Source organism: Pongo pygmaeus, chromosome 20 (assembly GCF_028885625.2).
Source record: "Pongo pygmaeus isolate AG05252 chromosome 20, NHGRI_mPonPyg2-v2.0_pri, whole genome shotgun sequence".
In the NCBI taxonomy this organism is placed as follows: domain Eukaryota; kingdom Metazoa; phylum Chordata; class Mammalia; order Primates; family Hominidae; genus Pongo; species Pongo pygmaeus.
The window spans coordinates 63,757,672-63,879,002 of record NC_072393.2 but is presented as its reverse complement, the minus strand read 5'-3'; the positions used below and the strand labels follow the sequence as shown (position 1 = coordinate 63,879,002).

General features: G+C 44.2%; 4 protein-coding genes across 9 annotated transcripts; all 4 read right to left on the bottom strand.

Moving 5' to 3' along the window:
* Nucleotides 1–1,448: 1,448 nt before the first annotated feature.
* Nucleotides 1,449–30,084, bottom strand: ZNF460 (zinc finger protein 460). 2 transcript variants are annotated; one of them, XM_054462878.2, is made up of 3 exons: nucleotides 29,877–30,084; nucleotides 25,330–25,456; nucleotides 1,449–19,317 (listed from the first exon to the last, which is right to left on the bottom strand). In XM_054462878.2, exons 2-3 carry the CDS (start codon nucleotides 25,361–25,363, stop codon nucleotides 17,786–17,788), a joined length of 1,566 nt encoding a protein of 521 aa, XP_054318853.1. In that variant the 5' UTR covers nucleotides 25,364–25,456; nucleotides 29,877–30,084; the 3' UTR covers nucleotides 1,449–17,785. The 2 variants fall into 2 exon arrangements, with proteins under 2 accessions (XP_054318853.1, XP_054318852.1); XM_054462877.2 differs by having other exon boundaries at nucleotides 29,165–30,030.
* A 17,475-nt stretch (nucleotides 30,085–47,559) lies between these two features.
* On the bottom strand, nucleotides 47,560–69,613 carry ZNF805 (zinc finger protein 805). 2 transcript variants are annotated; one of them, XM_054462876.2, is made up of 4 exons: nucleotides 69,303–69,613; nucleotides 66,235–66,361; nucleotides 61,568–61,663; nucleotides 47,560–57,190 (listed from the first exon to the last, which is right to left on the bottom strand). In XM_054462876.2, exons 1-4 carry the CDS (start codon nucleotides 69,330–69,332, stop codon nucleotides 55,560–55,562), a joined length of 1,884 nt encoding a protein of 627 aa, XP_054318851.1. In that variant the 5' UTR covers nucleotides 69,333–69,613; the 3' UTR covers nucleotides 47,560–55,559. The 2 variants fall into 2 exon arrangements, with proteins under 2 accessions (XP_054318851.1, XP_063514600.1); XM_063658530.1 differs by lacking the exon at nucleotides 66,235–66,361 and having other exon boundaries at nucleotides 69,303–69,587.
* A 5,213-nt stretch (nucleotides 69,614–74,826) lies between these two features.
* AURKC (aurora kinase C) lies at nucleotides 74,827–79,708 on the bottom strand. The gene is made up of 7 exons (XM_054463258.2): nucleotides 79,081–79,708; nucleotides 78,594–78,639; nucleotides 78,157–78,348; nucleotides 77,699–77,837; nucleotides 76,773–76,921; nucleotides 75,322–75,496; nucleotides 74,827–75,127 (listed from the first exon to the last, which is right to left on the bottom strand). Exons 1-7 carry the CDS (start codon nucleotides 79,136–79,138, stop codon nucleotides 74,957–74,959), a joined length of 930 nt encoding a protein of 309 aa, XP_054319233.1. The 5' UTR covers nucleotides 79,139–79,708; the 3' UTR covers nucleotides 74,827–74,956.
* A 7,937-nt stretch (nucleotides 79,709–87,645) lies between these two features.
* ZNF264 (zinc finger protein 264) lies at nucleotides 87,646–120,106 on the bottom strand. Of its 4 annotated transcripts, none has more exons than XM_054463255.2 (4): nucleotides 118,046–120,106; nucleotides 115,992–116,118; nucleotides 104,824–104,919; nucleotides 87,646–99,164 (listed from the first exon to the last, which is right to left on the bottom strand). In XM_054463255.2, exons 1-4 carry the CDS (start codon nucleotides 118,076–118,078, stop codon nucleotides 97,537–97,539), a joined length of 1,884 nt encoding a protein of 627 aa, XP_054319230.1. In that variant the 5' UTR covers nucleotides 118,079–120,106; the 3' UTR covers nucleotides 87,646–97,536. The 4 variants fall into 4 exon arrangements, with proteins under 4 accessions (XP_054319230.1, XP_054319231.1, XP_054319232.1 ...); XM_054463256.2 differs by having other exon boundaries at nucleotides 118,424–120,106; XM_054463257.2 differs by lacking the exons at nucleotides 115,992–116,118; nucleotides 118,046–120,106 and adding an exon at nucleotides 104,125–104,204 and having other exon boundaries at nucleotides 104,824–104,920.
* Between the last annotated feature and the right edge of the window lie 1,225 nt (nucleotides 120,107–121,331).

Here is a 121,331-nt window from a genome sequence, read left to right as displayed (position 1 = left end):
CCTTATAAAACCATCAGATTGAGGGCTGGGCGCGGTGGCTCATGCCTGTAATGCTAGCACTTTGGGAGGCTGAGATGGGCGGATCACCTGAGGTCAAGAGTTCGAGACCAGCCTGGCCAACATGGCAAAACCCCATCTCTACTAAAAATTCAAAAATTAGCTGAAAGTGGTGGCGCACACCTGTAGTCCCAGCTACTTGGGAGGCTGAGGCAGGAGAATCACTTGAACTCAGGAGGCGGAGGTTGCAGTGAGCCAAGATAATGCCACTGCACTCCAGCCTGGCCAACAGAGCAAGACTCCGTCTCAAACAACAAACAAACAAAAAACCAAAAAAAACCCCTTAGATCTTGTGAGAACTCACTACAGGAGAACGGCATGGGGGGAAACTGCCCCCATGGTCTAATCACCACCCACCAGGTCCTGCCCTGGTCACTGGGGATTATGGGGATTACAATTCAAGATGAGATTTGGGTGGGGACATGAAGCCATGAACCATGGTAAGAATTGTGGCTTTAGAATTTCTCACGTTTACCACACTGAGAAGACATTTTTCCAGTGTGGACTTTCTGGTACTCAACAAATGTCTTTATAAAGAATTTGCCACATAATCTGTACTCATAAGGTCTTCTCCACTATGAATTCTCTGGTGCTAAACAAGATGAGGTCTAGTGATAGAGGCTTTCTCACATTCAGCACTTTTTTTTTTTTTTTTTTTGAGACAGAGTCTCGCTCTGTTGCCCAGGCTGGAGAGCAGTGGCATGATCTCAGCTCACTGCAACCTCTGCCTCCTGGGTTAAAGCAATTCTCCTGCCTCAGCCTCCCGAGTAGCTGGGACTACAGGCGTGCACCACCACGCCCAGCTAATTTTTGTATTTTTTTAGTGGAGACGGGGTTTCACTATGTTGTCCAGGCTGGTCTCGAACTCCTGACCTTGCGGTCCGCCTGCCTCAGCCTCCCAAAGTGCTGGGATTACAGGCGTGAACCACCATGCCTGGCCAACACACTCTTAAAGCCTTGATCCTGTGTGAATTTTTTGGTATATATGGAGATTAGAGCTGGAGCCAAATAATTTCCCATAATCACTGCACTCAAAAGGCACAGCTTTGCTGTGAATTCTCTTGTGTAACTATAGAATGGTAGCTGTTATTAAAGGTATGCCAGCACTGACTGCACTCATAAGGGTTTACTCCAGCATGGATTTTCTGATACTGAAAAAGTATGTATTTGCAGCAAAAGCCTTTCCCACAATTGCTGTACTTGGAATCCCTTTGTCCAGTGTGAAAAGCCTCCCCCCTCTCATTGCTCCTGTGTGGCTCTTCCCCATTGAAAGGGGCCTGATGCTGCACAGTTGAGAGCTGACCAAGAAGTATTTCCCACCCTCCTTGCAAGTGAAGACCTTCTGTGACATGTGGGTAAGCATCTAACCAGTTAATGGCACAATCCATCCATTTGTTCACCAGACATATCATTTATTATGTTGCTTATGCATTGTACACTGTAACTTCATTACTCCAGCAACTCAAAACCCCATCCAATCACTGGGTTCATCTCACTGTTACAATCTCTAGGGTGTGTTGTCCTTCGCATCAGATTCGAATACTGTTCCTATAGCACAGGAAAACTATAAACACAATATATAATTGTATCCATTCACATCCAGTATACAGGAGGCCAGGAACACAGTGGAATGACATGGTCAAATTGCTGAAGAAATAACTACCAACCCAGATTTCTATCCACAATAATAGTATTTTTCAGGAAGAGCACAATATAAGATTATATCTGGTCAAAAATTGGAAATTTAGTAGAAAAGTAACCCTAAAAGTTATCCTTAAGGCCAAAGGAAAGTGATTACAGGTGAAAGGTCTGCAGTGGTAGAAGGAATGAGAATCCAAGAGATGGATGCATCTGCAGATCAATACAATTACTTATTATCTCTATACAACATGAACAATATCTTCTAATTGAGCAGAATAATAGATATGCTATACTCCAATACCAACACTCAATGACATCCTTTGATGTGTTCAAGAGAAGGGTAAAGGTATTAACAATTCTCTAATAGGTTAGAGAAGTGTTACAATTCTTATCTTAGACTAATGAATAAAATGAGTATATACATTTCAAACTAAAAGAAAATTAAGAATATTAAAACCTATATATTTTTAAAAGAAAGCACAAAAAACAGCCTAGAAGAAAACCACAAAATAAGATGCATTTGAAACCAAATATATTAGCTATCACATGAATTGAATATAGAATGCGTGAATAGTAATTTTTAATGGATTAAAATAATCCAGTAATAGTTCATAAATTACACATCTAAGATATAATGTCATAGAAATATATGAAATAGAAGAATGAAAAATGTATACTTATAATTACTAAACACAAACACACAAAAATGTGTATTTGCATCTGACAACTAGGAATAAGGAAGAAAACACCAGTAAAATATACTTTACAGTTTATACACTTTTTAAAATTTTAATATTACTTTTTATAAAGATGAGAGTTTCACTATGTTGCCCAGGCTGATCTCAAATTCCTGGCCTCTGGCAATCCTCCTGCATAGGACTTCCAAAATGCTGGGATTATAGGAGTGAGCCACTGCACCCGGCCTGTATACAATTTTTACCATCAATTCAAATTACATTAAAAAAAATTTAGTATAATGAGAGTAAAGAATTAAATATACAGACAAACCAGGATATTTTAATATTAGCTATCTCAGTAATGATTTCAAGAAGGCAGGTATAACATCGGTGAGGTTCTGTTAGATTCATACACCATAATGGACAAATCTGGACTGATAGATACATACAGATCAGCAGATATCAGTTGCCGAATGTTTTCTTTTAGCACAAATTGAGTACTTAAAAAACTGACAATATATAGTATCAGAAAAAATCTTTAACTTTCATAGAATAAAAGAGAGAATACAATCAGTGTAGAGATCAACAAAAGATACCTGAAACTCCTGGCCTCAAGTGATCCTCTTGCCTCAGCCTCCCAAAATGTTGAGATTACAAGCTTGAGCCACCATGCCCAGCCTAGATACCTGATTTCTTTTTAATTACGCTTGAAATTCAAATTACAAAATACAAAGTAACCCATGCATAGAGGAAACAAAAATTGAAGATTATTTTATTTGTAAAATAATGACAATACCAATTTCATAGGACTTTTTATAAATAGTATAATAGGCAGTCTTCTGACAAATTAGGAAAAGTAGATAGGGTCTGCCCTTAGAGTAGGGGCTTGGGCTAATTACCTGACTTCTCTGCACCTCAGCATTGTCATCATTACATTGAAGGGGTCCCTATGGTGCCTTAAAGTGCTCAAGCTCTACTCACCACACAATTTTGTTGTTTTTAAATTATCATAGGATATTCAACCTGAAGTTTTACTTTACGTGCCCAAGTCATCTCTACATATTCTCATGAGATGCAGTTCATGAATTCTAAAGCAGTATCATTTAATGTATTATTTTAAAAAGATAATTAGAAAGGTATATTCATTCCAAACATCTTTAAGAATAACAGTATATCCAATTAATACAAAAAAGCATCTCTACAGCATTATTTCATTTATATCAATTTTAAAATCAGCCAAAAATGTAAAGCTACTATTAGTAATATACATTTAAGGTGTCGAACTATGAAGAAAGTAAAATGAGTAAGGCAAAATTCTGGATGGCGGCATCCTCTGAAGGTGGAGGATGGAATTGGCAATCTGGCAGGCTCATGCCGGGCATGCTGATTTTGTTCTATTATATAATCAAGGGGCAGGGTTGAGTGTATTAGTTTATTACATTTATCATGTTTTCCCATTTTTTATCCATGTATAAGTAAAGATTAAGTGGACAAATCTTAATAGCCTGAAGACTGCCTACATGTGTTTCCCATGTAATTCCTAGTAATGCAAAGAGAGAGAACATTCCCAATAGCTTCTCAGGCACAAATTTGCCCTCTCAGTTAATACTGCATAAATGTGACCATTATTTTGTCTTTTATCATCATGTATGATGTTTGGTTATGAACTTAACAACATAATTCTACAGTATTTCCTACTGTGTATCTGGTATGTCACTGCCACTCAAGGTTTCTTTGAGAGGGAGACTATATGTTATTATTATTAATGAACCTATTTCCATGACTGCTGTGAAAAACCCAGGCTGAGTTAACAGTGATGAGCTCTGGCCAGGCACAGTGGCTCACGCCTGTAATCCAACACTTTGGAAGGCTGAGGCAGGAGGATCACTTGAGCCCAGGAGTTCAAGACCAGGCTGGGGAACATAGGGAGACCTCGTCTCTACAAAAAATTTAAAAATTAGCCAACCATGGTGGTATGCACCTGTGGTCTCAGCTACTAGGGAGGTTGAGGCAGGAGGACTGCTTAGGCCAGGAGGACAAGGCTACAGTGAGCTATGATTGCACCACTGCACTCCAGCCTGGGGGATAGAGCAAGACCCTATCTCAAAAAAAAAAAGCCTCAAGCATGTCAGTTCAAAAAAAAATTTTTTTTAAGTGATGAGTTCTGGAGGTAACTACACCCACTCTGGATTTTCTGGTTACAATCACTACCTTTTCTCTCAACCTCAGCTAGAAATCCAGACTCATGAGGCCTCAATCCCTGACCTTTCATTCCTTGCAAATGCCAAAGCCAACTATGTAGGAAACTTTTTCAGAGAAGAAGAAAACTTTGTCTTCCCAGAAGATAAACTCTCCACTTTGCTCTATGAGGCAGAGAGCAACCTCAAACCACAAACAGGTTGGGACTTGAACAGGCCTGAACTCAAGTATTCTTTCCTGGGAAATTCATCCATCTTGTTGGATAAAAGCAGCAGTTTTAATCAGTATGTTTTCTTCCATTTACTTACTGTTTCACAATTTACTTAAACATCTTACAAATGACTGTCAATTGAACTGTTTACAGTTGTTATTATAAAAGTTTTTTTTTTTTCTTGAGACATAGTCTTCGTTCTGTCGCCCAGGCTGGAGTGCAGTGGCATGATCTCGGCTCACTGCAAGCTCTGCCTCCCGCGTTCACGCCATTCTCCTGCCTCAGCCTCCCGAGTAGCTGGGACTACAGGTGTCCGCCACCACGCCTGGCTAATTTTTTGTATTTTTTAGTAGCGACGGGGTTTCACCGTGTTAGCCAGGATGGTCTTGATCTCCTGACCTTGTGATCCACCCACCTTGGCCTCCCAAAGTGCTGGGATTACCGCGCCCGGCCAAAAGTGTTTTAAATCTTTGTATACATGTATTTTGGTGTAAGAAAGCACTCAATCCTAATGAGTATGCCCCAACATGACTTGTTTGGTTATAAAATATAAGTATGTTTAAATTTAATGTGAAACCCTTAAGTAACAACATATATAAACATTAACTCAAACAGATGTCAAAGCTTTGCAACACTGAGTTACACAAAGCCTAATTAGGTAGACAAGGATGGGAGGCCAAGGTGGGAGGATCACTTGAGTTCAGGAGATCAAGACCAGCCTGGGCAACGTAGTGAGACTCCCATATCTATAAAACAACAACAACAAAAATAGACAGGATAACAAAGAACACAAACAACCGAAATATTTTGGATTATATCAAAATTTAAAACTATTCTTCAGGATACACTGCTAAGATAACAAAAAGAAACCAAATACAGATAAATGGTTTGCAAAACATGTATCTGACAAATAACTAGCACTCAGAATATTAGAAGATACAATGAATTCTTAAAATTCAATGTTAAGAAGAAAAAACAATTTAAAGTGGGACAAAAGATTTGGACAGATAGGGTCTGGTGCAGTGGCTCACGCCTGTAATCCCAGCACTTTGGGAGGCTGAGGTGGGCGGATCACCTGAGGTCAGGAGTTCAAGACCAGCCTGGCCAACATGGTGAAACCCCATCTCTACAAAAAATACAAAAAATTAGCTGGGCGTGGTGGTGGGGGCCTGTAATCCCAGCTACTTGGGAGGCTGAGGCAGGAGAACTGCTTGAACCTGAGAGACGGAGGTTGTGGTGAGCTGAGATCTCGCCATTGCACTCCAGCCTGGGCAAGAAGAACGAAACTCCATCTCAAGAAAAAAAAAAAAAAAAAAAGATTTGGAAAGATAAAGATATATGAACAATGAACATATGAAAAAATGCTCAATATCAGTAGTCATTTCAGCAATGAAATTTAAACCCACAATGAAACACCTCTACACATCTGTTAAATTGAAAAACTTAAAGTGTAACAAAACCAAGTGCTCAAAAAGATGTAGGACTGGAGCTCCCACAAAATACTGGTGAGAAATCAAAATGGTACGGCCATTTTGGAAAACAACTTGGCAGTTTCCTATACAGGTAAATATACACATATCATATGACACAGTAATTCTACTCCTAGTTATTTACAGAATGCAAACGAAAATGTTTTCAACCAAGTATCTGTAGCAAGAGAGTGACTTCAGCAAGAAGGCAGATTAGCAGTCCGTAAATGCTGTTCTCCCCACCCCCACAGAGCCAAAATAAATAAGCAACTACATTTTAATGCAAATAACTAAAGGAAAGCACCAGAATATGTCAAAGTAATAACAAAAACTCTGGTGAGCACAGAAACTCAGGATAGCCAAGTAGAGAATGGAACACCTGGCCTCCACAACCCCATCCCCCAGCCAAGATCAGCTGAAAACCAGAGGGAATTTCTCCGTATGTGGAAAAAGTGAGCAATAGCATACTAGCAGCGTCCATCACCACCTTGGACACCTACAGTACTCACCACTGGGGTCCCCTACAGCCCTCACAGGCACTAAGCTTAGCTGAGGGACCCGCCTGGAGTCCATACAGCTGTGCTCCTAAGGAGCTGACACTGTCCTGCCCCCAGTGGCCCATACAGCTACTGTGCTGTTATCTTGGAACTGCTGGAGTTCTGTCTGGTTCCATGGCACCCCTTCATCCCTGAGGATAAGCCATCACCAACCACCCCCACCTGGTGGCCCAACATCTACAAGCAGCTTTTCTACCTTCCCATGTAGGGCCATGCAGTGGTAAAGCTGCACCATCTACCCCTCAAATCCCTATGCTAGGCTGTGTCCTGTCACCTTAGACTAGAGCTGAAGCTGTGCACTCCCTCCTGGGAAAACAATGCTTTGGCAGATCTGCAACATCCACCTCTCACCATCTACCTCTCTCAGTCTACTTCTCCCAAAACTGCCCTGCTTCCAGGGACCTGAGCTGAAGCTGCACACTGCCTCCTGAGGAAAGGATGCCTTGGCGGAACTCCTCCACCTGCCCCTCCCAGTTGCTGCTGCATCCTGCCCCTCTAGGCCAGAGCTGAAGCAATGTCAGGCATCCTGGGAAAACAGTGCATTAACCATCCAGAGCAGTCACACCCCTCTGTACCTGAGCTGAAGCAGTACCTTGTCTCCTGGGAAAACAGTACTTTGGCCATCGAGAGCAGTCATGCCTCCCCAGTGCCTAAGTTTAAGCAGCACCCTGCCTACCACACCCTGCCTTCCAGGTGACAGTGTCTTGGCCATCCAAAGCAGACACACAGTCCAGTACCTAATCTGAAGCAGCTTCCTGCATCCCAGGAAAATGGTGCCTGGGCCAACCTAAGGTCACACACCCTAGACCTGAGCTGACAAGGCACATTACCCCCTGGGGATGCAGTGCCTTGCCTGAACTGAGTAGCTATGCAATACTGGGCTGAGCTGGCACGGGACTTCACATTCCAGTGAAACAAAGCAGGGCATGAGATGAGACACCCCACACTACAGGCCAAACAACTCTAGTACTCACTTTTGGGAGCTAGCTGGATAACCAGCTGCCAGGGGGCGGGACTAACACCCTGAAGTATGAGCTGCTGAGACAGCTCTCTCCCTGGGGAGCTGAGTCATCACTGGGCTGCTCCCTATTGCCCAAGGCCCAAACAACAACTGTGCTATGCCAGAAACCCGAGTTGCCAATGAGCCTGAATGGTTCCGGTTACCAAACTGCAGCTGTATTCTGTTTCCTTGGCCCAACACTCCAAAGCACCACTTCTTCCCTAGAGTTGGGCCTGTGCTGTGCCCGGCCGCCCAGAAACAAAAAGCTACAACCTGGCCCTTTGGGCCCAAGCTGCTAGGGGGTACATCAGAGTCACAGATCTTGGCTCTGTGGTAAACCTACCTCCAATTCTACCACATGGAGCAAATCTATAGCTCAAAACCCAGGTGCCACAATAGGTTCATCAGATGCTGAGCCTAGAACCCCAGACCCACAGCTGCCCTGAGCACCTGCACCTGGAACCCAGAGCCACTGTACCTGCCTATAGGCCATATCACACTTGACAGCAAGAAGTATCTTCATGGCTAAGTAACTTCATTGTGGGGCAAATGAAAATAGGACTCCAAAAAAGCCCTTGCCATTAACAACCTATGCCACCACTGCTACAGACTTTTACAACCTAGGCCACTGAGGAAAACACAGTTACTGCCAACATTAAATACTGTTGATAAAGCTGAACAAAGACTATACCATTTCACTTATCTGGAAACAGAGTTACTACACCCTTCTCAACTAGCACACTAAGGACCAAGTGCAGGTGAAAGCCTCTATGAAAGTGACTGTAGAAAAATGGGAAGACGCCATTGTTTCACCAGATGCACAGACATCAATGCGGGGACAAAACAAACATGAAAAAGCAAGGAAATGTGTCACCACGAAAGGAACACAATAACTCTCCATTAACAAACTAGAAGGAAATCTACCAATTACCAAAAAAGTAATTCAAAATAATGATCTTTTAAAAACTCAATAAGGCCGGGTGCAGTAGCTCACACCTGTAATCCCAGCACTTTAGGAGACCAAGGTGGGCGAGTCACTTGAGGTCAGGAGTTCAAGACCAGCCTGGCCAACATGGTGAAACCCTGTCTCTACTAAAAATACAAAAATTAACTGGGTGTGGTGGTGCACACCTGTAGTCCCAGCTACTCGGGAGGCTGAGGCAGGAGAATCACTTGAACCTGGAAGGCAAAGATTGTTGTGAGCCAAGATCACGCCACTGCACTCCAGCCTAGGTGACAGAGTGACACTCTGTCTCAAAAACACACAAACAAACAAAAAACCCTCAATAGGATACAAGATAATACAGAAAGATAATTCAATAAAATCAGAAAAACAATTCATAACATGAATGAGAAATTTAAAAGAAATATTTTAAAATCACCAAACAGGAATCCTGCAGCTGAAGAATTTAATGTATAAAATATAAGGTACAATAGAGAGCTTCAATAGCAGACTTACTCAAGCAAAAGAAAGATAAAGAGTTTGTTTGGAATTACCCAGTGAGAGAAGAATAAATAAGAATGACAAGGAGTGAAGAAAGCCTACAAGACTTATTAGATAACATCAAGGGAAAAAAATTTCATATTACCAGAGTTCCAGAAGGCAAAGAGATGACAAAAGGCGTAGAAAATATATTTAATAGGCTGGGTGCAGTGGCTCACACCTGTAATCCTAGCACTTTGGGAGGCTGAGGCGGGTGGATCACCTGAGGTCAGGAATTTGAGACCAGCTTGGGCAACATGGCGAAACCCCGTCTCTACCAAAAATACAAAAAATTAGCCAGGCATGGTGGTGGGTGCCTGTAATCCCAGCTACTCGGGAGGCTGAGGCAGAAGAATCACTTGAACCTGAGAGGCAGAGGTTGCAGTGAGCCAAGACTGCACCGTTGCACTCCAGCCCGGGCAAGAAGAGTGAAAATTCCGTCTCAACAAAAAAAAAAAAAAAAAAAAAAAAAGAAAAAAATATATATTTAATACAATTTTTTAATAAAACAGGCCAGGCATGGTGGCTCACGCCTGCAATCCCAGCACTTTGGGAGGCCAAGGCGGGTGGATCATGAGGTGAGGAGTTCAAGACCAGTCTGGCCAACATGGCGAAACTCCGTCTCTACTAAAAATACAAAAAATTAGCTGGGTATGGTGGTGTGCACCTGTAATCCCAGCTATTTGGGAGGCTGAGGCAGGAGAATCGCATGAACCCAGGAGGCAGAGGGTGCAGTAAGCCAAGATTGTGTCATTGCACTCCAGCCCGGGCGACAGTGCAAGACTCTGTCTCAAAAAAAAATCAAATTAAAAAAAAAACATATTTAATGAAATTACAGCTGCTAAGGAGAGCATAGCAAGATTAAAAATAAAACATAAAAGAAAATGAAAAAGACAATGAAATAATAGCTAAAAACCTCCCAAGTCTTGCGAGAGATATGGACATTCAGATCCAGGAAGCTCAAAGATCCCCAAAAAGGTCACCTCCAAGGCACATTATATTTGAACTGACAAAAGTCAAAGACAAAGAGAAAAATCTAAAAGTACTGCTAGAAAAGCATCAAGTCATATATAAGGGAATCTTCATTAGAATAACAGCAGAAACCTCACAGGCCAGGAAAAAATGGGATGATATATCCAAAATTCTGAAAGAAAAGAAAAAATATCTGTCAAAAATACTACACACAGCAAACCAATCCATCAGAAATTAGGTAGAAATAGCCAGGCGCAGTGGCTCACGCTTATAATCCCAGTATTTTAGGACGCTGAGGCAGGCGAATTACTTGAGGTCAGGAGTTCAAGACCCGGCTGGCCAACATGGTGAAACCCCATCTCTACAAAAATTAACCAGGCATGGTGGTGGCATGTGCCTGTAATCCCAGCTGCTCCAGAGGCTGAGACAGGAGAATCGCTTGAACCTGGGAGGTGGAGGTTGCAGTGAGCCAAGATCATGCCACTGCACTCCAGCATGGGCAATAGAGCGAAACTCCATTAAAAAAAAAAAAAAGAAAAGAGAGAGAAATTGGGTAGAAATAAAGTATGTGTCTCAGGCAAGCAAAAATTAAGGGAATTTATCACCACTACACCAGCCTTTCAAGAAATGATCAAGGGAACGCTATATCTGGAAATAAGAAGACAATAATCACCATTATGTAACCACATAAAAGTATAAGACTCACTGGTAGAGCAGATAGGCAAAGAAAAAAGAGAAAAAAAAATCAAATCTTATCACTACAGAAAACCACCAAAATACAATGATAAAAAATAAGAGATGAAGAAAAGAACAAAGGATATACAAAACATTCTGAAAACCACAAAATGAAAGGAGTCTTCACTTAAAAATAATAACCTTGAGGTAAACAGATTAAATTCCTACCTTAAAAGATATATACTAGTTAAATGGGTTTTTTAAATAACCCAACTATATGCTACCTACAAGAAACTCACTTCACCTCTAAAGACACAAATATGGCCAGGCGCAGTGGCTCACACCTGTAATCCCAGCACTTTGGGAGGCTGAGGCGGGTGGATCACCTGAGGTCAGTTCGAGACCAGCCTGGCCAACATAGTGAAACCCCATCTCTACTAAAAATACAAAAATTAGCCGGGTGTGGTGGCACACGCCTGTAGTCCCAGCTACTCGGGAGGCTGAGGCAGGAGAAATGCTTAAACCCAGGAGGCAGAGGTTGCAGTGAGCCAAGATAGTGCCATTGCACTCCAGCCTGGGTGACAGAGCGAGACTATGTCTGAGAAAAAAAAAAAAAAAAAAGACACAGACTGAAAGCAAAGGAATAGAATATATTCCATGCAAATGGAAACCAAAAGCAAGCAGGAGTAGCTATACATTTTTTTCTTTTCTTTTCTTTCTTTTTTTTTTTTTTTTTTTTTTTTTACCACAATCATGACTATATAAGGAGTAGCTATACTTACGATAAGAGACTTTGTATCAAACACAGTAGGGATGAAATCAGGAAGAGGATACAAAAATTGTAAATATATATGCACCCAATATCAGAGCACCCAGATATGTAAGGCAAATATTATTAGATCTAAAGGGGAACACAATACAATAATACAATAATACTTGTGGACTTCAACACCCTACTTTCAGCAATGAACAGATCATATACATAGAAAATCAACAAAGAAACACCAAGTTTAAACTGACTTTAGACCAAATGGCCTTAAAAGACACTGACAGATCTTTTCATCCAACAGCTACAGAATACATATTTTTTTTCATAAGCACATGCAATATTTTCAAGGACAGGCCACATGTTAAACCACAAAACAAATCACAAAAATTAAAAGAATTAAAATCACATCAAGTACCTTTCTGACCACAATGAAATAAACCTAGAAATCAATAACAAGAGGAACTTTTAAAACAGCACAAATAAATGGAAATTAAATAACATGATTCTGAATGACCAATGGGTAATGAAGAAATTAAGAAAAAAATTTTAAATGTCTTAAAATGAGTGAAAACAGAAACACAACATATAAAAATGTATGGGATGCAGCAAGAGCAGTTTTAAGAGGAAAGTATTTAGCAATAAACACCTACATCAAAAACAAGAAAGATCTGGCTGGGCATGGTGGCTCACACCAGTAATCCCAGTGCTTTGGGAGGCCAAGGCAGGAGGACAACTTGATGCTCGGTCGAGACCAGCCTGGGCCATATAGCAAGACCCTATCTCTTAAAAAAAAAAAAAAATAGATTAGCTGGTCATGATAGTGCATACCAGTAGTCCTAGCTATTCTGGAGGCAGCGGTGGGAGAACTGCTTGAGCCCAAGAATTCAAAACTGAGGTGTGAGGATCACTTGAGCCCAGGAGTTTGAGTTGATTGTACCATTACACTCCAGCCTAGGTAACACAGTAAGACCCTGTCTCTTAAAAAAAAAAAAAAAAAGAAAAAGAAAAATCTAACAGTGCTTCTCAAGGAACTAGAAAAGAACAAATCAGACCCAAAATTACAAGGAAAGAATTAACAAAGATCAGAACAGTAATAAATAAAACTGAGACTTAAAAAAAAATTCAAAGGATCAACAAAATGAAAAGTTCATTTTTTGAAAAGAAACCATTAGACTAACCAAGAGAAAAGACTCAAATAAAATCAAACACATACAAAAATGACACTGCAACTGATACCACAAAAATACAGAGTCATTAGAGACTATTATGAACAACTACAAACCAAAAAGTTGGAAAACCTACAGAAAATAAATTCCTAGACACATACAACCCATCAGGATTGAACCTAGAAGAAACAGAAAATTTCAACTGGCCAATTCTGAGTAACAAGATTTAATCAGTAATAAAAAGTCACCCATCAAAGGAAAGTCCATGATCTCATGGCTTCACTGCTGAATTCTACCAAACATTTTAGGGGAATTAAATATGAATTCTTCTCAAACTTTCCCCGAATAATGAAGAGGAGGGAATTATTCTAATCTCATTCCACGAGCCAGCATTACCATGACACAAGAACCAGACAAGGACACACACATGCAAAAGAAAACTACAGGCCAATATTCCTGATGAACATAAATGCAAAACTCCTCAACAAAATACTAGCCAACCAAATCCAAAAGTACATCAAAAAGATTGTTTACCATGACCAAGTGGAATTCATTCTAGGGATGCAAGAATGGTTCAACATACACAAAACAATAAACATGATAAATCAACAGAATGAAGAACAAAAAATGTGATCATCTCCATAGGTGGAGAAAAAGCCTCTGGTAACATTCAATGTCCCTTCATGATGAAAACTCTTAACAAATTACACATAATAATAGAAAGAATGGGCCGGCCGTGGTGGCTCACACCTGTAATCCCAGCACTTTGGGAGGCCAAGGCGGGTGGATCACGAGGTCAGGAGATCAAGACCATCCTGGCTAACGCAGTGAAAACCCATCTCTACTAAAAATACAAAAAATTAGCTGGGCGTGGTGGTGGGCACCTGTAGTCCCAGCTACTCGGGAGGCTGAGGCAGGAGAATGGTGTGAACCCAGAAGGCGGAGCTTGCAGTGAGCTGAGATCATGCCACTGCACTCCAGCTGGATAACAGAGTGAGACTGCACCTCAAAAAAAAAAAAATTAAAAAAAAATTATAATAATAATAGAAAGAACGTACCTCAACATAATAAAGATAATAAATAACATACCCACAGCTAACATCATGCATAATGGGAAAGTGCTGAAAGCTTTCTCTCTATAATCTGAAACAAAACAAGTATGCCCACTTTCACACCTTTTATTTAACAAAGTACAAAAGGTCTGAGACAGAGTAATCAGGCAAGACAAAGAAATAAAGGGCATGCAAATCAGGAAGGATGAAGTCAAATTATCCCTGTATGCACATGACAGGATCAAATATATAGAAAACCCTAAACTCCAAAAGTGGCACCAAAAAACTCTTAGGACTGATAAATTCACTGAACTTGCAGGATATAAAATCAGCATGCAAAAATCAGCAGCATTTCTATACACCAACAATGAATTAGCTGAAAAAGAAATCAAGAAAGCCATCCCATTTACAATACTTCAACAAAAATAAAATAAGAATACATGGAAAACTATGTAACACTGATGAAGTAAATCAAAGAGGACACACATAAAAATGGAAAAACATCCCATGGTCATGGATTAGAATGGTTAATATAAAAATGAACATACTTTCCTGTAACAGATAGCTTTTGAAAAAAAATGAACATACTACCTCAAGTGATCTACAGATTCAATGCACTCTTAACAAAATACCAATGACATTTTTCACAGAAATAGAAATAGTAATCCTAAAATTCATGATATCACAGAAGATACTGAATATCCAAAGCAATCCTAAGCAAAAAGAACAAAATGGAAGTTATCACACTACCTGACCTTGAAATATACTACAAAGTGATGGTAACCAAAACAGCATGGTACAGGTATTTTTTAAATACCACACAAACCAATGGAACAAAACAGAGAGCCCAGGAATAAGTCTCATTTACAGCCAACTGATTTCTAACAAATGCACAAAGAATATTCACTGGGAAAAGGATAGTCTCTTCAATAAATGGTGCTGGGACACTGGATATTCATATGCAGAAGAATGAAAGTAGACTCATCTCTCACCATACACAAAAATCAACTCAAAACACCAAGTATGCTGGCTCATACCTGTAATCTTAGCTACTCAGAAGGCTGAGTTGTAGCTCACTTGAGTCCAGGAGTTCAGGACCAAGCTGGGCAATGTGGTGAGACTATGTCTCTAAAAAATAATTAAAAAGCAAAAGCAAAAATTGGGAATGTATTTTTAGGGCAATTTGAATCTATGCTCTCAGAATAATCAACTCAAAATGGTTTAAAAGCTTAAATGTAAGAGCAAAAACTATGAAACTACATAAGAAAACATAGGGGAAATGCTTCTGGATATTGGTCTGGGCAAGGATTTTATGAATACCTAAAAATCAAGGTAACAAAAGCACAAATAAACAAAGGGATTACATTAAACTAAAAAACTTCTGCACAGCAAAGGAAACAACAGAATGCAGAGACAACTAGTAGAGTGGAATAAAATATTTGCAAACTATTCATCTGAAAGGGATTAATATCCAGAATACAAAAGGAACTCAATAGCAAAAAAAAATAAATAAATAAATCTGATTTTAAAATGGGTAAATAAGGTGAATAGACATCCCTCAAAAGGAGACATACAAATGGCCAAGTATATGAAAAAATGCTCAACATTGCTAATCAGGGAAATGCAAATCAAAACCACCATGAGATATAATTTCACCTCAGTTAGGAGGGCTATTACCAAAGATAAAAAATAAAAAATGCTGCTGAGAACATGGAAAAGGGGGAACTCTTATATATGGCTGGTAGGAATGCTAATTAGTATAGCCATATGGAAAACAGTATGGATGTTCCTCAAAAATCTAAAACTATAGCCAGGCACGGTGGTGTGTGCCTGTAGTCCCAGCTACTCAGGAGGCTGAGGTGCAGGACTGCTTGAGCCCAGGAGTCTGAGACCAGCCTGAATAACACAGCAAGACCCCATTTTAAAAAATGAAAAATAAACAAAGTTAAAAATACAACTACCATATGATCCACTGGTAATGATCTATACCACTACTGGGCATATATCCAAAAACAAATATATCTATATGTCAAAGAGAGATCTACACTCCTATGTTTATTGAAGCACTATTCATAATAGCTAAGAAATCAATCTAAGTGTCCATTATCAGATGAATGAAGAAAGAAAACATGGCATATATACACAATGGAATACTACTCAGCCATGAAAAATAAACCTGTCATTCACAGCAACATGAATGAGCTTGAAAGACATTAAGTGAAATAAGCTAGGCACACAAAGAGAAATACTCCATGTTTCTACTCATATGCAAGCATAAAAGGTTGAGTAGAATGGTGGTAACCAGAGGCTGGGAAGGACAGCAGAGAGGCAGATAGAGATTGGTTAACAAATACAAAATTACAGCAAGTAAGATTCCATTTGAATAAGTTGTAGTGTTCTGTGGCACTGTAGAATGAGTATAATTGGCAACAATACATTTTATATTTTCAAATAGCTAGAAAAGCAGACTGTGAATGTTTCTAAACACAAAGAAATGATAAATGATTGAGATGGATATGCTAATTACCCTGATTTGATCATTACTCTTAGCACACATGTATTGAAATATCACACCAAACCCCATAAACATTGTCAATTAAAAACAATAAAAGAAACAAAAAGAATACCAAAAGAGAAATTCCAAAATATTCTGATTAAACATATTAATTATTATGACTGGACTCAATCCATGGTGACAACTAGCTGCATATACATATGCAGGTTCACCTGTTAAAATTCCAGTCACTTTATAGTCAGCCTTCACACAATCTTCTGTAAGACTGAAAAATGAGATTCCTTCTCTGTATTTATTTTCTGAGTTTATCATAATCTTTTAACTTACTTTAGCTACATGTCTTATTTCATTTTTGGTTCCAAATTGACCTCTAGAAAATTGTTGAGGTGAATTTTGAACTATTTACTCTCTCTAAAGAGGAGTAAAGAAGCTGAGAAACCACAATCAGAGGGAAGCATTAGGACTCCCTGGATTACATTATGTACAAACAGCTACAATATCATCTCCATCCTACAGAAAAATAAAGAAGAAATTAACAAGTAGATCCAGATCAAGAAAAAAGTATGGTACTGGGTGGTTAAAGACACATGGAGAAACAATTTTTTTAAAAAATCAAAGCGTCTGAAGTGTGCAGTAAAATGTGCCTATTCATATGTACATCCTTAAATGTAAAAGTATTTCATAGCTCAAGCCTCCATCTTTCTCATAAAGATATATGCTTCTGCTCCTCAAGAGTGGAGACAATGCTGTGGAACAAAGTAGGCTTTCACAAAATGTTTTCAAACAAACCGTTTGTCTACAGCACTGGACAGCAGTGAATGTATACACAGGGAAAATAAAGGGGATGAGGCCCTTTTGTTTCTGAAACATTTCCCTCTCCCAAATAAAATAAGGAGGGGATGACAAATTGCCATGGGCTTGTCAGGGAAGTCTCAAAGAAGCTGTGCTTCCATTTCTTTCTCTTCCCTATGACTCCTCCTCCTTTGTTTGAATGTCCCTGAGATAACATTTCACTGTAAACTAACAAGAAAGATGTGGCTGAAGGTTTTCCTAAGTGCACAGTAACCACTGGGTCTCTCTCATGGGTGAATTATCAGATGTAGAGTAAGACTCTTGGCTGTGTCAATTTCTAACATAATTGTTTAGGTGACAAATGATGATCTAAAACAGGTTTTCCCAGAGAGATGATGCTTATGGAGTTTCTCTTCAGTATGAATGACCAGATGGTAAGATGTTTCCTCTCACCACAGATTTTCTTCAGTGGTTACATTAAAAAACTATTTCGCTAATAGGAATTCTTGGATGTTGACTGAAGTGTACGTAAAAAGTCTTTCCACATCTGTTACAATGGTAGGGTTTCTCCAACTATGAATCCGTTGATGTCCAGTGAGGAGGAATGAGCGGCAATTGAAGGCGTTTCCATATTCACTGCACTCACTGGGCTACTCTCAGTGTGGATGATGGAGTGTTCAATGAGATCTGTGCTCTCGCAAGAAACGTTCCCACTCTGGATGGGTTCGTGGGACTTTTCTGCAGTGTGAATCCGCTGGTGCCTTGTGAGGGGTGACCTGCGGTTGAAGGCCTTCCCGCACTCCACGCATTCATAGGGCTTCTCTCCAGTGTGGATGCTGAAGTGTCGAATCAGGTTTGTGGTCCGACAAAAGGCTTTCCCACATTGGATGCATACATACGGCTTCTCTCCAGTATGAATCCACTGGTGCCTTGTGAGCCCTGACATGCGGGTAAAAGCCTTTCCACACTGTAAACACTCATAGGGCTTCTCTCCAGTGTGGATGTTGAAGTGCCGAATGAGGTCTTTTCGAATGCTAAAGGCTTTCCCACATTCTTTGCACTCAAAAGGCTTTTCTCCAGTGTGGGCTCTTTCATGCAGGACATAGGTGGAATAGTGAGTGAAGGCCTTTCCACACTGACTGCACACAAAGGGCTTCTCACCAGTGTGAATCCGCTCATGCTGCTTGAGGTGTGACCTGCAGTTGAAGGCCTTCCCACACTCAAGGCACTTAAAGGGCCTCTCCCCAGTATGGATAATGAAGTGTTGAATGAGGGCTGTACTCTCATAAAAGCCTTTTCCACATTCGCTGCATGCGAAGGGTTTTTTCTCATTGTGGCTCTTGTTATGCAAGACAAAATTGGAGCGGTAGGTAAAGGCCTTTCCACATTCATTGCACACAAAAGGCTTCTCTCCACTGTGAACCCGCTGGTGCCGTGTAAGGTGCGACCCGCGATTGAAGGTCCTTCCACATTCACTGCACACAAAGGGCTTATCTCCATTGTGAGTCCGCTGGTGCCGTGTGAGGTGTGACCTGCGATTGAAGTCCTTCCCACACTCCAGGCATTTATAGGGCTTCTCCCCAGTATGGATGATGTGATGCTGAAGGAGGTGTTTGCTCTTGCCGAATGCTTTCCCACATTCTGGGCAATCATAGGGCTTCACACGAGGGTGAATCTGCTCATGCTGAACAAGGAAGCAATTCTCATTAAACATTTCCTCGAATTTATAGGAATTTTCCCCTTCATGAATCAAGGAATCTGTAACTGGTCCATATGAGTCAAATCCATAGAGAGCATCTTCTGTTGAAACTTGGTTCTGTATCATCATTGAACATATACCATCAGCTGTCGCCAAACCTTCATGTTCAAGGCTCATTTTCCCATGGAGTTTCTCACTCTGTGGGTCTGTCCCTGGTCTCAAAAAGTATTCCTGCATTTCAGATGGCCCATCTTGATCCATGGCCTGCCCCAAATAGGAGTATCTTGGGACTCCCTGTGCCAGCTGTTCCTGGAGTGAGACTTCCTCAGGCAAGGCCAGGTGAGAAGGGATAGGCTCTACAGTCTCAGGTTTTGTGCTGTCACCTGAAGGGAACACAATACACAAAAGAACTTATTAAGATAGTATAGAAGAAATGAAACCACCTTTTTGGTGAGAACAATAAGATGAAAATAGTGATGATTTGAAAATAGCTATGATTTGATGGGCTGGGTACAGTGGCTCATCCTTGTAATCCCAGCATTCTGGGAGGCCGAGGCAGGCGAATCACTTGAGGTCAGGAGTTCGAGACCAGCCTGGCCAACATGGTGAAACCCCATATCTACTAAAAATACGAAAATTAGCCAGGCATGGTGGTGGGTGGCTATAATCCCAGCTACTTGGGAGGCTGAGACAGGAGAATCACTTGAACCTGGGAAGTGGAGGCTGCAGTGAGCCGAGACTGAGCCACCATACTCCAGCCTAGGTGACAGAGGGAAACCCATCTCAAAAAAAGCCCAGGCGCAGTGGCTCATGCCTGTAATCCCAGCACTTTGGTTTGGGAGGCTGAGGTGGATTACCCGGGATCTGCCCACCTCAGCTTCCAAGGTAGCTGGACTACAGGCATATGCTACCACGCCTGGCTTTTTTTTGTTTATTTTTTTTTTAGATGGAATTTCACTCTGTTGCCTAGGCTGGAGTGCAGTGGCATGATCTCAGTTCACTGCAACTTCTGCCTCCTAGGTTCAAGCAATTCTCCTGAATCAGCCTCCCAAGTGGCTGGGATTACAGGTGTGCGCCACCATGCTGGGCTAATTTTTTTGTATGTTTAGAGATGAGGTCTCACCATGTTGGCCAGACTGGTCTAGAACCCCTGACCTCAGGTGATCTGCCTGCCTCAGCCTTCCCAAATGCTAGAATTACAGGTGTGAGCCACCCCGCCTGGCTAAATTTTTTGTATGTTTTTAATAGAGATGGGGTTTTGCCATGTTGCCCAAGCTGGTCTCGAACTCCTGGGCTCAAGTAATCCGCCCACCTCTGCCTCCAAAGTGCTGGGATTACAGGCGTGACCCACCGTGCCTGGCCAACTCTTGAAATTTTTAAAAAGAAACCCAGAGGGAGAAGCTCAAGCAGAGTACAGATGGTCTTGAATAGAGATCCCCACTCACAGTCAAGACGAGACTAGGTGGACATCATAATGATGACACTCTATCATAAGCTTGCTCAAGAACATGTCAAAGAGCTACAAGAGGCCAGGGAAGGGGCACTTAATGTAGCCTAGATGGGGCAGGGGCAGGAAGAGGTCAAGGAGGCTTCCCAGAGAGGATGCTTCATGAGCTTAAAGTGAGAAGGACATATTAGCCTTAGGACATAGAATATACAAAGTCACAGAGTCTTCAGCGAATCCAGAGGACTGCAGTGAGAGGAGGCAGCCCCATGAGAAGTCAAGGTTGGTCAGGATTCAGAGACAGGAAGGGGCGGAGATGAAGCTGATGCTCAAGATTCTGCCTGAGGGACAGCTAGTGATGGCCACAGCTACTCTTAGGATAGAGCTCCTAGGACAGAGGGTGAACAGAATCCTGGTAGACATACAAAATCCACTGTGTCAGGGTGAAAGACAGGCGAAAAGGCTAACAAACAAGTGGATCTTGAAAAAGAAAATAATAAAACTTTATTTCAAGACAATAAAAATCTAACTGAATGAAGAAATTGATAATATAAAATTATCAATTCTCTCAAAACTGATCCAGAAATTCAATACAACCCTGAGAAACAATAACCTGAAAACACTAGAAAAAGACACAATCTGAAAGGTACTGCCTGCAATCCTGGCTACTCGGGAAGCTGAGCCCAGGAGTATGAGACCAGCCTGGGCAACATAGCCAGATCCATCTCTTAAAAAAAAAAAAGTAATAATAATAAATAAAAAGAATGTGTGGATTAGCCTTGGAGAGTATGTAAGAGTAAAAAGGATGGGCTATGAGATAACTGATGAAGCCAACATAAAAGTGAAGATCAGAGTAAGAAGAGAACCAAAGCCCAGTGAGAACAGAGAAAGAGAATCTAAGAGGGCCCAATGCTCAAGCACAAAATATGAAAACTCTGTGCTAAATCGTGAGTTCATATTGAAGGGAGGTTAAGAGTGTAGCTCTGGAGTCAGAACATCTCAGTTCAAATCTTGCCTGTACCAAGTCAGCTGATGCCAGAGAAATGATTTAGCTGATCTTAGTCTCCACTTCCTCATCTGAAAAACAAACTCTCAGATTCTGTCTCATAGGCTGTGATGAGGGTTAATAGGAAAATTCTTGGCTGGGCACGGTGGCTCGTGCCTGTAATCCCGTTACATTTGGGAGACTAAGAAGAATTGCTTGAGGCCCAGAGTTCAAGAGTAGCCTGGGCAATACAGCAATATCCCGTCTCTACAAAAAAATTAATAAATTAGCCAGACGTTATAGCATGAGCCTGTAGTTCCAGCTACTCTGTAGGAGAACTGCTTGAGCCCAGGAGTTTGAGGCTACAGTGAGCTATGATGGTGCCACTGCGCTCCAGCCTGGGTGACAGAGCAAGACCCTGTCTCTTAAAAAGGGGGAAAATTTCTATAAAGCACTTGGCACAGTGCTAGACACTACATAAGAGATCGGTAAATTGTGGGCCATCATCAGTTATCATTATGGTCACTGTTGTATTTGAAAATTAGGAATGAAAGGAGTGACCTTACAATGGTTTCTGTGCTGTGATATAGAGAAACCTACCACAGGGACTCAAACAGTAAAATGAAATGATGTTTTTGTTTGTTTGTTTTTTTGAGATGGGGTCTCGCTCTGTCGTCCAGTCCGGAGTACAGTGTTGTGATCTTGGCTCACTGCAACCTCCACCTCTCAGGTTCAAGCAATTCTCCTACCTCAGCCTCCTGAGTAGCTCGGATGATAGGCACCTGCCACCACACCTAGCTAATTTTTAAATTTTTAGTAGAAATGGGGTTTCAGCATGATGGCCAGGTGGGTAACTCCTGACCTCAAGTGATCCTCCCGCCTACACCTCCCAAAGGAGAATGATGTTATCAAGTGATGATGAAGATGTGGAGCAATGGAAGCTTTCACATGTCCATGGTCAGAAAGTGAAATGGTACATTCTGCAGAACTGCTGAGCAGTTTCTTTTAAAGCTGAACACAGCCACACAGTGTGGCTCATGCCTATAATCCCAGCACTTTAGGAGGCCAAGGAGGGAAGATCAATGCAGGCCAGGAGTTCAAGATGAGCCTGGGCAACATAGTGAGACCCCATTTCTACAAAAAGTAAAAGAAAAAAAGAAAGCTGAATATACAACCTACTCCATGATCTGATGTGTACACACGAGTATATTCTAACAGAATTTACTGTTAACAGAAAATTCAGAAATCAGTATTTACATCCACCAGAAAATATGAACAATAATACTCTCAGCAACATATCCAAAACCTGAAAACAACAGGAACATCCATCAGCAGGGTAATGGACAAATGAATGGCAGTTTCACATACAATGAGAAACTACAACATACTGAGAATGAACCAACTCCGACTGTATATAAACACCTGAAAAGAATAACATAGACATGATGATCAAAAGAAGACAGATATGTCAGAGAGCACACTGTGCAGTTCAACAACAGCCAACCAATCTGTGCTGATGAAGTCTAAATATGAGCTAATAGAATCAAAGAGGCTATCGAGGGCATAAAGCTCTGATGAGGAGCTGGAGATAGCCTATGTATTGATGTAGGTGGTAGTTACTTGGGTTTATACATAAGCAAAAATTCAGTGAGTGGACTTTTTTTTTTTTTTTTTGAGACAGAGTCTCCTTCTTCGCCTAGACTGGAGTGCAGTGGCATGATCTCGGCTCACTGCAACCTCTGCCTCCTGAGTTCAAGAGATTCGCCTGCCTCAGCCTCCCGAGTAGCTGGGACTACAGGTGTGTACCACCACACCTGGCTAATTGTTTTGTATTTTTAGTAGAGACGGGGTTTCGCCATGTTGGCCAGGCTGGTCTCGAACTCCTGACCTCAGGAGATCCACCCGCCTCAGCCTCCCAAAGTGCTGGGATTATAGGCGTGAGCCACCACGCCTGGCCTGGACTTCTTAAGATTTTTGCACAACACAGCATATGAGTTATAGCTTATTCAAAAACTAAAAAAAGATGGAGTCTTATTATGATGCCCAGCCTGGTCTTGAACTCCTGGCCTGAAGCAATCCTCCCATCTCAGCCTCCAGAGTAGCTGGGATTAGAGGCATCTGGCGTCCATTTTAGTGTTATTAATTGACTTGACAGCATTATTGTTGTATCTCAGAGAATATGGAAGCCCAAGGAGAGAGACAAAGAGGGAATGGCCAGTAAGTGGAGCAGTCAGAACACACATAACATTCATCGATAAAGCTGTCTTACATGGTGCAGTTCATGGTGCCCCACAGCAATTACAATAGTAACATCAAAGACCACTGATCACAGACCACCACAATAGATATAATATTAATAAAAACATTTGAAATCCTGCAAGAATTACCAAAACGTGACACAGACAAAAAGTGAGCACATGCTGTTGGAAAAATGGTGCGGGACAGACTTGCTCAATTCAGGGTTGCCACAAACATTCAACTTCTAAAAATACAGTAACTGCAAGGTGCAGTAAAGCAAAGTACAATGAAACAAAGGTATGCCTTTTTTGGCACATATTGTCCCATTTTACCCATGAGAAAATTGAGGCACTTTTCTGCACTGGCATGGGTATAAAGAAATAAAAAATTCTGAAAAGAAAATTAAGGCACAGAGGAGTTCAGTACTTTGCCCAGGAACACACAGCTGACAAGAAGTAGAGCTGGAATTGGACTCTGAGGCAACAGACCTTGGTCTCCCAAGTGCTGTGCTCAGAGGAAATGAAGAACACCCCCATGTGGTGCCAGGAGTCTCAAAACAAGGAGGCCATAAAAAAAAATGGGAGACATGAGCGGAAGAACTCAATCCTAAGAGAACAGGGCAGCAGAGTGAGGGGTGACGAAGACGTGGTGACTCCACACTTCGACATTTCATGAACCACTGAAAAATAAAAAACTGGGAGGGAACTCCAAACAGCGATTTGGCCACATACAGACATTTGCACAAACATCAAAATCAACACATCACAGAAGAAAGAACTTTTACCAAGAAAAAAATGCAACGAACAGCATCTCACAATGAAGGTATATCTCTTAAACTGAATTAATTAAGTTTCTGAGGTGTTCATTGCAATGGCCCTATTATCCTTACTCACTGACGATGGGGATGCTGAGAGAATTAAGTGAGAAGAGTATCAACAGAGAGACAACAAAAATATGCAGGATGTAGTAGTGCCAAGGAATGTGTGAGCCTCAGAGAACAAGACTAGATGGTCACTTCGTTCCACACAATAGCTGAGCCAGAAAAAGCCATTATGAAAAGACAGTGACAGGAGCAGACCCATAAAGGGAAGCCAGCACCAGACAACCAATATTAGTCCCACAGGGGGCCTGGCTGCAAATCCTGCCTTTGGGTTCTACAAAACATCCCATTTCCTGGTAACGCATCCCTCTCCTTTGGCTGTGACCAAAAGCAAACTATATTTCGTAGCCAACCCTTTCTAAGTAAGACACAAAGAGACCAGGAAGAATAAGGTGAGTCAAAAAAATGAGGCCGGGCGTGGTAGCTCATGCCTGTAATCCCAGCACTTTGAGAGGCTGAGGTGGGTGGATCACTTGAGGTCGGCAGTTTGAGAACAGCCTGACCAACATGGAGAAACTCCTTCTCTACTAAAAATACAAAATTAGCTGGGTGTGGGGGCACATGCCTATAATCCCAGCTACTCTGGAGGCTGAGGCAGGAGAATCACTTGAATCGGGGAGGCGGAGGTTGTGGTGAGCCAAGGTCGCGCCATTGCACTCCAGCCTGGGCAACGAGAGCGAAACTCAGTCTCAAAAAAAAAAAATAGAGTAAAGCTTTGGGAAACAGGAGGGCTGGCTCCCAAGACCTATTCCACTAGCCAGGCCTGGAGCCAGGATGAAGCAGAATTAGGCTAGAATGAAGCTGCTTTCAGGTGTCCCCGATGTTGGAGAGGAGAGGACAGGCCTTACCCAGTGCGACCAGAAGCCCACAGGTCTCCAGCATCACCTCCACGTACAAGGCCCTCTGGGTCACGTCCAACTGCCCCCACTCCTCCTGGGTAAATGTCACAGCCACATCCTCGAAGGTCACAGACTCCTGAAAAGTCAAACAGAACCAGTAATGTTTCCTTTGCAACTGTGGAATAGGATTAGAACCTGTCACTCCAGCACTGCAAAAGATGCACAGAGAATCAAAGGCCAAATCACCAAGCAACTCCAAAGGGCCAAGATCTGTGCTAGGATCAAGGGGAATGTGGACACTGCCTTGCATGGATTACAGCAGTGAAGAGGAGACAGAAACGGCTGAGGCAGGAGAACTGCTTGAACCTGGGAGGTGGAGATTGCAGTGAGCTGAGATCATGCCACTGCACTCCAGCCTGGCAACAGAGCAAGACTCCGTCTCAAAAAAAAAAAAAATTAAAAATAAATAAATAAATAAATAAATAAAGCCTCCTAGGCAGGAAGCCACTTGAACTTGACACAGAAATAAGGTTAGGACAATCCCAAGTGGACTGGGAGGCACAGACAGTAAGTGCTCTGACATATTAGAGGAATGGGAAATAATAATAATAAAAACATCACCACCAGCAACAATAACAGAAACAGCACCTGAGTCTTACCAATCCTCTCTGTGTGCCTGCCTCATGCTGACAGGCACTGAAACTCCCTAGCTCAGGAGCCAGACTCCTGAGGTTTAAAACCAAATTCCTGAAATCAACGTGTGCCTGCTATGTGACCTTGGGGACCTCATTTCATTTCACCGAGCCTCGATTTCCAGGTCAATATATAACCGTGTTTCCCACTTCATCAAGAATAGTCAAGGCTGGGCACGGCGGTTCATGCCTGTAATCTCAGCACTTTGGGAGGCTGAGGCACGTGAATTACCTGAGGTCAGGAATTCGAGACAAGCCTGGCCAACATGGTGAGACCCCATCTCTACTAAAAATACAAAAATTAGCCAGGTGTGGTGGCACAAGCCTGCAATCCCAGCTACTAGGGAGGCTGAGGCAGGAGAATCGCTTGAACCTGGGAGGCAGAGGTTGCAGTAAGCCAAGACTGTGCCACTGCACTCCAGAACTGAGCGAGACTCTGTCTCAAAAAAAAAAAAAAAAAAAGAATAGTCAAAAGATCTAAAGAAAAACTGTTTGTAGGCTGGGCGCGGTGACTCATGCCTGTAATCCCAGCAGTTTGGGAGGCTGAGGTGGGCAGATCATGAGGTCAGAAAATTGAGACCATCCTGGCCAGCAAGGTGAAACCCCATCTCTATTAAAAATACAAAAATTAGCTGGGTGTGGTAGTGTGTGCCTGTAGTCCCAGCTACTCTGGAGGCTGAAGCAGGAGAATCGCTTGAACGTCGGAGGCAGAGGTTGCAGTGAGCCAAGATTGCACCACTGAACTCCGGCCTGGCAACAGAGCTAGACTCCATCAAAAAAAAAAAGAAAGAAAGAAAGAAAGAAAAACTGTTTGTAAAAAAAAAAAAAAACACTCAGGCAAAGGCCACAGCATCTGAATTTACCATCATCATCTCTATGTCACACTCAGGGACCTGAGACCTGGGCCTCAGTCCTACCCTCCGCTCTACCAGTCTACCCAAAGTCTCATGTGTTCATGTCTTTTTTTTTTAGATGGTCTCACTCTGTCACCCAGGCTGGAATGCAGTAGCACAGTGTCGGCTCACTGCAGCCCTGACCTCCTGAGGTCTAGTGATCCTCCCACCTCAGCCTCCTGCATAGCTGGGACTACAGGCACATGATGCCATGCTGGTCTAATTTTTTGTACTTTTTGTAGAAACAGGGTTTTCCCATGTTGCCCAGGCTGGTCTTGAACTCCTGGGCTCAAGCAGTCCACCTACCTCGGCCTCCCAAAGTGCAGGGATTACAGGTGTGAGCCACCAAGCCCAGCCCAAAGTCACAGGTCTTATCAACAGAGGCAGGATTTAAGCCCAGGGCCCTCTGGTCTGATTATGTAACCTGACATTTCTCTATTAGCAAAGTTAATGCAGTTAATGAGAATGAAGCATTTCAAATCCATATATACATTTCTGCCACTCCCATGGACAAGGGCAGAGAAGTAGTCATCATCATCCACCTCACCAAAGAATCACCTGAGGTGGTGGCACCTGATCAGGTGTTAGGGCCTGGACCTGCTTCCAGGGAGAATTCACAATGAGCCATTGCTTCCTTTTCTACCTGAGTCCTCTTAGCAGGTATCCCTGAGGCCAGAATATTCCATGAGCAAGCAACAAGAGTCACAGAGGGCACAGCAGGTTGTAGCCATGAGAATATGGGCCCATCTGGAGATTACATCTATCCTGGCTGAGTAGGAGGGTACATTCAGCAACATAACCATACAAACGTGCCCTCTCAGAATATGTCAGCAGGTAAGGGAGTAAGGGGAACCACATATAAAACCACCGTGGAAGCCACACAGGTCCCCTGAGAACTCCTTAAACAACCAATATACCATTTTTTAAGTCTACACAGTTCCACCAGTATGAAAGGCCATGACTCCTCATGCCCAAGACCACTGGCTAGAAGGAGGCCTCATCTTGCAAAGGTTACTTTAGATCTCACCCCTAGGCCTCCCTAACCACCGCGGGTAAAGAAGAGGGTAAAAACATAGGCTATGATGGTAGACATATCAGTTGTTAGCTTCTGACTTAAGAAACTTAAGAGCTACAGTGATGTAAGGCAGGTAATTGAACGTATGTGACCCTCAAATTGCTCTTGTGTAAAACAATGATGACAATAGAACATAATTCTAAAGAGTTCAGGATTAAGCCGGGCGCAGCGGCTCACACCTGTAATCCCAGCACTTTGGGAGACCCAGGCGGGTGGATCACCTGAGGTCAGGAGTTCAAGACCAGCGTGGCCAACACGGTAAAACCCCGTCTCTACTAAAAATACAAAAATTAGCCAGGCGTGGTGGCGCGCACCTGTAGTCCCAGCTACTCAGGAGGCTGAGGCAGGAGAATCGCTTGAACCCAAAAGGCAGAGGTTGCAGTGAGCCGACGTCACGCCACTGCACTCCAGCCTGGGCGACAGAACAAGACTCCGTCTCAAAAAAAAAAAAAAAAAAATTTCAGAGTTAAACGAACTGAGGGTTAAATAATACCCACCGATCAGCCCACAGCAAGGACTCAATGACAGTCAGTTAATATCATTCTTTGCAATTATTTTTCTTTGTTCCCATTACATCCTTGACAAACTCAAATCCACAAGCTTCTTTAATACCATCAGATTCTCTACACAAAAATACCAGACTCTGGGCAAGGGTGTAAGGTGCCACTTTAGCCGGAATTGCCAAAAAAGGCACCTCCAAATAGGTGACACCTGGACAGAGGCCAAAAGGATGTGAAAGGGAGGCCCTGCAAAGTTACAGGGGCAGTGTTCGAAGTAAAAGGAAGTGCAAGGAGAAAGCCTGGAAAATGGAAGAGGACTCTGCACGGTCAGGTTGGTGGCTCTGAAGAGCAAAGGACCAGGGAAAAACGCAAACAGACAAGGTCAGGGGTGGTTGGCCAGGTGGATGGGGTACGGGCTGGCAGGCAACAGAGAAGGTTGGATTTAGGGGAAGTGTGATGAGATCCTTAGAAGGAAGCATCACTCCTTCAACCACGGACTGAACACCTATCAGAGGCCAACACCGTTGCAGGACTGCGGATAAAGGAAATGACAAGCCACGGCCATTTCTCTTAAATAAACGATGGCGACAAAGAAAAATCCTGTGGCTGTCTTGCCTTCCAGCCTGCCCACGAGGCCTCTAGAAATAGCACAGCAGCAGCAAGGCCGAAACCTCTTCCACTCACCTGCGCCGGAGCCATCCACGCCGCCGCCATCCCGGGAATGCCTCGGATCAGCCGACCACAGCCCTTCTCTGTCCTGGGCGGGGCGACCTCGGCTGACTTTCGCACTCCGAGCCTCAGTTTTCCCCCGAAAAAAATGCGCACAAGGCCCAAGGCGCAGCGTCGGGGCTGAGGAGACGGAGCGCGGCTGCGGAGGCCTAGGCCTCGGCGGGCGCCGGTGGGACACCTCGTTAGGGGAGAAGCGGGGCGTCAGGCTCCCGCCAAGACGCGGAGAAGGGGCGTAACCGCTTCGCTACCAGTCCCTGCTCAGGCCGCAGAACGCGCCCACCCAGCGCTCTAGGCCCCACACTGTTTCAGGGCCAAACCGGCCCACGGAGATGACGTCACACGAAGAAGCGGAAGTCCCGCCTCCGCCGCCCTGGCCCGCAGAAAACGCTCCTGTCCTGGGCAGTCAATGGCCCAGAGTCCGCGGCCGACGCAAGGGGCAGTGCCTTCTGGGTAATGCAGTTTTTCCCTTACAGCTACCGGGTGTGGGAACTCACCCAGCGCATCCGACTGCACGTAAGTGCGCACCAGAACCCCCGCGTCGTCTTAGGGCCACCGCTCTAGTATAGGCACGAGTCGGAGGGTCGAAAGGTCCCTTCTAGCTCAGGAAAATCGAGGTCAGGAGGCGGGGATATTCGCCCCGATTCAGACCCCGAACAAAGGTGCTTACCCTGCTGTGGGCCGGGCCCGCGACTTCTCGCTTGCTTTGTCTCTTTTCTGGATCTTTTCATAGAAGAAAAGGATAAATGAGCAGTTAAAATAGCCACCCAAAGGAGGACGCCTGACAGTGTGCCCAGCCTGCTGGGAAAGGACAGACCGCCCTCTATTGGGCCTCCTTTGGCCGGGCCCAGCCTTCGTAGGATGCAGGGACTTCCGGGTGATGTAATAGGCTTCACGTTCGCCACGTGTGGACTTCCCGTACCCTGAGGTGGGGAGACTGCCAGTGGAGCAGGCTTGCAGGGAAGCCCAGTACTCCATTTCAAGCATGATCAGTTTGAAACGTCAGTAAGACCACAAAGCGTAGTGCCATATACTCAACCTATGATTCAACATTGGCAGAGGGTTCGAGCGTGGATATATAAATTTGGGAGTTATTATTGTAAACTGTTACTTCAAGTCATGATATTGGGTGAGGCTATGAAAAGAATGAGCGTAGATGGATAAGTGACGGGAAAGAGGGGAACCCTGGCCCAACCCAGCATTAACTGGTTGCAGACAGGAGAGTTTATAAAGTCTCGTTAAGAACTTTAACAATCCTAGACTATGCAAAGATTATCCATATTATGCGAAGTCTTAGAAGTCCCCATCAGTAACTTTTTTTTTCTTTTCCTGACTATGAAAGTGAGAGACTAAAGTCCAGCTTTCAATGGTTTGACGATATATATGGTTAAGAAAATAGAAAGGTGTGCAGAAAGTACTCTCCAAGAGATTTAATTTTGAGATTGTAAATAGTCAAGGAATGGAGATGGGGTCAATTTCCTACACGATGCTGTACTTTTGGAGAAATATTTTTGGCTAAATTAGTGTGCAAGGAACACTGTTATTCATCATTGGCAATAGTAATTTTTGAAAATTGATAAAGACATCATTCTCTTTTTCACATATTTGTGACTCTTAAATTTTTTTTTTTTTTTTTTTTTTTTGAGATGGAGTTTCACTCTTGTTGCCCAGGCTGGAGAGCAGTGGCACAGTCTCCACTCACTGCAACCTCTGCCTCCTGCATTCAAGCAATTCTCCTGCCTCAGCCTCCCGAGTAGCTGGGATTACAGGTATGTGCCAGCATGCCTGGCTAATTTTGTATTTTTAGTAGAGACAGGGTTTTTCCATGTTGTTCAGGCTGGTCTCAAACTCCCGACCTCAGGTGATCCACCCGCCTCGGCCTCCCAAAGTGCTGGGATTACAGACGTGAGCCACCCCCTCCGGCCAGACTCTTATAATTAAATTTAAATGTTTTTTTCAGAGGCATATGAACCAGAGCCACTCTATCTTAAATAGGAGCTGGGTAAAATGAAGCTGAAACCTACTAGGCTGCATTCCCAGACAGTGAAGGCATTCTGAGTCACAGGATGAGATAGGAGGTCAGCACAAAATACAGATCCTAAAGACCTTGCTGATAAAACAGGTTGCAGTAAAGGAGCCGGCCAAAACCACCAAAACCAAAATGGTGACAAGAGTGACCTCTGGTCGTCCTCACTGCTACACTCCCACCAGTGCCACGACAGTTTACAAATGCCATGGCAATGTCAGGGAGTTACCCTATGTGGTCTGAAAAGGGGAGGCATGAATAACCCACCCCTTGTTTAGCATGTCACCAAGAAATAACCATAAACATGGGCACCCAGCAGCCCTCGGGGCTGCTCTGTCTATGGAGTAGCCATTCTTTATTCCTTTACTTTCTTAATAAACTTGCTTTCACTTTGCACTGTGGACTCGCCCTGAATTATTTCTTGTGCGTGATCCAAGAACCCTCTCTTGGGGTATGGACTGGGACCGCTTTCCTGTAACATATTCCTGGTCACCACAGAAGAGACTATACTGCAGAAACCCCTGACCCAAACGCTAACTTTGGGTAAGTGGTGGGGTCGGGTAACACCTTTCTTGCAAACCACAAAAGGGACAATGCTGAGGAGACCCCCCTGACCCAAAGGAAATAGACTGCAGCACTGATTGGATGACTCTGGGTAAGTGGTGGGGTACCCAGGTAAAGAATGGGATTGGGATAGACGCTCAAGTTAGGGGAGTTAGAGTCTCTCCTAAGGCAGAGTGGATTAGAGGCCCCTCTTAATAAAAGGCAAGGACGCTTGACCGACCTTGGGTTAGAGGCCCAACTTAGGAGGATTAGAGTCCCTTCTAAGATTTAGGGGGTTAGAGACCCCTCTCAGTAAAGTCCCTCTTGGCTAAGAACAGGTTTGGCACCATGGGATGTTAACTCCTATTGTCTTTGGATTAATCTGCCTTGCACTCTTTGCTGATGGCTATGGGCGACGGGGTTAGGCATGTACAGGATCATGGAACACGGAGAGCTTTTTCCTCCCCCAAAAGGGGAAACTTGAGAGCTGACGGGACTGCTGGAAAAAAATCCCTTCACGACAGCAGCCGTAGCCGCCTGAACTTTTCAGTGTCACTGCAATGGGTGGGTCTTTCTCTGGCCTCCCTGATCATTTCGCCTTCCCTGGGAAAGTATTGCCTGTGGAAAATATTTCCTGGGAAAGTATTGCCTGCGAAAGCATTTCCCTTTCATATGTATATGTATATATATATTTTTTTTTCTTTTTTTTTTTTTTGAGGCGGAGTCTCTGTCGCCCAGGCTGGAGTGCAGTGGCGCGATCTCTGCTCACTGCAAGCTCCACCTCCTGGGTTCAGGCCATTCTCCTGCCTCAGTCTCCCAAGTAGCTGGGACTACAGGCGCCTTCAACCATTCCTGGCTAATTTTTTCTACTTTTAGTAGAGACGGGGTTTCACCATGTTAGCCAGGATGGTCTCGATCTCCTGACCTCATGATCTGCCCGCCTCGGCCTCCCAAAGTGCTGGAATTACAGGCGTGAGCCACTGCACCCGGCCCCTTTCTTATCTTTTCTATTACTCTATTACTCAGGGCGACCATCTTGCCCGGAGACCACATGTTGAAACTCCAAGTCAGAGGCTGGATTAAAGATGACGGGGCCTATCTGGGGGCAAATTTAAGCCTTGCCAGTTTAATATTGGGTGCTAAGCAGAGTGGCTAATGTGTATGTTTTATCACATGTGTTTTGCTCTAGTCGGAATGAAAAAAAGTAGTTTTCCTTTATAATGCGGCTTGGCCCCCAGGGCGATGGTGCCACAAGCCAGATCACTGGGACTCAGAGAAAGGGAACACAGAAGCCTGGCATGCCAGCAAAAGGGTAAGAATTTGTTACCAGTCAGATTTCTGACTTCTCCCTCTCTGTGCAAACGGTTGAATGAATGGTAATAATAATAATAATAATAAAAATAACAAATCAATAAATCAGTGTTTATCTCCTCTGTAAAGTTTGGATTAATGTGAAAAAGAGTTCTAAGCTAGTCTTAACTGGTGTATTTTGTGCTTTGAATTTGTTTTTCTGTAGGATAAAACATGGGCTTAGAACACCTATAAGCCCACTTTTCAAGATGACCCAGCAAGCTGGTCAGTAACAAACAGCTGCAGGTCCCTGAAACAAACAAACAGGATGAAGTCTCCCCCTTGTTTTATGTCCTTGGGAGCCTGACCTTTTAACCATGTGGCAGTACCTTCTCTTGGTCTCCACCTACTAGGGAACAGGAATTTTAGGGTTCATGTCATAGTCAGCTCTAAAAATCATATTAAATAGTTAAAAGCCTTTGCAACCTCAAAATTAACTACTCTAGGCTTCTGTGAAAGGAAGTAGGCACCGTCCTGCACTGTAGCTCAGTAACTAAGGTTTTTGCACTTTCACAGTGGCAGTTTGGGTTTGATACCCCACCTAGGAAGTAAGTCATTTCTGGTTTAATAGCTGCGTGACCTTGTCTAGTCTCTTCTCCTCCACAGACTGTCTTAAATTTTCCTTTCTCTATGCACGTAGGAGATAACCTTTGGTAAAGTTCAGAAGTTAGAAATATTGGCTTCTTGGCATGGCTAAAGTTGGGTAATAAGAGATTTGAAAGGATTTCTTTTTTAAAGAGCACTATGGTTGAAAGTTAGCTTAATTAAAAGTGGATAGGCCAGGTGTGGTGGCTCATGCCTGTAATCCCAACACTCTGGAAGGCCAAGGCGGGCGGATCACCTGAGGTCAGGAATTTGAGACGAGCCTGGCCAACATGGTGAAACCCCGTCTCTACTAAAAATACAAAAAAAATTAGCCGGGCGTGGTGGCGGGCGCCTATAGTCCCAGCTACTCGGGAGGCTGAGGCAGGAAAATGGCGTGAACCCGGGAGGTGGAGCTTGCAGTGAGCCGAGATGTGCCACTGCACTCCAGCCTGGGCCAGAGTGTGAGACGCCGTCTCAAAAACAACAACAACAACAAAAGAAAGCCTATGTGGGCCCGGCACGGTGGCTTACGCCTGTAATCCCAGCACTTTGGGAGGCCAAGGCGGGTGGATCACAAGATCAGGAGATCGAGACCATTCTGGCTAACACAGTGAAACCCCGTCTCTACTAAAAATACAAAAAATTAGCTGGGCATGGTGGCGGGCGCCTGTAGTCCCAGCTACTCAGGAGGCTGAGGCAGGAGAATGATGTGAACCCGGGAGACGGAGCTTGCAGTGAGCCGAGATCGTGCCACTGCACTCCAGCCTGGGCAACAGAGCGAGACTCCATCTCAAAAAAAAAAAAAAAATGTCTATGTGGAAAATAATTATTCTTGCTGCACTTTATATAAATAATCAGGCCAAGTATAATAAAGCAAATCAAATCAGTCTTACCCTAATTTGTCTTTAGTAAAAATGGGAAACTGGAGAGAGAAATATTATATTTCAAGAACTATAGTATACTTGTTATTAAATTCTAGTCTCATTAGTTCTTTTTAAGTTTGTTTCTGCAATTTAAGCTAACCCTGCTTATTCCTGTGAACCAACATCTCTGACTGCTGCTCAGAAAAAACAAGAGGGATGGGTAATGTAAAAATCTGGATCAATATTCTAATTCTGGGCACATTATAATCAGCTAACAACCCCATGCCAGCTTAGTTCCAACAGTTGCTCAGTTCATGAAAAGCCTTCTAATTTCGTTTACTTAGAATAACTTTACTTATTTTGGTTTACTCTTGTAGAATATATTGCTGTTATACTCTTTGTGTAGGAATACAGGACAAGCTTACTGAATGTTTTCCTTTTTTTTTTTTTTTTTTTTTGATGGAGTCTCACTCTGTTGCTCAGGCTGGAGTGCAGTGGCACGATCTCGGCTCACTCTGCCTCCCGGGTTCAAGTGATTCTCTTGCCTCAGCCTCCTGAGTAGCTGGGACTACAGGCATGAGCCACCACGCCCCACTAATGTTTTGTATTTTTAGTAGAAATGGGGTTTCGTCATGTTAGCCAGGATGGTCTTGATCTCCTGACCTTGTGATCCGCCCACCTCAGCCTCCCAAAGTGCTGGGATTATAGGCATGAGTCACCGCATCCAGCCAGAAACTCCTGTTTTTAAAACTATCAGATCTGGTGAGACTCCTTCACTATCATAACAGCGCAGGAAAGACCCTGCCCCATAATTCAATCACCCCCCACTGATCCCTCTCATGACACATAAGAATTGTGAGAGTTACAATTCAAGATGAGATTTGGGTGGGGACACAGCGAAACCAAATCATATGGGGTCTCACTATGTTTCCCAGGCTGTCTATGAACTTCTAGGCTCAAGTGATCCTTCGGCCTCAGCCTCCCAAGTAGCTGGGACTACAGGTGCACACCACCATGCCCAGCTTGGAAATCAAATTTGAACATGAGATTTGGTGGAGACGAACTACTTCCAAATCTTAGTATCTCCCTTACCTTATTTGTATAAGATGGGATTCACAAAACACACATAGAAGCACTTATATTTGATTTTTAATATATGTATTGCTAAGGTGAGCACCTACTTGATTTTTCAAAAATTAAAACCAGTAATTAATAAGGCTCGCACATAAATAAACAAGGAGAAGAAACCAATCTTAAAGAAGAATTGCAAATAGTATACATAGATACCACCAGCCCCCTTCAGACAGTGGAGCTTTGTGGTCTTCCCCTTGAGTTGGCTGGACTTAGTGACTAATTGTGGAAAGTGAAAACAGTAACTTGACAGGAGAAACCTGGCAGACAAGCACCTAACCAAGTGATCAAGGTTAGCATCACTTAGGTCATCTTTTTTTTTTTTTTTTTTTTTTTTGAGATGGAGTCTTGCTCTGTCTCCCAGGCTGGAGTGCAGTGGCCGCAATCTCAGCTCACTGCAACCTCCGCCTCCCAGGTTCAAGCCATTCTCCTGCCCGAGCCTCTTGAGTAACTGGGACTACAGTTGTGTGCCACCACGCCCGGCTAATTTTTGTATTTTTAGTAGAGACGGGGTTTCACCATGTTGGCCAGGATGGTCTGGATCTCTTGACCTTGTGATCCACCCACCTCGGCCTCCCAAAGTGCTGGGATTACAGGGCGTGAGCCACCGCGCCTGGCCCATTTTAGTCATCTTGACATCAAGTAACACCTACTATGATGATACAAGGAGGACACTTTGCCATCTGATGTTCTTCCCCTTAACCCACAATTCTAGACTAATAATGAAAAAATACCAGACAAATGAAAATTGAGGGACATTGCATTATGAGTACTCCAGAAGTATGTAGATCATGAAAAACAAGAAAAGACAGAGCAGCTGTCACAGATGGGAGAAAATTAAAGCGATGAGATGATTAACTGAAATGTGGTGTTCTGGACTGGATCCCGCAACTGGAGGACGTTAGCGGAAAAAAACTGGTGAAATCCAAATACAGTGTGTAGTTCAGTTAGTAGTAGTAGTATACCATGTTAATTTCTTAGCTTTGACAAATATGTCATAGACTTGTGAAGTATTAACATGAGGTGGAGCTGCATGAAGTTATATAGGAACTCTGTAATATCTTTGCTTCTTTACAGCTAAAATTGTCAGAAAATAAAAAGTTTAAAACAAAAAAAGCAAGGAGAGACTTCTGGCATGACAGCATAAGGAGCTCTGTGGGCCTACTCCCCAACAAAACTGTTGAAAATTATTAAAAACAAAAATGAAAACAAAAAAGGTCATGTCTCTGGAGATAGTCCGAAGGATATACACCAAATGACAAAATATTTATTCAAGAGAATCTGTCCTTCTGTAAGAACTGTGAGAGTCTGTGGTATTTGAACCAAGACCATCTCTTTCCTTCAGCCCTCCCAATTCAGTGATATGGAAACTATACTCCACAGTGTTGCAGACAAGAACACAGGGCTCTCCCTCTTAGCTTCCATAAAGAGGGCTGTCTTCCCAGCAGGGTAGGATGTCAGCATTTCTTATCTTGCCACCAGAAACTTGCTGAGGCTAAATCCCTAGTGAGTGCAGCCCCAGAGGTAGGAGCTCCCTTTCTCCACCCATCCAATGTTGGTGAGATGAAGGCTCTCCCTTGGGCATCATGATGCTGAGTACTGGGGATTCATCACTCTTGCCCCACTGAAAGTCTGTAGTAGTGTACCATGACAGGGCAGCTGAAAAGACATGAGGCCACTGGCCACCCACTACCATTGAGCACTCAGCCCTCAAAGCAAGATATCAGAAGTGGGCCATTGTTCCCACTCCCAGCTTTAGAACCCAGATCCAGAGATACTGCCTGAGGGGACAAGCAGAGAGCCTGGAAAGAAACATGTGGAGGTACGCCAACCTGAGGTAGAACAAATATCAAACAGTTTGGGAACCCAAAAAGCCTGATTTTTTTTTTTTTTCTTTTTGAGACGGAGTTTTGCTCTGTCACCCAGGCTGGAGTGCAATGGCGTGATCTCAGCTCACTGCAACCTCTGCCTCCTAGGTTCAAGCTATTCTCCTGCCTCATCCCAAGTAGCTGGGATTACATTTTTGTAGTTTTTAGTAGAGACAGGGTTTCACCATGTTGGCCAGTCTGGTCTCGAACTCCTGACCTCATGTGATCCACCTGCCTTGGCCTCCCAAAGTGCTGGGACTACAGGTGTGAGCCACTGTGTCCGGTCAAGCCTGATAAAAAGCTTTGGAGCACTTTATGCCTCTGGGTATTGTTGAAAGTGGTGTCATTCTGTACTCTCTTCTCAAACCACATCAGTGGTCTGTAGTGGAAGAATCAAGAATACCCAGGCTCTCTGGTTACAAAGGTAATATATGGGTTCCAACCCTAAAATTCATCTGGAATCTGCTGCTTCCTCTTCATCTGAAGTCTCACTTCATAGGGAATCCTTTCATAACTAGTGTTTGCTCCAGTCAGCTTCTCCTTTCATTCCTTCTTTCATTCCTTTCATTCCTCTTTTCATTCCTTCTCCTTTCATTCCTTGTAGCTTCTCCTTTCATTCCCTGTAGAATCTGTCTTGTTCTCATGGAGTCAGGAGCAGAAATATATCTTGGGGCCAAAACCATGACTTTCAGTCTTGAACTGGAAGTTTCCCCTGAAGCCATAGGCTGGTTGCTGAGAGAAGAGAAAGGGAAATGGCCTTAACAGCCAGGGGTGACCCAGCAGTCCTACAGTAACAGTCCTACAGTGGTGCCAGGAGACCATGGGAATTTGGCAGCATCATTATAAAATCCACTCAACATTCACTCTACAAATACTTCTTAGAGAAGCTGAGGGAAGGCACTTTGCAAGATGATGTAAAAGATACAGTGTTGAGCCAGTGCCACCTGGATTGTAGACGTGGTCCAGGTAATGAGCCTCAGCTTGTATCAACCATTCCCTTCTCATAGAGACCTCTCCAGATCTCTTACTCTTTTTTTTTTTCTTTTGAGATGGGGTCTTGCTCTGTAACCCAGGCTGCAGTACAGTAGCAGGGTCATAGCTCACTGCAGCCTCCACCTCCCAGGCTCATGTGATCCTGTCACCTCAGCCTCCTGAGTAACTGGGATCACAGGCCCACACCAACACACTCAACTAATTTTTTTTTATTTTTTGTAGAGATGGGGTCTCACTGTGTTGCCCAGCTCCTCTCAAAACTCCTGGGCTCAAGTGTGGATCTCTTAATCTAAAGTAGCTCTCCCGGCCAGGTGTGGTGGCCTGTAATCCCAACACTTGGGGGAAGCTGAGGTAGGAGGATCACTTGAGCCCAGGAGTTCAAGACCAGCCTGGGCAACATATGAGACCCCGTCTCTGTGAAAAATTTAAAAATTAGCCAGGCGTGGTGGTGGGTACCTATAGTCCTGGCTACTCGGGCGGCTGAGGGAGGAGGATCACTTGAGCCACGGCGGTGTAGGCTGCAGTGAGCCATGATTGTGCCACTGCATTCCAGCCCGGGCAACAGAGTGAGAGAACCTGTTTGTTTAAAAAATAATAATAATAATAAAAATTTTAAAGTAGTCCCTCACCCCAATATTACTCTGTTCTATTTTTCTTTAGGACATTCATAACCATTTGAAAATATATTTTTACATATTTACTAACTTTTAATTAATTAACTCAACAAGTACTTGACTATCTTGTGATAGGCTCTGCTCTAAACAGTGGAGATACAGAGCTGGGCCTGGTGAGTTTGTTCCTGTAGTCCTAGCTACTCAGGACGCTGAAACGGGAGGATCGCTTGAGACCAGGAGTTTGAGACCAGCCTGGGCTATCTAGCGAAACCGTGTTTCTAAACAAAAAAACAAAAAGTCACAATGGAGACACATACATACCACACACATACAAAATAATAATAATCTAAAACTCCTAAACAATATAGAAGGTTAGGAGTGTGGTGGAGATAAGACAAACTAGAGCAGATTAAGAATCAGTGAGAGTGGGATAAAGCCAGTTGTGCAATACAGAGTGGTTGGGAGAGGTCTAATAAGACAGTTAGGCCGGGCGTGGTGGCTCGTGCCTGTAATCCCAGCACTTTGGGAGGCTGAGGCAGGCGGATCATGAGGTCAGGAGATCGACACTATCCTGGCTAACATGGTGAAACCTCGTCTCTACTAAAAATACAAAAAATTAGCTGGCTGTGGTGGCGGGCGCACCTGTAGTCCCAACTACTAGAGAGGCTGAGGCAGGAGAATCACTTGAACCCGGGAGGCGGAGGTTGCAGTGAGCCAAGATCATGCCACTGCTCTCCAGCCTGGGCGACAGAGTGAGACTCCGTCTCAAAAGAAAAAAAAAAAAGTTATGTTTTAGCATGGACTTAGAGGAATTAAGGACTCATCAAGTGGAGATCTCAGGAAACAGTGTTATCACTCAGAGAAAACACACAGGACAATGGAACTGACAGAGCATCCTGGGTGTTTGTGGAACACCAAGAAGCCTAGTGCGGCTGGAACTGAATGTGCATGGAAGTTGGAGAGATAGATGGAAACAAATTGTGTAGTCTTTTATGCCAGTGTAGAGGTTGTAATATGTTCCTATGTGTTCAAAAATGTACCTGGGGTTTTTTGCAGTATGGTCTGATAAGAAACTCAGACATGCAAATGATTGCCAGGAAGGAAGAACTTTAAACTCACGGAGTTTTAGAAACAGTAGGCAAAACACATCCTGCAGGGCTATGTGAGAAGCACCAGGGTGGTATAAGAAGCAGAAGCAGAGGAGAAAGCAGAGGCCAGATCCTTCATTGTGTTTTCCACAAGAAAAGAAAGGCAGGGCTGGGTAACCAGAAGAGGATTTGCTGGTTTGAACAAAGTTGGTAGACTTTGGGGTCTAGGAGCTGTCCCTGTCTGCCTAGTACCTGGCCCTGGAGTCATTAGAGCAAAAAATAAAAAATAAAATAAAATAAAATAAAATAAAAATAAAATTGTCTCCTGTAGTGTAAGAGCCAGACAGAGGAGATGATTCACATTAGGGACTCTGGATTTGTGAGTATGCAAATAAAAGGCATGGTTCAGAGTGAGTCATTTGCAATCTCTAAGAATCAGTTAACTCTAAATGGCAAGGTCCCAAATTCCATAGCATCAAGAATGCAGAAAATAAGAAAATATAGCTAATACACTGTGAAATGGGTAGCCATCATGGGGTTTTGAGCAGAGCTGTGGTGTTATCTGATTTATGTTTTTGTTTGTTTTTTGAGACGGAGTCTTGCCCTGTTGCCAGGCTGGAGTGTGATGGCGTGATCTCGGCTCACTGCAACATTCTCCTCCTGGGTTCAAGCGATTCTCCCGCCTCAGCCTGCGGAGTAGCTGGGATTAGAGGCATGTGCCACCAGGCCCGGGTAATTTTTTGTATTTTTAGTAGAGACAGGGTTTCACCATGTTAGCCAGGATGGTGTCGATCTCCTGACCTCGTGATCCACCCGCCTCAGCCTCCCAAAGTGCTGGGATTACAGACGTGAGCCACCGCGCCTGGACTGATTTATGTTTTAAAAGGATCACTCTGGGTACGCTATGGAAATTGGAATATGGGAGGGGCAAGAGGGAGAAGTCCTGTTAGGGAGCTCTGGCTCTTTCCAGATGTGCAAGGTGGAGGATAACTTAAGCCAATGTAGTGAGAGAGGAGGTGGTTTACCACAAGGTACAAATAACAGTAGATCAAGGAGAACAATGAGTAATTGAATTGATACAAATATATGGAAAAGTATGAATGGCTTTATGGGATGGATTGTTGTTTCTAAATCTGTCCATTCCCCACACGAGCTGCTCCAATGGCTCAGCATGTTCATGATGATACTGCTGATATATCTTATATAAATGTTATACTAAATGTAGATGCTCAGTAAATATGATTGTTTTGCTGTAAGAGATTCTAGGCTAGGGCCAGGGCTTGGGTTATACACGAAAGTGTGAACTCATCAGGCTTCTGTTGCTCAGATGCTATACATTGTAAAGAAAGAAATGGCCCTTGACCAGCTCCAGGAAGACAATCTCTGAGTTTCTGGAATATTTTGCCTGGTAAAAGTAATTTTTAAGCCTGAGTCCATAGGCCTTCATGTATCGATTTGATGAGATAATATATTCTAAGAATATTGTTACCAAAAAGGGGTCCCAATCCAGATCTCAAGTGGGTTCTTGGATCTTCCACAAGAAAGAATTCGGGGTGAGTCCATAAAGTGAAAGCAAGTTTATTAAGAAAGTAAAGGGGCCAGGCGCGGTGGCGTGAGCATGAGTGTAATCCTAGCACTTTGGGAGGCTGAGGAGGGTGGATCACCCGAGGTCAGGAGTTTGAGACCAGCCAGGCCATCATGGCAAAACCCCATCTCTACTAAAAATACAAAAATTAGCTGGGCGTGGTGGCACATGCCTGTAATCCCGGCCACTCGAGAGGCTGAGGCAGGAGAATGGCTTGAACCCAGGAAGCAGAGGTTGCAGTGAGCCAAGATCACGCCATTGCACTCCAGCCTGGGCAATAGAGCAAGACTCTGTCTCAAAAAATAAATAAATAAAAGGAGTACAGAATGGCTACTCCATAGGCAGATCAGTAGTTTGGGCTGCTGGACTAAGGCTACTTACAGTTATTTATTGATTATATGCTAAACGAGGGTTGGATTATTCATGAGTTTTCCAGGAAAGAGGTGAGCAGTTCTCAGAACTGAGGGTTCCTCTCCTTTTTAGACCATATAGGGTAACTTCCTAACATTGCCATGGCATTTGTAAACTGTCATGGTGCTGCTGAGAGTGACTTTTCGCATGCTAATGCATAATTGGGATATAATGGGCAGTGAGGACGACCTTGGTTTTGGCCGTCTTGGTTTTGGTGTGTTTTGGCCGTCTTGGTTTTGGCCAGCTTCTTTACCACAAACTGTTTTATCAGCAGGGTCTTTGTGACCAGTATCTTGCGCCAAACTCCTGTCTCATCCTGTGACTTAGAATGCCTAACTTCCTGGGAATGCAGCACAGGTCTCAGCCTCATTTTCCCCAGCCCCTATTCAAGATGGATTTGCTCTGGTTCAAATGCTTCTGACAACATTCCTCATGGTGAATGCTGGATTTTGCATGCCCGAGGCCCTGGGCCACACTGTATGTTTGGTTTTTGCAAGGGCTGTATGGCTATGACTAGTCATGTGGACCCTGCATTCCTATGTAAATGACCCTCCATAAAAACCCCAGAAATGAATGCTTGAGTGAACTTCCCTGGCTTGTATTATAATACCGTGAACATCTTGTCACACATCTTTGCTGGGGGAATTAAGTGTGTCCCTATGTGACTGTAATGGGAGATAACACCCAGAGTTTTGTGCCTGCTTTCATGTGGACTTCATTCTATGTGATTTTTCCCTTTGGTCATCTTGGTCTATATCCTTTTATTGTAATAAACTATAACCATAACAGCTTTTCTGAGTCTTCTGTGTACTTCTAGCAAATCATGAAGCCTGAGGTAAGTAACCTAAAATATCAAAATGATTAAGGCCATTCATCCACTTATCCATTTAGCAAATATCTGAATATCTACTACTGACTAGGAATTATGTGCATGGAACAATTAGGATAAAATCCGTATTAACATCTGTGCTCTTTTGAAGCTGGAAATCTAGTTGGTGAGACAGTCAGGAGTCAGTAATCAAACCTAAATATATTTGCACGTGTATGCACACACACACACAGATATTTATGAAAGAATGCTTATGACGTAGCTGGGATGAAGGATAAATATTCACTATTGGACAAAGTGTCTGGTGGAAAAGCCCCATGGCAGGTGGGAAAAAGGAAACACAAAGTGAAAACAGAAAGGGCATAAGTTATGCAAGATGAAAGGTAGTAAATTAGGCACCTCCCAGACCAGATAAAGCTCAGATAAAGCCCAAAGGATTGACCATGTAATGATTTGGGAGTTGTTTTTAGAGATGAGGTCTCACTTTGTTGCCCAGGCTGGTCTCAAATACCTGGGCTCAAGCAATCCTCCTACCTTGGCCTCCCAAAGTGCTGAGATTACAGTTGTGAACTACCACACCTGGCCATATTTGGTTTTTATCCCAAGAGTTAAAGGAAGCCATAAAAAGTTTTCAGGAAACGTAGTGGGGGCAGAGGGAGGGCGAAGCAGAGCACTATTAAATCTGAGATGGTTCTCTGGTTTCAGCTTAGAGAATGGATTGAAGAGAAAATGTGGGTAAAAGGACACTCAGTAAATTGAGATGATAGATGATGATTGGATGGACTAGGAAGAGGTGGCAGAGAGAAGTGGACATACTTGAGAGATATTTAAGAATTAAAAATGACGGGGCCGGGGCAGTGGCTCACACCTGTAATCCCAGCACTTTGGGAGGCCAAGGCAGGCAGATCACGAGGTCAGGAGATCGAGACCATTCTGGCCAGTGTGGTGAAACCCTGTCTCTACTACAAATACAAAAATTAGCTGGGTGTGGTGGCAGGCACCTATAATCCCAGCTACTCGGGAAGCTGAGGCAGGAGAATTGCTTGAACCCGGGAGGTAGAGGTTGCAGTGAGCCGAGATCGCACCACTGCTCGAGCCTGGGGACAGAACGAGACTCTGTCTTAAAACAAAAACAAAAACAAAAACAAAACACAACTTTCTGATTGTACATGAAGGAAGAAGAGATTGAGGTAACTATGCTGAGTTGGAAATTTCTAGCCTAGGTAACTAAACAGTGCCATATAGTAAAGAGGGAAGACTGAAGTAGATCAGAGTCAGGGAGAAGCATTTTATTGATCTTATTTACATCAGGTAAAGAATGAGGTATCTTTGAAACATCTGTGTGAAGATAGCAAGAAGATAACTGGTAATTCAGGTCTAGAGCTGTAAGGATTGCTCAAGACTAGGGTATTCTATTTTCAATGCCTTCAAAGTAAGGAAGGTAACTGAAGCCAAGGGCACAGATGAGGCTGGGGAGAGGCCATACGAGGCAAAAGAGCCTTGGACAAAACCTTTAGGTATTTCAGCATTGAGTGGGCAGCTAGATATGGATGACTGCACAAAGAAGGGAGAGAGGGAGGGAACGAATGAGGAAAAAGATGTTACAGAGCCAAGGAAAGAGAACATATTTCAAGAATTGAGTATTAGACACAATAAAATTCTACTGATGGCCCAAGAAAGACAAGGACTTGTGATTTATAAGCACGAAGTCACTTCTGACCTTAGTCACAATGTCGGAGAAGATGGCATTGTAGCAAGGAGTTCCACAAAGAGTAGAGGTTTGGGAAGTGGAGAGAAAGTAAGAAAGAGGTAATGGAGAAGTGAAAATATTACACAAAGAAAACATCTCTAAGAAGCTCCTCTATTAAAGGAGGAGAGGGAAGAAAGGACAAATAATCAAGTTGGAGAAACCCATACACACACAGGAAAGACCAGACCAGTGGTGACTGACACTCAAGCAGAAGTCAGTTATGCAAAGATAACTTAGAAAGTGTGAAAGTGTCAAAAGAACATGCAGATGAAAAACAGGCTTGTAGATCGCCATGATGACATCGAAGGCAAATGTCAGGAGGAAACTCAAGACTGCAAATGAAGTGACCACTGCTTATGTGTGATTCCAAGGATCAACAAGAGACAGAGTGAGAAGGGAACACTTCAAACATGTGTCATTTTACCCAAGAGCAGGGACATGGAATGGCACTGGGACGGGCAAACAGGTATGTTGAGAGGCTATACAACTGCAATGCCGTAGATCATAAGAAAAGAGAGTTAATGCAGATGCCTGAGAATATCAAGAAAACAAATGGGCCGGGTGCGGTGACTCACGCCTGTAATCCCAGCACTTTGGGAGGCTGAGGTGGGCAGATCACCTGTCAGGAGTTTGAGACCAGCGTCAATGTGGAGAAACCCCATCTTTCCTGAAAATACAAAATTAGCCAGGCGTGGTGGTCCATGCCTGTAATCTCAGCTACTTGGGAGGCTGAGCCAGGAGAACTGCTTGAACCTGGGAGGCAGAGGTTGCGGTGAGCCGAGATCACACCATTGCACTCCAGCCTGGGCAACAAGAGCAAAACTCCGTCTCAAAAAAAGAAAAAAGGAAAAAAAAAAAAAAAAAAGAAAGAAAACAAATGACGTAGGTAGGACTGGGAAATAATATACAGAAAGACATTTCTTCCTTCAAACTTCAAACAGCTTGGAGAAATGACAGAATAATGTTTTATATCTGGGGCCCTCAATTAGTTGTGCTTGGCCTTTTTCAGAAGTGTCCAACAATGAGAAAGGCATCTGGAACTATTTTTCTAAAGTCTTGACTATGGAGATCACTGGGATCCCACCAACACAGTGGTCCCTTGGATGTCTGGTTCCTAGTAATTCACCTAAACAGTCCCTCCTTGGCATCAATCCATCCTCCAATCCATGGTTCTATACCATGTTGCCTGATGTAGGTACCCAGTACTCTAGAAATTACATGGAAATGTAACTTCCATATAATGGTTTGAGGTGGCATTTTGAGAGGCCAATTTTATTATTCAGGTATGGTGAAGCCAACAGATCAGGAGATACTGCCATTGAAGAGATACTTAGCTACACACACTTCCCAAGAAAGGGGCACACACCAGGAAGTGTAGGACCACACACAGAAGCACCAGGATCGGAAAAACAGCAGGAGTTGGGGGAAAGCATGGGCAAGAACCTTCACTGTGTTTTTTCAGGTAAGAATGGTCAAGACAAGGTAAGCAAGCTAAGCAGGGTTAGGCTTGGCTTCTTTATTTTATTTTGAGACAGGCTCTCACTCTGTCACATAGGCTGGAGTACAGTGGTACCATCATAGCTCACTGCAGCCTCAACCTCCTGGGCTCATTTAATACTCCCACCTCAGCCTCCCAAGTAGCTGGGAGTACAGGCATACACCACCATGCCTAGCTAATTATTATATTTTTTTGTAGAGATGGGGTCTCACTATGTCGCCCAGGCTGGTCTCAAACTCCTGGACTCAAGTGATCCTCTCACTTCAGCTTCCCAAAGTGCTGAGGTTACAGGCCTGAATTTCATTAGGGACTGTCCCTACTTGCTTAATATCTGACCCTGGAGTGGTTACGGCAGGAAGATAGTGGCTCCATGTGTGAGGCCTTGATAAAGGGTGTGGTAGAAGGGAACAGGCACTGAATTGTTTGGTTGCATATCAAAGGCACATACCCAGGGGAGTCCTTTGCTACCACTTAAAATTAGCTAGTCCTGGGATGGGCAGTCTCTCAGGATCAGCAAGGCCCCACTTGCCAAACAACAGAATAGCCAGTACAGTGGCTCATGCCTGTAATCCCAGCACTTTGGGAGTCTGAGGTGGGAGGATTACTTGAGCCCAGGAGTTTGAGGCTGCAGTGAGTTATCATCACACCACTGCCCTCCAGCCTGGGCGACAGTGAGATCTTATCTCTCAAAGCCAGCATAATAAAAACACATGTGAATATATGGATCTCCAATTAAAATGAGGCAGAGTGGCTATGAATGTCCTTTCCAGCAGGTAAGAGCAAGGACAGAAAGTTTAAGCAGGTAGTCTGTCTCCCAGGTCCACACTCTTGACACTACTCCAAAAGACAAAAGAAACTGTCCATTTACAGTTTAGCTGAGACCATCCAATTGTGAGATATGAAACACAAACAGATTTTGCTATGAGCAAAAATAATCCATCTCTTAGCAATCATTAAAAATATTCAGTCCTCAAAATTGAAATACATCACTGAGCATTGTGGAGCCTCCCCAGCTTTCCACAATGGAAAGGAAAGGCTGTCTGTGGGCCAGGGTCTGAGTACAAAGAGGAGTTACATATACAAGAGACCAGATTTCTCAAGGTCTCTAACATCATGTCTCTGTAAGGGCCCTCTCAGCTGGAGCCAAGTGCTCCCACTTCCTCCAAGTGAAACTCACAGACAGATCCATCAAAGTGACTAAGCCTGCAACAACATATTCTTTTATCTCAAATTATCCACATTTAATGATACAGAAATTATGACGAACCCCATATTCTTCAACTATCTCTGTTGTAGCCAGAAGCTACAACTTTCAGTAGCAAGAACAAAGAGTGGATGACAAACTGACATACGTGCTAGGGAAAGAACACGGCATTTACCTACCAATCACATCTTTGCCGAAATAAAAGCCAAGAAAGGTGTATCTGCAAGTCAAACCACTTGAAGCCTATCTGTGAACAATACTAGGCAGAGGCAAGATCCTTTCTCACAAGACTTCCTCTGTTCCCTGTCATCACTGAATTAAATCCTGGCTGGTTTGTTAAGTATTTTCACTGTGACTCTGACTTTTTTTTTGTTCTTGATTACAATGGTTTACACGTATATAAGCCTTCGTCTCAAAGCTATGGCTTCTTTCTGTTATAGAAAATTTTATTTGCTTAATGTTTGTTACAGAAACTTAAAGCTAACTCAGCATTTTTCCATTTAAGTTACTGTGAAAAAGAGACAACACAGCAGGCCAGAGACTGCTATTCTTTGATCTTGCAAGGTTCATCCTTGGCTGGAGTCTGGACTTTAGGTTTAGGGAGGTTTCCCATTGTTCCCAGTAATGACAAGTAGCTCCATGTGCCTAAATTGTCTTACGCCGAACACCTCCTGTTCTTCTGGAGGTCTAGAATTGTGGTATGTGCTAGAAGGCGAGTCCAATATAAACTCTGAGCAATGGGTGCTCAAGACGACTTCCTGGAACACATCTCACACGTGTTGTTTTAAGTCCCAGATGGAGCTTCAGTGAAGCACATCCTGTGTGATTTCATTAAGATTCTCGAAGATTGTTTCTGGTTTCCTCTGGACTTGGGTTTGAGCCTTTTCCTTTTACTGAGTTTGCTCTGGATTCTTTCGGTGTGGTAAATCATAGCCATTGAGTATGACAAAATGCTGAGTCCTGTGAGTCTTCCTAGCAAATCATCAAATGTGGAAGGGGTCTTGAGGACTCCAGCAGTCATTCATTATGATTTCTAAAATTGTGTACATAGGTCCATAAAAGTCCATGTAGATTCTCGAGGTCAAGGTACGCCATATATGGTGCCACCTATATGCACAGCTTTGTGGTAAACGCGCTGAGGGAACTGAAAATTATAATAAAAAATACCCTGCTGTGTATGGCCATTTACCAACACACACATATATATTGAGGGTCTACTAAGGAACAAACAGGAATGGGGCAGTGGTTGGATGTGGGAATGATAAAGGAAAAAGAAATGGCCACAATGTGTCTGGTTTGAGTAACAAGACAGAAATTAGGGGGATACACTGATGTTCTTCAGGCACCTCAAACACACCTAAAACAACATGCATGCCTTAGCCCTTCTCTACTCCTTCTCCCCATCCCTCCCACATATCCTCAAACCCAGACATTCTCCGTCTTTTCTACAGTCACAATAGCTTATGCAAGCATTAAAGAGTGAGTCTGGTTTATCTCATTTGCTTGAAGTAATGGCCAAGATGTACTGTCAAATAAGAATAGTAGATTATAAATAAATGAGCACAGTTTGACCATTTTAGTAAAAACAAGTGGTGACCAGGAAACAAAGACCCACCTTATGAGAGGCAATAAAGTGGTTAAGGACATGGATTCTGAAACCAGTGCAGTGGCTTCCAGTCCTCAAACCCAAATTTCATAATTGTGAAATCTTTGACAAATTCCTTAATCTTTCTGTATCTCAGTTTTCTAATCTGTTAAAGGGGGGAAATAACATTATGGAGTTGTCATAAAGGTTAAAAGAGCTGACGCATGTAAAACATTCAAAACAATGTCTGATACACAGTAATAATTTATGTTCGTGTTCTCTTATGATGATTATGGGTGCATCCCCACGGCCAAGGTCATGGCCACATGATACATGCATATTCTGTGAGTGCAAATACAGAAAAGGTGTGGAAGGATGACCAGTGGGTAACGACATGAGAAACATCCAACCTGGAGACATGGATTTAGGGAAACTCTGTAGATCATTGAAAGTAGTGTCTTCAGCGCAAATTAACTCAGTCATGGGGTGAAGGACAAGTTAGAAAACAGCAATGATCATGATGGATGCTGGGAAGTAAAGCTGTTTTACAAATGGAAGAAAGACACAGACCCTAAAAAGGAAAAAAGCCAGGAATTCACAGAAGCCAGGAACGGACCTTCAAGTCAGAGATTTAGCAGTATGGAGGTCCAAAAAGAGAGTGAGGCGGTCAAAAAAGACCTTTCTGAGACGTGCTTAAGTCAGGCAACGGTGGTGGAAGCCATGTAGTAGAATCTGGGGAGTAAAAGGAAATGTAAAGGGGTGGGGACAGTGCATAGAATAGTTACTCAGGGCATGTGTGTGGAAGAAAGAATAACCAGAGCTTGATAGGCAAGGAAGGGTGAAATAGGTTGGAAATGAGGCTTGAGATCTGAATAAAGCTATAGATTATGGGAAAGAAGTTGGTTAATAAGAAGTTAAAGACTAAACAAGAGTATGAAAGACAGAGGACTTAGACAAGTTTGGTTGGGGAAGGGTGTGTGGGTCTAATAAAAAAGTGTAAGAGTGATCTTAGAAAAGGAATGACCCCTTCTCCATTGAGGATATAACAAGGCTTACAGAGCTGGAGGATTTTACATACAACCTTCCTGTGGAGTACGTAACTCTGAATGATATGCAGATCACCCTGATATAAGATCTGTTGACAGAAATATTTAAGAAGCCCAATATAAAAGATTACAGGACTTCTACTCCTCCAGATAATTTAGGATTTCTATTCAAATATTGAGACAAACCACCAGAAAACCATGACTCTGGAATTTAGTTTTTTCTGTTTTCTGAGCCCTTTAGTATTATAAACTAAGCAAAGAAATCAAAGATGTACAAAAGGACCAAATGGAGGCTGGGAGCAGTGGCTTACACCTGTAATCCCAGCACTTTGGGAGGTCGAGGCAGGCGGATCACAAGATCAGGAAATCGAGACCATCCTGGCTAACACAGTGAAACCCCGTCTCTACTAAAAATACAAAAAATTAGCCGGGCATGGTGGTGGGCACCTGTAGTCCCAGCTACTCGGGAGGCTGAGGCAGGAGAATGGCATGAACCCGGGAGGCAGAGCTTGCAGTGAGCAGAGATCGCGCCACTGCACTCCAGCCTAAGCAACAGAGCGAAGACTCCGTCTCAAACAAAACAAAACAAAACAACAACAAAAACAAAACCAAATGGAAATTAAACAACTGAAAAATATAAAAACCAAAATGAAAACTCATTGGACAAGTTCAACAGTAGACTGCATATGGCAGAAAAAAAGAATCAGTGAGCTGAAAAAAAGTCAACAGAAATTAACCAATATGAAAAAAAGGGGAAAAAAAACAGAAAAAGGGGGTAAACATGAAAGCACAAGAGACCTCTGAGACAGTAACAAAAGATCTACCATTCATATTACAGAGAGGAGAAAGAGTACGGATGAAAAAATATTTCAAGAAATAATGGTTAGAAATTCCCAAATTTGGCAAAGGGCATAAACCTACAGATCAAAAAGCTCAACAAAAATCAAACATGATACGCTCAAAAAAATTCCATGTCACACACCTCATAACCAAACTTCTGAACACTACAAAAAAAACACTTTGAACGCAGGTTGATAAAAATGGCACATTATGAACTAGGGAACAATGGTTCAAATGGCAACAGATTTCTCATCTGAAACCATAGCGGACAGAAGGAACAAACATGTTTCTCAAGTACTAAAAGAACTGCAGACCCTAAATCCTATTATTCCACAAAAATATCCCTCAGGAATGAAGGGAACATAAAGACACTTTTAGAGACACCAGCAGACTGACCCTAGAAAAAAGGCTACACAAGTTCGCCAAACAGAAAGAAAATGTTAATAGAAGGTGGCTTAGAATTTCAAGAAAGAATAGTGGAATGGGTAAAGAGATCAACAAGCAATACTTCCTGTGACTTTTGTAAAATATATTTGCCAGTGGAAGCAAAAATTACATTTTCCAACATGGTGCTCGATTTTGAAGAGGAATTACTTTAGACAATTAGATTAACGGCAAGGTGAAGGGACCGATGGAAGTAAGGTTTCTATACATCAAAGTGCTAAATTTTTCATACCATTAACTGTAATTATGTTACATATGTACATTATACTACTTAAAGCAACCACTAAAAAAATTAATACAAAGAAATATATTTAAAAAACACTACAAATATATCAAATGGAATTCTAAAAAATGTTAAAGAGAAAAAAAAAAAAAACCCAAAAAAACAAGAAAGCAGCAACAGGAAACACAAAAAACTAATCATAAAATAGCAGACAGCACTAACATAATTATTGTAAACTTTAAATGGTCTAAATACACCAATAAAAGACAGAAATATGCAAACTGGGGCCAGACACAGTGACTCATACCTGTAATCCCAGCACTTTGGGAGGCTGAGGTGGGCATATCACCTGAGGTCAGGAGTTTGGGACCAGCCTGGCCAACATGATGAAACTCCATCTCTACTAAAAATATAAAAATTAGCTACGTGTGGTGGCAGGCACCTGTAATCCCAGCTACTTGGGAGGCTGAGGCAAGAGAATGGCTTGAACCCGGGAGGCAGAGGTTGCAGAATGCGCCACTGCACTCCAGCCAGGGCGACAGAGCAAGACTCCGTCTCAAAAAAAAAAAAAAAAAAAAAAAAAAAAATGCTGGGCGTGGTTGCTCATACCAGTAATCCTAGCACTTTGGGAGGCTGAGGCAGGTGGATCACCTGAGGTCAGGAGTTCGAGACCAGCCTGGCCAACATGGTGAAACCCCATCTCTACTAAAAATATAAAAAATCAGTCAGGCATGGTGGCAGATGCCTGTAATCCTAGCTACTCAAGAGCCTGAGGCAGGAGAATCACTTGAACCCAGGAGGCGGAGGTTGCAGTGAGCCGAGATCGCACCACTCCACTCCAGCCTGGGCAACAAGAACAAAACTCCATCTCAAAAAACAAAAAGATATGCAAACTGGATATAAAACCACAGCCCAAATATATGCTGTTCACAAGAAACTTACTCCCAATATAGTGATATAGATAAGGTTTAAAAAAATGATGAAGAAGTATAAATCATGCAAGCATTAACCAAAACGTAAGAGTGACCACGAAAATATCAGATAAAAATTGATGAGTATTAACAGGAGCAAAAAAGGACATTACTTAATTATAAAAGGGTCAATACACCAAGAATACTAAGCAAACCTACATGTGTATATACCAAACAACAGAGCTTTAAATTATGTGGAGCAAAAACTGATAGAACTTAAAGGAGGAATAGATAATTCCACAATTATAGTTCAGGACTTCAACATTCTTCTCTTGGCAATTGATAGAAATACTAGACAGAAAATCAGCAAGGATACAGGAGACCTAAATAACACCACCAACTAACAGGATCATACAAACATTTACAGAAACTCCACCAAATGACCGAGAACACAAATTCTTTTCAAGCAGCTATATAAAACAAGACAGCCTATATCCTGGGTCATAAGGAAAAAAAGTCAACAAATTTAAACAGTAACATCAAATGCAAAACAAATTAGAAATCAATAACAAATAGCAGGGAATACTCCAAACACTATTAAACAATATACTTCTAAATAATTCATGGGTTAGAGAAGATGTCTCAAAAGGAATCAGGAAATCTTAGAACTGAGTAAGATAATCAAAAGCATATTAAGACTTGTGGGATAAAACTAACAGCAGTGTAAGAAAAATGTATAGAACTTAAAGCTTATATTAAAAAAGAAAAAAACCTCAAATCAATAACCTAAACATCCACCTCAGGAAACCACTGAGTCAAATACAACCAAAGCAAGTAGGAGAAAGGATACAATACAGATCAGAGCAGATATCAATGAAATTAAGAACAGAGACTGGAGAAAAATCAGTGATATAAAGTGCTATTTCTTTGAAATGATCAATGAAATTGACATATGTCTACAAAGACTGACAACAATAAGTGATACATTTCCAATATCAAGAATACAACAAGGAACATAAGTACAGATCCTGCTGCCATCAAGAGGATAAAAGGAAATATTTCAAAGAATGCTACAAATTAGAACATTTACATAAAATGAACACTTCCTTAAGAAAATCTATAAAAATTCATCCAATATGAAATACTCTGAATAGTTCTATACCTATTAAATAAAATAAATACATAATTAAAAAGCATTCAAAAGGAAAATCTCCAGGTCCCACTTCTTCACTGGAGAAAGCTACCAAACATTAAAGGAACAAATAACACCAATTCTACATATGATCTTCCAAAAAAACAGAAGAGAATTCCTTCCAATTCATGTTAGGAGGTTAGTTATCATCTAGACATCAAAACCAAACAGTAACAGTTGAAGAAAGAAAACTACAGATTATCACTCATGAAATCAGAGGAAAGCTTCCTCAACAAAATACTAGCAAATGAAATACTGTAGCATAGTATACAAACAAAATTATACTCCATGACCAAGTAGGACTTATCACAAGGATGTGAGGCTGGTTCAATACTTGAAACTCAATCAAGGTAACACATCATATCAACTGACTATAGAAGTAACATCACATAATTAAATCAACTGGTGGAGAAAAAGCATATGACAAAATTCAACACTTATTAATAATAACCAAAAAAATCCCAGCAAATTAGGAATAGAGGAAAACTTTCTAAACTCGATAGAGAAACTCTTTGGAAGAAACTTTCAACATCATAATAATGAGAAACTGAACATTTCCCCCTAATATCAGGAACAAGGCATGGATAACTTGTCACTATTCGTATTCAACATCACACTGGAAATCCTACCTAGTACAATAACATGAGAAAAGCAAATAAAAGGTATACAGATGGGAAGCAAGAAATAAAACTGTCCCAAATTGCAAATGACATTTCTATATTTAAAATCCTAAGGATTCTCCCAAAAGAAATGGCAAGAAATAATGAGTTTAGGAAGGTTGCAAGACAGCAAAATAAGATTGAAAAAATAATGTTTCTGTATACTAGCCAACATCATGTGAAAATTGACACTTTAAATATCAATGCCATTTACAATCACTCAAAAAACTATGAAGCTATAAATCTTGTTTTAAATGTGCAGGAGTTATACTGTGTAAACTCTAAAACAGTAATGAAATATATCAAAGAAAATTTAAATAAATGAAAAGATAGGCTATGTTCATGAATTGGAAGACTAAGATGCCAATTTTCAACACATTGATCTGCAGATTTAACTCAATTTCTATCAAAAGCCAAGCAAGAATATTTGATAAACAGAAAAACCAATCCTAAAGTGTATATGGAAAGTCAAACTAGGAATGCTAAATGAATTTTAAATAAAAATAGTAAGAAAAAAGAAATCACATTACCTAATTTTGAGATTTACCATACAGCTATAGCAATCAAGTAAACCAACAGATGGGAATCAAGAAAAATTCTCAGTGTTAGTGTTTAAAACCCATTAAAAAAGGATTTTTTTTTTAAATCAAAGACCTAAACAGTATTAAGTGGTACAATAAAATGTGCGCATTCATGTTTCTTTTAATCCTTAAATATAAAAGTATTTCATAACTCAAGCCTTCATATTTCTCATAAAAACAATGCTTCTTAAGAAGAGACAATGTTGTAGAACAAAGACATTCAGTAAGTTTCCAGACCTTCCCTTACTAACTTTCCTGACACAGGACAGAAATGTACATACAAGACAACGGTATAAAAGCAGCAGTGTCTGCATTTCATTTTCTTTTCTATGTCACCTCTGTTTATAAAAATTCCTGAGATAACATTGCACTGTAAACTAATGAGAAAGATGGAGCTAAAGGTTTTCCTAAGTGCATAATAACCACTGGGTGTTTTCCCAGGATGAATTCAGATGGAGAATAAGGCTCTAAGCTGTGTGATTTTCTAATATGACTCCTTAGGTGACAAATGACATTCGGCAACAGAAGGTTTTCTCACAGTGAAGACACTTGTGGGGTTTCTCTTTGGTATGTACGATCAGATGCCATGTAAGATGCTTCCTTTTGCAAAAGATTTTCCTCAGTGGTGACATTCAAAAAGTTTTTCCCCAATAAAAGTTCTTGGATGTTGACCGAGGTCTGCCCGCTTGTAAAAGGTCTTCCCATATCTGTTACACTGATAGGATTTCTCCCAGTATGCATCCTTTGATGCTGAGTGAGGGAAGAGCTGCGACTGAAGGCCTTTCCACATTCACTGCACTCATACGGCTTCTCTCCAGTGTGGATGATAGAGTGTCGAATGAGGTTTGTGCTCCAGCAAAATGTTTTCCCACACTCGATGCATTCATAGGGCTTCTCTCCACTATGAATCCGCTGGTGCCTTGTGAGGCCTGACCTGCGGTTGAAGGCCTTTCCACACTCCATGCACTCATAGGGCTTCTCTCCAGTGTGGATGCTGAAGTGGCGAATGAGGTCTGCCCTATTGCTAAAGGCTTTCCCACACTCTTTGCACTCGAAAGGTTTTTCTCCAGTGTGGGCTCTTTTATGCAAGATGAAAGTAGAGCAGTGGGTGAAGGCCTTTCCACATTCACTGCACACATAAGGCTTCTCCCCGGTGTGAATCCGCTGATGCCTCTTGAGGTAGGATCGGTGGTTGAAAGCCTTCCCACACTCGAGACACTCAAAGGGCTTCTCTCCAGTGTGGATGACATAGTGGTGAATCAGCGCTGCGCTCTCACAGAAGGCCTTCCCACATTCACTGCACTCATAGGGCTTCTCCCCGGTATGAGTCTGCTGGTGCCACATGAGGTATGACCTGTGTTTGAAGACCTTGCCACATTCAAAGCACTCATAGGGATTCTCACCACTGTGGATAATGTAGTGTCGAATGAAACCTGGCCTATCTCGAAAGGCTTTGCCACACTCTTTGCACACAAAGGGTTTTTCTCCAGTGTGGCTCCTGTTATGCAAGACAAAAGTGGAGCGGTGGGTGAAGGCCTTTCCGCATTCACTGCATTTATAAGGCTTCTCTCCACTGTGAATCCGCTGGTGCTGTGTAAGGTGTGACTTGCGATTAAAAGCCTTCCCACACTCCATGCACTTATAGGGCTTCTCCCCAGTGTGGACCATGTGGTGCTGCAGGAGGTATGTACTCTTGCTAAAGGTTTTTCCACACTCTGTGCATTCATAGGGCTTCACTCCAGAGTGAATCCTCTCATGCCGAGCAAGCAGGCGTTTCTTGTTAAACACTTTTTCACATTCATTGCATTTAAAGATATTTTCCTCTTCCTGAATAATTGGATTTTTACCTGATCCACGTGAGTCACAGTCATGGACATCATCTCCTAAGGAGACTTGATCCTGTATAATCCTTGAACACACACTATCAGTTGTCCCTAAACCATCATGTTTGGGGCTCATTTTTCCAGGAAGCTTCTCCTTTTGGGAATCTAACCCTGGTCTCAAGCGTTCTCCCTTCATTTCTGAAAACCCATCCTGATCCTTGGGTTGCCCCAACTGGGAGTCCCCTGAAGCTCCTTGTGTTAGCTGTCCCCAAAAAGAGATTCCTTCAGACAAGCCTAGCTCACAGGTGGTACGTTCTGTGCTCTTGGGTTTTCCTTTGTCACCTGAAAGAAATCCAACACACAGAAGGGCCTGTTAGTAATGTAAAAAGAGAAGAAACAAAATCACCACTTCAGTAAAAGAAAATGAAGCTATAAATGGTGCCTTTATGTCTGTTATATTTTGCCATCTTGAACCCCAGATCTGTAATTTGTTTCTTTTATTTTCCTTGGATTCCTGACTCCTTGAAAGGGAGACCAGGCAGAGAGACCAGGTGAGGGGACAGGGCCTAGAGTGGAGATATCGCTTCAACTCCAGACTGAATATTTATATAAAGGTAACTCATTATAGGTCCCTAAATAGTTTATCCTAAATAGATGACTCTGGCTGAGGTCTGGTGGCACCAGAAAGACCAACCAGTGAGTAGAAGGTTAGGTCTCTGAGCCACAGGATATCAGCTGAACTCTGGAAAAGGGACAAAGGCTGGAAACTTCACATGGCAATGTGGGCAATGTCTCGATTAATCGTGCTTGTGTAATAAAGCTCAATAAACTCTAAAAACCAGAGCTCCAGTGAGTTTCCTGGGTTTGCAATGCTCTGTGCACATACTTTACACTCAATGCTGGGTGGATAACAAGTTACTGAGGAAGCTTTCTGTTTGGAACCCCTTCAGCCCCACATCCCGTGTCCTCTTCTAATTTGTATGCTTTGTCTGTAATAAACAAAATTGTGAGTATAATAGGTTTTAGAAAGTGTTGTGAGTCTTTTTAGCAAGTTATGAAACCTGAGGGTGGTTTCAGGAAATCCCTGAATTTGCAGTTGGAATTAGAGGATTTGGGTAGACTTGACAAAGTCCTGGAGGACTGTGTCCTTAATCCTGAGTTTGGCTAATCCTGGGTAGAAAAAGATCAAGGCAGTTTTCCAGTAGAAGGTACCCAGTGAAGTAAGTCCTACTGGTCACGAGAGAATGTGGAAAAGACACTATAGCCTTAGGAGAAAGAATATGCAAATGAGCTATATCGCACATGAGAGGGTGGTGGTGATGAGAATCTAGGGAAAGATGAGGCACAGGGGAACTGATTCCCAAGATTCTGACCTAGGTGACAGCTGTGAAGAGCAGTGCCACTCTCAGGACAGGGCTCATAAGGCAGAGGTACCACTCTGGCACAGACATAATGCAAACTGGGAATAAAGAAGAACAGAGAGCTCAGAAATCCCCTTGCACATAGATGGGGCTTTGGTAGATGGCAAAGAGGCACAGCATCTCAGTGATGAGAGACTACTAAGGAATTAGAGCTAGAAAAATTGGCTACCCACATGGGGAATGGAAATATTGTATTCTATCACATTCTATACTCAAAACCAACTTCAGATTGATAAAGACTTAAATGCCAAATGGTAAGTTTTACAACTTACAATAAAATAAACAAGAATACCTTTTCGATATTAGGGTAAAGCAACATTTTTTCCACAAGGCACAAAATCATTAATCATGTAAAAAAAACATAAATCAGACTACACCATGTAAGGAACTCATTGAACAAAAGATAATTTAAAGAGAGTGGAAGGACAAAATTAAAAACTAGAAGAATATACCAGCAGCAAATGTAACTGATAAAAGATAGGTATCTATAATGTACAAAAATCAAATAAAAAAGAGAAAGCCAAAGAAGTTAATTGAAAAATAGGCATTTATCACCAAATAACATCTCACAGAAGAAAATACAGATTGGCTCAGAATCATGAAAGACACTAAACCACCCTACCAAGGAGGAAAATGCAAATCAAGAGCACAAGAGATAATATTTTGTGTCCACTTGACAGCAAAAATTGAGGGGCCTTATAGTTTCAAGTATTAGATAGGATATGGATCAATGGAACCTTCCAAAAATTCCTGAGAGGAATTTTTTGATATAGGCCCTTTAGAAAACAATAAGAATGATCTTGCAAATTAGAACATTTGCATAGTCTATAATCCAATTATTTCACTCCAGAAACATCAAAAATGTGTCCCTACACATGTGAAAGATGAACAACATACATAAATGTCCACAGCATCACTGATATAAAAACATGTAAGCAATTAAGTGCTCAGACAGTGAATGAATATATGAATACACTGTGAACCATGAAGACTGAATTGCTGAATTTTCTTCAAGGGTAAGGAGGTTGAGCATATTTTTATGTTGAGTACAGAAAGGATGAAGTTACAAAACAAGCAGAATATAAGTGAAGAAAAAATGTCCATGAAAAGGTATGATATAAACTCTTGAAAAAACTGGCTATGGCCAAGGGCAAGACCTCTTCCACCAGGGGAAAAGAGAAGCTACTGATATGAGAGGTTGAGAGGAATGTGTAAGGATTGCTGATTAAACAATATAAGTAGATGACACTGTCAACATGAAAACCTGCTAATACATCAGCAGTCATATGCTGAGTGGCTGGGGAAATATTAACTGTCTGGAACAAGGTCTGAATGCTGGAGTACCCCACGCAGGACAAAGAGCTGACCAGAGGCACAAAGCAGATACAGAGATTAAGTTTTGGGAGTCTATTAACATCCCCTAGAAAAAAGATGATAAGAGCTTAGAGTAAGACCATAAGGGGGCCAGGCCCGGTGTCTCACGCCTGTAGTCCCAGCACTTTGGGAGGCCGAGGCGGGTGGATCACCTGAGGTCGGGATTTTGAGACCAGCCTGACCAACATGGAGAAACTCCATCTCTAGTAAAAATACAAAATTAGCCGGATGTGGTGGTGCATGCCTATAATCCCAGCTATTCGGAAGGCTGAGGCAGAAGAAACGCTTGAACCTGGGAGGCGGAGGTTGTGGTGAGCCGAGATTGCGCCATTGCACTCCAGCCTGGGCAACAAGAGCGAAACTCCATCTCAAAAAAGAAGAAAAAAAAAGCAGAAGGATAGGTCTCATGGAGGTGATAGAGGGATGAATTCAGGAGGCATGCATGATGTGAAATCGAAAGGCTGTGGAGATAGGCTGGTTGCAGGGACTCATGGAGGTGGAGGGGTTGACTTGTCTGAGGTTGGATCCAGTCCCCTAATCTGCCTGGATGGCAGAACCATTCACAGAAACTTGGGAGGTGGCAGGAGCGAGCAAGATCATGGGTTCCTTGTTAGGCATGTTGAGTTTTGTGCTTTTGAGATTTTCAAGTGGAGATGCGGCACTGAAGAGGGGACGATCTGGAACAGACTCTGAAGGGCTGAACAGGGACTGCACAGACACTCAGGGTTGGATGAACAGCTCAAGGAACCCACGCGGGCAGAGGCCAAGGCTCTGCAGTGGCACCAATCCATACACATGACAGATGGCCTCAGTGCCCTCAGCAGCCTGAGTGTGGGACACAGAAGGTCAAATGTCACCCTGAGGTTTTTGGAACACAGGAGATATAGGAAGACATGGGCAAAGTACTGCTTCTCACTGTCTGATTGACACTCAGAGAATGGGTGGAAGGAGAAGGTGGGAGAGGCTGATAGGCAGAATATAACTGGAAAGGGAAATTGGGAGAGTAAGAAAGGCCCTATTCCCCAGAGTTCAGAAGGAAATGTAACGTATCATCACTCATCAATGTTTATATGACATGAGTAACACTCACAGCTTATTTTGATGAGTCACTTACTATGGCTCAGAAACTATGCAGTTTTATGCATTAATGTATCACATGATCACATCTTCAAACTGCCCAATGGCATAAAAATAATGTTTTTCTTTTTTGTTTTTTATAAAAATAATTTCTAATAGCATTTTCAGGAACAGACTGAGTGTAGTGGACTGAGTAGGTGCTCACCAGACCATCTGCTCTTCTCCTTGGACAGGCAGCTCAGCCACAATTCCTGGACTCATGGACCCAAGTACAGCCAAATGCCCAGTTCCCATGGGTGAGATGTGAGGGGAGGTCTGGAAGTGGGTATGACTTTCCTTATTCCCTTAATTCTCTACCAGCAAGAAGATGTCAGGACAACCTTAAAGCAATAGGTTGATGACAGAAGGACTCTAGGTCCTGAATAACTGTGTGGTACAGAGTTCCCTGCTGACCCACACAGACCTTGGTATGAGTGAAAAAGAGTTTTCATATGTGAATCATTTAAATTTTGGAGTTTGTTGGATACAGCAGTTGGTATTAACTTAGCCAAACTCATATACAAACTTCACTAGGGTCACAGAGTAGATGACTGGCAAACCAGGTTTCAGGCACACAAGGTTGGAGCCCCAGGACCAATCTCAGTTCATACACCTCATTCCTCCCCAGGAGTGGTGACAAGTGTGATGGGGCTGGGAGGACGGAGAAACCACAGGTTAAAGGGCTCCAAGGCTCCCAAACCCTTAGAGAAGCCACAGTGAGAAGCTTCCCAAGAGATCCCAGGACCAGTGGTCTCCTCGAAGTCTCAAGCCAGCAGGGACTCCGATCTGCCCAGATCTTGGCTCCTACCTGGACAGGTGCCTTGGGAGAGGTCTTCCTTCCTGGTCCATGTCTCCTGCTCATGCTCTAGGTGGTAGATCAGCTCAGGTCTGGGAACAGGACACCCTGTTTATGGAGAAAGAAAGTGGACACATGGATGTAGATGAAAAGAAATACAGACCTTCAATCTAGTTTGGGACTTCGGGATGGGGACCAGACCTTGGAATGAAGCTACACCCATCCATGGGAACAAAAAGTTAGCACATGATCTAGAAACCAAGGGCAGGTCATGTCATGCTGCCACAGAATCTCTACTCCTAATAGTAAGTCAAAAACTAGTATTTATAGGCTATAACCATGCCCAGAGGACTATGCCAAGCATTTAAATGCATTAAAAAGTGAACAATATTTATGGAATATCTTAAAGAAAAAGTGACATACTTTAAATATTAAACATTGATTATTTTCATTCAAAACAAGGTGTCTTTACTGATCTAAGTCTTTTTTTTTTTTTTTTTTTTTTTTAACATCCTAAGCAATGTTTTATAATGCTCTTCCTCTAAACCAAAGACTAAATGCGTCTGTTGCCCAGGCTGGAGTGCAGTGGCACGATCTCTGCTCACTCAGCCTCCTGAGTAGCTGGGACTAAAGGCGTGTGCCATCATGCCTGGCTAATTTTTTTGTATTTTTAGTAAAAACGACGTTTCACTATGATGGCCATGCTAGTCCTGAATTCCTGACCTCAGGTATTCCACCCACCTCGGCCTCCTAGAGTGCTAGGATTACAGGCGTGAGCCACCATGCCTAGCCATTAAATGAGGATTCCAGTTGAGGATTTCCTCATGGTATACCCAGGAAGTCCATATCATAATCAACACCATTTTGTTGACACAGAAACCCAGGCTCGGGGAGGTAAAGTGATTTGCTGAAGAGCACAGAACTGGTGAATGGCTGAGTCAATAAGGAAACCCAGGTCTTGCCATCTCTGTCTGTGCTGTTTAACCACAAAGCTCCACAACACTGCCCAGAAAGTGCCAGGTCAAGGCATGCCAATGACAATAATGATGATGAGGATGATGGTGACAGTACTGGTGGCAACAGAGATTGTAATGGCTCCCTGCACGCTGCCTGGTCTCCCAGGTGCTGTTCTGAGCTTTTTCATAAAACAACCCTTGACCCTGGCAACAGCCCTGGGATGTGAATATGGTAAGTCCTCATTTGAACAATGAGAACACTGAGGCACAGGCAAGTTCAGTAACTTGCCCAAGGCCATGGAGTTTTTAAAGAGCAGAGCTGGGGCTGGACACCAGGGTTCTGGCTACAAACCCTGCTCTCCCAAGCAATACAGTAAGGAGGAAACCATGAGCACCAGAGTGGGTGGTAGAGGGTGGTGACAAGGCAGAGATGTGAGCTGGAGGATTCATCCTCAGGGACCAGCGGCCAGGATGAGGGGCAGGTCAGTGACTCTAGACCCCAGCATTTCATGAACCATTAAAATATTTAAAAACTGAATATCCTACTGTGATATGGTTACATAAGGATATTTACAGAAACTTCATATAGCAGCACAGTGGCTCACATCTGTAGTCCCAGCTACTGGAGAGGGTGAGGTGTGAGGATCGCAGTGAGCTATGATCTTGCACCATTGCACTCCAGCCTGGGAGACAAGAGTGAAACTCCATCTCAAAAAAAAAAAAAAAAAGTTCACAAAAGAAGAATTTTTTCTACACAAAAAAATTCAGTGATACCTTCATAAAATGAAGGTGTTTCATCTGTGTTGAGTAAGTTAAACTGGATGAGGGACTCACAGGAGCGGCTAAATTTTCCTTACTTTGCTGAGGACAGGGATCCTGTGAGAATAAATGGAGCATGAACACTGCCTGGAACAGGCCTGAGACACCCAATCAGTGCTCTGGGGATCTGGACTGTTAATTGCTTTTCTTTTTCTTTTTTTTTTTTTTTTGAGACGAAGTCTCGCTCTGTCATCAGGCTGGAGTGCAGTAGCGCGATTTCGGCTCACTGCAACCTCCAACTCCCTGGTTCAAGTGATTCTCCTGCCTCCACCTCCTGAGTAGCTGGGATTACAGGCATGCGTCACCACGCTCAGCTAATTTTTGTATATTTAGTACAGATGGGGTTTCACCATGTTGGCCAGGATGGTCGCTATCAACTGACCTCATGATCTGCCTGCCTTGCCCTCCCAAAGTGCTGAGATTGCAGGCATGAGCCACTGTGCCCGACCTGATTTTCTTAAAAGTGATCCACTTTTTATTTTTCTTAGATTTCTTCAAAAATGGAATCCTTATCACTCTGGTCAATGGAAAATCCAGAGTCACTTGTCTTGATGGCAGGTAACCATGAAAATGTAGCAATAAATCAAAACAACATATACAAAAATTAGCTGGGCGTGGTGGCACCTGCCTGTAATCCTAGCTACTCAGGAGGCTGAGGCATGAGAAATGCCTGAATCCAGGAGGCACAGGTTGCAGTGAGCCAAGATCAAACCACTGCACTCCAGCCGAGGCAACAGCGAGACTCTGTCTCAAGACAAACAAACAGTGCTGTTTGGTCCCTGTGAGCTCATGCTGCTTGTTCAGGGCTGTGAGCCTAAGGCTGCTCCCTCTGTAGAAAAGGGGAAATTACCAACAGTTTGCAGGATGTTAAGTCTCAGCACTAAACCAGAGTTTTCCTCAAATGCTAAGGAGGCAAGACGAGAAGAAATAAAAGAACAACTTCCTCGGGTATCTCTCAGCACCAGCTGATGTAGTGTCTGTCCAAGCACTCTCTGAAAAAGAGCTTCTCAACCTTAGCACAATTGACATTTAGGTCCAGGTAATTCTTTATTTGTGAGATTGGGGGAAGAGGAGGAGAAAGGATCTGTCCTGTGCATTACAAGGATGTTTAGCGGCATTCCAGGTCTCCACCCACTAGCTGTCAATGTTATCATCTTAGGTTTTGTTTTTTTTTTGAGATGGCGTCTCGCTCTGTTGCCCAGACTGGAGTGCAGTGGTGCAATCTCGGCTCACTGCAAACTCCACCTCCTGGGTTCACGCCATTCTCCTGCCTCAGCCTCCCAAGTAGCTGGGACTACAGGCACCCGCCACCACGCCTGGCTAATTTTTTGTATTTTTAGTAGAGACAGGGTTTTGCCATGTTAGCCAGGATGGTCTCGATCTCCTGACCTCGTGATCCGCCCACCTTGGCCTCCTAAAGTGCTGGGATTACAGGCGTGAGCTATCGCACCTGGCCCATCATCTTAGTTTTAACAACCAAAATGTCTCCACACATTGCCCAGTGTACACTGAAGCTCAACATCGTCCCTGCTTGAGAACCACTAGCTTAGAAAGACATGAACAAGGTAAAGGGAGGAGGCTATGGTGAGAAAGGGGCCTCCCCAAGATTCAGTGGTCAGGGAAGGGCTGGGTGAGGAGGCAATGGTGGTGCTGAGAAGGGGCGGCCATGTGAAATGCTGAATTACCCTGTGAACACTCATCAAAGAGAACAGCAAATGCAATGGCCTGAGGTGGGTGGGCACTTGGGGAAATAGCAAGAAGCCCAGCAAGGCTGCAGCAGAGTGACTTTAGAATCAGAGAATGTGAAGGTGATTGAAGGATGTGAAGGTTGTTTAGAATAACACCTGGTAGTATGGAAGGTCAATGTCTCCTGGGGGCCTGCCTGACTCAACCCTTCTTGGTGAACATCCCACCACCCCCTACACCACAGACTGGGCTGTGGAGCAGACACATGAGCAACCAGGTCCACCCAGGCAGATCCCGCTCTGGAACTCAAAAAAAGAACTGCAGACAGAGGCCAGTCTATGCTGGGCAGTGGGTGAGAGATGCAGGCAAGTATGAGCTGGAGGTGGAGCAGCATTTGCTGCCTCAAACACGCCCCATAGAGGCCAGAGAAACAGACAAGAAATCTGGAGGGGATGGAGGGGTCACAAACAGTAAAACCTGCGGTGGTTACTCTTCCCTTGAACTCACTGAGGCAGAAAAAACCATACAGAGTAGACAGTGACATGAGCAGACCCAGACAGAGAAACTAGGACACCATCGTAGTGGTTCTCAGTTCCTACTTCAACCCGTCATAACACACAGCTGGAAATCCTACCTTTGGGGTCTGCAAAACACCCCATTTCCTTCCACCACCTTCTTCTCCTTTGGCTGGGAGCCAAAGAGTACTCTTATTTCTTGTCCAAAGCGATACAGGGAGACTGTATAGGAAGAAATGAGTGTAGGCCGGGCATGGTGACTCACACCTGTAATCCCAGCACTTTGGGAGACCGAGGTGGATGGACCACCTGAGGTCAGGAGTTTGAGACCAGCCTGGCCAGCATGGTGAAACCCCATCTCTACTAAAAATACAAAAATTAGCCAGGCATGGTGGTGGGCACCTGTAATCCCAGCTTCCCAGCTACTTGGGAGGCTGAGGCAGGAGAATCGCTTGAACCTGGGAGGCGGAGGTTGCAGTGACCCGAGATCGTGCTACTGCATCCAGCCTGGGTGACAGAGTGAGACTCCTTCTCAAAAAAAAAAACAAAAAAAAAAGGAAGAGGTGAGTGTAGAAAATGACTGAATTTGTGGGAAGGAGGCAAGGCCAGTAAGAGAGACCTTCTTGACCCATCAGGCCTGGAGTCAGAGGGTGGAACGAAGGAGGCGGCAGGTCCCCTGCACGGTGGAGGGGGAAGGCCTTACCCAGAGATACCAGGAGCCCACAGTTTTCCAGCATCACCTCCTGGTACAGGGTCCGCTGAGCTAGGTCCAGCTGGCCCCACTCCTCCTGGGTGAAAGTCACAGCCACATCATCAAAGGTCACAGACACCTGAAATGTCAAATAGAGGTAGTAGAGTTTGCTGTGGGACTATTGCATGTGCTTTGCTGGAAAAGGTGCAGCAAGATCAAGGCCCAAGTCACTGAGGGCCTCCTGAGGGCCTAACTTTGTACCACGCTGAAGGAGGAAGGCAGACATTGCTTTGGACAGATTACTGTAACGTAAAAGAGAAAAGCCTCCTACATAGGAGCCATCAAGGAATAACAGAAGACAATGGCAATAACTCGTGGATGGCGAGATGTGGACAATTAGAGTTCGAGGACCTCAAAGAAATGAGGAAATAATGACAATAATAATAGCAATAATGTTGACAACCACAGTGCCCGAGCCTCACTGGTCCAGCTCATGCTGAAGGCTTCATGTTCTGTTTTAAAGCAACTACAAGTCCGAAACTCTGAAGTCAGACTTCTCAAGTTTGAATCCAAACTCCTGAAACCGACACTTGCCAGTTTTGTGACCTTAGGGACCTCATTTATCTCTGCCTCAATTTTCAGATGAATACAGAATTCCCATTTTCCCAATAACAGACATGAGTTATTCAGAGCTTAATGGACTTTGGGATTTTATTAATCCTCCCACAGCCCCTGAAGTATTACTAAACACCACCGCCAATCACCTCCATGTCACAGTCACTGACCTGAGGCTAAGGGAGCTCCACAGATTTTCCTAGTCTTTTGTGTTTTCTATTTGTTTGTTTCAGAGACAGGGTCTCACTCTTATTACCCAGACTGGAGTGCAATGGCATGCTCAGAGTTCACTGTAACCTTGAACTCCTGGGCTCAAGCAATCCTTCTGCCTCAGCCGCCCAAGTAGCTGGGACTACAGGCACGCACCACTGCGCCCCACTGTTTCTTTTTGGTAGAGCTGGGATCTTGCTATGTTGCCCAGGCTGGTCTCGAACTCCTAGCCTCAAGTGATCCTCTCACCTCAGCGTCCCACAGCACTGGGGCTACAGGTGTGAGCACCAAGCCCAGCCAGAGTTTTACATGTTATAAGCATTATTTATATGTAAGAGACAGGATTTTAACCCAGGTCCCTCTGCTTCAGGGTTTAATACTGTGACCCCAACAATCTTCCACCACCCACGTGAATCTACTATAATACAGTTGTGAAGCATTTCTACATATTTTTGCTATTTAATCTATTTTAGCACCTCCTGAAAATATCCCCAAGATGTGGGCAAAACCCTCATCACCAAATTCACGAGTGCCAAATGCCTGAGGAGGGGCAGTGCCTGGATCAGCTCATCCTCTCCCCTGGACCCCAGGGAGACTGCATAATGAACCATCAGCCTTTTCCTTCCCTAAGTCCTGCCAGCAGGTATCCCTAAGGCCACTGTGCTTCAGGACCAGGAAACTAAAGTGGCTGAGGATAACGCAGGCTGTGGTCATGAGAACCTAGGCTTATGACTGGCCGAAATGCCCTATGGGCTGAAGGCAGGACGAACATCCAACAAAAGACCACAGGATCTTGCCCTTCCAGGCCATGTCTCAGCAGGTGGGGATGGGGGGAACCACGGTAACCTCACAAGTCCTCTTGGACCTCCATAAACAACCAACACACTTTGCCTTTGTCTACACAGTCCTCTCTAATGGAATATCTGCCTTTCGCTTCCAATGGACACTCTGACTTGCTGGAAAAAGACTGCAAAGTTCACCTCCAGGGCTTCTCAGCCAACTGTCTGTAAAAACAAAGGCTCTGGTGGTCCACACGCTAAATATGAGTTTCTGTTATTTAAGTGCTGTGTGACTTTCAGCAGGTAACTAAACAGGTTGGAGTCTTGACCTCCTCTTGTGTACGGCAGTGTCTATAATAGGATGTCACTTTAAGGAGATCAGGATTAAATGAGATGATAAATAACGCCCATTTCTCAGTTCACATCGAGGACTCAATGAAGGCCAACCATTTCAGTTCTTGTGTTATTATTTATGCTCTTTGTCCCCACAAAATCCTTAAGACCTCCACTCAGTAGCTGTCTAAAATTTTGCCAGATTCTCTATACAAAAACGCTAGACCAAGGGCAGGTGAGAAGGGGACTACTTTAGTCTGAATTGCCATAAAAGGCCGCTTTAAAGAAGTGACATTTGAGCAGAGCCAACAAGATGTGAAAGGGTCTTGCAGAGATCTGAGGATAGTGTCTGAGGCTGAATGAACTGTAAAGGTGAAGGCTGAGGGGTGGGAAAGAACTCTGCGTTATCAGATTGGTGTGTCTGAAGGGCTGAGCCAGGGAGGAACGGAAGGAAACAAGGACAGAGGTGGTCAGCCATAGTGGACCGGGTAGGGACTTGCAGGCCATGGCTGAGTTCGGATTATGTGTGTGACGGGAGTCCCTGGAGTGGAACTTCATCTATCCTTCAAGCAATTATTGAGCAGCTATCAGAGGCCTGACACTTTTGGCGGTGGAAAGCTGCAGAAGGGCTAACTAGAAGTGGGGCATCGTATGTGATTGGTTAGGCTGAGCACGTATGGCTTTCTCTGCTTGGTCCTCTTTTGGAGGCGGAGGCAAAAATTAGAAGAACAGTCAGTTACAAATCAAGTCCTATTTGGGGCCTACTGTTCCAAGAGTTACCGTTTAGCTTCCTGAAATGTCACCAGAGAGTAATCTAGCTCCTTGCAAGACTAACTTAAGGCAGACTGGCTTCCAGAATAGTTTATCGTAGAACAAGAGGCTGGTTTCCTGGGCAGGTTGCTACAAAAAAATTGTACGTCACAGCCCTATAATCTATGTATAGTCTGGCTACCGTCCGCTTCAATCAATATTGAGTCTCTCAGGTACTACCACGACAGGAGATAAACTAAGTGACGAGCCTGCTCCACGTTTCGTAAACAAAACTACAAAGAGGAATCCTGTGGCTGTCTTGGCTTCTGGCCTGCCCAGGAGGCTTCCCCAAACTAGCAGAAAAGCAGCAAGGCCGAAACCTCGTCCACTCACCTGCGCCGGGTCCGTCAAAGCCATCGCCATACCGGGACCCTGAGGCCCTAGCGGGGCGGGGGCTGCGGCGAGCAAGACGGGTCTCGCGGGCTCAGCCGAGCCCCACCCCTTCCCTGCGCCGGGCCCGGTGACCTTGGCTGACAGTCGAACTCTCCCGTTACGGGGAGGCTCACGGTTCGCTCCGAGACGCGGAGGTCGCTGTCGGCCTCCTACCTGCTCATTTCCCCAGAGCCGCCAGGGAGGCGGCCACGGAACACCGCCCCCTCCCTAGAGCCGGCGTGGACGGAATCGTCGCGCCCAAATTACGTCTCATCCAAATGCCGGAAGTCCCGCCCCAAGCTTCACAACCCACAGGAAGCGCCCCTGTCCTGGACCATCATTGGCCCCAGGGCCCGCCGTCGCACCTAGCAATGCCTTGTAGTTAATGTAGTTTTTCTCTACAAACCACCTGCAAAGGGGAACGATCCTGAGCCGGCAGCCCTCGGTGTAAAAGTCGCAGCGGGCCTACAGCCCGGCTCAGGCCTGCCTCTGTCATGGGGGCACAACTCGGAGGCCAGGGGCCAAGCGTGAGACCGTCCATTCTTCGCCGGAGGAAATCGAGCCCCAGGAGGCAGGGACATTTGCCAGGGTCAGGGCCAGTACAGAGACCTGTACCAGGCTCCGGACTCGGACTTCCACCTTGCATTATTTCCCCTCCGGATCCTCTTATACAGATCAGTGGGCAGTCAGAGTAACCAAAGGGGAACGTCGGGCGGCTTGTTGCCTCGGGCCTGGAATCCCAGCGCCTTGGGAGGCCAAGGGGGGCGGATCGCTTTAGCCCAGGAGCTCAAGACCAGCTTGAGCAACATTGGGAGACTACCAAAAAAAATTTTTTTGTTTAAAATAAACTGAGTGTGCTGGCGCACACCTGTGGTCCCAGAAGGCTGAGGCAGGAGGATCGCTTGAGGACAGGAGTTTGAGACCAGTCTGGGCGACAGAGCAAGACCTCACTGGTACCAAAAAAAAAAAAAAAAAAAAAAAAAAAAAAATAGGGAGCGGTGGCTCACGCCTGTAATCCCAGCACTTCGGGAGGCCGAGGCGGGTGGATCACGAGGTCAGGAGATCGAGACCATCCTGGCTAACACGGTGAAACACCGTCTCTACTAAAAATGCAAAAAATTAGCCGGGCGTGGTGGCGGACGCCTGTAGTCCCCGCTACTCAGGAAGCTGAGGCAGGGGAACCACTTGAACCCGGGAGGCAGAGATTGCAGTGAGCTGAGATTGTGCCACTGCACTCCAGCCTGGGCGACAGAGTGAGACTCCGTCTCTCGCGCGCTCTCTCTCTCTCTCTAATATATAATTATACATATGAATTATATAGATAATTATATATAATTATATATAATTTAATTTATATATATAAATTGTATATATAATTATATATAATTTTAATATAATTATATATATTGTATATATAATTATATATATAATTTTTATATAATTATATATAAATTGTATACATAATTATATATATAATTTTTATATAATATATATATAAATTGTATATATAAAAATAAGCGAGACCTTGTCTCAAAAAAATATGTATGAGACAGGGTCTCGCTTTGTTGCTCAGGCCATAGGGCAGTGGTGCGATCACAGCTCACTGCAGCCTCAAACTCCAGGGTTCAAGTGATCCTCGCAACTCAGCCACCCAAGTAGCTGGGACTGCAAGCACGCACCACCACGCCCAGCAAATTTGTTTTTTTTTGTGTTGTTTTGTAGTTTTTGTAGTCAGAGTTTCACCATGCTGTCCAGGCTGGTCTTGAACTCCTGGGCTCAAGTGATCCACTCACCTTGGCCTCCCAAAGTGCTGGGATTACAGGCATGAGCCACTGCATCCAGCCTGCTCAAAAAAATTTTTTAATTAGCTGAGCATCGTGGCGCACCCTTGTAATTCCAGTTACTCAGGAGGCTGAGGTGGGAGGACCTCTTCAGCCCAGGAGGTCGAGGCTGCAATGACCTGTAATCGCACCACTGCACTCCAGTCTGGGCAATAGAGCAAGACCCTGTCCGGCTGGGACACGTTGCAAATGCACTGTCTCTCTTGGGCCTTCTTTGCCAAGCTCTGTCTTCACATGATCCAGCAACTTTTGCTTTAGGTATTGGCTGAGAGCCCTGGTAGAGTGGATTTGACATTCCTTGACGTGGGGAGTCTTAGACTGAGGGAGCTGATGACTCCAACTTTAAGCATGATCAGTTTGAAATATCTGTATGACCACAAAGTGTCTGTGTCACAGCAGTTCAATCTCTGACTGAATATTGAGAGAGAAGTTGTGCCTGGACATAAAAATTTGGAAGTTTTTGGCAAACACTGTTATTTCAAGTTATGATACTGGACAAGACCATGAAAAAAAATGAGCATAGATGGAGAAAGGAATGGAAACAGGTGAACATTGTTAAACAAAAATTACAGGAGGCCACTGTTTTGGAGCTCCTGCAGTAGGCCTCACTGACCAAACCAAAATGGCGTCTCTCACACTAAATGTCATCTAATCAAACTGAAGTTTTAACGAAGCAGACAGATCCTAGTTTTTCCTAAAAGCAGATTTCAGTCTACCTGAATCAGTGAAATTAGGAAGTCCCCTCTGCTTTAACCCTTAGAAAAAAAGTAATCTGTTAACCAATCAGCTTTTTTTTCTATTGTTCTATTTTATTGTTCCCACCTTACAAAACCCACTGTTCTGCCATTGCCCAGTGGGAGCTCTAATTTCTATTGTGTAGAACAGAGATTGCCCCAATTCATGAATCACAAACAAAAGTCAATTAGATCTAAAACTAAATTTGTTGTAATTTTGGCCTTTTGACAACCCCGAACTAACTGGTTGCAAACAAGAAAGCAACAAAGTCATGTTAGGGTCATAACAATCTTTTAAGAATTATATTATACAGGCTGAGCGCAGTGGCTCACAGCTGTAATCCCGACACTTTGGGAGGTTGAGGCGGGTGGATCACCTGAGGTCAGGTGTTTGAGACCAGCCTGGCCAACATGGTGAAACCCCGTCTCTACTAAAAATACAAAAATTAGCTGGGCATGGTGGCGGGTGCCTGTAATCCCAGCTACTTGGGAGGCTGAGGCAGGAGAATCACTTGAATCTGGGAGGGGGAGACGGCAGTCGGCCGAGATCGGGCCAGAGAGCAAGACTCCATCTCAAAAAAAAAAAAAAAATTATATTATACAAAACCTTAGTAGTCTCCATTGGTGACTGTTTTTTTTCTTCTCATGACTATGAAGGTTAGAGAATAAAATCCAGCTTTCAATGATTTGACAATACATATGGTTATGAAAATGGAAACAGGGTGTGCAGAAAATGCCCTCCAGAGATTTAAAAGTGGAGAAAGTATCATGACAGGATGTTAACTGGGTGGAAATGTAGATGGAATCAATTTCCTAGAAGGTATTATTTGTAAAATGAGATTATTGAGAAATGTTGCTTAATTGGCGTGCAAGCTGTTAACACTGTTATTCATCATTGACAATACTATTTTGCCCAATTTGGAAGAGAGTAATAATTCTCCTTTTCACATGTGTATGACCCTTAGGGTTAAATTAGTTTTCACTTTGGATGCAGAACAGATATTAAAGTTAGTATATTTATATTCCATCATGGAATGTCTGGAATCAGTGCAGCTGAGGAAAGCTATGTAGATATTGGTGACAATTTTGTTTTTTGAGACAGTCTCACTCTGTTGCCCAGGCCGGAGTACAGTGGCGCAATGTCGGCTCACCGTAACCTCCACCTCCCAGGTTCAAGTGATTCTCGTGACTCAGCCTCGCGAGTAGCTGGGATTACAGACACGAGCCACCATGGCCAGCTAATTTTCGTATTTTTCAGTCAAGACAGGTTTTTACCATGTTGGTCAGGCTGGTCTCGAACTCCCGACCTCAAATGTTTATCTGCCTGCCTCAGCCTCCCAAATTGCTGGGATTGCAGGTGTGAGCCGTTACGCCCGGCCTGGGGACACTTTAAAATCCCTCATGTAAAGCATGTCAGAGTTTTCATTATTTAAACATACATCATCTGGCGATCAGTGCTGAGGCCCTAGTGATTTTTCTATCCTTACCTGCCAAAAATGTGCCCAGTGATGTGTTTATCCAGCACCTAAAATGTGTAAGAGTTTATATGTATGAACCAGTTAATTTATTAGGAATTGCCAACTGTTTGAAATGTTAATTCAGGAAAACTGATAGGATGCAGCAAAGCATATAGAGGTAAGCACTGCATCTCCTCATGCAGGTAAAAGAAAGAAAAAACAAAAAAGAGAGGTAAATACTGAAAGTGCAGGTTAAAAACCATGAACCAATGTCTTGGAGTATTTAACTTATAGATCTGCAATAGCGGGAGCTGTTCATCTGAGTGAAGTGGCTGAATTATTTATGCTTACGTAGTGGGTCTGGTCATAACAGAAATCATGCCTGCAACTGCTGGATATTTCACAATGAGGAGACTTTGTAGACTATAATGATAGGAGTAACATTAACAAGGCAAACTCCATATAAAGTGCTTAACAACTAAAGTTAGGAGAAATACTGGTGTAACTGATTGCATTGATCAAAAAACATTTGAGCTTACAGCTGAGGAGTCTAGATGCTTACTGTGGTAGTCAGTTTATAATGGGTGCAGGGAACAGCTGCCACATGAAACTGTCACAGAAGGTTACAGAAGGCTGGAAGGCCACTCCCCAAATTGCAGCATGCAGTAATTTCAAAAGAGGTGATGTTATATTTATTATGAGGAATGACTTATTCTAATGTAATCAGAGTATGACACAACAGAGGTGCTAGTGTATTCATTGGAGAATTGGGTTGTACTGATGTGCAGTGAAACATTTTATTTCTGAGACAGCAGCATATTGATGTCCATAAAAAGAGAGAGGACCTTTGGGTTGATGACAGTCCTGTTTTACAAATGGCATACTCCTGAAAACATGGAGAATAGTAAGTTGGATCAAGGAGCCACTGTGATAGGTGGCAGGTTATGTACCCTCAGGGCATTTATCTGCAGAAAGTAGACAAGAGTTTTCTTTCATTTCTTTTTTTTGAGACGGTGTCTCACTCTGTCTCCCATGCTGGACTCCGATGGCACAATCTCAGCTCACTGTAGCCTCTACCTCCCAGGTTCAAGCAATTCTCATGTCTCAGCCTCACGAGTAGCTGGGATTATAGGTGCCTGCCACAACGCCCAGCTAATTTTTGTATTTTTAGAAGAGACAGGGCTTTACCATGTTGGCCAGGCTGGCCTCGAACTCCTGAACTCAAGTGTTCCGCCTGCCTTGGCCTTCCAAAGTGCTGGAATTACAGGCGTGAGCCACCGTGCCTGACCTGAAAGTAGGCAAGAGTTTTCAAGAAGAATGAAGTCACCATCTCCAGAGGTGGAAGGTGGGGGTAGTAGGGAGAACAACCTTGGGCAGCTCTCATGGGAAAGAGCTCCCACAAGAAATAAAGATTCTACCCAGTCACATAATAATTCACACAACTATGAAGAGCTGGTACGAAATGATTCAGCTTTTATTAATTAGCATCTTACATCTTAAAAGAGAAAAAAATAAAGACAAATAAGGTGGCAGAGCCGGGAGAGCTCCCTGAACACACACAAAGGAACAGAGGCAGACAGGGCTCAGGAAGCCATCTGAGCACAGGGAGGCAGCACCCTTCGGGAATGGGCCTGAACCCAGGGGTGCTTCAGGATCTGGGCCAGGGGCAGTCGCTCCAAGGGCTGGTATCTGAGAAGCTTGGAAATCAAGTCCTGGGCCCCCAGAGGCATTGATAGCGGAAACCTCACATCTACCTGATGAGGCCGGGAAAGAAGAAAGAGAAGTCTGGTTAATTTCTTTGGCCAATGTCCTCCCTCTTCTTTGAGCCTTGTTAAGGCGCTGTTCTGGACCACAGCAGACAACCCTGTGTGTGTGTGCCCCAGTTCCCACGGCCCAGCAGCCATCACTGACCAGCTCCCCCATGAATGCCCAAAGGTGACTGTCCCACCTTGAGGATGCGTCTGTAAGTCTCACTGTGGGAGGCACTCTCAAAGGGTGGATATCCCACCAGTAGCTCATAGCAGAGCACTCCAATGCACCACAAATCCACCTTTTCATCATATGTTCTCCCCTCAATCATTTCTGGGGGCAAGTAGTCCAGTGTCCCACACATTGTCTTCCTCCTAGAGGAAGGCAGAAAAGGGAGTAAGTACTAAGCAGAGGCCCAGGATGAAGGAAATTCTCCTTCCCCAGCTTTCATTGAGATGTGGAGACCCTAGGACACCCTGGAAAGTCCCTCCCAAGGACAGGAGTTTGGAGAGACAAATTTTTAATATGGATCAAGGTTCGGAGAAGTACTGGGACCTACTATTAATAAATCCATATTTTGGAATTATTCATACAGTGATTTAGCTCATGCTCCAGAATGTCTTCACAAGAATATTCTCAGCATTAAGAAAGATCTAGAACAAACTGATGGTGTATCGAGAGCCAAGTAAATAAATTATGATAAGAAAATTTCTGTATGAAAATTATTCACACAGAAAAATGCACTCCTTTGGAATTGTGGAGCAATGACTTTATTTACATGCAAACTTACTGGTATAGTTATATATTAACAAAGATCACAAAATAAAAGGTTTGATTGGACCACATTATTTAAATCTACAAATACCTATCAAGTATATGTGTTTGAAAACAGCAGCATTGGCCAGGTGTCGTGGCTCATGCCTATAATCCCAGCACTTTGGGAGGCCGAGGCAGGCACATTACCTGAGGCCAGGAGTTGGAGACCAGCCTGACCAACATGGTGAAACCCGTCTTTACTAAAAACGCAAAATCAGCCAGGTGTGATGGCCCATGCCTGTAATCCCAGCTACTTGGGAGGCTGAGGCAGGAGAATCGCTTGAACCTGGGAGGTGGAGGTTGCAGTAAGCCGAGATGACACCATTGCAATCTAGCCTGGGCAACAAGAGCAAAACTCCGTCTCAAAAAATAAAAGAAAAGAAAAAGGCAGTAGTTCAGCCAGGCATGGTGGTTGACGCCTGTAATCCCAGCACTTTGGGAGGCCAAGGTGGGCAGATCACCTGAGGTCAGAAGTTCGAGACTAGCCTGGCCAACATAGCAAAACCCTGTCTCTACTAAAAATACAAAAATTAGCCGGGTGTGGTGGCACATGCCTGTTATCCCAGCTACTTGGGAGACTGAGGCAGTAGAACTGCTTTAACCTGGGAGGCCGAGATTGTGCCCCTGCACTCCAGCCTAGGTGAAAGAGTGAGACTCCGTCTCAAAAAAAAAAAAAAAAAAAAAAAACCAGAAAAAAAGAAAAGAAAAAGGCAGTATTCCAATAGAAACCCCAAGTTCGTATCTAGGTTTTACACATGGTTACATGAAATACATTAAATTGGGTCATTCCTAACTGGTACTCAGAATTCACCCTACCACCACCACCTGACCTACCTCAGGGAGGGGGTGTGCACAGACCAGCCAAAATCTGCAATCTTCACCTCACCCCTGAACCCCAGCAGCAGGTTCTCTGGCTTAATATCTCTGTGAATCACTTTCTTGTCATGGCAGTAGGTCAGGGCATCTGCCAACTCCTCTATTATCTGTGGGTGCAAAGAAAAGTCACCCTGGAAGTGAAGCCTGCCACAATTTCCGTCTGAGGTGGAACACTTATCATGAATTGTATGATTACAGTGGAATCTTTCTGGTCCAGCAACTCCATTTCCTTCTTTTTAAATTGCACCAGTTACTGATGTGTGGGGTGTGGATTTCCTCTCCTTTTTATGTGGTCTTATAGGATGGATGGTAACATGGACACAGATCCTCTCTGTTGTCCTAGCACAGCAAGTAGCCAGACACAGAACCTACACTGAGCCACTCAGATGATCTCTCACAGGACTTGAGGCCCGAGGAAGTGAAACAGAAACAGGAGGAAAGATGGAAGACCACTCACCCTGACAGAGCAAGCTGATTGGACCATTGCTGCTGGGAAAATCACTGCTGTGGTTCCCTTTCCGGAACCCTCTAGAAATCTCTTTGTACCTATCTCTAAGCCAGTTCTAGCTATTTATTCAGTGAACTCCTTCAGAGCCTTTCAATGTGTTTCTTTACATAAGGCAGTGGAGTTAGATTCTGTTGCTTACAACCAAATCCAAACCTATACACAGTACTTATTAATATTCTGGAGATACAATGAGGTTAATTAGGATATCCAAGGATAAAGCTGTAGAACATATGTGCCATTATATTAAATTTACACAATAAAATTCAGAAGTAAACTTTTCAAAAGGCAATCCGGACCCTCCTGACAGCCACAAACAGAGCTCCCACCAGCCCACAATAAACTCAGAGACCCCAGAGCCTCCAGTCCCCCACCTCACCGTGGCTGTGCGCTGTTCATCTAATTTCTCGCTTTTTTGCAGCTCCTTGTAGAGCTCACCCCTTGGAGCATATTCCAGAATCAGGTACACGCGGCGTGCATCATGGAAATAGTTATACAGGCGCAGGATATTGGGGTGTCTGAAGGATTAATGTTGGAAGAGTCAGATTTCTCCCTGAGGCCTATCATATGATGCCACCGTCACTGCCTGGTCACACAAGTGGCAAATTATGCTGGGACCAGAATAACAACAGCCCTATCTGGGAGCGAGTGAGGGGAGAACAGAGAACAGGAACCAGGATTCAAGTGTCTGACCCAGGGTAGGAGATAGTGTAAATGGAATGAACTGCAGAGAAAAGTCTTCAAGGTAGAAGTGAAGGGTTTACTTGGGGTTAGTATTTGGGGAAAATGCTGGGCTCAGACGTCAAAGATGAAAGAGGAAGCAGAGACTGTCCTTACTGTAGATGCGCCTGGATCTCAATTTCCCGGCGCAGCTGGTGCTCCAGTCCTTCCTTCTCTATCTGCGACTTGAAGAGAACCTTGAGGGCCACAATGAAATGGCTTTCCTTGAGCCGAGCGAGGTACACATTCCCAAATTTCCCCTTGCCCAGGGGACGCCCGATTTCAAAGTCATCAATTGTGAGGCGCCGCCTGACAGGAGAGGAAGAAAAGAGCCTCCGCTTGGGAGGTAGGGTAGGTGGAGGAAAAGTCAAGGACGCCAATGCTCCCCTTCCTCTTTCACTGTATCCTTCCTCTGCCGCTTTCCCTTCTCACACAGGCCCAGCCCTATCAGTAGTTCTCGTTCCCAGGAGCCAGCATCCCACACACCCAGTCTGTCCTTCATCCCCACGTCCCACCTTCCTTCCTTTTCCAGATACCAAACCCAAGGGACTCACATGGCTGGGCTGCTGGGCTGCTGGGCTGTTTGGCTTGCTGTAGCCACTGAAAGAGAGGAGGAGGGAGACAGGAAGGGAGAGGGGAGGGAAGGAGAAGGGGAGGGGAGAGAAAGAGAGGGGAGGAGAACAGTAGAGAAGGGAATAGGGCGCGAGAGGTGAGGGGAAAAAGGGGAGGAGAGAGAGAGGGAAGGGGAAGGCAGGGGAAGGGAAGGCGGGGGAGGGAGAGGTAAGGGGAAGAAGAAAGAGTAAGGTAAGGGAGGGGGGAGGGGGAGGTGAAGAAGAGGCAGAGAGAAAGGAAGGGGAGGGGAGAGTAGCGGAGGGAGAGGTGAGAGAAAGAATGGGAGGGAAGGGAGGGAGTGGGGAGAAAAGGAGAGGGTTGGGGAGGAGGAGAGGGAGGGGAGATGTCAACAGATGTGTCTTCTGTGCACCCGACCCCTGCCCCAGTCCCCAGCCTTCCCCGCGTCCTTTCTCTGGCGCTGGCTCTCACACTCTTCGCCTGCAGGTTGAGCTTTGCCCAGCTGCACCACAGCTCTGGGGGAGCTCATGGGGAGAAGAGGTGAGGGCGCGGACGCCTTCCTGAACCCTCTGGATGGCTGTTCCCGTTCACAGGGTCCTGAAAGCGGTTGGGGGTCACTTTCTGGCCGAGGCGCTTCCAATCCTGCTCTCCTGCAGCCTCACTAAGGTCTCACAGCCACACAGGCTTCGGGATCCACGGCGTCGTGAAGAGCCGTGGCTGCGCGGCCTTCTTTTATACCCGGCACCGCCTGCTCAGAGAGGTACTTCCTGGCTGGCTCCTATTGGCTGAAATTCCTGACGCCATCGGAAGTGCGCCCAATAGAAAAGACAGAAATGGGAGCCTCAGTCCAGGGTTCCCGGGTTGGGGCGGAACTGGAGTGCTGCGGTCCGGACTGGGCACTGAAAGCGAGAGCCAGGGGTGAGGCCCAAGAAGGAAGGAGACAGAGGGTGCGGTGATGGCCGTTGTGGGAATGAACAACGCATACACCCACGGGGTGCGCATGCATCAACTAGGAGAGAGCCGCGATGCACGTGGGAATGAACAGACGCCCACTCCTCACGTGCTGGAGCCTCGTGCAGCCCGTGACCCTAAACCACTTCGTGCCTCGTGCAGCCGGTGACCCCAAAACCACCTTGTTTCAAGGTCATGTCCGATTCAGGCCACTCTTCAGGGTCACCGTGATGGGGCTCCCTGAAGCCTGTGGCTGTGCCTGCTCACAGCCAGGACGCCACAAGCCCAGCTCACTTACCCCTCTCCTCCCACTCGCCAAATATTTGTTGGACCCTGTAATCAGTTTGTGGTTTTGGCCTCAGATCGTAAAATCAGCCCCCACGTATTTGTTTAGCAAACACGTAAGTTTCAAAAACATTTAAAATTGAATTCTTTTAGACAGGGAACATATCTTGCAGAAATATAATTGAAGGCCTGGCGTGATGGCTCATGCCTGTAATCCCAGCACTTTGGGAGGCCGAGGCAGGCGGATCACTTGAGATCAGGAGTTGGAGACCAGCCTGGCTAACAGGGCGAAACCCCGTTTCTACTACAAAAATTAGCCGGGTGTGGTGGCGCATGCCTGTAATCCCACCTACTCGAGAGGCTGAGGCAAGAGAATCGCTTGAACCCGGGAGGCGGAGGTTGCAGTGAGCCAAGATCATGCCACTGCACTCCAGCCTGGGTGACAGAAGGAGAACCAGACTCTGTCTCAAAACAAAAACAAAAACAAAAAAGCTCGTCTCAAAATGTTTGGGGAGACCTATTTGAGTAATAAAACTCTGGTCTCTCATTTAGCTGGATTGATGTGAATTAAACCCTTTATTGCAATTATCCTGTCTTGATAAGTTGACTCTATCTGGGGAGAAGGGAAAATAATGAACCCATTAGGTGGTTACAATAGGTGGATCAGGGTAATGGCGCTTAGCTCAGGCCAACCATTCCTTTCTCAGAGGCTTTCCCAAACCTGTCTTTGTTTGTTTGTTTATTGAGATGGAGTCTTGCTCTGTCACCCAGGCTGGAGTGCAGTGGGTCGAACTCAGCTCATGCAATCTCCGCCTCCTAGGTTCAAAGATTTCTCCTGCCTCAGCCTCCTGAGTAGCTGGGATTACAGGCACCTGCCACCATGCCCGGCTAATTTTTGTATTTTTAGTAGAGACAGGGTTTCACCATGTTGGCCAGGCTGGTCTCGAACTCCTGACCTCAGGTGATCCGCTCGCCTCGGCTTTCCAAAATACTGGGATTACAGGTGTGAGCCACTGTGCCCAGCTCCAAACCTGTCAATTTAAAACAGCCCCCACTACAACGTCATCCTGTTCTGTTTTCCCTTAGGTCACTCATAACCATGTGAAAGTGCTGTTTTATATATGTGTATATTGCTAATTTAATGAGTATCGATTTAGTGCCTATCTTGCAACAGGCACTGCTCTAAAAACTCGGATATGTACATAGCAAAATAATTATGCATTCCTGTACTTCAGGATTTTTTTTTTTTTTTTTTTTTGAGATGCAGTTTCGCTCTGTCGCCCAGGCTGGAGTGCAGTGGTGCGATCTCGGCTCACTGCAATCTCTGCCTCCCAGGTTCAACCAATTCTCCTGCCTCAGACTCCCAAGTAGCTGGGACTACAGGTGCACACCACCACGCCCGGCTAATTTTGGTATTTTTAGTAGAGACAGGGTTTCACCATTTTGGCCAGGCTGGTCTCAAACTCCTGACCACAGATGATCTACCCACCTCAGTCTCCCAAATTGCTGGGATTACAGGCGTGAGCCACTGTCCCTGGCCCTCGGGGACCTTTTAATTCCAACAATCAGTAACTCAAAAAGAAAAACCACAACCACAAAAGTAAACAATATAGAAGGTTAGAAGGAGGTAGAGTGGTTGGGAAACGTCTAAAAGACAGTTATATCTGAGCATGAACTTGGAGGAATGGAGCATCTGAGGTAACAGGGTCTCACAGAGAGAGCACCTAAGACAAGAGAATGAAAGCAGGAGGATCCTGTCGTGTTTGGGGAAGTGCAACAAGGTTAGTATGGCTGCAACTGAAGATGAACTGAATCAGAGATAGATGGACGTGAATTCTGTAGTGTCCTGGAGGCCACAGTAAGGAGGTCATATTTTTATTTTTAGTTTTGAGACAGAGTCTCACTCTGCCACCCAGGCTGGAGTGCAGTGACACCATCATGGCCCACTACAGCCTCGAACTCCCAGGCTTAAGCAATTCTTCCACCTAAGCCTACCAAGTAGCTGGGACCACAGGTGCATGCCACCACATCCAGCCAATTTTTAAAAATTTATTCTTCGTAAAGATGGGGTCTCACTATATTGCCCAGGCTGGTCTTGAACTCCTGGGCTCAAGCAGTCCTGCCTCAGCCTCCCAAAGTGCTGGGATTACAGGGGTGAGCCACTGCGCCTGGCCCAAGGATGTTGTAATAGGCTCCCTGTGTATTCTAGAATATACCTGGGATTGTATTTAATCAGGCAGGGTGTGACACTCAGATACAGAAGTGATTGTTATGGAGAAAGTTTATAGTAAGAGATCCCTAGAAACAGGAGGCAGAGCACACCACGCGGGTGGAAGCACCAGAGCAGGTTAGAAAGCAGCAGCAGAGGAGAAAGCAAGGCCCAGAGCCTGCATTGTGTTTTCCACCGGAAAGGCAAGGCAAGGCAGGGCAGGGGCAGCATAAACAGAATAGGATTTGCTACTGTGAATAATGTTGGCAGGTTTTAGGACACAGGCACTGTCCGCAGCTGTCTGATATCTGACCCTAGAGTGAATTAGGGCCAACTTCAGGAAGACAACCTCTTGGGGTATCTTGCCTGGTAAGATGTTTATGTCGAAAACCATAGGTAGGTTCTGCTGCACGTTTGACCAGATAATTTATGCTAACAATATGATTCATGGTGGATGCTGCATGCCTGAGGCCCTGGGCCATGCTATATGTTTGTTTTCTGCAAGGGTTGTAGACTGGATATTTATGGTTATTCATGTGGGTTCTGCATTCCTACCTGAATGACCCTTAATGAAAACTCTAGACATCAAGGCCTGGGTGAGCTTCCCTGGCTGGCAATGCTGTGAATGTGTTGCACACAACTCTGCTGGGAGAATTCAGTGTGCCCTTGTGCAACTGCACTGGGAGGGAACACCTGCTAAGTTTGTGCCTGGGCTGGACACAGTGGCTTGCACCTGTAATCCCAGCACTTTGGGGGGCCAAGGCGGGTGGATCACTTGAAGTCAGGAGTTCCGGACCGGCCTAGCCAACATGGTGAAACCCCATCTCTGCTAAAAACACCAAAATCAGCCAGTGTGGTGGCACGTGCCTGTAATCCCAGCTACTCGGGAGGCTGAGGCAGAGGATCACCTGAACCTGGGAGGCAGAGGTTGCAGTGAGCTGAGATTGTGCTATTGCACTCCAGCCTGGGCGACACAGCGAGACTCCATCTCAAAAAAAAAGAAAAAAAAGAAAAAAAATTGTGCCTGGTTTCTCACAGATTTCCTCCTATGTGCCTTTTACCTTTGGTGATCTTGGTCTCTATTCTTTTGTGGTAATAAACTGTAACCATGAGTACAACAGCTTTTCTGAGTGGTGTGTGACTTTCTTTTCTGAATTTTGACTTTCAGGCAAATCATCGAGCCTGAGGAGGTACTGGGGAGAGAATGTCACATAACCTAAAATGTCAAAAATGATTAAGGCTCATTCACCTAACAAATATCTGAACACATACTATTGACTAGAAACTATGCACATGGAAAAAATTAGGAGAAAATCTAGATCAAGGTCTGTGCTTTTTTGAAGCTGGAAATTGAGTTCAGGAGACAGTCATTATTCAATAACCAAACAAATCAATAGATAATCATGAAAGAATGGGTATGAGCTAGCTGGGTGCTCTAGTGGGCTTCTGTGAAGGTGTGCTCTCTGGGACGAAATGAAGGATACACATTTGCTAACTGGGCAAAGCAGGTGGTGGAAGCTCCATCTCAAGTGGGAAAAGGAAAGGGAAGCATGGAGTGAAAGGAGAGCAGTAAGACTTGTATGAGATGAGGGCTGGGGAAATACGTTTTAGGGTGTGTTCAGTAAAGTAGGTAGCTGAACCCAAGAGTGCAGATGAGGCCTGGGGAGAGACCAGTAAGAGAAAAAAGAGGCCTGGGACAAAGCCTTAGAAATTTCAACGCCAGTCAGGCACGGTGGCTCATGCCTGTAAGCTCAGCCCTTTGGGAGGCCGAGGCAGGCGGATCATCTGAGGTCAGGAGTTAAAGACCAGCCTGGCCAACATGGTGAAACCCTGTCTCTACAAAAATACAAAAATTAGCCGGGCATAATGGCAGGTGCCTGTAATGCCAGCTACTCAGGGGGCAGAGGCAGGAGAATCACTTGAACCTGGGAGGTGGAGGACGCAGTGAGCCGAGATCATGCCATTGCACTTCAGCCCGGAGACAGAGCAAGACTCTGTTTCAAACAGAAAAAAAAAAAAGAAAGAAATTTCAACACCAAATGGCTGGATACACGTGGATGCACCAACATGAAAGGGGAAAAGGAGTGAGGGGGTACAGGGGAGAAAACCAGAAGCATAACCTTACAGAATCCAAGAGTACATCTGGAGAAAGGAGTGGACAACAACAGTTTCAAGTCCTGTCCATAGCCCAGAAAAGACAAGGACTTAGGATTCGTAAACAGGGAGCCACTGCTGACCTTCACCAGAGTGGTAAAAAGCGTGGTGCTGTAGCCGGGGAGTTTACATGGAGAGGGGAGGTGCGGGACGTGGAGAGAAATAACACAAGGAAGAAGTAATGGGAGCATGATACGAGCCCCAAGAGGCTCCTCCATTAGAGGAAGAGAGTGAGGAAAAGACAAAAAACTCAAAGCTAGAGAAGCCCATACAGACATAGGGACATATGGAAGATCAGACTGGTGATGTCTGATACTCAAGAAGTGTGAGGATAATTCAGAAAGGGTTTGAAAATGACAAAAGAACATGCAGATGAAGACCAGGCATGGTGGCTCATGCCTGTAACCCCAGCACTTTGGGAGGCCAGGGGAGGAGGATTGCTTGAGCCCAGGAGTTTGAAACCAGCCTGGGCAACACAGGGAGACCCCCATGTCTACAAAAAATTTAAAAATTAGCTGGGCATAGTAATGTGCACCTGTAGTCTCAGATACTTGGGAGGCTGAGCCTGCAGTGAGCCATGATCAGAAGACCCTATTTTTTTTCGTTTTTTTGTTTTTTGAGACGGAGTTTCATTGTTGCCCAGGCTGGAGTGCAATGGCGCAATCTTGGTTCACCACAGCCTCTACCTCCCGGGTTCAAGCATTTCTCCTGCCTCAGCCTCCTGAGTAGCTGGGATTACAGGCATGCACCACCACACTCGGCTAAATTTTTGTATTTTTAGTAGAGACGGGGTTTCTCCATGTTGGCCAGGCTGGTCTCAAACTCCTAATCTCAAGTGATCCACCCGCCTCGACCTCCCAAAGTGCTGGGATTACAGGTGTGAGCCACCATGCCCGGCCTAAGACCCTATGTCAAACACACACACACACAGCAAAAAACATGCAGATAGAAAATAGGATTGCAGGTGGCTGAAATGACATGTATGCCAAAAGTCAAGAAACTGAGATGAAAAAAGATTACCGTCACTGCTGAAGCCTAATTTCAAAGATCAAGAGACACACTTTGAACATATGTGAGTTCTTATACCTGAGAGCCAGGACATGGAACTAGGAAGAACAAGAGTACAGAGATGTTGAAAGACCACACAGCTACAAATGGCTAAAGGCTTAAGAAAGGACGGAGGATGCCCATGAAAGGGAGGATAATCAAGAAAACACCATGTGGTGGGGCCGGGAGATGGCATTCTTCCTTCAAACTTGGAAACATTGAGAAGTGGCCCGGGGACAATGATATCTGAAGGCGTTGTGTATTTGGGGCCCTCAATTAGTTGTGCTTGAGCTTTCTTGATTGTCGGGCTATGAGAAGGGCATCAGGAGCTACCTTCCTAAAAACCCCAAACCCTCAGATCGTTGAGATTTTGCTAACACAGTGGTCCCTCAAACGCCTGGGCCCTACCAATGCATCTGGAGAGCCCCTCTTTGGCATTGACCCCCTCCTCCATCCATGGCTGTCCACTGAGTTCCAACCTAAGTATCACATTTGGCTTGATGCACTGACACAGTTCTTTGGAAATGACATAGAAATGGCTGATTTGCTTTGCTAAATTCTTGAAATTCATGAGTGCTTTCAGGTAGGTTTGTTAAAATGTAGATTTTATTATTTAGCGTTGATGATGCCAACAGATCAGGAGACTGCCACTGATGAGTGTGTAACTCACAGTTCCCACGAAGAGGGGGCATATGAAGCCACACAGGGCTAAACAGGGAAGACTCACGGTTGGTTAGGAGACAGGAGGAAGGGGAAAGTGTGGGTAAAGCCTGTGTTATCATTTCTTCATTTTATTTTTAAAGAGCCAGGGTCTTGCTCTGTTGTCCAGGCTGAGGTGCGGTGGCTCAGTCACAGCTTACTGCAGCCTCAAACTCCCAAGCTCAAGTAATACTCCTATCTCAGCCTCCCAAGTAGCTGCAACTAGAGGTGTGCACTATTGTGCCTCGTGAATTTTTTTTTTTTTTTTTTGTAGAGATGTGGTCTGGCTATGTTGCTCAAGCTGGTCTCAAACTCCTGGTCTCAAGTGAGCCTCCTGCCTTGGGCACCCAGTGTTGGACTACAGGTGTGAGCCACCACACCCGGGCTGTATTGCCATTTTCGAGTGAAGAAATGGGCAAGGCAGAATAAACAAGTTATGAATTGGCTAGTTTGAATAATTTCAGGGAGCTCCAGAGTATATAGACTGCTTTTAGCTAGTAACTAGTACTGGGGTACTAGTTCCCAGCTAAAAGTAACTGAGTAAGAAAGAGGATAGTAGCTCCACATGTGAGAACTTGCCAAAGACAGTTGAGGGGTAAGGCTGTGGAATGGCTGGTTTGCATGTGACAGGCAGGCTAGCGGAGGAGACTTTTGCTACCTCTAAGAGGAGCATTGTCTCCAGGATCAGCAAGGTCCCATTTGTCAAAACATCAGAATAAAAACACATGCTGATCCAGGCAAGGTAGCTCATGCCTGTAATCCCAGCACTTTGGGAGGCTGAGGCAGGAGGACCACTTGAGCTCAGGAGTTCGAAACCAGACTGGGTTTTGAACACAGATATCTCATCTCTAGATAAAAAAAAAAAAAAAAGAATCAGCTGGGCATGGTGGCAAGCACCTGTAATCCCAGCTACTCAGGAGGTTGAAGCGGGAGGATCACCTGAGCCCAAGAGATTGAGGCTGCAGTGAGCTATGAATGTGCCACTGCACTCCAGCCTGGGTGACAGAATTTCATTAAAGTCACCTGGCCAGTCAACACAAGGCCCATGGCTCGTAACACTTCCCCAAGAGGGTATTTCTCCTCTGCTATCTTGCCTGTCACATGCAAACCAGCCATTCCACAGCCCTACCCCTCAACTGTCTTTGGCAAGTTCTCACATGTGGAGCTACTATCCCCCTTCTTACTCAGTTACTTTTAGCTGGGAACTAGTACCCCAGTACTAGTTACTAGCTAAAAGCAGTCTATATACTCTGGAGCTCCCTGAAATTATTCAAACTAGCCAATTCATAACTTGTTTATTCTGCCTTGCCCATTTCCTCGCTCAAAAGTGGCAATACAGCCTGGGTGTGGTGGCTCACACCTGTAATCCAACACTGGGCGCCCAAGGCAGTGTTTCTTCTCCTTGGAGCAGTTCAGTTGAGACCACACAATTTTAAGATGTGTAATATGCCTGTGGCAAAGATGAAAAATCTTTGACCCTCAAAACCCAAGCACACTACTGAGCATTCCAGAGGCACTCCAGCTTCCCACAATCGAGACAGGAAAGGCCATGCTGCGGTATGATAAAAAGGGTGCTGTGCAATTCCCACAAGCCAGACTCCCATGGGTCTCCACCATCCCGTCTCTGTAGGGGACCTCTCGGCTGGAGTCAACTGTTCAACTCCTCCAAAGTAAAACTCAGACACCCATGATTCCAATAACATACTCTTTAATCGCAAGTTATCTGCATTTAATAATGCAGAAATTATAAACCCATATTATTTAAATCTCTCCCCCATTGAAGCCATGAACTAGTTTCAAAAGCAGCAACAAAAGGATAATTGTTTACATATATACTATAGAAATACACATTGAACTGGCAATAACATCTTTACAAAGGTGAACAAAGGGAGTACCTGCAAGTCGCACCACTTGTAGCCATACATATATATTCATACACGTGTATATGTGTGTGTGTGTGTATATATATATAGCTTGAAGTGGTCCATATATACACACACATATACATATCTATAGAGAGAGCGCTAGAGAGACAGAGAACGCGAGCAGACTAGGTCCTTTCTTGAAAGACTCTCTCTGTACCTTTTCATCACTAAATTAAATCTCTAGGCTAGGTTGTTCATAAGTTCCACTGTAACTTAGGATTTTCTTTTTCCTCTTAACAAAACTGAGGAAAGGAATTTTTTTTTTTTTTTTTTTTTTTTTTTGAGACAGAGTCTCACTCTGTCACCCAGGCTGGAGTGCAGTGGCATGATCTCGGCTCACTGCAACCTCTGCCTCCCAGGTTCAAGCGATTTTCCTGCCTTAGCCTCCCAAGTAGCTAGGACTAAACGCATGCACCACTACGCTCGGCTAATTTTTCATTTTTGTAGAGATGGGATTTCGCCATGTTGGCTAGGCTGGTCTCAAACTCCTGACCTCAAGTGATCCACCCACCTCAGCCTCCCAAAAGTGCTGGGATCACAGGTGTAAGCCACCTGAATTTATTACAATCATTACGTAAGCCTTCACCACAAAGTCATGACCATTATTTTTTTGCTGAAAAAAATTATTTGCTTAATGTTAACGTAAATTTGACTTATATAGCATTTTAGTACCACTTAAGTCACTGTATAAAACAGCAGGTTGGAGACTGCTATCCTTTTGAGTTTGCAAGGTTCACCCTTGCTGGAGTGTGGGACCTTAGATTTTGGGAGGTTTACTACTGCTCCACCCACCCAAAACAGGAGTAGCTCAGTGCCCTGTTTTTCGGTGCCTTTTTTCCCCCCCAGCTGAAAGGGGGATAACCTTTTCAGATGAAAAGCTGAACCCCTGCTAACCTTCTGGAAGTCCAGAATTGTGGGATGTGCTAGAAAACATGCCCAATAAAAACCCTGGCACTGAGTCTCTAATAAGCTTCCCAGTGGACATATAGCATGTGTTGTCATAAGTACCAGATGGAACTTAAATAAGGCACATCCTGTGACTTCACTGAAACAAAACTCAAAATTGATTGTACCTGGTTTTCTCTAAACTTTGGTATTTTCCCTTTACTATTTGCTTTGTATTTTTTTGCTGTAGTAAATCATAGCTGTTGAGTATGACAGAATGCTGAGATCTGAGTCTTCTCAGTAAATCGTCAAACCTGGGGGTGTTCTTGAGGATCCCAAGACAGTCATTCATAACAATTTCTAAAATCAGGTACATCTGTCCAAAAAAGCCCAGGTAGGCCAGGTGCGGTGGCTCACGCCTGTAATCCTAGCACTTTGGGAGGCCGAGGCGGGTGGATCATGAAGTCAGGAGATGGAGACCATCCTGGCCAACACGGTGAAACCCCACACTACTAAAAATACAAAAATTAGCTGGGTGTGGCCACAGGCACCTGTAGTCCCAGCTACTCAGGAGGCTGAGGCAGGAGAAACGCTTGAACCCAGGAGGCAGAGGCTGCTGTGAGCCGAGATCACGCCACTGCACACCAGCATGGGTGACAGAGTGAGACTCCACCTCAAAACAAAAACAAAAAAAAAGCCCAGGTAGATTATCTTTGAGGTCAAGGTATGTCATACATGGTACCACCTACATGCACAGCTTCATGGCAAACATTCTGTGAGGGAACCAAAAATTGCACTAAAGGCTGGGTGTGGTGGCTCATGCCTGTAATGCCAGCACTTCGGGAGGCCGAGGCGGGTGGATCACCTGAGGTCAGGAGTGCGAGACCAGCCTGACCAACATGGTGAAACTCCGTGTCTACAAAAAATAGAAAAATTAGCTGGGCATGGTGGCCCATGCCTGTAATCCCAGCTACTTGGGAGGCTGAGGCAGAATTGCTTGAACCTGGGGGGATGGAGGTTGCAGTGAACTGAGATCGCACCACTGCACTTCAGTCTGGGTAGCAGAGTGTTAAGACTCTGTGTCTCAAACAACAACAAAATTGCAATAAAAATAACTTTGCTGTGTGTGGCCATTCACCAAAACACACACATATATGGAGGGTCTACTAAAAAAAAGGTGGAATGAACAGAATGGGGCAGTGGCTGGATGTGGGGATGAGATAAGAGAAAAAGAGGTGGTTGCAACGTGGCTTGGGCAACAAGATTCAAATCTGGGAAATTCACCCTGATCTTTAGGCACTTCAAACACTCCTAAAGCCAGATGCATGTCTTACCGCTTCCCTACTCCTTTTTCCCGCTCCCCTTTCCTCAAACCCAGACACTGTATCTTCTACATAGTTACAACAGATATTGCACCCATTAAAGAGTGGCTTGGTTTACCTTCCTCAAGTTGAAGAAACAGTCAAGATGTATTGTCAAATGAGAGTAACAGATTATAGCACTGTTCAATCAACTTTAGTAAAAATTGTGACCAGAAAACAAACCCCCCTACATGAGAAGCAATAAAGTGGTTAAACACATGAATTCTGAAGCCAGTCTATGTGGCCTCCCATTCCTAAATCCAAACTTCATAACTGTGTAACCTTGGGCAAATTCTTAACCTGAGCCTATCTATATTCTGCTCTGCAAAATGGAGGCAACAACATTACCTACCACACACAGATGCTGTAAATGTTGAAAGAGCTGATGCACGTAAAACATTCACAACAATGTCTCATACATAGCCATGCGACGTTCGCCTGCTCTCATAATTATGGGTGCATCCCCACGGCCAGGGCCATGGCCACACAGACACGCATACAGGCTCAGTGTTTACAAATGCAGAACAAGTGCAGAAGATGCCCAGTGGGCCACAGATGTGAGAAACATCCAGTCTGGAGACATAGATTTGGGAAATTCTGTAGATCATTGAAAGTAAATGTCTTCAGCGGGAACCATCTCATTCACAGAGGTCATGGCAAGTGAAAAAGCAATGACCAATGATGGATTCTGGGAAACATAAATGTTTAAGAGTTGGAAGGAAGACACAGACCCTCTGGAGGAGAAAGACAGCAACTTTCAAGAACCAGGAAAGAAATTTTGGGTCACAGCGGTGGTCAGCAGCACAAAGTTCTAACAAGGAAGTAACAGGACAAATGATGGAAGCCCTCCTGTAGCTGTCCGTGGAGTGAGGGAAATGAGAAGGGGTGAGGACAGGTAGTGTGCAGAACAACTACACAGACCATGGCTGCGGGAGACAGAAGAAATGGGCAGAGACGGATGGACAAGCAGGATGGAACCCATTTGGGGATGAGGATAGAGACTTGAATATAGATACAGATTATGGAGGAAAACATCTGGTTATCAGAGACAAGTTAAAGACTAGGCGAGGAAGTATGACAGAGAGCCTAAAAAAGATTGGGCAGGAGGTAGGAAAATGTGTCCAATAACAAAAGGCAAGAGTGATCCTGGAAGAGAGGTGACTCCTTCCTGAGGATACAACAAGGCATAGAGAGCTAGGGAATTTTTTTTTTTTTTGAGATGGAGTCTCGCTCTGTCGCCCAGGCTGGAGTGCAGTGGCGCGATCTCAGCTCACTGCGGAGAGCTAGGGAATTTTACAAACGTTCCATGGAGAACGTGACTCTGAAACATCTGCAGATTACTCTCAGTTGTAAGATCTGCTCATAGAAATATTGGTGTAGCACAACTCAGAAGACTGCGGGCTTTCTACTCCCCCAGATAGTTTAACATTTCTATTCAAATGTCAAGACAAACCACCAGAGAACCATGACTTTGGAATATAGTTGTCTATTCTCTGAGAATCTTTCTTTGGCGTTAAAAAATAAGCAAAGAAACAGAAGGTGTACAAAAGAACCCAATGGAAATTAAACAACTAGAAAATACAAAACCAAAATGAAAATTCACTGCACAAACTTAACAGACTAGGTATGACAAAGAAAACAATCAGTGAGGACCATGGAAGGTCAATAGAAATTAATCAATATTAACAAGACAGAAAATAGACTGGAAAAAGAAAAAAGATGAGAGCCTGAAGGACTCATCGGAGTGTAAAAAAAGATCTGCCACTCATGTTATTGAACTCCCTAAAAACAACAAGACTGGGGGTGAAAAAATATTTGAAGAAATAATAGTTGAAAGTTCCCCAAATTTTGCAAAAGGCATAATCCTACAGATCAAAAAGCTGGGCAAGCACCAGGGAGCACCAAATAGGATACACTCAAAAACATCCATGCCACACACATCATAGCCAAACTTCTGAACACTAGAGACAATGAAAAACACTTTGAATGAAGCTTGACAGAACTGATGCATTGTAAAATAGGGAATGATTATTTGAATGGTAGTAGGTTTCTTATATTAAACCATAATGTACAGAACAGAGAGATACATCTCTCAAGTCTAAAAGAAAACAACTGCCAACTCTGAATCTTATATTCCACAAAAATATTCTTTGGGAATGAAGGAAACATAAAGACATCTTTAGAGGAAGGAAAACAAAGAACATTTGTTACTCTAGAAGAAAGGCTACAGTAAGTTCAGTGTATAACTGAAAAGAAATGTTAATAGAAGGTTTGGGATTTCAAGAAGGAAGAACGAACAATGGAATGGGTAAAGAGGTCAAGAGACAGGCCGAGGTGGGCGGGCACAAGGTGAGGAGTTCGAGACTAGCCTGAGCAACATGGTGAAACCCCGTCTCTACTAAAAATACAAAATTAGCTGGGTGTGGCGGCGCACACCTGTAATCCCAGCTACTCAGGAGGCTGAGGCAGGAGAATCGCTTGAACCCAGGAGGCGGAGGTTGCAGTGAGCCAAGATTGTGCCACTGCACTCCAGCCTGGGTAACACAGTGAGACTGTCTCTTTAAAAAAAAAAAAAAAAAAAAGGTCAAAAGACAATGTTTCTCATGACATTTTGTAAAATACATGTGAGAGATAAAGTAAAAATTACATCTTGTGGCCAGGCGCAGTGACTCACACCTGTAATCCCAGCACTTTGGGGGGCCGAGGCGGGTGGATCACGAGGTCAAGAGTTCAAGACCAACCTGGCCAAGATGGTGAAACCCCGTCTCTACTAAAAATACAAAAATTAGCCAGGCGTGGTGGTGGGCGCCTGTAATCCCAGTTACTAGGGAAGCTGAGGCACAGAATTGCTTGAAGCTGGGAGGCAGAGGTTGCAGAGAGCCAAGATCGCATCACAGCACTCCAGCCTGGGTGACAGAGTGAGACTTGGTCTCAAAAAAAAAAAAAAAAAAAAAGGAAAAGAAAAACTACATCTTGCAACATAGTGCTCAATTTTTGAAGAGGAATTACTATTACTTAAGATAGTTACATTAGTAGGTAAGCTAAAGGAACCTAATGGAAGTAAAGTGCTAAATTGTTGATAACTTATTAAACTATCATAAGTTATATATTTACACTGTAATAGTAGAACAACCACTAAAAAATGCAGATATATACAGACAGTCCCTGACTTAGGATGGTTCGACTTACTACTTGACTTTACAATGGTGCGAATGCGACATGCATTCAGTAGAAACCACACTTGGGAATTTTTATTTAAAATTCTTTGCAGTAACTTAATTATAAAGTAGGCCTTGTGTTAGATGACTTTGCCCAACTGCAGGCTAATGTAAATTTTCTGAGCATTTTGAAGGCAAGATCGGCTATGATGTTCAGTAGGGTAGGCGTATTAAATCCATATTTGACATAGTATTTTCAACTTGCAATGGGTTTATTGTGACATAACCCCATCATAAGTCAAGGAGCATCTATACTAAAAAACGGTACATATGTATCAAATCAAATTATTAAAAAAAAAAAAAGTTGAAGTAACCTATAGGAAGACTAGTAAACAACCCCAAATAACAGAGGAACAATAAAAAAGAACACAAAAATCATTTAAGGGCACACTTAAGCCCTAAAATATCAATAATTATTTTAATGTAAATGATTTCAATATACCAATTAAGAGAGAAATATGCAGAATGAATAAAAAAAGCATGGCCTGAGTATATGCTGTTCAAAGAAACTGACTTCATAAGTAATGATATAGGTAAGCTTTAAAATAAAATGAAGAAATATTAACCATGCAAACATTAATCAAAATATGCAGGAGTCACTATGAGAATATCAGGTAAAGTATTGACAAGACTATTAAAAGGCAAAAAAATGACATCACATAATGATAGAAGAGTCAATTCACCACGAAGACGTGGCAAACCTACATGTATATGTACCAAACAATACAGCTTTGAACTTTGCGAAACAAAAAGTGATAGAACTTGAAAGAGCAACACACTTCCACAATTATGTTCAGGACTTTTTGTTGTTGTTGAGACAGAGTCTCGCTCTGTTGCCCAGGCTGGAGTGCAGTGGCGAGATCTCAGCTCACTACAACCTCTGCCTCCCAGGTTCAAGCGATCCTCCTGCCTCGACTCCCCAGTAGCTGGGATTACAGGCACACGCCACCATGCGTGGCTAATTTTTGTATTTTTAGTAGACGGGGTTTTGCCATGTTGGCCAGGCTGGCCTCGAACTCCTGGCATCAGGTGATCCGCCTGCCTTAGTGGTCTCAAAGTGCTAGGATTACAGGCGTGAGCCACTGCACCTGGCCTATGTTCAGGACTTCAACACCCCTCTCAGCAACTGACAGAAATGCTGGACAGAAAATCAGCAAGGACACAGCTGACTTGAATAACAATGAGCAGGATCATAGAGACATTTATAGAAACTCCACCCAGTAACAGCAGAACACCCATTCTTTTCAAGCAGCTATACAAAACAAGATAGACCCTATCCTGGGTCATAAAAAAATGTTAACACATTTAAACAGTCAGATCAAACATGGAACAAATTAGAAATCAGTAACAAATATGCCAAACACCAGAAAATTAAACATACTATTAAATAATTCATGGCTAAGAGAGAATGTCTCAAAAAATAAAAACAACTATTAGAATTAAAATGTAATGAAAACATTAAAACTTGTGGGATCAAACCAATAGTGATATGAGGTAAATTTATACAATGTAATGCTTACATTAAAAAAGCAAAAAAATCTCAAATCAATAATCTAAAAACCCACCTTGAAAAGTTACAAAGAGCCAAATACAACCAAAGCAAGTGGAATATAGTACAGATCAGAGCAGAAATCAAAGAAATCAAGAATAGAGACAAATCATTAATATAAAGTGCTAGTTCTCTGAAGTGAGAGATGAAGCAAAAATTACATCTTTCAGCATGATGCGCAATAAAACTGATAAATGTCTAAGAAGACTCAATCATAAAATGAGTATGCACATTTTAAATATTAAAAATAAAATGATGTAAGTGCAGATCCTGCTATCAAAAGAATAAGGGAGTGCTACAAATACAGATGAAATATTCCTTCAACAGGACAGACTAATCAAAATTTATTACACAAGAAATAGATACTTTGAATAGTTCTACCTATCCAATAAAATAAATATGTAATTTAAAAGCCTCCAGAAGAAAAATCTGTGGCCCAATGGTTGACTAGAGGTCATCAAACATGACAAGAACAAATAACACCAATTCTACACAGTCTTCCAAAAATTAGGAGAGAACTCCTTCCAATTCATGTTGAAAGGTCAAGATCACCTAGACATCAAAACCACACATAAGACATTTAGAACATAAGAAACAAAAGAAAAAAGAACTACACATTATTATCCAATAAATTAGAGGAATATTGCCTCAACAAAATACAAACAAAGGGAATGATGTCAAATGATATATAAAAACAATTACACTCTACAAACAAGTGTGGTTTATTCTAAGGATACAAGGCTGGCTCAATATTCAAAACTCCATCAAAGCAATGCATTCCATCAATAGGATGTAGAAGGAAAATAGCATGATGACATCAACTGGTGGAGAAAAAGCACTGGACATTCCACACTCATTCATAGCAACACAGAATCTCAGAAAACTGGGAACAGAGGAAATTTTTTGCACTTATAGAGAACATATGTTTTATAAAACTTACATTATACTTCATGATGAAAAACTGAACATGCTGTGCACTGTGGCTCACGCCTGTAATCCCAGCACTTTGGGAGACCCAGGCAAGCAGACTGCTTGAGCCCAGGAGTTCGAGACCAGCCTGGGCACCATGGTGAAACCCTCTCTACCAAAAAATACAAAAATTAGCTGGGACTAGTGGTGCATGCCTGTAGTACCACCTACTGGGGGGTGGTGAGGGCTGAGGTGGGGGGATCACTTGAGCCCAGGAACTTAAGGCTATGGTGAGACAAGATCGTGCCACTACACTCCAGCCTGGGTGACACAGCGAGACCCTGTCTCAAACAAAAAACAAAAAAAACAAAAAACTGAACGTTTTCCCCCTTACTATCAGGAACCAGGTAAGGATGGCCTTTCTCACTATTCCTATTCAACGCTATAATGAAAGTCCCAGCTTGTGCAATGCAATAAGACAAACAAAAAGGAAATAAAAGGTACATTACAGGTAAGATGAAAGATAAAAAATCGTCTGTATTTGCAGATGACATTTCTATATAGAAAATTCCAAGGATTCTGTCAAAAGAAATAGCTAAAAATAATAAGTGAACTCAATAAGGTTGCAGGGTAGCAAAACAATGTCCAAAAAAATTATATTTCTGTATACTACCAAAAATTGTGTGCAATTCAAAGTTCAAACATCAATGCCGTTTACAATCACTCAAATTACACACACACACAAACAAAAAAGCACCCTAGGATGCAAATTCTAACAAAAATGCACAGGGATCTATATGCTGAAAATTTTTAACATTAATGAAATACTTTAAGGAATGCTTAACTATTATAAATTAAGAGACCTACTCCTGCACTCATGAACTACAAGACCCAACATAGTAAAGATACCAATTCTTAACAGATTAATCCATAGACTTAACTCAATTTCTGTAAAAATCTGAACAAGACTGTTTTGTAAATAAGTACAAACTAATCCTAAAAATTATATGGAATGTCAAAGGAATTAGAAATGCTGTCGATTTTAAATAAGAGCAAAGAAGAATCACTTTACTCAATTTAAAAATTTACCATTGACATTTTGAGCTAAGTAATTTTTAAAAATTTAACAAATAAAAATTTACCATATGGCTACAATGATGAAGTAAACCAAAAGATGGGCATCAAGACAAAAGCCTGAATGTTAACATGTGTATCCTTACTGACTTAAACATGAGTATTTCATGGCTCAAGCCCCCTAAGTTGTCATAAAGTTATGCTTCTCAAGAGTAAGTACTATTGTGGAATACAAAAGATGTGCGATTAAAGTTTGCATACTTTTCCTAAACTAACTGTTCTGACACTGGATAGCAATAAATGTACATACAAGCACATAAAGGGTCAAGGTCCTTTACCTTGAAACATTTCCCTTCCCCCAAATACACTAAGAAATCCATGACAAAGCGCCATAGGCTTGGCAGAGAAACCTGAAAAGATCTGTGCTTGTGCTTGCATTTCATTTTTTCTATGTCTCCTCCTCCTTTTAAAAATAATTCCTGAGATAACATTGCACTGTAAACTAAGGAGAAAGATGCAGCTGAAGGTTCTCCTATGTGCACAATAACCACTAGGTCTCTCTCCAGGATAAATGATCAGATGGAGAATAAGGCTCTAGACTGAATGAATTTCTAATATGACCCTTTAGATGACAAGTAACATTCAGCAACAGAAGGTTTTCTCACAGTGAAGACACTTGTGGGGTTTCTCTTTGGTATGGTTGATCAGATGCAGAGGAAGATGTTTCCTCTGGCAAAATATTTGCCTCAGTGGTTACATTCAAAAAGTCCTTCCCTAAAAGAAGTTCTCGAAGGGTAACTGAGGTTTGTCCACTTGTAAAAGGTCTTCCCACATCTGTTACACTGATGGGATTTTTCCCAGTATGCATCCTTTGATGCTGAGTGAGGGATGAGCTGCGACTGAAGGCCTTTCCACATTCACTACATTTATAGGGCTTCTCTCCAGTGTGGATAATGGCATGTCGAATGAGGTTTGTGCTCCAGCAAAACGATTTCCCACACTCAACACATTCATAGGGCTTCTCTCCACTATGAATCCGCTTGTGCCTCGTGAGGCCTGACATGCGGGTGAAGGCCTTTCCACACTCCACGCACTCATAGGGCTTCTCTCCAGTGTGGATGCTGAAGTGGCGAATGAGGTCCTTCCGATTGCTAAAGGCTTTCCCACACTCTTTGCACTCGAAAGGCTTTTCTCCAGTGTGGGCCCTTTTATGCAAGATAAAAGTAGAGCAGTGGGTGAAGGCCTTTCCACATTCACTGCACACAAAGGGCTTCTCCCCGGTGTGAATCCGCTGGTGCCTCTTGAGGTAGGATCGGTGGTTGAAAGCCTTCCCACACTCGAGGCACTCAAAGGGCTTCTCCCCAGTGTGGATGACATAGTGGTGAATCAGCGCTGCGCTCTCCAAGAAGACCTTCCCACATTCACTGCATTCATAGGGCTTCTCCCCGGTATGAGTCTGCTGGTGCCACATGAGGTATGACCTGTGTTTGAAGACCTTGCCACACTCCAAGCACTCATAGGGATTCTCACCACTGTGGACAACATAGTGCCGGAGAAAACCTGGCCTATGTCGGAAGACTTGGCCACATTCTGTGCACACAAAGGATTTTTCTCCAGTGTGTCTCCTGTTATGCAAGACAAAATTGGAGCGGTGGGTGAAGGCCTTTCCGCATTCATTGCACTTGTAAGGCTTCTCTCCACTGTGAATCCGCTGGTGCTGGGTAAGGTATGACTTGCGGTTGAAGGCTTTTCCACACTCCATGCACTCATAGGGCCTCTCCCCAGTGTGGATCATGTGATGTTGCAGGAGATGTGTGCTCTTAATAAAGGTTTTCCCACATTCTGTGCATTCATAGGGCTTAACTCCAGAGTGAATTTTCTCATGTCCAGCAAGGAGGTGTTTCTTGTGAAATACTTTTCCACATTCACTGCATTTAAAGTTATTTTCCTCTTCCTGAATCATGGGATCTTTACCTGACTCACATGAGTTATGGCTATGGACTGTATCTCCTGGAGAGACTTGATCCTGTCCAATCCTTGAACACACACCATCAGCTGTCCCTAAACCATCACATTCAGGGCTCTTCTTCCCAGGAGACTTCTCCTGGGGATCTATTTCTGGTCTGAAGTGTCCTTCCTGCATTTCTGATAGCCCATCCTGATCCTCGGCTTGCCCTAACTGTGAGTCCACTGAGTTTCCTTGTGTCACTTGTCCCTGAAGTGAGATTCCCTCTGACAAGGCTGGCTCACAAGTGGTAGGTTCTGTGGTCTTAGGTTTTCCTTTGTCGCCTGAAAGAAATCCAGCACACAAAAGGGCCTGTTAGTAAAGGACAACATGGAAAAAAGAATATTACCATTTCTGTGAAAAACCATAGATAAAAATATTGTCTCTGTGTTTGCTATTTTCTGTATGTCAAATTCTTGGGTTTGCAGTTTCTTTCTATCCTGGTCCTTGGACTCGGGATATTCTGAAAGGGAGACCTAGGGGCAGAGGCTGGGTCAGGAGACAATGCGTCTGTTCGTGGAGCCACCTTCACAATTACAGAACGGACCTGGGTGGACAGAGTAACGATGACACTGTGCATGGTAAGCTTCCTCTAAGCAACTAAGCAAGGACATGCTGTGTTGCTATAAAAACACGAGGAAGGAGCACCTAATGAGCCCACATGGAAGACAGGAAGTGAGTAACAAAAATTAATCCCCAAAGAGAAGTACACTTTTCGTGTGAAGTCATGGAAAGTAACCTGTAAACACTGAGTAGTTCCAAAATGTTTTTACTTATGGTGGGACCCAATGGCCCTATCTGACAGTTTATGCAAACAGGGAACTCATTATGGAGCCCTCCACAGTTTATCCTGAAAAGATGACTCAGGTTAAGGTCTGGCCACACCAGAAAGCTAAACCACGTGATTAGAAGGTTAGGGCTTAAGTCATAATTTAAACGCTGAATCTCTGGAAAGGATGGCACGCTGGAGACCGAGCCACACAGGAGATGAGACAATCAACTGTGGTTATGTAATGAAGCTTCAATACAATTCTGGACAATGAAGAGCTGGTGAGTTTCCTGGGTTGGCAACATTCTAAGCTCATATTGCCATATGCCAGACTGGGGCACAGCGAGTTCCTGAAAACACTGAGGCTCTGTGTTGGGAACCTTTCCAACCCAACATTCTGTGCCACTTCTAATTTGTTCCCTTTGTCTGTAATAAACACGACTGTAACTAAAATAGGTTTCAGAGAATTTTGTGAGTCTAAAGCTAATTAGTGAACCTGACAATGGCTTTGGGACCCAAACTTGTAGTCCGTGTCAGAAGAGTTGGACAGACCTGGTAGTCTTAGAGGACTGTGTCCTTAACCTTGAGCTTGGCTAATCCTGGGTAGGAAGAAATCAGTTTTCCAGTAAGAGGTGCTCAATGAAGTGAGTCCTACGCTTGTGAAGAAGAGTTGCCATAAAGAGAAAGCGGGAAGGACGCTGGACACCGTAGTCTTAAGACACAGAAAGTACAAAGAAACTGCAGGATGGTGTTGATGACAATCCAGGGACAGAGGGGAGGCTGATTCCCATGATTCCGAGCTGGGTGACAGTGAAGGTCATATGACTAATGTTACTATAAATTGAAGGCTCATAAGGAAAGAGGTAAGAGGACCTGGCTTGACACAATGAGTCTCGTATGCCTGAGGAACAGCCTGGTGAAAAGATTAGCACCATACACATGACCAATGGCCAGGCTGCTGTGTATGGTGCTCGTCTTTTCACCTCAGACCCCCAAAGCCTGTAATCCTAGTGCTTTGGGAGGCCGAGGTGAGCAGATTACTTGAGCCCAGAAGTTCTAGACCACTCTGAGAAACACGGTGGGCTCCCATCTCTACAAAAAATTTTTTAAAAACAAAACTAAAAACACATTAGCCAGGCATGGTGGTGCAAGCCTGTGTAGTCCCAACTACTCGGGATGCTGAGGTGGGAGGATTGCTTCAGCCCCAAAATTCAAGACTGCAGCAAACTATGACTGTGCCACTGCACCCAGCTTGGGCAACAGAGCAAGACCTTGTCTCTTAAAAACAAACAAAAAACCCCAAATACACATGATCAAGATGAAGAAAATTACAAAATCTTATTTGAAGACAATAAAGACGATCTATATCAATGAAGAATTTAATAATACGAACTGACAATTCAACCCAAATTATATAAATTCAATATAATTCCCTGTAAAATACCAACTATACTTAACTATGGAACTTGACGGTCTGATAAACTAAGTAAACGAAGCTAGAAAAATTGGGTAGCCACATGGAGAATGAAAATAACTGCATTGCTATCACACTATATATTCCAAATCAACCTCACTGAAAAAATGTCAAATGCCAAGTTTTAAAACTTTTAGAATAAAATATATTTTTAATATTGAGGTAAACCAACATTTTTTATACAAGACAAAAAAATCATTAATTATATAAGAAAAGTCGTAAGTTAGACTACAGTAAATTAAGACCTTTTGGCGAAAGATACTTTAAAGAGAGTAAGAGAACAAAATTAAAAACTAGAAAATATTTTTCAGCATATATAAGTGATAAAAGGTAAGGATAAGAATGTACAAAGAACCCCTACCAAGCAGAGAAAGGAAAACAGGTTAATGGAAAAAGGCATTTATCATAAAATAAAAAATGATTTCTATTTTCACAGAAGAAAATATAAATCAACCAAAAATCATGGTAAGTTGCTAAAACATTACAGCAGTGAAATAAAAGGAAATCAAGAGCACATGAGACTATTCTGTGTCCATTTGATGAGCAAACATTGAGAAGCCTTATAATGGAAAGGATATGGGTCAACGGAACCTCTCATTTTTCTGGTTAAGTGCAAATTGGCATAAGCTCTTTAGAAAACAAAGGGAATGATCTTGCAAACTTGAGCATTTGCACAGCCTACAAACCAATAATTTCACCCCAAGAATTATCAAAAAATGCACCTCCACAAGTGGAAAATGAAATACATATATGAATATGCACAGTATCACTGTTTTTGTGAATGAAACATAGACAATTATTATTATTATTATTTTTTGCCTCTGGTTCATGGTCTCTCATGAATTATTTTATTTATTTATTTTTTTGACACAGGAGCTCACTGTCACCCAGGCTGGAGTGCAGTGGTGCGAATAAGATCACTTCAGCCTCGACCTCCTGGGCTCAAGAGATCCTCCCACCTCAGCCTCCTGAATAGCTGGGACCACAGGCATGAGCCACCATGCCCAGCTAATTTTTTTAATTTTGCAGAGACGGGGTCTCACCATGTTTCCCAGGCTGGTCTCAAACTCCTGAGCTCAAGTAATCCTCCCACCTCAGCCTCCCAAAGTGCTGGGATTATAGGTGTGAGCCACTGTGCCAGCCAAATCTAGACAGTTAAATGCCCACATAGTAAATGAATGTATCAATGAATACATAAATATATCATGAGCCACAAGCATTTGTTTTATTTTCTTCAATTGTAAGAAACTCGAGGCCGGGCATAGTGGCTCATGCCTGTAATCCCTGCACTTTGGGAGGCCGAGGCAGATGGACTGCTTGAGGCCAGGGGTTTGACACCAGCCTGGGCAACAACAGTGAAACCCTGTCTCTACTAAAAATATGGCCAGGCGCAGTGGCTCACACCTGTAATCCCAGCACTTTGGAAGGCCGACGCGGGTGGATCACCTGAGGTCAGGAGTTCGAGACCAGCCTGGCCAACATGGTGAAACCCCATTTCTATTAAAAATATAAAAAAAGCCGGGCGTGGTGGCATGTACCTATAATCCCAGCTATTCGGGAGGCTGAGGCAGGAGAATCACTTGAACCTGGGAGGCGGAGGTTGCAGTGAGCCAAGATCGTGCCACTGTACTCCCGCCTGGGCAACAACAGCAAAACTCCATCTCAAAAAACAAAACAAAACAAAACAAAACAAAAAACAAACAAGCGAGCAAACAAAACCCACAAAAATCAGCCGGGTGTAATGGCGTGCACCTGTAATCCCAGCTACTTGGGAGGCTGAGGCACAGACACTGCAGTGAGCCAAGATAGCACCACTGCACTCCAGCCTGGGCTACACAGAGAGACTCTATCTAAAAAAAAAAAAAAGAAAAAAAAGAAGAAACAAGCATATTTTTATGTGGAATAGAGAATCACAAAACAAGCAGAATATAAATGAAGAAAGGATGTCCATGAAAGGAAGTGTGTTCTAGACCCTGGTATAGGAATTGGCTATGACTGGGGCAAGACCTCTTCCAGTAAGGAAAAGAGAAGTTGAGATGAACATGTAAGGGCTGCTGATCAAGCAATATAAGACAGTAAACTTTCTTTTCAACCTGAAAGCCTGCTAACACATCAGCACTCACATGCTGAGACATCTGTGCCTGGAGACGAAAACTATCTAGTTGGCTGGATGCAGGGACTCATGGAAGTGGAGGGGTTGACTTGTCTGAGGTTGGGGCCAGTCCCCTAATCTGCCTGGATGGCAGAACCATTCACAGAAACTTGGGAGGTGGCAGGAGCGAGCAAGATCATGGGTTCCTTGTTAGGCATGTTGAGTTTTGTGCTTTTGAGATTTTCAAGTGGAGATGCGGCACTGAAGAGGGGATGATCTGGAACAGACTCTGAGGTGTTGAGTTTTGTGCTTTTGAGATTTTCAAGTGGAGATGCGGCACTGAAGAGGGGACGATCTGGAACAGACTCTGAAGGGCTGAACAGGGACTGCACAGACACTCAGGGTTGGATGAGCAGCTCAAGGAACCCACGCGGGCAGAGGCCAAGGCTCTGCAGTGGCACCAATCCACACACGACAGATGGCCTCGGTGCCCTCAGCAGCCTGAGTGTGGGACACAGAAGGTCAAATGTCACCCTGAGGTTTTTGGAACACAGGAGATATAGGAAGACATGGGCAAAGTACTGCTTCTCACTGTCTGATTGACACTCAAGGGAATGGGTGGAAGGAGAAGGTGGGAGAGGCTGATAGGCAGAATATAACTGGAAAGAGAAATTGGGATAGTAAGAAAGGCCCTATTCCCCAGACTTCAGAAGGAAATGTAACATAGCATCACTCTTTAAGGTTAATAATGACATCTGGATGAGTCACTTACTATAGCTCAGAAACTATCCAGTTTTATGCATTAATGTATTACATAACATCTTTAAACTGCCCAATCACATAAAAATGATTTCTAATAACACTTTTCAGGAACAGACTCAACGTAGTGGACTGAGAGTAGGTGCTCACCAAACCTTCTGCTCTTCTCCTTGGACAAGCAGCTCAGCCACATTTCCCAGTCCCATGGACCCAAGCCAAATGCCTAGTTCCTGTGGGTGGAATGTGAGGGGAGTTGGTATTTCTGGAAGTGGGTTTAACTTCCCTTATTCCCTCAATTCTCTGCCAGCTCGAGGACGTTAGGATAATCTTAATGCAACAGGCTGATGACAGAAGGAACCTGGGTCCTGAATAACTGTGTGGTACAGAGCTCCCCGCTGACCCACACAGTCCCTGGTATGAGTGAGAAAGAGTTTTCATATGTGAACCACTGAGATTTTAGAATCTGTCTGATACAGCAGCTACTGTTAACTTAGCTGAAGTTATATACAAAGACAGGAGATCCTGCAACTTCATCAGGGCCACACAGCAGGTGACTGGCAAGCCACATTTCAGGCCCACACAGTTGGAACCCCTGAAAACATCTTAGTTCTTAAATCTCACTACTTCCCAGGAATGGTGACACTGTGATGGGGCTAGGAGGACAGAGAAAACACAGGTCAAAGGGCTCCATGGCTCTCAAATGGAACATTCTAGTGTGATAGAGTTATATAAGAGTTATATAGAGAGAGGTCACAATAAGAAGCTTCCCAAGAGATTCCAGGGCCAGTGGTCAGACCATCCAGTCTCAAGCCAGAAGGGACTCCGACCTCCCCAGATCTTGGCTCCTACCTGGACAGGTGCCTTGGGAGAGGTCTTCCTTCCTGGTCCATGGCTCCTGCTCATGCTCCAGGTGGTAGATCAGCTCAGGTCTGGGAACAGGACACCCTGTTTATGGAGAAAGAAAGTGGACACATGGATGGGGGTGAAAAGAAATAAAGACCTTCAATCTAGTTTGGGACTTCAGGATGGGGACCAGACCTTGGAATGAAGCTGCTCCTGTGCATGGGAACGAAAAGCTGGCATGTGACCTGGAAACCAAGGGCAGGCCATGTCACGCTGCCACAGAATCTCTACTCCCAATAGTAAGTCGAAAACTATTATGTATAGGATATAAACACGTCCAGGGGACTGTGCCACACAATTTAAATGCATTATGTAATTCCAAAAGTGAATACTGATGGAGTATCTTAGAGAAAAACTGATGTATTTAAATATTAAATATTGACTCTTTTCATTCCAAACAAGGTATGTGGTTTCATTGATCTAAGTCTTAATTTTTTTTTACATCCTAAGCAATGTTTTATAATGCTCTTCCTCTAGACTAAAGACAAAATGAGGATTCTAGCTGAGGATTTTCTCACAGCATTCCCAGGAAGACCACATTGTGATCAACACCATTTTATTGACAAAGAAACCCACGCTCAGGAAGTAAGGTGATTTGCTGAAGAGCACAGAACTGGTGAATGGCTGAGTCAGTAAGGACCAGGTCCTGCCATCTCTGCTGTCGGTGCTGTTTAACCACAAAGCTCCACAACGCTACTCAGAAAGTCCCGGGTCCAGGTATGCCAATGACAGTGATCGTGATGAGGATGACAATAACAGTACTGATGGCAACAGGATTGCAATGGCTCCCTGCACACAGCCTGGTCTCCCAGGTACTGTTTTGAGCCCTTTTCACGTAATAACTTTATTAGTCTGTTCTCACGCTGCTAATAAAGACATATCCGAGACTGGGTAATTTATAAAGAAAAAGAGGTTTAAGGGACTCAGTTTCACGTGGCTAGGGAGGCCTCACAATCATGACACAAGGCGGAGAAAGGCACATCTTACATGGCAGCAGGCAAGAGGGCATGCGTAGGGGAACCCCCCTTTATAAAACCATCAGATCTCACGAGACTTATGTGCTATCACGACAACAGCATGGGACAAACCCGTCCCCATGATTCAATTACCTCCCACGATACATGGGCATTATTACAATTCAAGGTGAGATATGGGTGGGGACACAGAGCCAAACCCTATCAATAACCCTTTACCCCGGTAACAACCCTGGGATGCAGATGTGGTAAATCCTCATCTCACCAATGAGAACACTGAGGCACAGACAAGGTCAGTCATTTGACCAAGGCCAGTTTTTTTTTTTGTTTTTTTTTGAGACAGAGTCTCGCTCTGTCGCCCAGGCTGGAGTGCAGTGGTGTGCGATCTCGGCTCACTGCAAGCTCCGCCTCCCGGGTTCATGCCATTCTCCTGCCTCAGACTCCCGAGGAGCTGGGACTACAGGTGCCTGCCACCACGCCCGGCTAATTTTTTTTGTATTTTTAGTAGAGACGGGGTTTCACTGTGTTAGCCAGGATGGTCTCGATCTCCTGACCTAATGATCTGCTCACCTCGGCCTCCCAAAGTGCTGGGATTACAGGCGTAAGCCACCACGCCTGGCCATGGCCACAGTTTTTAAAGAGCAGAGCTGGGGCTGGACACCAGGGTTCTGGCTCCCCTTCCAAACACTACACTAAGGAGGAAACTACTAGCACCACAGAGTGGGTAGTGGGTGGTGATGACGATGCAGAGATGTGAGCTGGAAGTCATCCTCAGTCCTCCTCAGGGACCAGCAGCCAGGGGGAGGAGCAGGTTCAGTGGTTCCAGACCTCTGCATTGCATGAACCACGAAAAATTTAAAAAACTGAACGTTCTACTGTGATAAATAAGGACATTTACAGAAACATCAAATAGTATCTACTCTCACCAACATTTCATAAAAAGAGGATTTCTACTCTAAAAAACAAAACAAAACAAAACAAAAAAACACAAAAAACCCTCAAAGGACAGCTTCATAAATGAAGGTTTATCTTCTAAACCGAGTAAGTTTAGGTTCATGTCAGATGAAAATGCAGTAGTCATATTTTCTTGACTTTGCTCAGAACATCTTGAAGCCTTTTCAGACTTTGGGAGAGACTGCTCCTCTCAGGGACAGGTAATTTCTAGGATAATAAACTCCCCTGGGAACAAGCACATGCCTTTCATGTGCAATCCACCTAACCCCAAACCATACCCCCAACCACTTCTTTAACCAACTCTCACATACCAAGCCAGTATTTCCCCTGCCCTAAATCAACCCAGGGCCAGGTGCCAGACAACTAGAGATAGTCCCTATGCCCCAAACCTCACTGAAATTACTCAAACTAGCCAGCTCTAAACTGTTTACCATGCCCTGTCTTGCTTTTCCAGAAGAAACGCAATACATAGGGAAAACTCTCTCTAATCATGTTTTTCTCTACTCTCACACCATGACAATACAGAACAAGACTTCTGTGACCAAATGTGTGGGGGGTTTTCCCCAAACTCCAAGCAGCAGACACCAGCGGGGGGTGTCCTCTAATTCTGTTCCCATACTATCCACGCAGGGATAGCTTCAGATCCCACAGGTTGAGGGCTGAGTCCACAAGCCTGCCCCACCCTACACTCCAGTCACAAGTCCAGGCCTCCAAAATGTCTGACTAATGGACTTTCAGTTGGGGCTCCCACGACCCCCTCTTTGGGTTCAACTAATTTGTTGGAGCAGCTCACGGAACTCAAGGAAACACTCATGTTTACCAGTGTATTATAAAGAATATTGCAAAGGATACAGATGAAGAGACTCCTAGGGCAAGGTGCGGGGGAAGGGGCACAGAGCTTCCATGCCCTTCCCGGGGGGACCACCTGGAAGCTCACTCAACTGTGACCTCTTGGAGTCTTTATGGAAGCTTCGAAACATCAACATTCCTTTCCGAGGGTATAGGGTTGGACTCACTCATAAGACCCACAGTCAGAAAGGTGGAGGAACGTTAGAGCGAAAGGAGGGCAGGAGGTCAGAGGCCTGTCCCTGAGGCCTAACATATCCAACATTTTAACAAAAGGGCTATGGGGGTTATGAACCAGGAACGGTGGACAAAAACCAGTATGTATCAGAATACCACACCCAGTTAAAGGCTTTCTCCTCCCTTGTGCTTCCAGCTGTATCCCTATGAGGCCCAGCATATGCCCTCTTCTTTCACGAATTGTAAATAATAAATTCTTCTTTCAATGTTATTAACCTCTCTGTGTCATCACTAAGTCACTGCTATAAATTAAAATCCCATGGGTACAAATTTGCTTTTTTTTGAGACAGGGTCTCACTCTGTCGCCCAGGCTGGAGTGCAGTGGTGTGATCATGGCTAACTGCAGCCTCTACTTCCCAGGCTCAGGCAATCTTCCCTGTCTCAGCCTCTGGAGTAGCTGGGACTACAGGCATGTGCCACCACGCCCAGATAATTTTTTTGATTTTTTTTGTAGAGGCTGGGTCTCACTTTATTGCCCAGGCTGGTCTCAAACTCCTGGGCTCAAGCAACCCTCTTGCCTCCCATACTGCTGGGATTACAGGCATGAGCTACCACACTTGGCCCACAGGTACAAATTAATACAACTGGTGCACCCAGCAGGCTGACTGTGCTCATGGGAAGGTTGAAGATCAGCTCACTAACGGATTGTACCACACAGAAAGTTCTGCCCAGGGAAGGCTGCGAGATGCTGGCAGCCTTGTGCTTCAGCTGCATCTGGCATTTGCTGCCATGGGTTTCTGGCCTAAAGTGCTGTAGGAATCCTAAAGGAGTGCTCCTCAGATCCTTCCAGTGTTTAAAGATGCCACAGTCTAGATATGCAAGGGCAGTAATTCCCCAGCTGGCACCATTCTGGGACAGACTGATCTCCTTAGTCTACTTTTCCAACATAAATACACCTAGTTTCTGGGTTGGTTTACAGGGTAATGTACAAGGCTGAGGCTCCTCACAAAAGGTAGTGAGGAGAGACTTCCTCTGATGGACTGTGTTGGGATACAAGTCCAATCAACCAAGCCAACACCAAAGTCACTGGTGGGCTGCTTAACTGAGTTATTTATTCTCTCTTCCCATCCTGTAAGAGACTAGTCATTTAGCAGGGGACTGATTACACTTGGGACAGAGGCTATACCAGGGAGACGCAGCTGCCTAGAGGCATCAAACCTCTTCCTCTCCCCAGCTTCTTTTTACTACCCAGGGACAGAAACTAAGATCCACTACTTCTGGATGCCAAAAGCCTAAAACACAAAGAGAGAAATTATGAAAAAAAGAAAAAGGCAGCTACAAACCCAAGGGGCAGAAAAAAGAAAGTGAACTTTTAAACCTTATGTACCATACAAATGCCAGGCCTAGCAAACATAATACCACCCTTATTTAGTCTTAAAAACTATATATATAAATATAAATATCTTCACATAAATAAGTTGTGTATATATACATACAATAAGTAAATTAAAACAATGTCCATAATTTGATCCAATTAGAAATCCAGCATTTATATACTAATGTTTATAACAAATCATATATGGTAATTATATATAGCACATATATAACAAATGTATAAAAAAAATTTTATTATAAAAAGTAAAGGGTGGGTGTGATGGCTCACGCCTGTAATCCAGCACTTTGGGAGGCTGAGGCGGGTGGATCACTTCAGCTCAGGAGTTTGAGGCGAGCCTGGCCAACATGGCAAAATCCTGTCTTTAATAAAAATACAAAAATGAACTGGGTGTGGTGGCACACACCTGTAGTCCCAGCTACTTAGGTGGCTGAAGCATGAGAATTGCTTGAACCTAGGAGGCAAAGGCAGTGAGCCAAGACTGTGCCACTGTATTCCAACCTGGGCAAGAGAGCGAGACAGAAAAAGTAAAGAAAAGAAAACAAAAGAAAAGGAAAAGAGAAAAGACAAGACAAGACAAGACACATGACACAAGAGACGAGACACAAGAGACAAAGACAAAGAAAAAGACAAGACCCAAAGGTCGGAGTTGGGGCAGGGGGGGTTGGTAAAACAGGGTACTGAGTGGCTTTTTTTTTTTTTTTCAATTTATTTTAGAGACAGGGTCTCACTATGTTGCCCAGGCTTTGTCTTAAACGTCTAGGCTCACGTGATCCTCCCAACTTGGCCTCCCAAAGTGCTGGGATGGCATTTGGGGATGGCAAAAAAGGTTCAGCAGAGTTTACAAGCTCAGTGTCCCCAGCTTCATCACGGTCCTCCCACACACCCCTATTCCAAGTTTCAGGGTCCCATTCTTTTCCAATCGGTGCCCTCACTTTAACAGTAGACACCCGGTGAGGCTGTGCATGCACCTTTTGTTGCAGGTCAGCCACTCACATGACTAGCTTATGTCTGTTTTTCCACAATTTCAGCTCTTTCTCTACAGGAGATAAGACTCACTCAGGGCAAACTTAGCAGATTTGAGGCTTAGTATCTGCTTCTGAAGCCGGGAGTTAGAATCCCTGAGTTCATCATTTTCTTTTTTTTTTTTTTTTTTAGGAGTGGAGGTTTAATAGGCAGAAGAAAGAGAAAGGAAAATGGCATCCCCAGTAGTGGCAACATCCTCTCCCCGACCCATGCTGCCATCAGCCTTTCCACCTTTGTCTGAGGAGATAAACCCTGTGCTGCCTGAGGCAACAGTGATGGCCTCCCCTGAGGCAGTTGCCAGGCAAAATAATATCGATTCTCCTCTAGCACCCTCAACACCTTTGCTTGCTTCTAGACCTGTAACTAAAGTCCCGATGGGCCCACAGAGGTGAGGTTCAGAGTGTGACCCATGGGGAGGTAAGCTACACTTGAAAGGAATTGAGTTTTCTAATTTATATAACCAGAAATCTGGAGAACAGGCACGGGAATGGATATTAAGGGTGTGGGATAATGCTGGCAGGAACATACAGATGCATCAGGCTAAATTTATTGATTTGGGTTCACTAAGTAGGGATCCTGCATTTAATGTTGCAGCCTGAGGAGTTAAAAAAGGTTCCAATAGCTTATTTGTTTGGCTAGCTGAAATATGGATTAAAAGATGGCCCATCATGGGTGAGCTGGGAATGCTTGATCTCCCTTGGTCTAACGTAGAGGAAGAGATCCAAAGGCTTAGGGAGATTGGGATGATGGAGTGGATTAGTCACTTTAGACCTACTCATCCCAGCTGGGAGGGTCCAGAAGACATAACCTTAACCAATGGCTTGCAAAATAGATTTGCGAGGGCAGCACCTGCATCTTTGAAGAGCCCTGTAATTGCCAGATCCAGCAGTTGGAATTTCAGTCACTCACCTACAAAAATTTAAATACATTGGGAATAATTGGATCCCGAGGTGGCAGGGGCCAAGTGGTGGCACTCAACCATCAAAGGCAAGGTAGGCATAGCTATCATAATGGACAACAGAGACAAAGCAGCAATCAGAATAGTCTGACTAATGCAGATCTCTGGCATTGGCTAATTAATCACAGTGTTCCTAGAAATGAAACTGATAGGAAGCCTACTGCAATCCTACTTAATTTATATAAGCAGAAAACTTCCAGATTGAATGGACAAAAGACTAATTTGAATTACAAAAACAGAGAATCATGGCCCCTCAATCAATTTCCAGACTTGGGCTAGTTTACAGACCCAGAACCCCTTGAATGAAAGGGAGGCCAGGTCCCTTGAGGAAGGACCCCACTACACTACTGACAATTTATGCTGTTAATCTTTCTCTCATCCTTCCCTAAGGAGACCTCTGGCTTTTTACCAGGGTAACTGTGCACTGGGGAAAGGGAAATGATCAGGCATTTCGGGGACTACAGTACACTGGCTCTGAGCTGACGTTGATTCCAGGGGACCCAAAACATCATTGTGGTCCTCCAGTTGAAGCAGGGGCTTATGGAGGTCAGGAGTTTTAGCTCAGGCCTGACTTACAGTGGGTCCAGTGGGTCCCCAGACTCAATCTGTGGTCATTTTCCCAGTGCCAGAATGCGTAACAGGCACAGACATACTTAGCAGCTGGCAGAACCGCCACACTGGCTCCCTGTTAGGGTAAAGGCTATTATGGTGGGAAAGGCCAAATGGAAGCCATTAGAGCCACCTCTACCTAGAAAAATAGTAAATCAAAAACAGTATCACATCCCTGGAGGGACTGTGGAGATTGGTGCCACCATCAAGGACTTGAACGACGCAGGGATGGTGATTCCCACCACACCCCCATTCAACTCTTCCATCTGGCCTGAGCAGAAGACAGACGGATCTTAGAGAATGACCGTGAATTATAGAAAGCTTAACCAGGTGGTGGCTGCAATTGCAGCTGCTATACCAGATGTGGTTTCATTGCTTGAGCAAATTAACACATCTCCTGGTACCTGGTATGCAGCTGCTGACTTGGCAAATGCCTTTTTCTCCATTCCTGTCCATAAGGCCCACCAGAAGCAATTTGCCTTCAGCTGGCAAAGCCAGCAATATACCCCTAGAGTTGATACCCTAGGGGCCTATCAACTCTCCGGCTTTGTATCGTAATCTTATTCAGAGAGACCTTGATCACTTTTTGCTTCTACAAGATATCACATTGGTCCATTACATTTATGACATTATGCCAATTGGATCCAGTGAGCAAGAAGTAGCAAACACACTGGACTTACTGGTAAGATATCTGTGTGCCAGAGGATGGGAAATAAATCTGACTAAAATTTAGGGACCTTCTACCTCAGTAAAATTTCTAGGGGTCCAGTGGTGTGTGGCCTGTCAAGATATGCCTTCTAAGGTGAAGAGTAAGTTGCTGCATTTGGTCCCTCCTACAATCAAGAAAGAGGCACAATGCCTAGTGGGCCTATTTGGTTTTTGGAGGCAACACATTCCTCATTTGGGTATGCCATTCCAGCCCATTTATCGAGTGACCCAAATGGCTGCCAGTTTTGAGTGGGATCCAGAACAGGAGAAGGCTCTGCAACAGGCAGGTCTAGGCTGCTGTGCAAGCTGCTCTGCCACTAGGCCCATAAGACCCAGCAGATCCAATGGTGCTTGAGGTGTCAGTGGCAGATAGGGATGCTGTTCGGAGCCTTTGGCAGGCCCCCATACAGGTGAATCACAGCGAAGGCCTCTAGGATTTTGGAGCAAGGCCCTGCCATCTTCTGCAGATAACTACTCTCCTTTTGAGAGACAGCTCTTGGCCTGTTACACTATGGGTCATCAAATCACCATGCAACCTGAACTGCCTACCATGAACTGGGTGGGTGCCTTCTGACCCAGCTAGCCATAAAGTGGGTCATGCACAGCAGCATTCCATCATCAGATGAAAGTGGTATATATGTGATTGGGCGCAAGTGGATCCTGAAGGCACAAGTAAGTTACATGAGGAAGTGGCTCAAATGCCCATGGACTCCACTCCTGCCACCCCACCTTCTCTCCCCCAGCCTGCACCGATGGCCTCATGGGAAGTTCCCTATGATCAGTTGACAGAGGAAGAGAAGACTAGGGCCTGGTTCACAGATGGTTCTGTATGATATGCAGGAACCACCTGAAAGTGGACAGCTGCAACACTACAGCCCCTTTCTAGGACATCCCTGTGGGAGAGTGGCGAAGGGAAATTTCCCGGTGGGCAGAACTTGGAGCAGTGCATGTGGCTGTGCACTTTCCATGGAAGGAGAAATGAGAAGATGTGTGAACAACACTGAGCCCTCAATATGGCACCATCCCTCGGGGTGATCAGCCAGCTACCTGGTGGCAGGTTGATTATATTGGACCTCTTCCATCATGGAAAGGGCAGAGGTCTGTCCTCACTAGAATAGACACTTACTCTGGATATGGGTTTGCTTATCCTGCACGCAATGCTTCTGCCAAGACTACCATTCATGGACTCATGGAATGCCTTATCCACCGTAATGGTATTCCACACGGCATTGCCTCTGACCAAGGCACTCACTTTATGGCTAAAGAAGTGTAGCAGCGGGCTCATGCTCACAGAATTCACTGGTCTTACCATGTTCCCCATAGTCCTGAAGCAACTGGATTGATAGAACGGTGGAATGACCTTTTGAAGTCACAATTACTCCAACTAGTGACAATACTTTGCAGGGCTGGGCCAAAGTTCTCCAGTAGGCCATGTATGCTCTGAATTAGCGTCCAATATATGGTAATGTTTCTCCCATAGCCAGGATTCATGGGTCCAGGAATCAAGGGGTGGAAGTGCAAATGGCACCACTTAACATCACCCCTAGTGATCAACTAGCAAAATTTTGCTTCCTATTCCCGCGACATTACATTCTGTTGGCCTAGAAGTCTTAGTTTCAGAGGGAGGAATGCTGCCACCAGGATACACAACGATTCCATTAAACTGGAAGTTAAGATTGCCACCTGGACACTTTAGGCTCCTCCTACCTTTAAGTCAATAGGCTAAGAAGGGAGTTATGGTGTTGGCTGGGACGACTGACCCAGACTATCAAGATGAAATCAGTCTACTACTCCACAATGGAGTTAAGGAAGAGTATACATGGAATACAGAAGATCCATTAGGGCATCTCTTAGTATTACCATGCCCTGTGATTAAGGTCAATGGGAAGCTACAACAGCCCAATCCAGGCAGGACTACAAATGGCCCAGACCCTTCAGGAATGAAGGTTTGGGTCACTCCACCAGGAAAAAAACCATGACCTGCTGAGGTGCTTGCTGAAGGCAAACTGAATACAGAATGTGCAGAAGAAGATAGTCATTAATACCAACCACAACCAAGTGACCAGTTGCAGAAATGAGGACTGTAATTGTTGTTATTTCCTCCTTCTTTTATTAAAAACATGTTTGTGATGTATACACTTGTACTAAGAAAACATCTGCATTTTATTTCCTTTATCATGTGACGTAAGATTTACTGACTTCATATCAGCATTTAAGTATTGCTACCTTTATATAATAGCACTTGGGTCGGGGATTAGTGTGTTTCGGTTACATGAAGGATGGTTGTATTATGTTAAGCATAATTATGACCTTATTATTGTCTTTATTTGAAGATTATGTATGATCTCAGGAGATGTGTATGGGTTCAAGTTGACAAGGGATGGAGTTGTGATGGTTAACAGCTAGGTTCAGCTAGGGGCCTGCCCCATGTTGAAGGCTTCACATCCTGTGTTAACATAGTGACGAGAAGTCCCTAGCTCCAAACACTTAAAACGGACACTTGACAGCTGTTACCTCAAAAACATCATTTCATTTATCTGAACCTTTATTTCTGGATCAATACAATAATACTTCCCACCAGTAACAGTTGTTAAATTTAAAGAGAAAGTATTCAATGCTCAGTGTGCTCTGGGATTTTTATTAATGTGTCAACTTGATTGGATTGAAGGATGCAACGTATTGATCCTGGGTGTGTCTGTGAGGGTGCTTCCAAAAGAGATTAACATTTGAGTCAGTGGGCTGGGAAAGGCAGACCCACCCTTAATCTGGGTGGGCACCATCTAATCAGTTGCCATCGAGGCCAGCATATAAAGTAGGCAGAAATACATGAAAAGACTAGACTGGCCTAGCCTACCAGCCTACATCTTTCTCCCATGCTGAATGCTTCCTGCCCTTGAACATTGGACACCAAGTTCTTCAGCTTTGGGACTTGGACTGGCTTCCTTGCTCCTCAGCTTGCAGACGGCCTACTGTGGGACCTTGTAATCGTGAGTTAATACTACTTAATAAACTGTCCTTTTTATATATATCTATTCTATTAGTTCTGTCCCTTTAGAGAATCCTAACACAGGTGGCCACTCTTGTCTTGAACTCACTAAGGCAGAAAAAGCCATAGAGAATAGACGTGACATGAGCAGACCCACACAGAGAAGCCAGGACACCATCGTGGTGGTTCTCAGTTCCTACACCAGCCCCTCATGAGGCACAGCTGAAAATTACCTTTGAGTTTCCAAAACACCCCATTTCCTTTTACCACCTTCTCCTTTGGCTGGGAGCCAAAGAGTACCCTGTCTTTAGCCCAGAGATATAGGGAGACCAGGTAGGAAGAGGTTAGTGTAGAAAATGACTAAAGCTGTGGGAAAGAGGCAAGGTTCCAGAGGCCTTCTTGTGCAGCCAGGCCTGGAGTCAGAAGGTAGAATGAAGGAAGTGGCAGGTCACCTGCATGGTGAAGGGGGAAGGGAGGCCTTACCCAGAGACACCAAGAGCCCACAGTTTTCCAGCATCACCTCCTGGTACAGGGTCCGCTGGGCTAGGTCCAGCTGCCCCCACTCCTCCTTGGTGAAAGTCACAGCCACATCATCAAAGGTCACAGACACCTGGAAAGTCAAACAGAATTAGTAGTATTGGCCTTTCAGCTTCTGAATGAGATCACAGATTGTGCTCCACTGGAAAAGGTGTACAGTGATGGCAGCCTGAATCACAGAGTACCTCCCGAGGGCCTAGCTCTGTGCTGGGCTCAAGAGGGAAGATAGATGCTTTGAACATAATGCCAGAGTAAAGGAGAGAAGCCTCCTATTTAACAGCCATTAGAGAATGACACAGGACAACGGAAACTTGTGGACTGTGAAATACAGAAACTAAGGGCTCTAAAACGATAGGGAAATGGGGAAATGGTAATAATAGCAATAATGGTTACAACAGCAGTACCTGAGTCTCACTGGTCCAGCTAGGTGCCTGCCCCATGTTGAAGGCTTCACATCCTGTGTTAACACAGAGACTAGAACTTCCTAGCTCCAAATACTTGAAACTGACACTTGACAGCTCTTACCTCAAAGACAGCATTTCATTTCTCTGAGCCTTGATTTCTGGATCAATACAATAACACTTCCCACCAGTAACAGTTGTTAAATTTAAAGTATTCAACGCTCAGTGTGCTCTGGGATTTTTATTAATCCTTCCACAGCCCCTGCAGTCAACACCATCATCACCTTCACAGTCAGCGACTTCATGCTAAGGAAGCGCTATCAATTCACCCAGTCACACATCTCACCACCATAGATAGGATCTAAACATGGGGTTACTACGATTCACGGTCTAACAGTGTAACTCCAACACTCCCCCAACATCAAAGCAAATCTAATGAGATGAAGTTATAAGCATTTCCACTCATTTCTGACATTAAGTCCATTTCAATTAGCCCTGAAAAACGTATCTGTGGGCCGGGCATGGTGGCTCATGCGTGTAATCCCAGCACTTTGGGAGGTCGAGGTGGGCGGATCGCTTGAGGCCAGGAGTTGAAGACCAGCCTGGCAAATATGGTGAAACCCAGTCTCTACTAAAAATACAAAAATCAGCCAGGTGTGGTAGTGCATGCCTGTAATCCCAACTACTCAGGAGGCTGGGGCAGGGGAATTGCTTGAACCTGGGAGGCAGAGACTGCAGTGAGCTAAGATTGCACCACTGTACTCCAGCCTGGGCGACAGAGCGAGACCCTGTCTCAAAACAAAAAAAAAGTATGCGAACACGGGCACAAAAAGCTCAGCATTCCTCACTGACTCCACAGAGCGGCACTGGAAGGGCTGCATCTACTTGGGGAACGACAGGCTCCAGACCAGCTTCCCATGCTCTCTGGGATCTCCCTGGGTCTCCCAGATCCCCCAAGGAAATTCCACAATGAACCAACCATCGGCCTCTTTCCTTGCTGGGTTCCGACAGAACTTGTCTCTGACGCCAGGATACTTTGGGGCCACGGAACAGGAGCGGCCAAGAATAATGCAGGCTGTAGCGATGAGAGTAAGGGCATCTGACTGGCCACAATGTCTGCAGTAGTTGCGGATGGCTAGAACATCCAGGAAAAGACCACACACTCTTGCCCTCCACGTCTCAGCGGCCGCAGGAAAACCATGGCAACCTTACACACCCTCCTGAGCCTTCTTAAACATACAATATACCGTGTCTCTGCTCGCGCATTTGTCGGCCTGCTACTGCCCTGCCCTCCCCTTCCCCCCTCAGGCCCCCAATTCATGCTGGAATGAGACCTGGTCCACCAGAGGATGCTTGAAGGCCAAGGATGATGGGAGTCCCCAGAGGAAGCATCATTCACTCAACAACCTACGGAGCTCCTTCTAGTAGGCCCAACAATCCTTAGGGCCAGGTATAAATTAAGTAGCAAACCAGCTCCACACACCAAAGCGAACGACGACTGCGAAGACAAATCCAGGGGATACCTGGGCTCCCACCCACTTCTGGAACCGCCTCAGCGCTGGCAAGGAAGCGGCAACCGCGAAGCCACCGTCCACTCACCTGGGCCCGGTCCGTCAGCACCGCTGCCGCCATCACGTCACCCCCTGGGCCGCAGAGCTGGGACAGAGGAGCCCCGGGCGGCCTGACGGACCCCACCTATGCCCGGCCCTGGCCGGTTGCCCGGGGCTTCCAGGCGCGCTCAGGGCCGCCGCCTCCTCGGTGGCAACGGCGTTCCAGACGCAGGGCCGCCGCCTCCTCGGTGGCAACCGCGTTCCAGACCCAGGGCGCCGCCCCTGGCGACCGCCGGGCTGAAGGGCGGGGGAGGAGAGACCGTAGCTTGACGGCGACCCAGGAACAAACCCGCGGAAGGGGTCAGGCTCGTACAAAGGTGCGGCGGGGATTCCTATCCTACTCTCCTGCTCTGTCCTGACTAGGTACCTGCAAAGCGGCCCCGACCGGGGCCCTCAGTGGCTACAGACTTCTCCAGACAGAAGAGCAGAGGAAAATGGCGTCCGCAGCGAGCAACCCGGAAGTCCCGCCCCCACCGGCGTGAGCCGTCGGAAACGTCCCCGTCCTAGGCCGTCATTGGCCCAGCTCCCGCCGTACGCATAATGCACAGCCTTCTAAGTAGTGTAGTTTTCCTCATGTGTTCAACAGTGGGAGGAACGCTTCACCGCGCAAGTTTTCCTCCCAGGGAAAGGCACTCCAGGACCTGAGGAGACGCTCCAGACCCACCTCTTTACGGTGGGCACAACTCGAGGGGAAGGATGGAGGGAGGGAACCGAGGGGCAAGGGTTACATTGCATTCTTCTCTCGGGAAAATCGGAGCTCGGGAGACAGGCGATTTCCTTCAGGTCAGGGCACAGGCAAAGGCGCAGAACTGGGTCCTCAGCTCGCCTGGCGACTGACCCCCTTTCAGATCCCTCCTCCCCGGATCATCATCTTGGAAGACACAAAAAAGCCGAATGATCATCTGGAAGCCCTGCCCCGACACGTTGTGTGCGCCAACTGCCCTCTTTTGGGCCTTCTTTGGACCAGCACAGCCTCCACGTGATGCAGGGAGTCATGTATTTGGCCCAGACCACACAAAAAGTGGATTTGCCCACTTCTGAGGTGGGGAGGCTGCAAGTGGAGGAGGCTCGGAGGCTCAGGATCGTTAGTTTGAAATGTCTACAGAACCACAAAGTATCACTGTCACAGGCAATTCAACTTATGACTGAATGTTGGAAGAAGGTTTGAGCATGAATATATGAATTTAGGAGTTACCTTACACTGTTATTTCAAGTCATGATACTGAGTGAGACCATCAAGGCAATGCATGTAGATGGAGAAGAAAATATACAGAGCATGAGCCAGGGACCAAGTCTACATCATTAAATGGTTGATGACAATATTACCAGAAAGGCCAGGTCCTTGCATCTAGATCCTGCTGCTTGCTGCACAGAAGGCCAATCAGCAAGACAATGAGCATTGTCAGGGATGAAGGCTTTATTCAGTGCTGCAGCTGAGGAAAATGGGAGATCAATCTCAAATCCCTTTCCTCAACTGACTAAAACTAGGGGTTTATACATCAGGGAAGAAGTGTAACTATGTTTGAGAAAACAGGAATTAGGAAGGGGTAGGGAAGAGGAATGGGTCAACAGGCAGCAGATGGTCAGTTAGGCAATCATGATGGGTAAGGGGTGTAGCATCTTGTTTTTCCAGATATGGTAATCCAGTAAGTTTCAGTTTCTTTATACTATCTGGGAGGCCTGATGCTTGGTTTCCTGAGAAAGGAAATCAGATAAGACAAAAGTGTCTTGAGTTTTAGGAAGGGGAGGCTCAATGTCTATAATGTGTTGATTCAAAAGAAACCATAAATATCAGTTCTATGGGACATTGGAGCTGGTTTCAGTTCCCGGTTTCTATTTATCAATTCCTCAATCATGGGGAATCTGGATGTGATCTTTCTGGCTGCTTTATGCTGAGGAGGGGTATTGTGGGTGGCTGCATACCATAGATGACCATGTGGCCACTCAGATTAACTCAAAGGTTAATCTAACACTATAGTTTTCTTTTCTTTCTTTCTTTCTTTTTTTTTTTTTTTGAGACAGAGTTTTGTTCTTTCACCTAGGCTGGAGTGCAGTGGCACGATCTCCGCTCACTGCAACCTCTGCCTCCTAGGTTCAAGCGATCCTCCTGCCTCAGCTTCCCGAGTAGCTGGGATTACAGGTGCCCACCACCACGCCTGGCTAATTTTTGTATTTTTAGTAGAGATGGGGTTTCACCATGTTGGCCAGGCTGGTCTCAAACTCCTGACCTCATGATCTGCCCACCTCAGCCTCCCAAAGTGCTGGGATTACAGGCGTGAGCCACTGCACCTGGCAGCACTATAGTTTTCTTTGGAAACACAGTTTTTCTCTGTCTAGTCCCTGACTTCCATCAAAGGCAAATCACAGCAGGAACAACTTACCTGGAAAACAAGCTTCAGTCCCACCATACTTATCCAAAGTACAGCAAGAATCACTGTTTACACAATTCCTCCTAAATTGGCTTTGCTGGAACCCCTCATAAGGAATCTCTCAGACTCAACACCCAAAGACCTCTTAAGCCCAGCCAAAGATCTGTCTGCATCTGCAAATACCTGCATGAATTGGGTGAAACTCGTTTTTCTTGAGGCTGCAAAACATCTTGAGGTTTCTGGGCCTATCAGAAAATGACACTGTATTTACTACAGGCCAGGAACCCCACAAAGGAACTGTGTACACAAGATATGAGGCCAGTCCTTCCAAGGGCTCCCATCAGCTCCATAAAGTGAGTCTTTTTTTTGTTTGTTTTTGAGACACAGTCTCGCTGTGTCACCCAGGCTGGAGTGCAGTGGCGTGATGTCAGCTGACTGCAAGCTCTGCCTTCTGGGTTCACGCCATTCTCCTGCCTCAGCCTCCCGAGTAGGTGGGACTACAGGCGCCTGCCATCACACCCGGCTAATTTTTTATATTTTTAGTAGAGATGGGGTTTCACCATGTTAGCCAGGATGGTCTCGATCTCCTGACCTCGTGATCCACCCGCCTCAGCCTCCCAAAGTGCTGGGATTACAGGCATGATCCACCGCACCTGGCCCATAAAGTCAGTCTTAATTCCTCAAAGCAGTCTCGCATAGTTAAAAATATGCCATTCCTGTCAAAGCCTTGGGAAAATACCCAGTGCCTACAATTGTGTTATAAAATAATATGGATTTTAAAAAATATAGATAGGGTCTTGCTTGTTTACCCAGACTGGAGTGTAGTGGCATGATCATAGCTCACTACAGCCTCAAACTCCTGGGCTCAAGCGATCCTCCTGCCTCAGCCTCCCAAGTAGCTAGAAA

Bases quoted from the DNA above. Each gene is read 5' to 3' on its own strand.
- AURKC (XM_054463258.2), bottom strand. From the start codon at position 79,138: ATGAGCTCCCCCAGAGCTGTGGTGCAGCTGGGCAAAGCTCAACCTGCA. The intron at 78,640-79,080 runs GTGAGAGCCAGC...CCTCTCTTTCAG, and splicing joins TCAACCTGCAGGCGAAGAGT to TGGCTACAGCAAGCCAAACA. The intron at 75,497-76,772 runs GTAGGTCAGGTG...GCCTTCCTCTAG, and splicing joins GTGCACACCCCCTCCCTGAG to GAGGAAGACAATGTGTGGGA.
- ZNF460 (XM_054462877.2), bottom strand. From the start codon at position 29,194: ATGGCGGCGGCGTGGATGGCTCCGGCGCAG. The intron at 25,457-29,164 runs GTGAGTGGAAGA...TTGACTTTTCAG, and splicing joins CGTGGATGGCTCCGGCGCAG to GAGTCTGTGACCTTCGAGGA. The intron at 19,318-25,329 runs GTAAGGCCTGTC...TGTTCCCTTCAG, and splicing joins TGGGCTTCTGGTCGCACTGG to GTGACAGCACAAAACCTGAG.
- ZNF805 (XM_054462876.2), bottom strand. From the start codon at position 69,332: ATGGCGATGGCTTTGACGGACCCGGCGCAG. The intron at 66,362-69,302 runs GTGAGTGGACGA...TTGACATTTCAG, and splicing joins CTTTGACGGACCCGGCGCAG to GTGTCTGTGACCTTTGATGA. The intron at 61,664-66,234 runs GTAAGGCCTTCC...CTCCATAAACAG, and splicing joins TGGGCTCCTGGTATCTCTGG to GGTGTCCTGTTCCCAGACCT.
- ZNF264 (XM_054463255.2), bottom strand. From the start codon at position 118,078: ATGGCGGCAGCGGTGCTGACGGACCGGGCCCAG. The intron at 116,119-118,045 runs GTGAGTGGACGG...TTGACTTTCCAG, and splicing joins TGCTGACGGACCGGGCCCAG to GTGTCTGTGACCTTTGATGA. The intron at 104,920-115,991 runs GTAAGGCCTCCC...CTCCATAAACAG, and splicing joins TGGGCTCTTGGTGTCTCTGG to GGTGTCCTGTTCCCAGACCT.